The sequence below is a fragment of the Pseudophryne corroboree genome, chromosome 1 (genome assembly GCF_028390025.1).
Source record: "Pseudophryne corroboree isolate aPseCor3 chromosome 1, aPseCor3.hap2, whole genome shotgun sequence".
NCBI classification, from domain to species: Eukaryota; Metazoa; Chordata; class Amphibia; order Anura; family Myobatrachidae; genus Pseudophryne; species Pseudophryne corroboree.
In genome coordinates, this window is record NC_086444.1 from 608,251,533 (window position 1) to 608,395,711 (window position 144,179).

General features: G+C 45.5%; 1 long non-coding RNA gene across 2 annotated transcripts; it reads left to right on the top strand.

The window, feature by feature from the left end:
- The first annotated feature begins 25,913 nt into the window (after window positions 1-25,913).
- On the top strand, window positions 25,914-73,017 carry LOC134927568 (uncharacterized). 2 transcript variants are annotated; one of them, XR_010177682.1, is made up of 5 exons: window positions 25,914-26,015; window positions 69,499-69,584; window positions 70,117-70,202; window positions 71,880-71,961; window positions 72,875-73,017. It is a non-coding gene; the product is annotated as an uncharacterized LOC134927568 (long non-coding RNA). The 2 variants fall into 2 exon arrangements; XR_010177678.1 differs by lacking the exon at window positions 71,880-71,961 and having other exon boundaries at window positions 72,875-73,015.
- The last annotated feature ends 71,162 nt before the right edge of the window (window positions 73,018-144,179 follow it).

The following is a 144,179-nucleotide window of genomic DNA, read 5'->3' on the forward strand; positions in this document are numbered from 1 at the left end:
CTCCTATTGTAGTGGCTCGTAAAAAAAATGGACAAATTAGAATGTGTATTGATTATCGCACACTTAACCAACGCACTGTGCCAGATCAATACACTGTTCCTAGGATAGAGGAGGCCTTGGACTGTTTGCAAGGGAGTCAGTGGTTCACAGTGTTGGATCTACGGAGTGGGTATTACCAAATACCCATGAGTCCTCAGGATAGAGAGAAGACTGCTTTTATTTGCCCTTTGGGGTTCTTTGAGTTTTTGAAGATGCCCCAGGGAATCAAGGGTGCCCCGGCCACCTTCCAGAGGACCATGGAGCAGACGGTGGGTGATATGAATTATCGTGAGGCATTAGTTTATCTCGATGATATTATTGTGTTTGGGTCATCTTTACAGGAACATAACCACCGTCTGCTCCGGGTACTTGATAGATTATTGAAGAAAGGTTTTAAACTTTCTTTGGACAAATGCAAGTTCTGCCTGCCCTCTGTTACCTATTTGGGACATGTAGTAAGTCGACAGGGTATTTCTACTGATCCAACTAAAGTTGAAGCAGTTAACGGGTGGCCTAGACCCACAAAATTAAAGGAGCTAAGATCATTCCTCGGGTTTTGTGGGTACTATCGCCGCTTTGTTCCCTATTATTCTGTAATATGTCGCCCTCTCACTGATTTGACAAAGGGGTATCCGCCAGTTGGTAAAACCTCAACGACCAAATCAATTAAAAAGGAGGGATATTTTAAACCATCTGAAGAATTTGGGGATAGATGGACATCTGAGTGTGAAGAGGCTTTCCTCAAGTTAAAATGGAGTCTTACCAATGCCCCTGTATTGGCCTATGTGGACCCCACTCTGCCTTATACATTACATGTGGATGCATCCTTTGATGGTCTAGGGGCCGTGTTGTACCAAACTCATGAAGGAAAGTTACAACCTATATCTTATATCAGCCGGGGATTGTCCAATAGTGAGAGACGATATCCTGTACATAAACTGGAGTTCCTTGCTCTTAAATGGGCTGTGGCTGATAGATTTCATGAGTACCTGTATGGGGCAAGTTTTGAGGTGTTCACTGACAATAACCCCCTGACCTATGTGCTTACCACTGCCAAACTAGATGCCACAGGGCACAGGTGGTTAGCTGCTTTGTCTATTTATGATTTTAAAATTAAATATCGCCCAGGCATCAATAACATAGATGCCGATTCTTTGTCTAGACTATCGAGAATCGAGAGTGAAATAGATAGATCTGAGTGGATTGAAGTTCCTGCAACCACCATCAAAGGATTGTGCTTTAACATCCCATGTGTAATGGCAGAAAGTGGGGAATGTATTAGTGCCCTTGGAGCCTCTGACAAGGCTTTACCTCTGGCCTATTGTTGGTTAAGCCAAATTGAATTAGGGGGATTGCCCCACATAGGTCAAGGAAAGATCCGCATGGATCAACGTAATGATCCTGATATCTCCATTGTCATACTCTGTCTTGAGTCTGGTTGTGCTGATAGTGATGTAAGTTCTCTAACACATGCATCCAAGTTATTGATGCGGCAACTAAAGCAATTGACTCTAAGGAATGGAATACTGTACCGTGAGTCAGTTAAGTCACTTGGAAAGTTTAAATTACAATTAGTTACTCCACAGTGTTATAGAGAAACTATTTTGAAAGCATTACATGATCAGCATGGCCATCTTGGGATAGAAAAGACAAAGGGACTGATAATTGACCGGTTTTACTGGCCCTTGATGGAACAGGATATTGAAAACTACTGTAAGACCTGTGGTAGCTGTATTTTGAGGAAGACTCTTCCCACTAAGTCCGCTTCCCTTGTTAATCTTCAGAGCCATGGTCCCATGGATCTAGTGTGCATTGATTATTTATCATTGGAAACATCACCTGGGAAGGAATGTAACATACTTGTAGTAACGGATCACTTCACCCGTTATGCTCAGGCTTATGTTACTTCTGATCAAAAAGCTGTTACAGTAGCCAAAACTTTATGGGAACGGTTCTTTGTTCACTATGGGTTACCTGCCCGATTACACTCTGACCAGGGGAGAGATTTTGAAGGAAGAATTATTAAGGAGCTATGTTTATGCTGTGGGATTAAGAAATCCCGAACTACTCCTTACCACCCACAGGGTAATCCTCAGCCGGAGCGTTTTAACCGCACCCTGCTTGATATGATGGGCACCTTGGACCCCATGTGCAAGACACAGTGGAGTCGAAGGATATGTCACCTAGTGCATGCATATAATTGCACTAAGAATGAATCTACTGGGTACTCCCCATATGAATTGATGTTTGGGCGGGAAGCTCGATTGCCCATAGATGTTTCATTAGGACTTCCCTCCCGGGATGCTAATGGACAAACACATTCCCAGTATATAATTAAATTACGGAAAGATCTTAGACATGCACATAAGTTAGCTCAGGAAGCTTCTAAAAAAGCAGGGGTCAAGAATAAAATCAGATATGACCTGCGAGTAAAAGAAAATGTATTAGGAATAGGGGATAGAGTACTAGTACAGCAACTAGGACTTCCCAGACGGCAAAAACTCGCTTATCGATGGAGGCCTAATCCATATGTGGTAGTAGACAAACTACCCAATATACCAGTTTATAAATTAAGGTCAGAATCAGGGGGGGGACCAGTCCTTACATACCACCGACAGCATCTTTTGCCTATAGCACAAGATCTTCGTCTCCCACCTGTTAATGAAGGTGATCCACTTATAAGATCTAATTGGAAAAATGGTAGTATCTTACGATCTTCTCAAGGCCAATATCAATTATCAGAAATCCCAGTAGGTCATGATGAGGATGCTGAGGAAATGGAACAAGGCCCAGGGTATTTCTACTATAATGGGGATACTGATAGTTATGTTCCTTGTCCCTCTGATGGTACCACCCCTTATGTGAATAATGAGAGTTCCACAGCAAACGATTGTAATCTAGTCAGTAATAATAATAACGGGAATGGAGGGTTAGAATCTGAAACAGGACCTGCATCAGAAGGGTGTATATGGGATACTGATGTTAACATAAATAGGGATCTTTGTAGTGTGAATAGGATTCCTGATGCCGGTGAGAATATAGCGCATAGTCATAGGCCCTCAAGAGAAAGGAAACCTCCATTGATATTAACATATCCCGAATTAGGTAAACCCTCATATTTACCTCAAATGATTCACCCGAGTATAGTACTTACCTGGCCTTACTTTGGGTATGGATAGATGGAGGATATTTGGTGATCTTATACATTGTGAAGGGGAGCCATAAAGATCACCAGGGGGAGAGTGTAACATGAATGTTATGTTTTATTATTATGAAAGGTTATGTGTATAGTATATATTTATTTTTATTACTGTATTGGTATGTAATGTATGTATAATATTGAATAGATGTGTATATGAAAGGATTTAGAAGGGATAGTTAAATATTGTGGATTTATTGAACCATATAATTAATACAACTTAGAAAAGGGACAGAGGTTACACCATATAGATTTAGTGGGTCAGCAGATGTGGTGTGCTAATTGGAATGGGAGCGAGACATGGGGAGCCGGCAATAGTCTGCAGAGCCGTAGATGGTGGCCTAAGGGTCTCTGGTGCTGTCCCCGCGCTGCAGGAGTAACAACCTGCAGGGCGGGAAAAGTGTGTCCCCGAGCTAAACGGCAAGTCTGACCGCGAGCTTAATGGAAAAATAAGTACTGATTGGCCGTAGCAGGGGGGATAGCGCGCGGGTCCGGCGGGAAGCGGGTGGCTCGAGCCGGAGGTCGGGGGAGAATAAATAGAGCTCCCCACCGGCAGACAGGCAGAATGCTGTTCCCCCGGGTGGAGTGTGTACACTGTGTCCGGAGCGCTGCTGAAGAGCTGTAGTAGCGCTGCTGGGAGAAGTGTATCACACCGACACCGGGCATACCTGAGTGAGGGGGGCTGACAGAGGCTGGTAGCAGAATCGGAAGCCAGAGACGCAGCGCCGCAGTCCACGCTGAGATTCGGGGCGGCGAGAGGCGGTACATGGGAGGCTCCGTTCCAGCCTACCATGATGACGATGGGGGCGGCAGATGTTGGAGCTAGCACCAATGCTCCATAGCAACAGAGGGACGCCGTAGCCAGGTTGCCTTCAGCAAATGACAAAGCAAAGCGCCCCCAGAGCAGTGAGTCTCATCACCAGAGTCTGTCAGCCAGCCAGAGGGAGGAATCGGGGGAGTGTCCATCTGTGATCAGCGTTCAGTGGAACGTAAGTGCATATTTAAACTTATTGCATTACTAGCACACAGAGGGACAAAGCACTTCCCATAGACTTATCAGCCTACTACTCAAACTCCCTGGTATGAGGAGGATGTTACACTGCAGGAGCTTAAATCATATACAGCTGCAGTATAAAAGTAAGAAGTGCCCACATAGAGCGGAAATAGAAGAAGCAGTAGCTGAGGGGAATTGACTATGAATCCTATCTCCTCCTATGTAGAGCTGAGTGACACATTAACAGAGAAACTGATTTGGGAGTATTGAGTTAGCTCAGCTGAATAGAGACATTATCCCTTTGGGTGTCCTCCCTTACTCAGCATGATATCTCCACTCTATTGCGTATATATATCTAGGGATACATATCAACCCCTCATGAAAAAAGACTGAGATTTAGGTGAAGACCTCAGGGGTATATAAAATTAGAACTGCAAGTGTACTGTAATAGGATGCAGTGTGAATCCATTTAAAGGTCAGAAGCATATAATGGTAAAAGTACATATGGAGACATAATGCACCTTTAGTGGATCATCATTTAAAAAGTACAACCTTAATAAACACTAAGGTGGGCCTCTATACAAAATTATATTGCCCTATACCTTGTAAGACCAGTGGAAAGGACTAATATATTTGAACCACTAGATAAATGCATTGCTTACTACTTCTGCAGTTTTAAAGCTACTACGCTAATATAACTGTACCACAAAGTGAAAGGACAGCCAGGACTTCTGCAGTTAAAAGGCATCTGCTTACAGAGTGGCAAATAATTGAAACATCACATTAGCAGCCATCCATATGGATACAGTTACTAAATGAAAGTTGCTAAACTACTTAGTATCACAGGAAGAGGAAATGCACTTGTAGCAGAGTAATTCAGGATGGTTGTTTCATAGACATCACCTGCTAATCTTTAAAGAGGATACCATAGCATAATTAAGGAGGCTCACATTATGCTACTTATGCAAAGCATCCGGTGATTAAGTTTCAGTGAGGTTTGAGATGTTATGTAAGGTATTCGCTATTGTACACTAAGTTAAGGGCCCAGATATTGCGCTTTATTTTTGAGTACCCGGGTCACTCTTGTACTAATGTTACTGTAAACTTTAATTTTTTGTATATTGCATGCATAACAACTTGTATAGGCTATAGATGGAGAAATATAGGGGTAGGATTGAAATGTAATTTTACTTCCACATGTTGTTAATAAATGCATGTAATTATACTTACCATGTATGTTGACTTGATGTGAAATTCCATCCGGAGTCCCTGAAAAGAGAATAGAAGAACAGGTATAACATTATATTGAAATGAATGTATACATGCACATGCACAAGACACAGATAAATTTGTAGTTACTATCCATTATATAGAAGGCTTACCCAGGCAAGCCCAATTAAAATAGCTTGGGTGGAGGCACTGATATTGAATAACCATTCCCTCTCAAAGTAAACAAGAACCTCATATAAACGTGGTAAGGGAGGGTTACAGAATAAAAAAAACAACAACACACAAGTGAAGTCACACGACGAGTGTTTAACTTTTTCAGGCAATCACAATATAAGTATACTACTAACTATACTGGTGGTCAGTGTGGTCAGGTCACTGGTCAGTCACACTGGCAGTGGCACTCCTGCAGCAAAAGTGTGCACTGTTTAATTTTAATATAATATTATGTACTCCTGGCTCCTGCTATAACCTATAACTGGCACTGCAGTGCTCCCCAGTCTCCCCCACAATTATAAGCTGTGTGAGTTGAGCAGTCAGACAGATATATAATATATATAGATGATGCAGCACACTGGGCTGAGCCTGAGCAGTGCACACAGATATGGTATGTGACTGAGTCACTGGGGTTTATTTACTAAGATTCGTAATTTCCGAAAAAAGGTCAAAGTTCAATCACGAATGACATCGACAGTGTAAAACTGCAACTTTTTGAATGGATTACGACTAATTTACTAAGCTGTCGTATTCGTGTTTTTCTTTGCTTCCGATGTCGATGTCATTCGTGTTTTTTTACCTAATTTAACGGCAGTGATTAGCAAAACACTGCCGTTTTTTTTTACAATCAATCTCGGCCGGATTTGTGTGATCCGTGCTGGGGTTTTTTTTTTTTTTTAAAGTAAACAATGTAATTTTTTTTTAAAAAACGCGTGGGGTCCCCCCTCCTAAGCATAACCAGCCTCGGGCTCTTTGAGCCGATCCTGGTTGCAGAAATATGTGGAAAAAAATGACAGGGGTTCCCCCATATTTAAGCAACCAGCATCGGGCTCTGCGCCTGGTCCTGGTCCCAAAAATACGGGGGACAAAAAGAGTAGGGGTCCCCCGTATTTTTAAAACCAGCACCGGGCTCCACTAGCTGGACAGATAATGCCACAGCCGGGGGGTCACTTTTATATAGTGCCCTGCGGCCGTGGCATCAAAAATCCAACTAGTCACCCCTGGCCGGGGTACCCTGGGGGAGTGAGGACCCCTTCAATCAAGGGGTCCCCCCCCCCCAGCCACCCAAGGGCCAGGGGTGAAGCCCGAGGCTGTCCCCCCCCATCCAATGGGCTGCGGATGGGAGGGCTGATAGCCTTTGTTGTAAAATAAAAGATATTGTTTTTAGTAGCAGTACTACAAGTCCCAGCAAGCCTCCCCCGCATGCTGGTACTTGGAGAACCACAAGTACCAGCATGCGGCGGAAAAACTGGCCCGCTGGTACCTGTAGTACTATTACTAAAAAAATACCCCAAAAAACACAAGACACACACACCGTGAAAGTATAATTTTATTACATACACACATACATACATACTTACCTTAAGTTCCCACGCAGGTCGGTCCTCTTCTCCAGTAGAATCCAAGGGGTACCTGTTGAAAAAATTATACTCACGAGATCCAGTGGTCCAGGCTCCTCGGCAAATCCAGGGTTAATCCACGTACTTGAATAAAATAAAAAAACGCTGTCACGACCACGAACTGAAAGGTGACCCATGTTTGCACATGGGTCACCTTCCCACGAATGCCAGAAACCCACTTTGCCTTCTGGCTAAGTGGGTTTCTTCAGCCAATCAGGGAGTGCCACGTTGTAGCACTCTCCTGATCAGCTGTGTGCTCCTGTCTTCACTGACAGGCAGCACACGGCAGTGTTACAATGTAGCGCCTATGCGCTACATTGTAACCAATGATGGGAACTTTCTGCCCTGCGGTTGACCTAAAGTGACGTCACCGCTGAGCAGAAAGTTCCCATCATTGGTTACAATGTAGCGCATAGGCGCTACATTGTAACACTGCCGCGTGCTGCCTGTCAGTGAAGACAGGAGCACACAGCTGATCAGGAGAGTGCTACAACGTGGCACTCCCTGATTGGCTGAAGAAACCCACTTAGCCAGAAGGCAAAGTGGGTTTCTGGCATTCGTGGGAAGGTGACCCATGTGCAAACATGGGTCACCTTTCAGTTCGTGGTCGTGACAGCGTTTTTTTATTTTATTCAAGTACGTGGATTAACCCTGGATTTGCCGAGGAGCCTGGACCACTGGATCTCGTGAGTATAATTTTTTCAACAGGTACCCCTTGGATTCTACTGGACAAGAGGACCGACCTGCGTGGGAACTTAAGGTAAGTATGTATGTATGTATGTGTGTATGTAATAAAATTATACTTTCACGGTGTGTGTGTCTTGTGTTTTTTTGGGTATTTTTTTAGTAATAGTACTACAGGTACCAGCGGGCCAGTTTTTCCGCCGCATGCTGGTACTTGTGGTTCTCCAAGTACCAGCATGCGGGGGAGGCTTGCTGGGACTTGTAGTACTGCTACTAAAAACAATATCTTTTATTTTTCAACAAAGGCTATCAGCCCTCCCATCCGCAGCCCATTGGATGGGGGGGGACAGCCTCGGGCTTCACCCCTGGCCCTTGGGTGGCTGGGGGGGGGGGACCCCTTGATTGAAGGGGTCCTCACTCCCCCAGGGTACCCCGGCCAGGGGTGACTAGTTGGATTTTTGATGCCACGGCCGCAGGGCGCAGTATAAAAGTGACCCCCGGCTGTGGCATTATCTGTCCAGCTAGTGGAGCCCGGTGCTGGTTTTAAAAATACGGGGGACCCCTACTCTTTTTGTCCCCCGTATTTTTGGGACCAGGACCAGGCGCAGAGCCCGATGCTGGTTGCTTAAATATGGGGGAACCCCTGTCATTTTTTCCCCCATATTTCTGCAACCAGGATCGGCTCAAAGAGCCCGAGGCTGGTTATGCTTAGGAGAGGGGACCCCACGCAATTTTTTTTAACAACAAAAAACACTTTCCCACCCCTTCCCATTGATATACATGCACGGATCTCATGGATCCCTGCATGCATCTCAAATCACGAATAAAAAAAGCAGGTCTGTTTTTTTTTAGGACTTTTTTGCGAATTGTAATTTTTCACGGCAGTGTTTTGTGTTTTTTTGCTTAGTAAATGACCGAGATTCGTATCTAAACAGGCGTAATTTGACCGATGGTGTATTCATTCGTAATTTTTTACCTGAACTAGCAAAAAATTACGAATGCCCTCATCACTGCCGTGATTAGTGTTTAGTAAATGACCGAGATTGACCGAGATGACACTTTGATGAAAAAACGGCATCTCGGTCAAAATCGGGAGCTTAGTAAATATACCCCACTGTGTGTATCGTTTTTTCAGGCAGAGAACGGATATATTAAATAAACTGCACTGTCTGGTGGTCACTCACTATATAATATTATGTACTCCTGGCTCCTGCTATAACCTATAACTGGCACTGCAGTGCTCCCCAGTCTCCCCCACAATTATAAGCTGTGTGAGCTGAGCAGTCAGACAGATATATAATATATATAGATGATGCAGCACACTGGGCTGAGCCTGAGCAGTGCACACAGATATGGTATGTGACTGAGTCACTGTGTGTATCGCTTTTTTCAGGCAGAGAACGGAAATATTAAATAAACTGCACTGTCTGGTGGTCACTCACTAGTAAACTCTCTGCACTCTCTACACTTCTACAGTACTCCTCCTAGTCCTAAGCTCCAGTAAATCTCTCTCTCTTATAATCTAAATGGAGAGGACGCCAGCCACGTCCTCTCACTATCAATCTCAATGCACGTGTGAAAATGGCGGCGACGCGCGGCTCCTTATATAGAATCCGAGTCTCGCGAGAATCCGACAGCGTCATGATGACGTTCGGGCGCGCTCGGGTTAACCGAGCAAGGCGGGAGGATCCGAGTCTGCTCGGACCCGTGAAAAAAACCATGAAGTTCGGGCGGGTTCGGATTCAGAGAAACCGAACCCGCTCATCTCTAGTTACAAGCCAGTGTGACACTCGGGTAGGGATTGTCACATACTTGCCTACCTGACCCTCTCCATGAGGGAGAAAATGCTCTGTTCCTGGACTTTCCTGGTAACGTATGATTGCCATCACCTGTGGTGAAACACCTTTCTTATCAAATAACTAGCTCACCACAGGTGATGGCAATCATACATTACCAGGAAAGTCCAGGAATAGAGCATTTTCTCCCTCACGGAGAGGGTCAGGTAGGCAAGTATGGATTGTCACCAAAAGCGGATCTAGCTACACAGGATTTTTGGCCGGGGCGCCGCCTTCCAGAGGGTGCCGCAGCCATCCGGAGGGCGCCGCCGTGGCAAGATCCGCTACTGGTGGTGCTCCCCGGTGCTGGCTGTCACTGCTGTGCAGTGCGCGATGACGTCATTGTGCACCGCACGGCATTGTGGAATGGCACATAGACACTAGGGGTCATGATTGACCTCTAGTGTCTATGTGGTCCTATGGGAGAGACGTCATGATGCCTCTCCCGTAGATCAGAGGAGCGGAGCCGGCGGCTGGAGACAGAGACAGAGGGCAGCGGTCGGGAATCAGGAGCGGGGATGGTGAGTATTAATTAAAAAAAAATTGTAATTTATTTATGTTTTTGTAAGCGGCACAACTAGGGGGCACAAACGGGGGCACAACTGTACTGGGGCAATACCACTGGGGGCACAAATGGGGCACAACTATACTGGGGGCAATACCACTGGGGGCACAACTCTACAGGGGGCATAACTGACCACGCCCCTTTATGAAGCCACGCCCCTATTTTCGCCAGGGGCACCACAAGGGCTAGAACCGGCCCTGATTGTCACGTAATGCAAAGTGTATTCCACACAGAAATTGATTATACAAGCTTTCTTTAGGATGTTTATTAAACTGAAACTCGTCTGAATAGATTTTTTGCACTAGAAAAACTTTTAGTTGTTTAGTGCAAACAAATGTAACAAAGAATAAACTCAATATATCTTTCTACTCTTATGGTCAGGTACTTGACCTATTAATAAATGTGTAACCAAGCAGAAGACATTTACTTTGTAAGAAATTAAGAATTCCCAGGAATTAGCATAAACACTTTACAATCTTAACGCTATAATATAAAAATGAAAAAAGACACATATACATTACTCTAGATTTGGGGCCCTGATAAATTATAATAGCTCAGTTTACCTGAAGCAGCCTCGTTCAGGGCCGGCTCCAGGCATGTTCAAATAGAGCGGCCGCGCAGGGCGCCACCCTTAATGGGTGCCGCGCGCTGGCGCCGCCATATTCGAAGCTGGAGCCGGCCCTGTGCAGCATTGGCCCGGCCGCGTGACCTCTTGTGTGCGCTATGTGCGCTGCGCCGGTGTCTAACGTCAGACACCGGCGGCATAGCGCACACAAGCGCCCGCCCGCACCTGGACCCGGACCCGCACTCGGACAGCAGTGCTCCTCCCCCTCTCAGCGCCGCAGGTATTTGGGGGGGAATTTATCTGACACTGTGGGGGCATTTATGTATCTGGCACTGTGGGGGCATTTATGTATCTGGCACTGTGGGGGCATTTATGTATCTGGCACTGTGGGGGCATTTATGTATCTGGCACTGTGGGGGCATATCTTGCACTGTGTGGGCAATTACGTATCTGACACGGGTCATATCTGGCACACTGGGGGCATTTATCTGGCACACTGGGGGCATTTATCTGGCACACTGGGGGCATTTCTGTATCTTGCACTGTAGGGGCATTTATGTATCTGGAACTGTGGGGACATATCTGGCACTGTGGGGGCATTTATGTATCTGGCACTGTGGGGGCATTTATGGCACTGTGGGGGCATTTCTGTATCTGACACTGCTGGGGGGCATGTCATGTGTAGCTGGCACGGCTGGGGAGCATATCATGTAGTGTTCCCGCTAGGCGTCTGTGGCTAGGCAATGAGTCTCAGTGCTCTGCCTGGCGCAAAGTGTCTAACGTGCTCTACCTGGCGCAAAGTGTCTAACGTGCTCTGCCTGGCGCAAAGTGTCTAACGTGCTCTGCCTGGCGCAAAGTGTCTAACGTGCTCTGCCTGGCACAAAGTGTCTAACGTGCTCTGCCTGGCGCAAAGTGTCTAGGAGGTTCTACCTGGTGCAGTGTGTATTAACTGCACTACTGTGTGGTGTAATGCGAATTGCTACTATTATGTGGCCACGCACCTTTCCCACGAAGCAACGCCCCTAACTTTTTGTGGCGCGCCTTCGGCGCGCACTGTCCATGCTTTACCATGTAGGTAGATGAGCACCAAGCATTACAGTATGTACATCATTTTGCCCTCCTAACTTAAAAATGTGACCTCCCTGTGATCAGCACCCTGCCCTAAAAAGTGAACACTATCATGTGTAGCTAGCACTGCTGGGGGGCATATTGTGTGTAGCTGGCACTGCTGGGGGGCATGTCATGTGTAGCTGGCACTGCACATTGTGTATCTGACACTATACTGGAGACATTGTGTGTAAGGAACCCTACTGTGGCTGTTATGTGTAAGGCTGCTAATTGTGTGCGTAGAGGGAGTGTGAAAATATATTTATTTATAGTCTAATAATATGAAGTTATGAGGCCACGCCCACTTTTCCAGAGGCCACACCCGCTTTTCCTGGAGGAAAGGGGGGGGCGCTTTTACATGTTCTCGCTCAGGGTACTAGTAGGCCTGGAGCTGGCACTGGCCTCGTTGGTGCACTCTCCAGAACTAATTAACTCTCTATATTACTTCACTGAGTGGCAGATTTATTAAGCCTGCTGAAGTGATAAAGTGGAAGATAAAACACCAGCCAGTCAGCTCCTAACTGTCAAGTTACAGGCTGGGTTTGAAAAATGACAGCTAGGAGCTGATTGGCTGGTGTGTTATCACCTTCCACTTTATCACTTTACAAGGCTTAATAATATGCCCCTTTGTCGCTGAAACAGGAGGATATGTTATTCATATTTGCCTACCTGACCCTCTCCATGGCCAGTATTTACAAAAAATCCGAGTTTGGTCGATTTGTGTTTTTTTTTTCGAAGTCCCAATCCGGGAATTTACTAAGCACCAATCTCGGCAGTGTCTGGTCTATTCGTAATGGTTTGAATGACAACGTCCCGAAATACGAATGAATAGACCATCGGTCAAACGCGGCTGTTATTTCATAGAATACTGCATATTCACATTTTTTCAAAAAGGCTATCAGCCCCCCATCCGCTGCCCTTGGATGGGGGGGGGACAGCCTCGGGCTTCACCCCTGGCCCTTGGGTGGCTGGAGGGGGGGACCTCTTGATTGAAGGGGTCCCCACTCCTCCAGGGTACCCCGGCCAGGGCTGACTAGTTGGGGTTTTAATGGCACGGCCGCAGGGACCGATATCAAAGTGTCCCCGGGCTGTGCCATTATCTCCCCAGCTAGTGGAGCCCGGTGCTGGTTTCAGAAATACGGGGGACCCCTACGCTTTTTGTCCCCCGTATTTTTGGAACCAGGACCAGGCGCAGAGCCCGGTGCTGGTTGATTAAATATGGGGGAACCCCTGTCATTTTTCCCCCCATATTTTTTCAACCAGGATCGGCTCAAAGAGCCCGAGGCTGGTTATGATTAGGAGGTGGGACCCCATGCAATTTTTTCCAGGATTTTAAAGACTTTAATTAACTTTTTAAAGTACACAATGAAGCCCTGCACGGATCTCACAGATCCGGCCGGGTTTCCTTGTGTTTTTTCAGGCAGTGTTTTACTCATCACTCCCAAAAAACACTGCCTGATATTACGAATCACATCGACATCGGAAAAAACGATTGTGCAAAACTCGGCAGCTTAGTGAATGACCGTATCAGGATTCAAAAAGTTGCAGTAAAATGCACCCGATACCATTCGAGTTCAAACACCCTTCAAAACGGACAAAACACGAATATTAGTAAATAAACCCCCATGAGGGAGAAAATGCTCTGGTTCTAGACTTTCCTGGTAATGTATGATTGCCATCACCTGTGGTGAGCTAGTTAATTGATAAGAAAGGTGTTTCACCACAGGTGATGGCAATCATACATTACCAGGAAAGCCCAGAAGAAGATCATTTTCTCCCTCATGGAGAGGGTCAGGTAGGCAAGTATGATGTTTTTTAGTGGAGATTGCCAGTCCAATGGGCCCTACACACTGGCCGATATTTTGATCTCGTTCATATCTTTCAGTGTGGAGACTTAAGCGATGAACGATGCGCGTCCCCGCGCTCGTTCATCGCTGGTCTCCTGTCGGCTGTGCATGCAGGCCAATATGGACGATCTCGTCCATATTTGCCTGCACGTCTATGGAGCCGGGTGACGGGGGGAGTGAAGAAGCTTCACTCCCCCCGTCACTGCCCCCCCCGCCGCCGGGTCGCTCGTCGGCCGTATCGGCCGTCGGGCACCTCGGCCAGTGAGTAGGGCCCACAAGTCCTTCAATGATAACAGTGTGAATTACTCTTAATTGACACTTTGTTGTTTTTCCCTACTTTAGTAACAATGGCCCTCATTCCGAGTTGTTCGCTCGCTAGCTGCTTTTAGCAGCATTGCACACGCTAGGCTGCCGCCCTCTGGGAGTGTATCTTAGCTTAGCAGAATTGCTAACGAAAGATTAGCAGAATTGCTAATAAATAATTCTTTGCAGTTTCTGAGTAGCTCCAGACCTACTCCTAGATTGCGATCAGCTCAGTCCGTTTAGTTCCTGGTTTGACGTCACAAACACGCCCTGCGTTCGGCCAGCCACTGCCCCGTTTCTCCAGACACTGCTGCGTTTTTCCCTGACACGCCTGCATTTTTTAGCACAGTCCCGGAAAACGCTCAGTTACCACCCAGAAACGCCCCTTTCCTGTCAATCATTCACCGATCAGCAGAGCGACTGAAAAGCGCTGCAGGATCCACAGCAAATCTACTAAGTTTTTAGTTAAAAAACTAAGCGCATGCGCCCTGCGTGCCTTGCGCATGCGCATTTAGCAACAAATCGCAGCATAGCAAAAATCATCAACGAGCGAACAACTCGGAATGACCCCCAATGTTTCTTTTTCTCTTTACTCCGGACGGTATTTTAATACTATGTTTTTGTTGAAGGAGTTATCAGCTGTATTCTTTAGAAGGTTCATGCCTTTTTTGTCTGTATTTGAGGTTAAGCTTAATATTGTTTCTGGTACTGTGGGGTAATTCAGACCTGATCGCTGCTGTGCGTTTTCGCACAGCAGACGATCAGGTCCAAACTGCGCATGTGTATGCACCGCAACACGCAGGCGCGTCGCACAGGTAAGGCTGATGGCCAATCAGTGATGGGTTTGTGTGACGGATCCGTTCGCATGGGCGATCACAAGAAGATTGACAGGAAGAAGGCGTTTGTGGGTGTTAAGTTAACTGACCATTTTCAGGGGGGTGTCTGGAAATATGCAGGCGTGTCCATGCGTTTGCAGGGAGGGTTCCTGATGTCAATTCCAGTCCCGGACAGGCTGATGGGATCGCAGTGGCTGAATAAGTCCTGGGCTGCACAGAAACTGCACAAAATCTGTTTATACAGCTCTGCTATACATGCGTTCGCACACTTGCACAGCTAAAATATACTCTCCCTGTAGGTGGTGACTATCTGATTGCAGGAGTACAAAAAGCACTTGCTAGCGATCAGATCTGAATTAGGCCCTAAGAACAGAGTGTCCTCTAATGCACTGCTCAGTACTACTGTAGATAGTAGTAGTTAGTACTACTGTACAGCTCAGTGGCGGAACTACTACCAGTGCAAGCAGTGCCTTGCACTGGGGCCCACCACTGTCAAGGGGCCCAAAGCTATCGCGGCATGTAATGAGTCAAACTGACTCATTACATGCCGCTGTGTGCTGCGGGCCAACGCTGCCCAATGAGGAGAGGAGCAGCAGGGACGCAGCAAAGTCTGATGAGCTGAGATGAGAGAGGACTGAGTGCACATAGGAGGTAATTCCAAGTTGATCGCAGCAGGATTTTTGATAGCAATTGGGCAAAACCATGTGCACTGCAGGGGAGACAGATATAACATGTGCAGAGAGAGTTAGATTTGGGTGGGGTGTGTTCAATCTGCAATCTAAATTGCAGTGTAAAAATAAAGCAGCCAGTATTTACCCTGCACAGAAACAAAACAACCCACCCAAATCTAACTCTCTCTGCACATGTTATATCTGCCTCCCCTGCAGTGCACATGGTTTTGCCCAACTACTAAAAAAATTCCTGCTGCGATCAACTTGGAATTACCCCCGGGACTCTGTCTGCCGTAATGTGTAAAAAAGGGACTCTGTCTGCCGTAATGTGTAAAAAGGGGACACTGTCTGCCGTAATGTGTAAAAAGGGGACGCTGTCTGCCGTAATGTGTAAAAAAGGGGATGCTGTCTGTCGTAGTGTATAATAAAAGGGGACTCTGTCTGCCGTAATGTGTAAAAAAGGGGACACTGTCTGCCGTAATGTGTAAAAAGGGGACGCTTTCTGCTGTAATGTGTAAAAACAGGACGCTGTCTGCCATAATGTGTAAAAGGTGGACTCTGTCTGCCATAATGTGTAAAAAGGGGACGCTGTCTGCCGTAATGTGTAAAAAGGGGAATCTGACCGCCATATTGTGTAAAAGGGGCTCTACCTGGTGTAGTGGTGCTACTGTGCTGCGTAACTTGAATAATGGAGACTACTGTGCACTGTTATATGAATTGTTATTATTTTGTGGCCACACCCCTTCCCCATGAAGCCACGCACCTATATTTTTTGCGCGCGCCTAAGGCACGCACTGCCCCTGTTTTACATAGAGGGGGGCTCCGATGCGGTTTCTTGCACACAGCGCTAAAATGTCTCATTACGGCACTGTTGCTAGGTATCCATTTCCCTGGCCCTGAGCAGGTTTCCCTCACCAGATCCTCTCCATGGGTGAGGGGGTGGACTTGGACGGGATGAGGGGGGGTGGCCAAAGCATTTCCGCCACTGGTACAGCTAATAAGTGTGCAGAGCTTGCAGTCTATGGGCCTAATTCAGAACTGATCGCACGCTAGCTTTTTTTGCTGCGCTGCGATGTCAGAACTGCGCATGCATATGCACCGCAATGCGCGCACGCGTCATACAGGTACAAAGCGGATCTTTGCTGTGCGGTGGATTTAACGAAGAATCCATTCGCACAGCCGATCGCAAGGAGATTGACAGGAAGAAGGCGTTTGTGGGTGGCAACTGACCATTTTCTGGGAGTGTTTGGAAAAACGCTGGCGTGTCCAAGCATTTGCAGGGCAGGTGTCTGATGTCAATTCCGGTCCTGAACAGGCTGAAGTGATTGTAGTGGCTGAGTAAGTCCTGAGCTACTCAAAAACTGCACAAACTCTTTTTGTACCACTCAGCTGCACATGCGATCACAAACTTGCAAAGCTAAAATACACTCCCCTGTAGTCGGCGACTATCTGATCGCAGCGCTGCAAAAAATAGCTAGCGAGCGATCAGGTCTGAATTACCCCCATGTTTTTTCTCCTGTCTAGAACCGAATCTCAATCTCTCCTGACCCCTAATGATCATTCTGGGTTTAAGAATAATGGGGTGTTTCATTGTGCAACTTTACTCAATATCAAAGTTGCAGCCAATTTCTCCCTGAAACTGGTCATGTGACCGCCTCCTGACCTCTTGAACAGCTGCAGAGGCTGCTGGGAATTGTCTGCTTGTTAAAAGAAAGACATGCACTGTAGTGCGCTGCATTCAGCTCACAGTAGTATCCATCTTCACTGTGCTGCGCATCACTTACTCAGCTGCACGCTAGTGCAGTATCTGGCAGTCAACTCCAGTACTCTGTACCCCCATCATCTATTTCTCTAGCCAATACCCTGTGGTCTCCAGTCAACTGTGCTAGCCCCTACTGCTGAGGTTTTAAGTCCTGATGGCATCCTAAGTACCAGTGTACATATCTAACACTAAAGGAACACAGGGAGGCTGTTACACATGGAAAACACTCCAGTTGTCTCTACAGTTCATACACAATTGGCTGTAGTTCCATAACAGATGGGGAAGCGTCATGAGGCCAGGACCTCGTGACTTGTGGCATGCTTCCATGAGGCATGACCATGATGCCTTGTCATGAGCATGTGTGCTTGCAGACTAGAATGCCAGGCCTGATTTAGAGCCAAAGTCCATCCTTGAGTATCAGTATGCCGTTAGAATACTTCATAATTCTGACTGAAATTTCTTTTTAATAATTTTTTTTTAAAAATGCTGCTTGCAAAAGTATTGAACCATTATGCTATAGAAGCTCCAAGTTTACACAGATGAAAGCTCTTGCTCTATCAATTAACTCTTTCTTGTTAGCCTTATTGTTGCTAATGATTTTTATTTTTATTTACTTTCTAGTATAGTCAATCTGTTCGTAAACCATGTACTTTATTGTAATTTAGTTATGTATTTTAATGACATTCTCATGAGTTGTGATTTATGATTGCTTTATGTGAGTGGGCGTGGCTTGTGGCCTGACTGAGAGGACGTGTCCCTGGAGAGCTCCTGCTGGATCAACCCCTATAACCCCTTAAACCAGCCTTTACCCTACCTATACATCCCCTATATCATCCCACAAAAGCCCCTGTTACTTAGGGCATTCAGGGAGTGAGCTGCGGAGCCGGAGCACAGGCCTGTCCTGTGCTTGCAGGTTGCGGCCTTCCCTGTGAGGTGAAGCCGGGGCCTCAATTTGTTATCACCCCCGCCCGAGAACGGACGTCTTCCGGCCGCTTAAACACTGTACCACAACTTACCCCGCTGCCCCGCTGCGTGCCCCTTGCCTGGGGAGACCTGACCGAGAGGCCGAGGAGGGACCAAGTGCCCCTGGAGTTGCAGGGCCGGAGCCGAACAGATCTGCGGAGGTCCGGAGGCGGCGGCCATATTGGATGTGGCGTCTGACGGGATTCAGGCGCTACACCATTGCAAACGACCTGCTGGCTGCGGTGACTGACAGGGGGGACTAGCGGAGGGCGCTGGGGGGACGGGGGGCTCTATGTGCCTATAGACCCCTGGAGGCAGTGCTGAAGAAGCCCGTGGGAAGACACACCACGTACTACTGACGGCGGCCATCTTGGAGGTGGCAGGACAGGCCCCTCTTCTCTGCATTGTGCTGCCCCTGCTGGAGCTGTGAGGAAACAAGCTCCCTATTTCAACAGGGAATCAATCCAGAACCTCAACCCTGCAGCTGCTGTTCTTTATTTCTTACACTACATTTCATACACTCACGGAAAAGTGTGTTGTAAATCAGGACGCTCTCCTGTGGATCCCTCTCACTGTTTTAATAGATTAATGGGGCCTAGGTCCTATAAATGATGTAATTTCACGAATGCCTGACTTCCCCCTCACCCGGACCAACTGCTGAACACGTAACATCCCGGTGGACCATTCTTGTTACCACTCCTTAAACGGGCGTTTTAATCTCACCAGATATTATGAGCAGAGCGAACACCAGAACAAAAAAATCAGGAGCTTCACAAGATATTTCGGAACACTTCTCACGCCGGGAAAAACCGACTGAAGCTTCATCTCCATCCTCACCGATGCCCACCCTGATCATGGATCAGACGGATGCACCCTCAACCAAGGCGGACATTCAATCCCTTCAGAATATGATATTAGACCTTAAGAGTTCCTTCACGACAGCTCTCCAGGCAGCGATCGGGGAATTAAAATCTGATATGGCGGCTCTGGACTCCCGCACAACTGCGCTTGAATCACGAGTGGACCATCAACAAAATTTCCACAAGCAAGTGGGTAAGGGAAATGAGCTACCTATCCAGCGAGTTGGAACTCCTTAAGGATAAAGTTGAAGATAGCGAAAATCGCGAGAGGCGGAATAATCTACGCATCCGCAATGTCCCTGAATCTGTTACAACCTCCGAATTGGAACCATACCTTCAACGCTTGTTTCTTTATCTGGTCCCATCGCTCTCAGATTCTGCCATCTCGATAGAGAGAGCTCACCGCGCCCTGAGACCTAAACCGAAGGACTCGGAACCTCCCCGCGATGTTATCCTCCGATTTCTGTCCTTCAAGATTAAAAATAGTATTACACTGGCGTGCAGAAATTCAACCTCAATTTTATTCGAAGACTCCGGATTCAGATCTACCAAGACTTGTCACCGGTGACCATTGCTAAACGACGCGATTTACGTTCTGTTACCTCTACACTGCGCGACAATGGCTACAAATATCGCTGGGGATTTCCTTTTCGCCTCATTGTGGAGATTGATGGCAAAATTCACACCATTCGCTCTCCTGATGAAGGGGACAAGCTGCTTCGAAAATTGCAGCTATCTCCAGCTGCTACCTCATAGATGTGAAGCTCCTTCCGTTTAATTTCTGTGTTTTTGTAACGTTTAGTCTACTTGATTTTGTTCTCAACCTTGCTAAACTGCTATGTAATCCCTGTTTTAGGTACCGTATCATACACAAATGCCCATCTACTTTCTTCTCAGAATGTTCTTGTTGGCGGGACTTTATACCTCACGCATTGCTTTGCTTTTATTTCGCTGTCCTGGTTGGTGGCTCGGAGACACTGCCTTATAGATAGAATACTGGATTGAATCCTTTTCCGATGCCGTGGGGCCTGTCTCTGGCTGCCGACCTGTCCAGCGACTTTACCATTTGCTCTATTGTTATTACTAAGTTGATACTATTTGTTATATGATCGCTTTTTCTTTCATGTTCTGTATCTAGGACTGTCCCGCCCCTGAGGTGGGTCTTAGTTTGCTACACGACGGTCCATCCGTTTTGTTTATTAGTGGTTTCGGGTGGGGGGCGTCAGTGCCCTGTCTTGATACTTCCTCCCCCGAATATTAGGGATTAAAGTTATTTTCAAACATAGTGGGTCAATACCCTCTTCTGTTATATTGCATTTGTATCCCGCCAGTGAGCTCTTTCTTTTTTTTTTTAGAGCTCAACCTTGGCAGCCGAGTATCCTGCCTACTGGATACTACGTCTGCTTTTTTCTTTTTTGTTACTCTTTCTCCTGTTCCCCTCCTCTCTTAGACCCCGGTTACAGTACATCTGTAAGTTGACATCCCTGTATTCACAGATAGATAGATTCATTTATCTAATATTGTTCGTATACAGAATTATACATTTCTATTTTTCTCTTTTTATTTTTTCTTTCTGTCTCTCTCGTCCATATTAGCAGAGTCCATGACCCTAAGGATTTCCAGCGAATTACTCCCTCTTTTGCTTCAACCATGCCGCTAACATGCCTGTCCATTAATGTCAAGGGGCTGAACACTCCCCAGAAGCGCTCTCATCTCCACAGATCTCTTAAAACATTAAAAGGTGACGTGATCTTCTTACAGGAGACACACTTGAAATCGGACTCCCATCCCTCCCTGACATCTAAACAATTTCCCATGGCCTGGTACTCCAATCATACAGCAAAAAGGCATGGGGTGGCCATCCTAGTAAGGGGGTCCGTCCCTTTCCAATTCCTAGACTGTAAACGCGACAATGAAGGTCGTTATGTAATGGTGAGAGGAAAAATTGGACACGAGGCGGTTACCTTGGCTAATCTGTACTCTCCAAACACTGCCCAATCCAAATTCTTTCGCAAGTTTTTTCACGACCTTTACTCATATAGACGAGGTAAGACACTGGTCGGTGGTGATTTCAATATGGCTCTCACGTGCATGGACAGATCCGGCCCCTTGCGTAGTAGTCAAACCCCGAATGCCTCTGTATTACGCAGGAGCATCGCCGAGGCTGGTTTGTTCGATGTATGGCGTTTCCTTAATCCGACCACCAGGGACTATACTTTTTATTCCAATCCGCATGATGTGTACTCTCGCATTGATATGTTCTTGAGTTGTGCACCTCTCTCCCGAACCGCTCGCTTTTCCTCGATAGTCCCACTTACCTGAACTGACCACGCAGCTTTAGCTGCGACATTTGACATTTTTGATATCCCTGACGGTAGACCGACATGGAGACTTAACGAGACGCTATTGAAGATCCCTAAGTTTCAGGACTTAATTAAAACTGAGCTTCGGGAATATTTTGCGGTTAATGTAGAAGGCGACTGCAGTATAGCTACTATATGGGAAGCCCATAAAGCGGTCATCAGGGGATCCATTATCCAATTTGCATCCAGCCGTAAGAGAAATCGAGAAAACCAAATTGCTCTGTTAACGGATGACATTGCGACATTGGATCAGGAGCACAAACGCACACGCTCTAAAAAAACTCTAACCGAACTTTCTAAAGCACGTGATGACCTACAATCTCTTTTGGCGGAGAATATTGAGCGCTCGCTTCGATGGGCTAACCAATCGTTTTACGACAAAAGTAACAAGGCACATACTTTGTTGGCTAATCAATTACGTGCCAAAAAGGCTAACCAATGCATCCATACTATTAGACAACCCTCAGGTAACATTACCTACGACCCCAAAAATATTAATAGTATCTTTTTTGACTATTATAGGACACTCTATAACCTTGATCCCCCGTCCGACCCTTCAGCACAAGCCGACCAGGCACAACAATATCTAGATTCATGCGCTCTTCCTCGTTTAGACGAGGAAACTAACTCTGCTCTCAATGCTGATATTTCTGCTGAGGAAATTGAAGCTGCACTGAAAACCCAGAAACCTTCTAAAGCACCTGGCCCGGATGGCTATCCTATGGTGTACTACAAAACCTTCGCCCCTCAACTCATTCCTCATATGGTCTCCCTGTTTAATAAAATATTACAGGGTACGCCTTTTCACACTGACTCCACGACGTCCCGCATAATTGTAATCCCGAAGCCCGGAAAAGATCCCTCGCATTGCTCAAATTATAGACCCATATCTTTGATAAATGCCGATCTCAAACTTTTTGCAAGGTACTGGCATCTCGCCTGAACGCTGTGTTGCCATCATTAATAGACCCTGACCAAGTGGGATTTGTTCCAGGCCGCCAGGCCTCGGACAACACCAGACGCACTATTAATTTGATTCATCAAATAAACTCGACGAAAACACCAGCGATTGCTTTGGCGCTAGACGCCGAAAAGGCATTTGATCGCATTTCCTGGCCCTTTTTGTTTTCTACCTTATCTACGTTTTGCCTCCATGGTCATTTCATCACTGCAATAGCGGCCCTCTATTCCAACCCCTCATCTACGGTCCTGACCAATGGATTGAGCTCACCTCGATTTAGTTTGAAGAATGGTACTCATCAGAGCTGCCCTCTTTCGCCCCTACTTTTCGCTTTATGCATTGAACCTCTTGCGGCCCGTATCAGACTTAATACTGACATTGGGGGGATTACAGTGGGGCAGAGCTCATACAAAATTTCTTTGTTTGCGGATGACGTGCTCTTGACTCTTTCTAACCCTCTGATTTCTCTTCCTAATCTACAGAAAGAATTACTCCTGTATGGTTCCCTCTCTGGTTACAAAATAAACCACACCAAATCTGAGGCCCTCACATTTAATGTTCCATCCCATACCTATTTGATTTTAACCTCCTCTTTCCCTTTTCTTTGGAGACCCTCGGCTATCAAATACCTTGGCATATTTATTACCAAATCCTACACCAGCCTATACCAGGCTAATTATGTTCCTATGATTAAAACTCTCACTCAAGACCTAGATAAATGGGACCAATTATTCATTTCATGGATTGGACGGATCAACGCCCTGAAAATGAATTTCCTTCCCCGTATTCTTTACCTATTCCAGACCATCCCGATAATGGTGCCCCGAGTGACTTTGGCTTCCTTGCAATCACTGTGCAACAAATTTATTTGGGCTCACCGTAAATCTCGATTAAGACGAACACTGTTGACTAAAAGCGCTACCTCAGGCGGCTTGGGATACCCTAATCTTCAGGCTTATTTTAACGCCAGTCACCTTAACCACATAGTGTCCTGGCATTCCCCCCAAGGGAACAGAAAATGGGTCGATATTGAGAATTCAATATATCAGGGCATCCCCCTCGACTCTCTTCTATGGCTCCCCAAGTTCTGCAGACCAGCCTCGGCCTACTCAGTCCCCACGATTAAATTCACCCTTAGATTGTGGGACAAACTCCGCAGCACCCACAATCTATCTTCATACCCCTCACCTTTAACACCTATTTGGGGTCACCCTGCCTTCCCCCCAGGCTGCGAGCGAAAAATAGCGACCCCATGGCAATCTCAGGGTATCACGAGATTTATCCATGTTAAAGGCCACTCAGCACCGACCTCTTTTGGAGATTTTCAAGAGCGCCTTGGTATTCCATCCTCGTGTCTTTACCATTACATCCAAATTCTTAGCTTTCTCAAATCTCAACTTAAAACTACCCCTCTGAAATCACCCACCTCCTTTGAACATATGTGTTTACTTTCAATTGGCAAAAAGGGGAATATCTCAACAATATACAACTCTATTTTGACTCCAGATCCTCCTGCCCGTGAATCCCATGAACTAGCCTGGGGATCAGATCTCTCCCATCCGTTGGAAGATGATCAATGGGAAGAAATCAGACTGCGCATCGCTAAAGCTTCTATTAGTGTGGCACTTAGGGAAACATGTTATAAGGTCTATACCAGGTGGTATCTGGTTCCCTCCAGACTTCATTCCATTTACCCTACGACATCAAATCTGTGTTGGAGACTCTGTGGAGAGGAAGGCACCTTTTTTCATATATGGTGGACTTGCCCCTCTATCCGCCCCTTTTGGAACATGGTTGGAGCACTTATTGCTCAAACCTGCGGACATAATCTAGATCTCTCCCCTGAAATTGCTTTACTTCATGCCCCCATACCGTCACTACCCAAAACCCAAGACAAGCTTACCATGCAACTCTGCATGGCGGCTAAATCTCTGATCGCTAAATGTTGGAAAGACCATAACCCACCCTCCAAGGCTTTACTGATGTCCAAGATTAACTATATAGCCAGTATGGAATACATTACAAGCCTGAGGAATAACACTGTGGCCCAGTTCCACAACATATGGTCTCCTTGGTACCTCGCACGCTCTTTATTGATGCCCGGTCTCCCCCTCTGTTATTAATACAGTGGACTGTTACCAACCTCTTGCTTCCTTATATGTAATTTTCTCAACGTTCCCCCTCTATTAATATATGTTTTCTTGCTTCTTCTCTCCCTTCCTCCTCTTTCTCTTTCTTGCTTTTATTCTTCACAGGATTATACTCTGTTTTGGTATAGATTCTATACTATAACTGAAAAATAAAATGAGACTGGTCATGTACGCGTTTGGATTTACACAGGGCGCATACTGCTAATACCTGTTGGCCTATATTATCATGGAACTGTCTCTATTGTTCTGATTTGGTATGTAAACTTTTTGTCCTCATGTTCAACATCCCTAACCTGTACAATTTTGTTATTGTTGCTGTTTTGGTTACTGATCACTCTCAATAAAAATTCTAACTTTAAAAAAAAAAAAAATTATGTGAGTGACCATGAGAGATATCATTACGTTACACATGAGACCTAACTCTATAGTAGACACCAGCTGATGGTGATAATTACCGGAAGACAAGGATAAAAATCCCTGGAGATGCTCAGGACATGTACTCTGGGGGTCATTCCGAGTTGATCGCACGCTGCTGATTTTTGCAGCTCAGCTATCAGGTTACTACTGCGCATGAGTATGCACTGCAATGCGCACGTGCGTCGTATGGGTACAAACAGCATTGTTGCTGTGTATTGCTTCTAGGGACTAATCCATTCGCACAACCGATCACAAGGAGATTGACAGAAAGAGGGTGTTTATGGGTGTCAACTGACCGTTTTCTGGGAGTGGTAGGGAAAACGCAGGCGTGTCCAGGCATTTGCAGGGCGGGCATCTGACGTCAATTCCGGGACCGGACAGGCTGAAGTGATCGCAAGGGCTGAGTAAGTTCAGACCTACTCAGAAACTGCAAAAAATGTTTTCGTCCCGCTCGGCTGCACATGCGATCGTACACTTGCTAAGCAAACATACACTCCCCCGTGGGCGGCGACTATGCGTTTGCACGGCTGCAAAAAGCAGCTAGCGAGCGATCAACTCGGAATGAGGGCCTCTGCCTCTTGACAAAGCCGCCCGGTGTGTGGAGAAACGCATTGAGGATAAGGAGGAGGGATCCCTGGAGTTACCGCTGTCAGCAGGGGACGCAGGCTGACTACACAAATTGCCGCTTCTATCTCTTCTACTCAGCTGTCCCCAACATTGCCACACCTGCCGTCTGACACACAGCGGTTCCCTGCATTACTGCACCTGCTGCCATGGGGCCCGAGTTGTCTCTGGGACCCGAGCCTTCCCCTGCACCTAGTTGCTGAGCCCCGGCATCTTTTACCTTTGCAAGTGTGCGGCAGCCACACCTGCTCACCCGGCCGCCAGCTCTGCCTCTCCTGAGTACTAACTAACGCTGGGAGGAGGCGTGGTTGAGTCTGCAGGAACATCCTTGGACCACAACCACTCCTCCTCCCAGCGTTTGTGAGGAGACAAGAGATGGAGCCGGTCCGGCCGGGAGAGCAAATGAGGTGACAGTGCAGCCCCACTGGTGAGTGCTGCGGGGAAGGAGTTCTTTTAAGAAATTCCCTGGGTGGGGGGGGGGACACACACACGGACACGCGTGGCGGCAGCGGCGGGGGGCGGTCCTGTGCCACGGCAAAGAATTATGCTATGGGGCCCCGTCAGGCATAGCCATGCCCCTGTCTGCTGCACAACATCTATCGGCTATACTTAACAGCTCCTGCTATTGCTGCACTCACCGTATGCTATTCAGCGACCACATTTAGTGGCTCTTCACATTATCAGACCAGTCACTTAATACCCAGCGACTACGGAGCACCCGCTGAGCGGGTTCAGTTTCAATCATTGCTGCTCCTTTGCCTGTGAGCCATGAGATGGTGGATGAAGCTATTTACATAGGATATATATGCATGCAGACTGGCAACTTACTACCATTCTGCATACCATTGGTCAGCTATATGAATCCAGCGTAGAGACTGACTGAATATATACTGAGTGTCCCCTTGCTACTACTGACAGTGGTAAATATAGCTGAACATTTATTCAATATTTGACCATCTACTTTAATATTAATCCAAACTCCAGGAATACCCTTGTCACACATACTAACTATCTATATGAGTCTAGAAGATATTCTGTGACTCAACTGACCATTTAAAATGTATTGTCTTATGATTGTTTTTTATGGTCATTGATTTTGTTTTATTATATGTAATAAATTGTATTTTTATTAATGATTGCCTCTGTGGTATCGAGCTCCTACCTAGTATATTCTATATTCTTCATGTCTGGAGTTTGCCAGAAAACATAGTGACCCAGCTAAAACATAGGATATGATTCTTTCATCAGGTAATACAGAAATTTTGCTGTTTTTGTCCATATTCAAAACACTCATTGGGCCTTGGAGAGAGATAAAATGGAGAGAGTACCAGCCAATCAGCTCCCGAACTCTTATGTTACAGACTGTTTGAAAAATGACAGGAGCTGGTTGGTTGGTGCTTTATCTCTCTCCAAGGCTTAGTACATAGACACCTACAATATGTGTAATGTAAACATAATATTGCCCATTCCTCAACAGTGAGAGTTTAGGGTGGCAGCATCTTTTTGTGAGGATGCTTTCCTCAGATGGCACATTCTGTTAAAATTAAAGGACACATGGATGGTGCAAAATACACTGAAATACTGCAAGACAACCTGCTTCAGCCTGGTAAAAATTAAAGCTTCTGAAAAGGTTCCCCTTTCAGCAGGACAATAATCCCAAAATCAAGGCCAGAGCGACAATGACATGGATGAACAAGAAACAGGTAAGTGTTTTACAGTGGCCCAGTTAAAGTTTAGATCTGAATTAAATTGACAGTCTGTGGCACCACAGATACCTACTGCAACATAGGCCACCTGGTGCTTTCCCTGACCCAGATCCCTCTTTCCCACCTCAAGACTACCTTGGGACTCTCACCTCCCAGTCCAGTTTCAGGTAGCTTGCGACACTTATTTGCAGCTGCTCCCTGTGCACCCTATTAAGGGTTGCCACACACACTGCCATCTTTTTTCACCACAGCTATTGGATTACCTTTTTTGTTGCTCCTGGCTCACAATGAGTGCATATTTTAGCACTCTCACGGCAGAGAAGGCTACCTCCAAAAATCTGTCTCATTGCCTCACATCTTAGAGTTACTTTACCTCATCCTTGGTGCTCTAGAGGGGACATCACAGAGTTGGCTCCTGCACTGCAGAGTTGATCCAAACCAGTGTGAGCTGCCCATCTGCATCCAGGGGAGAAGTTCTTAAATTCTTGTTAACCACAAGATGCCCAGATGGACCTTCCAGAGTACTCTTCTGCTGGCATAAAGATTCTTCTCCCATTACTGTGATAGTCAACCATGAGCAGATCTGCAAGACTTGGCTATAACAATATGGCAGAGAAAAGGAAGTGTCACTATTAAGCGACTGCTACTTCCATCACCAATTAATGTACAGTTACCATTATGCCTACTTATTGAAAAAATATTTTCAATTATACCCATGAAGCCTTGCAGAGCAAGAGAACACCTAACAAAGAAACATGCAGACAAAACAAACAAGAATATCTTGTTCTTCCTAGACCTGAAATCATAATTTGAAAAACAAACTACAGTGGGTAAACTATTTAAAAAACGTTCACTAATAAGCAAGTTCTTGCTTCTTATTATTCTTCATTAATAACTGCAAAACTTTTAAACTGAATAGCATTAAATATTATTCCGTCAGCAGTGAAAGGGGGGAGCAGACTACACTGGATGTCAATATCCAAGGGGGTGACACAAAAATGTTGGCTTCTCCTCAGTGACCAGCAAGGCATGACCCCTGTTTGAAGGCTGAAGGCGTGCTCAAGATCTGCTTTGTGCACTATATGACACCAACCAGTGGCGTAACTAGAAATTTTTCTCCCCCAAGCCAAAAAATTCTTCGGCGCCCCCCCCCCCCCCCATAATTGGCACTAGGAAAGGGACAAACATGTGCGCGCCGAAGGCGCGCGCCGCCAAAAAGGGGCGTGGTTTTGTTTAAATGGGCGCGGCTTCGCATAAAGAGGCGTGGCATTGCAGGAATGGACTACCTTATACCCCAGTTTTGCAACCTGCACGCCCAGACGTTAGCCACCACAGGAAAGAAAAATAATCCTGATTCATGCCCCTTCCATTATTTGTCATTTTTCCTCCTTATAGTAATGCCCAGTATACATTATGCCACATACTGCAAAAGCCCTCAGACATTATGCCACACACAATAATGCACATGACACAATATGCACACACCGTAATGCCCCCGACACATTATGCCACACACCGTAATGTCTGTGACACATTATGACAGGAATCGCAATGCCCGTTATACATTATGCTACACACTGCAATGCCCCTGATACATTATAGCACATACCACAATGCCCATGATATAGTATACCACACACCGCAATGTCCGTGATACATTATGACACACACCGCAATGTCCGTGATACATTATGCCACACTGCAATGACCCTGAGACATTATACCACATACCACAATGCCCGTGATATAGTATACAGACACCGTAATGCCTGACACATTATGCCACACACCGCAATGCCCATTATACATTATGCCACACACTGCAATGACCCTGAGACATTATACCACATACCACAATGCCCGTGATCTAGTATACCATACACCGTAATGCCTGTGACACATACCGCAATGCCCGTTATACCCTATGCCACACTGCAATGCCCCTGAGACATTATACCACATACCACAATGCCCGTGATATAGTTTGCCACACACCGTAATGCCTGTGACACATTCTGACACACACCGCAATGTCCGTGATACATTATGCCACACACCGTAATGCCCATTACACATTAAGTCCTACATTAAGGCTTCTAATTACTTTTAAATTACCTGCTCGTTGCCAGGGGTTTCATGCTCTTGGTTCCATGCACGGTGCCAGGGGTTTTCATGCTCAGGGTGTCATGCTCGTTGCCAGGTGTTTCATGCACTCGGTGTCATGCTTGTTGCCAGGGGTTTCATGCACTGGGTGTCATGCTCATTGCTAGGGGGTAGTGCTTGTTGCTAGGGCTGTGCTCCCAGTGCCACATATGTCCTCAGTGCCAGATATTCCCCCACGGTGCCAGGTACTCACATGCCCCTAGTGCCAAATATAGCCTCTCCCCCCAGTGCCACATATGCCCCCAGTGCCAGATATTCCCCCACAATGCCAGGTGCTCACGTGCCCCCAGTGCCAAATATAGCCCCCCATGTGCCAGGTACACATACAGTGCCATATATGCCCCCTCAGTGCCTCCCCAGTGCCATATATGCCCCCTCAGTGCCCCCCCAGTGCCATATATGCCCCCTCAGTGCCCCCCCAGTGCCATATATGCCCCCTCAGTGCCCCCCCAGTGCCATATATGCCCCCTCAGTGCCCCACCAGTGCCATATATGCCCCCTTAGTGCCCCCAGTGCCATCTATGCCCCCTCAGTGCCCCCCAGTGCCATATATGTCCTCAGTGCCCCCCAGTGCCATATATGCCCCCTCAGTGCCATATATGCCCCCTCAGTGCCCCCCGCAGTGCCATATATGCCCCCTCAGTGCCATATATGACCCCTCTGTGCCCCCCCAGTGCCATATATGCCCCCTCAGTGCCCCCAGTGCCATATATGCCCCCTCAGTGCCATATATGCCCCTCAGTGCCACCCCAGTGCCATATATGCCCCCTCAGGCCATATATGCCCCCTCAGTGCCCCCCCCCCTGTTCCATATATGCCCCCTCAGTGCCCCCCCAGTGCCATATATGCATACCTCCCGCAGTGTCCCGCGATGGGGGGGGGGCAGTTGGGAGTCTCCTACAGTCACTGCTCTGCATAGCAGAGCAGTAGTGAATAGACGCTGTGCGCATGCGCACAGCGTCTATTCAGCGCAGACAGTAGGAGAGAGGGCATGCCAGCAGCTCACAGAGCGCTGGGCATGCCCCCTCAGTGACGAAACGGGGGCGTGACCCGCGATCGCGGGTCCTCCGCGAAGCCACGCCCCCTTTTCATAGGACACGCCCCCGACACGCCGGAGACTCAGAGGGACACAGGAGAGGCGCACGCTGTGCCCTCCGTGTCCCTACTTCACAGCGGGGGGCTAGTGACAACAGATTGACATGCGGACGTTCGTCCGCATGTCAATCTGCTCTAAATCAGTGGCGGCGCCCCCGCAGCCCCTCGCCCCCAAGCCACCGCGAGGGCTGCGGGGGCAGTAGTTACGCCACTGACACCAACCCTAGTGACGCAACTGGACACAATCAGTTCCCCTCAGCAGAGATGAAACTAGGATTTTTGTCACCCAAGGCCAAGGAGTTAATTTATGATAAAAGAATGCTGGCCAAACATGTTTCATCCCTTAGTAAGGACTTTTTCAATGGCATATGCAGTCTTGCTCATTGTCGGGGCTTATATACAATCCTGCCCCCATGCCTGGTGCCAGTTTACAGCGTTCCCAGCACTTCCGGGTCTGCTGTTTGCATATGCGCCCTAATTGAACATTAGAGGTGTCCTCTGTCCCATAGCGATTGGATAGTCACATCTACGCATATGCAAACCGTGGACACTAGAGCCCACTGTGCAATAAGAAAGCTGTCCTGTACTACATAAGAGCTGGGTAGGAACTTGTTGTAGTAATTGTTTCCATTTCAAGAATGTCATTTCGGGTGGGACAATCTCACCAAAGTTCTGTAAAATAGCCCAGCTGTGTGCAACTGTAAACACCCAATTTCAAATCACATTTTGTCTCCAACCGTCTCTGTGCCACTCAAATCCCCTTCCAGTTTCAGCCCTGCCCTCAGGGACATCTCTGTTTCAAAAAGGATCAAATAAATCAAGAGGCACATCTAGATTTCAACTTGTGCTATGTTTGTTTGAGGGAAAAAATATTACCTTTCAAAAGTTACTGCATGTTCAGTGATTGGAGCACCATCTATGGTTAACTGGCATAATGGTTTCATCACACATTTAAAAAATAGAGTATAACATGGCTGTTCATTGCATTATAAAGGGCTGGTCACATATGCCTTCCCCTTCTTCCATCAAGCTAAGTTTTTAAATAATACTTTAGTTATTAACAGTAGTACCCCAGTCCACAATATGCCCTGTCAGTAGTGCCCATTCCACAATATTTCCCCACAGTAGTGCACCAGTCCACAGTATGTCCAAACAGTAGTGCCTAGTCAACAATTTGCACCCATAGTAGTGCCCTAGTCCATAACATGCTCCCACAATACTGCCCCAGTGCACAATATGCTCACACAGTAGTGCCTAGTATACAGTATGCCCTCACAGTAGTGTCCCAGTGTTAGGGTCTCCTGCCCTGTGCTGCCACGTCGTCATGGCAACCGGGAGACAAGTGCTAGCGGAGTAACCTGAGCGCAGCTGATACTCCGGTTCAGGTCTTTTGCTGTGCAGTGGTTACAGGCAGGGGATCCGGTGCTGGTTTTTGTGCTCACAGTCTGTGAGGTCTGAGGGGGGCGTGGACAGCACCTGCTTTATAAGGCCTCTTCTCAGGTTAAGCAGATGCTGCTGAATCTTTGTTGGTTAGTCAGTTCCTGAAAGTTAGCCAGTACTGTGTAGCTTTGTATTTGTTGTTGCTTACTGCAAATAGGCCTGGGGATTTGGTATTACACTCTGCCAATCCAGACCTAGCAGTAAGACTGGAGTCAGTCGTTTAGCCTGCTGAGGTTCTTTTGATATTCTGTGAACCCAGCAGGTTTGTGGCTGTACTTTCAGACCTGCCTGCTTAATCCTCTCTCACTGTGCAGGGTGTCCATGTGTCAGTTTAGTGGCAGTAAGCTGTACCTGGGCCCTGCAAGTGAGAATTAGGGTTGTGGAGACTCTCCTTGTGTCTATTATTCCATCTCTGACCAAGGAGTTTACTGCCACACCCGTTGGTAACCCTTTAGGGTTTTGCTGTTGCCCTTAGCAACAGCATTTCGGGTTCTCTACGTATTAAAACACAACATCTTGCTTTTTCCATCTGAGCATTTCTAATACTAGGGAGACACCCAGTTTCTTAGCCTCTGGGCTTCTCTGTTCACTCTGTGTTGGTTTTGTTACCCTATCACCTTCTGTGTACGTTATGTCATATTTCCCAGTCTGTCTGTGAGTTCATTTGTTTTGCATCCCTCTCTGTTCAGACACCAGTACATTCCTGCAGGCACTGGTGTGCATAACAGTTCAAACACCAGTACATTCCTGCAGGCACTGGTGTGCATAACACCCAGTCCACAATATGCTCCACAGTAGTGCACCATGATTAGTATTACCGCCAAATACAGTCTGTGCCCTCTCCCCAACATGTCCCGATTTATAGCTGTGTTCAATAGCAGACAAGAACCTTTGTTTTCTTTCACAATTCCACACCCACCATTGTTCTCCCCTCTCCTCCTCCCCATCTTGCTCTTTACTCTCATTCTGGATTATTCTTATAAAGCTCACCTTTAAGCTTGACTCCACTTCTCTACTGTATTAGAGATGATCAAGGTCTGCTGCTCAGGACGCTCTGCCTCAGTCGGGCCAGCTCTACTTCACAGGAGAGCACGATGTCATGACATCATGTTTATGCTTTACAATAAGTAAGCTCACACAGCAAAGTTCTTGCTTCTCTGCATCAGGCCAGAGGGTTGAAGCTGGAAACCGCCTCCATTGTCTCTGTGTGTCTCCGTAGTCCTCCATGTGGGTACTCATATGTAACAGATTGAACCAGTATGATGCACTCCCCCTAAGTCTATGCATCCAGGGCCATCAAGAGCTGCCAAGGCCCTGGTATGGGGAGGGGTCATGACCAAATCCAGGTGGCATGGCCATGCCCCCACGAAAAAAAAAGTGAAAAAATACTATGTGGCGGCGCTGCATGCTGCATAGGGGTTCATTTGACCTGGGACCCCACCAGGCCCTTCCAACAAGCATGCACCACATCATTTGTCTCCCTCAGCAGCACTGCAAAGGGGGGCAATGTTCACCTCAGCATCTAAATTGTGCCCCCATGGGCCACCCCAGTAAGTTCAGGTCCAAACATACTTCAAACAGGCTCTCAAGACCCACTTCTTCACCAAAACCCAGCCAAATCTCATTCTAACCCTCTGTTCCGCTCTCACTGTCTACCCCATCTGTGTCAAAACTCTGTCTGCCTTTAGAATGTAAGCTTTCTAGAGCAGGGCCCTCTTCCCTCATGTGATTTTCCTTCTCTTACTTAAACCATCTTCAATGGCACCAAATTCCTCAGTTTTCTGCCACCCTGATACTTATTTCAGTGTCTTCTGATGTAGCTATATTTTATGTACCCTGTACTTGTCCTTTGTTATCTTCAACAGTAAATCACTGTTTCCTGTTTTGCTTATTAGCTAATATACTCTGTAATTGGGTGCTGTGGATCCTTTGTGGTGCCATATAAAGGATAATAATAATTATAATCAGTAGCCCCCTGACGGCACCACAGTACATGCCCCTGTGTGGCCACACTGGCTGAATGTGTCTTGAGCAAGTCCTTAGGCTTCCCTGCAAATGATCATTTGTTCCAATTACTGGGTTAATAAAATTAGGAAGATTTTAAATATTTACTTTTGCACACAGAAGTGAGGTGACTTTCTAAAGGTAATTGGGGCATTTCAACAACTTTTTTCATAGTCATTTGGCTTTTTTAGCCACTTGAGCCATCCCAGTGCAATAAAATAAAATCACATAAGCCTGATCTAGTCCATCTTTCAGACATCTTTGATAAATTGAATGAAGTATAAAAAACTGCAAAGTGGAAAAATCCATTTTGTCAAGGCCAAAGGAATAATTACTGCATTCATCGCTAAAATTGACCTACTCAAGAGCAATCTTCAATACTATTCTTAAAATCACTCAGAAATTGTCAGTTTCTTATGATTGAATTAATTAAGAACATTTTTTGATAACTTATCCCACTCTATTTTATATAAAAAGTATATATATTTTTACTATTAAAAATATAGATTTATTTTCCAGAACATCGGTAACCGATATACAGTATTGTGGACATCGCGGTTTTGCATTTACCTGGTGGCTGCTCCACAGGGTAGCTGAGTGCTTCTTCTTTTACATATACAGCAGTGATTGCTACATTGCAGGCACTAGAGGAGGAAACAAGGGCATTTCTGACTGGTTGCATTAAATGTGACCATGTCTGCAACCCTTCCAGACAAGTGGTAGTTTGTCAAGTGCTTTATTAATTCCCTAGTCTTCAAATTATAGTAAGGATATTTAAACGATGGCAGATTAAAAGATAATTTTAAAAAATTCACATTTAAAAAAATGAAAGAAGACATGAAGATCAGATTTAAAGACTCTTATGATATGTAATTTCCAGATTGAAATGAGACATATCTTCAAGGCGTACTGTATTTGGAGTTGACTTGCAGTATGACTGTGACCTTAAGCGCTGCCGCCAAGAAGAGGGTGGGGGCAGGTACTAATGACTAATTACTACCCGGGTCTGGTGGAGGGGCTCGGGTCTGCTGTCCGGCACGCAGCCCCCACTCACCTGGCAACATTACCTGTCATTAGCAAAAAAAGTGTTCCCCAGTCAACATACGCTGCTGTGTGCTGGCTGGGCTGCGGTGGGTGCAGGGAGGCTGGGGGGAGCGATCACACTGATCATACCACACTTTGGATTTCCCCCTTGCTGAGGGGCATGATAGCGCCCCTTAAATCTGCACTAAGCGGCGCTGAATTTTTTTTATTTCTAATTAATTTGTATAAGGGCCATGACTCCCATGATTAGGCTACACCCCCGAACCTGTACCTGGGCTTACCACAGCTTTATATACCCCTGGGCTCAAGTACAGTATTTTTCAATCAAAGTAGTCTGGCAGGAAATTAAACTTTTGATGTTGGCTTTTATCCTGACGTACTTGGTAGTAAAAGGTTTGAGCACATTAAAGCAACTCCTAACCAAATACAGGAATAAACTGCAAATATGTGAAAGGGGTGACCTATGACTGCTGGTTACAGGCATAGAATAGAAATCACTACATTAGTACAGACTCACCAAGCTTAAGGTAGTCATTAACCTTGGATAAGTGTGCCTATGTTTTAAATAATGTTATTTTTATGATTGCTACAAATGGAATGAGGACATCGTTATTATATATTATAACTGCAATCACTTCAGACTCAAGACAGTTAAGTATGCTAATGTTTTTCAATAACTTCAATAATTTGTGTTTTTAAAATAGAATAAAAGACAGTGCAGTCCCACCAGGCTGCAATCAGTAATTAACTATGTCCAATTGTGCTCGTTTTTTTAATAATGCTATTTTTTGTGTTCCCTACAAAAAAACCATAGAACAATAACATAACAGGTGTTCTTTGTGTATTTTGCTAAAAATTCCAGCATTACAAGTGATGTCAGAGTTCCAGTGCCGGCACATTGGACGCCTATCAGGATTATGGCGCCGGGCTTTCGAGCGCCAGCATCTCAACCACCGGTATCCTGACCACATCCCCACTGAGCTTGTATTCAGTGTTGTATAGGTTTATGTAAAAGGCAGAAGGAGGGGGCAGTGGCCATCGAATATATTGCATAAAGGGGCACTAGGCTGAAAAAAGTTAGGACCCATTGCCACAGATAATGTGGCTGTACGCAAACAGTTGTAGGGGAATGGTGAAATGCACAATACTGTTCATGATGCAAAAAATGGAAACAAGAAAGAGGGCCTGTGCCGGCACAACTACTAGCAGCCACAAAAGGAGTGTGTGAGGTTCCTTAAATAGAAAACAATACGCAAAATGAGGTAGCACTTGGGGTTATCAGGATTAAATTATACAATATGAACTGCGGTTATTTCAAAGTAATTGGCATTTATTAAAAATGTTAGCATTTAATATAAGTACAGTATATAATATATGCAGAACTGTATAGTATAAAGCCCCATGAGAAGTCCTTCCAATGGCAGTCTCTGTAATTAATATGAACAATATATTCATATTAATATAAATAAAACAACACAGTCCCAGTTCCTCATTTAAATACAGAGGTTATTAGAAATTCTCAGCCTGCACTGTGAGCAGAGCGCAGGGGAGTGGGCAGTGGGAGAGAGAGATAATACGGGAGCAGGCACAGCATGTTAACACAGACCGCAGCCAGGAGAGGTTCGGGGGTGCCTTCTGCGAATGCACGGCTTGACCACCCCCAGAAACAGCCCTTGCTACCAGGGTCAGATTTCCAGGTGTCTTGACCTGGGTTGTTGTTCACGGACCCTTTTACACCAAGCTGTGACCTGGGTAGACCCGGCAATAGCCCAGCTTATTGCAGCAGTGGAAAAGGGGTTTGAGTTAGAAAGTGTTACAGTGAGGAGTTAGTGGGAATGTGTTACAGTGAGGGGTGAGTATGTGTGATGGTGAGAGATGGGTGGGTATGTGTGCCAGTGAGTGGGAATGTGTGACGTTGAGGGGTGAGGGGAAATGTGATACAGTGAGGGGTGAGGGGGAAATGTGTTACAGTGAGGGGTGAGTGGGTATGTGACAGTGATTCAAAATGTGTGGCAGTGAGTGGTGAGTGGGAATGTGTGATGGGGGCAGCATATACTGACTAGAGGACGGGCGGCAAATACTCTGACTGGACAGTGGCCTGCTAAAATCAGATGGTGGTGAGGTGAATACTGTTCTAGTGACAAAACAGCCCAGCGCTTCAAGGTCCAGCACCACAGCCTCCCTCAGAAAGTTCCATTTAAGATATGATTAATAATAAAGGCATCTCATTTGGTTTATATTAAAATGCAGTTTCCTGCATATCCTGCAATTTTAAAATATATTCCAATACCTTTCTGTGCTACTCAGCTGCCCCAGCAACACAGAAAGGGATAACTTCCCACCCGCTAGTTTTTCAGATGTGCACATGCGTACACAGATTTGGGCTTTCAGTTTCACCAATGTGAAAAAGGTTAAAAAAAATATATATATATATATATATATATATAAAAAATAATCATTAAAAAAATAAATGAAACCTTAATTAATTTCATAAAACATTTTTAAACTGTCCACCATCCCGTATTAGCAGGTACTGCATCCCTTATAATTTCCACTACTTATGCAGCATCAGCATTTTATAGATCTACAATTACGCAGTAACAGCTGTAGAGATTGACAGCCCCTCAGCCTCTCCTTTCCCCCCAGACAATTTATGTAAGGGGCATAAATCAGGAACAAAAATATAGTGCTATGGATTGTGTGATGGGGTTGGGTATGAATTGCCAGAGTTTGGGATCCCTGCAGTCAGAATATCATCTGCAGCATTCCAAAGATTGGAAACCCAACAGGAGAAAGTAAGTATACTTCCCCTCCCCCTACTCCTTAACTCACCCTCCTTGCAGCCTAAACCTAACCCTCTCCCACTCACGCAGTCTAACTCTAGCCCTCCCGGGGGAGGGGGGGTGCCTAACCCTAACCCCCCTCCCTGCAGCCTAAACCTATCTCCCCGGTGCTGCTGCCTAACCCTAATACTCTCCATGCGGGTGTCAGGATTCCAGTACCAGGATGTTGAACCTGTTTGGGATGCTAATGTTGGCATTCTGACTAGTGTTGGGACTCCAGCGTCCTGACCGGATCCCATTTGTGGAGGGGGGGGGGGGGGGAATTGGTGTATTGCTTAGGGTCATCTGCCTCTGTGCCATCACAATAAGGAGGGTAAACCTGCCTCTGTGCCATCACAACAAGGATGTGACTCCCCCTCCAATTGGGATTGGCCACAGATGATTTAAAAGTCTCAGCTTTCAGTTACTTAGCTTGCCTTGACAGAGCAATGAAGCAAAATGCACATTCGAGTTCTCACTGCCTGCAAACACACAATCAAGATTAAGCAAGACTAGAGATATGCACCAGACCACTTATGCTGGATTTTTGTTCCTAGAATATTATTAACCTCAATAACATTAATTTCCAGTCATTTCCAGTTAATTTTAGATAGTAGTAGTATACACATCCTCAATTTCTATTATCCCCTCATCATCATCTTTACTTGTAGTGCTCCCCACATGTGCAGATGGTGCAGAAATGGTGGAAGGAGGGGAAAGAGGCTTCTCTATGAAGACAGTGTGAGAAATGTCAGACTCACACATAGCTAACGTGGACACCCCCAAACGTTCCTCAGGAATATTTGACGATTCTGAACGCAGTTTGTTTTACAGCTTTAGTGGGTTTAATTTTTTTGACACCTCTTCTAGACTCTGAGTTAAAAGTTCTTGCATTGTCATGAGAAACAGAAGATGAACCCTCACTTACAGTTGCAGAACAACCACTCAGAAATAAAGGCCAAGGACTGAGCCTTTCCTTGCCACTGCATGTGGTAAATGGCATGTTGGCAATTTTATGTGTTTCTGCACCAAAACTTCCCTTTATAAGAGGTGTATTTTTATTTAAAACTGTATACTGGGTTTTTTATTTTAAATGCCCTGACTTAGACCCATTATGCCATTGAACATTGGCTTTAATAGATGACGTTTCTGGACTAGCGTCGTCATCATGACTGTTGGCACTAGTATTTGGTTGCTCTTCTCTAAACTGATAGTTGTCCATTTGCCAAGTCGCAGATCACTGAATGGATTACAGGGTTTATAGATTCATGTGAACAAAATGCACTTGAGTAAAGCGCACCAACCAACCAGTACAAAAATGATATATATATATATATATATATATATATATATATATATATCTTGTTTATTTATTTTTTGTTATTTTGATTTTTTCTACTTTTAAACCTGCAGCTTGGTTCCAACTGCATGGATCACAGGGTTTATAAGCACACCAACCAACCAGAATAAAAGCAATATAGATACATAGATAAATATTGTTTTTCTATTTGGAAACTTAGAGCTTGGTTCGCACTGCATGGATCACAGGGCTTATAGATGCACATGAAGAAAGTGCACCAAACATTATAATTTACAGCAGAGTATAGTGCAGCACACGGCAGCATGCCCCCTATACACAGTCACTATACAGCACAGCCACTTGTGAGTCTGAACACAGCACAGCCAGTATAGCAGAATATTGCTCAGCATGCCGCAGCGTGCAGCATGCCACCTATACACAGTCACTGTACAGGACAGCCAGTATAGCATAATATAGCACAACACACAGCAGAATGCAGCATGCCCCCTATACACAGTCACTATACAGCACAGTGATTTTGCAGTATTATTACAATGATTTTGCAGTATAATTCCATTGATTTTTTACGTATAATTCCAGTGATTTTGCCATTTAATTCCATTGATTTGGACGTATAATTCCAGTGATTTGGACGTATAATTCCAGTGATTTTGCAGTATAATTCCAGTGATTTTGCCATTTAATTCCAGTGATTTGGACGTATAATTCCAGTTGGAATTGTTTGTGTCGCTTGGTTTAGTCATACAGCTACCTCATTGCACCTCTTCTACATCTTTGCATGAGGTGCTGTTTGGGGCCTAGTTTTTGAAAAGTGCCATCCTGTCTGACACTGCAGTGCCACTCCTAGATGGACCAGGTGTTTGTGCTGCACACTTGTGTCGCTTGGTTTAGTCATACAGCAGCCTCGGTGCACTTCTTTTTCTTCTTTACATCATGTGCTGTTTGGGGACTAGTTTTTTAATAGTGCCATCTTGTCTGCAACTGCAGTGCCACTCCTAGATGGGCCAGGTGTTTGTGCCACACACTTGTGTCACTTAGCTTGGTCATACAGCCACCTCGGTGCAAATTTTAGGCCTAAAAACAATATTGTGAGGAGTGAGGTGTTCAAAAAAGACTGGAAACGAGTGGAAATGAATGTTATTGAAGTTAATACCGTAGGAGCAAAATTACCCCCAAATTCTGTAATTTTAGCTGTTTTTATGTTTTTTTTTTCAAAAAATCATCCAGATCCAAAATCAAAACCAAAACACGGAAAGGGTGGTTTTGGCAAAACCAAAACACAAAAGTGGAATTAGAACCAAAACCAAAACACAACACATGAAAAGTGCCAGCCGCACATCTCATTTCTCTGACGTCCTAGTGGATGCTGGGAACTCCGTAAGGACCATGGGGAATAGCGGCTCCGCAGGAGACTGGGCACAAAAGTAAAAGCTTTATGACTAGCTGGTGTGCACTGGCTCCTCCCCCTATGACCCTCCTCCAAGCCTCAGTTAGATTTTTGTGCCCGGCCGAGAAGGGTGCATGCTAGGTAGCTCTCCTGAGCTGCTTAGAGTAAAAGTTTAAATAGGTTTTTTTATTTTCAGTGAGACCTGCTGGCAACAGGCTCACTGCATCGTGGGACTAAGGGGAGAAGAAGCGAACTCACCTGAGTGCAGAGTGGATTGGGCTTCTTGGCTACTGGACATTAGCTCCAGAGGGACGATCACAGGCTCAGCTTGGATGGGTCCCGGAGCCGCGCCGCCGGCCACCTTACAGAGCCAGAAGAGCGAAGAGGTCCGGAAAAATCGGCGGCAGAAGACGTTCCTGTCTTCAATAAGGTAGCGCACAGCACTGCAGCTGTGCGCCATTGCTCTCAGCACACTTCACACTCAGGTCACTGAGGGTGCAGGGCGCTGGGGGGAGCGCCCTGAGACGCAATAAAACACGTTTTAAACCTTATATGGCTAAAGAAATGCATCACATATAGCTCCTGGGCTATATGGATGCATTTAACCCCTGCCAGTTTTCCTAAAAAAAGCGGGAGAAAAGGCCGCCGAAAAGGGGGCAGAGCCTATCTCCTCAGCACACAAGCGCCATTTTCCCTCACAGCTCCGCTGGAAGGACGGCTCCCTGACTCTCCCCTGCAGTCCTGCTACAGAATCAGGGTAAAACAAGAGAGGGGGGGCACTAATTGGCAGATAATACAAATACAGCAGCTATAGAAGGGAGAAACACTTATATAAGGTTATCCCTGTATATATATAGCGCTCTGGTGTGTGCTGGCAAACTCTCCCTCTGTCTCCCCAAAGGGCTCGTGGGGTCCTGTCCTCTATCGGAGCATTCCCTGTGTGTGTGCTGTGTGTCGGTACGATTGTGTCGACATGTATGAGGAGGAAAATGATGTGGAGGCGGAGCAATTGCCTGTAATAGTGATGTCACCCCCTAGGGAGTCGACACCTGACTGGATGGTCGTATGGAAGGAATTACGTGACAGTGTCAGCACTTTGCAAAAAACTGTTGACGACATGAGACAGCCGGCAAATCAGTTAGTGCCTGTCCAGGCGTCTCAAACACCGTCAGGGGCTCTAAAGCGCCCGTTACCTCAGATGGTTGACACAGACCCAGACACGGATACTGACTCCAGCGTCGACGGTGACGAGACAAACGTAATGTCCAGTAGGGCCACACGTTACATGATCACGGCAATGAAGGAGGCTTTGAACATTTCTGATACTACAAGTACCACAAAGAGGGGTATTATGTGGGGTGTGAAAAAACTACCCATAGTTTTTCCTGAATCAGATGAATTAAATGAGGTGTGTGACAAAGCGTGGGTTTCCCCCGATAAAAAACTGCTGATTTCTAATAAATTATTGGCATTATACCCTTTCCCGCCAGAGGTTAGGGCGCGTTGGGAAACACCCCCTAGGGTAGATAAGGCGCTCACACGCTTATCAAAACAAGTGGCGTTGCCGTCTCCTGATACGGCCGCCCTCAAGGAACCAGCTGATAGAAAGCTGGAAAATATCCTAAAGGGTATATACACACATACTGGTGTTATACTACGACCAGCAATCGCCTCAGCCTGGATGTGCAGCGCTGGAGTGGCTTGGTCGGATTCCCTGACTGAAAATATTGATACCCTGGATAGGGACAGTATATTATTGACTATAGAGCATTTAAAGGATGCATTACTATATATGCGAGATGCACAGAGGGATATTTGCACCCTGGCATCAAGAGTAAGTGCGCTGTCCATTTCTGCCAGAAGAAGTTTATGGACACGACAGTGGTCAGGTGATGCGGATTCCAAACGGCATATGGAAGTTTTGCCGTATAAAGGGGAGGAGTTATTTGGGGTCGGTCTATCGGACCTGGTGGCCACGGCGACGGCTGGGAAATCCACCTTTTTACTCCAGGTCACCTCTCAGCAGAAAAAGACACCGTCTTTTCAAACTCAGTCCTTTCGTCCCCATAAGGGCAAGCGGGCAAAAGGCCACTCATTTCTGCCCCGGGGCAGAGGAAGGGGAAAAAGACTGCAGCAGGCAGCCTCTTCCCAGGATCAGAAGCCCTCCCCCGCTTCTGCCAAGTCCTCAGCATGACGCTGGGGCTTTACAAGCGGACTCAGGCACGGTGGGGGCCCGTCTCCAAAATTTCAACGCGCAGTGGGCTCACTCGCAAGTGGACCCCTGGATCCTGCAGGTAGTATCACAGGGGTACAAATTGGAATTCGAGACGTCTCCCCCTCGCCGGTTCCTGAAGTCTGCTCTACCAACGTCTCCCTCTGACAGGGAGGCAGTATTGGAAGCTATTCACAAGCTGTATTCCCAGCAGGTGATAATCAAGGTACCCCTCCTACAACAGGGAAAGGGGTATTACTCCACGCTGTTTGTGGTACCGAAGCCGGACGGCTCGGTGAGACCGATTTTAAATCTGAAATCATTGAACACTTACATAAAAAGGTTCAAATTCAAGATGGAGTCACTCAGAGCAGTGATAGCGAACCTGGAAGAAGGGGACTATATAGTGTCTCTGGACATCAAAGATGCTTATCTCCATGTCCCAATCTACCCTTCTCACCAAGGGTACCTCAGGTTTGTGGTACAAAACTGTCATTATCAGTTTCAGACGCTGCCGTTTGGATTGTCCACGGCACCACGGGTCTTTACCAAGGTAATGGCTGAAATGCTGATTCTTCTTCGAAGAAAAGGCGTCTTAATTATCCCTTACTTGGACGATCTCCTGATAAGGGCAAGGTCCAGGGAACAGTTAGAGGTCGGAGTAGCACTATCTCAGGTAGTGCTACGTCAGCACGGGTGGATTTTAAATATTCCAAAATCGCAGCTGATTCCAACAACACGTCTACTGTTCCTAGGGATGATTCTGGACACAGTCCAGAAAAAGGTGTTTCTCCCGGAGGAGAAGGCCAGGGAGTTATCCGAGCTAGTCAGGAACCTCCTGAAACCAGGACAAGTGTCAGTGCATCAATGCACAAGGGTCCTGGGAAAGATGGTGGCTTCTTACGAAGCAATTCCATTCGGAAGATTCCATGCAAGAACTTTTCAGTGGGATCTGCTGGACAAATGGTCCGGATCGCATCTTCAGATGCATCAGCGGATAACCCTATCTCCAAGGACAAGGGTGTCTCTCCTGTGGTGGTTGCAGAGTGCTCATCTTCTAGAGGGCCGCAGATTCGGCATTCAGGACTGGATTCTGGTGACCACGGATGCCAGCCTGAGAGGCTGGGGAGCAGTCACACAGGGAAGAAATTTCCAGGGCTTGTGGTCAAGCATGGAAATGTCTCTTCACATAAATATCCTGGAACTAAGGGCAATTTACAATGCCCTAAGTCAAGCATGGCCTCTGCTTCAGGGTCAGTCGGTATTGATCCAATCGGACAACATCACGGCAGTCGCCCACGTAAACAGACAGGGCGGCACAAGAAGCAGGAGGGCAATGGCAGAAGCTGCAAGAATTCTTCGCTGGGCGGAAAATTATGTGACAGCACTGTCAGCGGTGTTCATTCCGGGAGTGGACAACTGGGAAGCAGACTTCCTCAGCAGACACGACCTCCACCCGGGGGAGTGGGGACTTCACCCAGAAGTCTTCCACGTGATTGTAAACCGTTGGGAAAAACCAAAGGTGGACATGATGGCGTCTCGTCTCAACAAGAAACTAGACAGATATTGCGCCAGGTCAAGGGACCCTCAGGCGATAGCGGTGGACGCTCTGGTAACACCGTGGGTGTACCAGTCAGTGTATGTGTTCCCTCCTCTGCCTCTCATACCCAAAGTATTGAGAATCATAAGAAGGAGAGGAGTAAGAACTATACTCGTGGCTCCGGATTGGCCAAGGAGGACTTGGTACCCGGAACTTTAAGAGATGCTCACGGAGGACCCGTGGCCTCTACCTCTAAGAAAGGACCTGCTCCAGCAGGGACCTTGTCTGTTCCAAGACTTACCGCGGCTGCGTTTGACGGCATGGAGGTTGAACGCCGGATCCTGAAGGAAAAAGGCATTCCAGATGAAGTCATCCCTACCCTGATCAAGGCCAGGAAGGATGTAACAGCGAAACATTATCACCGCATTTGGCGAAAATATGTTGCGTGGTGTGAGGCCAAGAAGGCCCCTACAGAGGAATTTCAACTGGGTCGTTTCCTGCATTTCCTGCAAACAGGACTATCTATGGGCCTAAAATTAGGGTCCATTAAGGTTCAAATTTCGGCCCTGTCAATATTCTTCCAAAAAGAACTGGCTTCAGTGCCTGAAGTTCAGACGTTTGTCAAAGGGGTACTGCATATACAGCCTCCTTTTGTGCCTCCAGTGGCACCTTGGGATCTCAATGTAGTGTTGAGTCTCCTAAAGTCACATTGGTTTGAACCACTCACCACTGTGGAATTAAAATATCTCACATGGAAAGTGGTCATGCTGTTAGCCCTGGCTTCAGCCAGGCGTGTCTCAGAATTGGCGGCTTTATCATATAAAAGCTCTTACCTAATTTTTCATTCAGACAGGGCAGAACTGAGGACTCGCCCTCAATTTCTCCCTAAGGTGGTTTCAGCGTTTCACATGAACCAGCCTATTGTGGTGCCTGCGGCTACTAGGGACTTGGAGGACTCCAAGTTGCTGGACGTAGTCAGGGCCCTGAAAATATATGTTTCCAGGACGGCTGGAGTCAGAAAATCTGACTCGCTGTTTATCCTGTATGCACCCAACAAGCTGGGTGCTCCTGCTTCTAAGCAGACGATTGCTCGTTGGATTTGCAGTACGATTCAGCTTGCACATTCTGTGGCAGGCCTGCCACAGCCAAAATCTGTAAAAGCCCATTCCACAAGGAAGGTGGGCTCATCTTGGGCAGCTGCCCGAGGGGTCTCGGCTTTACAACTTTGCCGAGCAGCTACTTGGTCAGGGGCAAACACGTTTGCTAAATTTTACAAATTCGATACCCTGGCTGAGGAGGACCTGGAGTTCTCTCATTCGGTGCTGCAGAGTCATCCGCACTCTCCCGCCCGTTTGGGAGCTTTGGTATAATCCCCATGGTCCTTACGGAGTTCCCAGCATCCACTAGGACGTCAGAGAAAATAAGAATTTACTTACCGATAATTCTATTTCTCATAGTCCGTAGTGGATGCTGGGCGCCCATCCCAAGTGCGGATTGTCTGCAATACTTGTATATAGTTATTGTTACAAAAATCGGGTTGTTTATTGTTGTGAGCCATCTTTTCAGAGGCTCCTACGTTTATCATACTGTTAACTGGGTTCAGATCACAAGTTGTACGGTGTGATTGGTGTGGCTGGTATGAGTCTTACCCGGGATTCAAGATCCTTACTTATTATGTACGCTCGTCCGGGCACAGTATCCTAACTGAGGCTTGGAGGAGGGTCATAGGGGGAGGAGCCAGTGCACACCAGCTAGTCATAAAGCTTTTACTTTTGTGCCCAGTCTCCTGCGGAGCCGCTATTCCCCATGGTCCTTACGGAGTTCCCAGCATCCACTACGGACTATGAGAAATAGAATTATCGGTAAGTAAATTCTTATTTTTAGTTTTTTAGATCCTAAAAATCCTGGGACTATTAATAAGAGTTTCCAGGGCAATTAAACTCAGTCTAAAAAAGTAACTCACTTTCACTTGCATAAGTAACTCAGGGAGGGCTTCAGAGCTGATCGTAGATGTGCTAAATTTAGCACATCTGCGATCAGATTCTCTGACATGTGGAAGGTATGCCCAGCACAGGGCTAGTCCGGCCCACATGTCAGGTCCTACCCCCACTCCCCCTGCATGGGTGTGAAAGCATCGCACAGCGGCGATGCTTTCACATCCGCCAAGGAGCCCCCTGCCTGCGCAGCCTAGCTGAGTCAATCTGGGTCACAGCGGCTGCGTGTGATGTCATGCAGCTGCCACGGACCGCTTCTGCAGTGGTCCGGACATCAGGGCCGGAGCTTCCACTAGGCAGCTTTAGACAGCTGCCTAGGGGCGCCGGGACCTGAGGGGGCGGTCTGTTACAGCTGCATGAAAAAGGTAGCGTGGTCCTACCTCTCACAACCGCCGCAATCCCCCCAGCACTCGTATCTGCAGTAGCCACGACTGCCAAGATCCTGTATTGCAGGGTGACATGCGGTGCTGCTCTTCATTCCAGGCTCTTTCACAGACTACTCAGTCCCATCTCTGCATCGCAGCCTGCAGGTGAGGTGGCTGCACAGTGCACTGTCCACATTTGATAAGGAAAGAGGGGGAGAGCAGCAGTCTTTGGGGGCGGGTGCTGAGATGAGCAGCAGGCATGCACACTATCTGGGGTGGATGAGCAGCAGCATGCAAACAGATGGTAGAGGGGATAGAACAGAAGACATTTAAAAGAGTAGGGGAAAGGGGGTGAGAGCAGCAGGAATCCACAAAGACTATGGAGATGGGGAGAAGAGAGCAGCCATGCAACAGACTGGGGTTGGGGGAGGGCAGCAGTATGCTTTTCACCTGAAGGCTGGTTAGGGGGAAGGGGCAGTAGGCAGAACTTTTGCCTAGGGTGCCGAGAAACCTTGCACCGGCCCTGCCGGACATGCCTGCATTGTCCAGACCGTGTCCCACCAATGGCGTTCTAATGCCATTGGCACGCCCCCTCCCTGTCAATCAGGCAGAGGTGATCGCACCAATGATATGCTTTTTGCATCTCACTGGGACTTTCTGGTTGAGCACGTGGGCGAACTCCACAAAAGCCTTCAGAGTGCTATCGCTGCTGTTGCAGCGATCCCCTCACCCCCTCAGTCTCTTTGTAATAAAGTAACTTGCTTCCACATGTATAAATAACTCAGAGTCTAATTCAGCATGGATCACTATTCAAAGAAATCGTAAATTGAGTGATTATCGAATGACTGTACGTGCGTACCGTTCACATTGCGCACACATGAGGGATAATAGCAACAGAAAATGCATACAGATGGTAATCTCAATGTAGCCGCTGTGTGACTGACAGGAAGCTCCCAGTTCTCAGCAGAAACCTGACATTTTCTGGGTGTGTCAGAAAAAACACAGGCGTGCCCAGGCATGTTTGGGGAGGATCTCTGACGTCAGCGCAGACCACTTCCAGCCCATCTCAGTCGCAGATTACTGACAACCTGAGACCCACTCAAATTTGCTCAGATCGCAAAGATTCTTCAGTGTTTCGGGAATTGTGTATGCATCTGCAAGTGGATAGCGAACTGCAATGCATCCACAATTTTACACTGGCGTTTTTTTCTTCCTGCCGGGACAACGCCTTTCTACTCACAGACATCTGCAATTTCTCTGAATAGAGAGCCATACTGAATTAGGCCCTCAGTCTCTTATTTCCCAACAGTGCTTTAAACATGAGGTATTTGCCTTTGCTATTCTCTAACAAGGTCTAACTTAGAGGGTGTGGTGCTATGCTTTCTGATTCCTTTGTACTGCACAGCATGTGACAAAGTGGATTTTGGGGCTAGGTATTTGATTTCCCCCTGGTCCGTGTCAATATCAGTTTCAGTGTGCTCACTCAGTACTCTGTATTAGAGGTGTTTCACGATCTGGACCTGTTTCAGTGGTTCTTCCCTGTACAAGATGGCCGCGGCATCCATGCCTTTCACTAGGCCTGGTGGTGTCCAGTGTCCGGCTGCAATATCTCACGCTTGCTCACCCTGCTCTCTGAATCCCAGTAGCATTCCCCTGCTTCTGCTCTGCAGCGCTGCTCTCACAGCCTAGCGTGACCATGCGCTTTTCATGCATTACTCATCTCCCACTTTGCTCCTCAATCAGTGTGTCCAGCACCTCTCAGCACTTCTCCTCAACTCCTCCTTCTTCCCACTAGGCTCCTCTGCTCCCAGACTGCCTTGTCCAATCCATGAGCGGCATCAGGACCACATTATCAGACCAGTGTTCGTGCTTAACCACTGCTGTACCAGTGTTTTACCTGCACTGTAAGCACACACACCATTTTCTGGGGTGTCACAACAGGGAGAGACAGTGGGTGACAGGGGAACAAGCACAATGTGCTGTGTGGTGCAGAGAACAGTGGTCATGTACAGTACATTGGTGGGGGCAGAAACACAGCAGTCTCTGCTCTGTCTGTGACAGGAACCCCCACCCTTTGTGCTTTCCTCAGTTTGGCAGACTCTGACAGTGCCAGTTACACTGATTGTGAGCTACCTTTAATTCAGACAGCAGTGACGCAGAAACACTAGTTTGCAGGAATCTATGACCTGCAAAGTCTCTTTGTTCTAGGGAATAGGATTGCCACCTAGCAACAGCTGGTGGGTTAGGTGCAAGCCTCCCGACGATCGCTGGAAAGGTATAGTGAAAGAAAACTTTCACTTACCTTTCCACAGCCTGGGGGAAGCGGGGACAGAGCCGCGGGTAGCGGCTGCTCCCGGACCCGTTCGCGCACATCGCGCGCGTCACGGGAGCGCGCGCGCACAGCCGGGCACGCGCGCGCACGCTGGGCACATGCGCGCGCCCCATATAAGGCGCTAGGCCCCGCCCCCAGTTCAGATTTTACGGAAGCTTACAGATGGCAATCCCAACTAGAACAAGAGAGCAAATTTTTTATTTTTTATTTTTAAAAGGGGGGTAAGATCACCCTAGCTCCTGTAACCTAGTAACAAAGGATACGGGAGACCATATATATGCAGAAACTAAATGTGTTTACTAGAAACCTTTCAACAGTAATACAGGTGATAAGAAAAAACAACTGGCGATGGCCAAGAAGGAACTGTTATGCTGCTGTGAAATTAGCACATAAGCAAAACTCCTGCAACTTGCAGAGCTTAACAAAGATATTTGTAAGGCTATTTTTGATCTTTAGGTTGCTGCGTCTGCGGCTGCTTCTTCGGACCTTTCGGAGCGCCTGAAATTCAAAGAGATAAATAGGCATAATTAATGACCGTTGTTAGAGATTACAACCAACAGACCTAGCAAGGTATAGGGTGGGTAGGGTGGGAGCTGTTGCTAGGTGGCAATCCTATTCCCTAGAACAAAGAGAGTTTGCAGGTCATAGATTCCTGCAAACTAGTGTTTGTTCATCGGGAGGCTTGCCACCTAGCAACAGCTGGTGGGTAGACTACCACATACCTGGTGGTTGCTCTAATGAATTCTATCCTTTGAGTATCAGTAGGCCTCCAATAATGTTTCACGAAGGTACGAGTGGACGACCAACGCGCGGCCTGCATTATGGATTGTAAGGTTAAGCCTCTCGCCGCTGCCGATGTGACGGCGGCTCCGCGGATGGAGTGTCCCTTGAAAATGGAGGTATCTATTCCTGAGCTTTGCATGGCAGAAACTATCCATCCTCTGATTGTAGAGGGTCTGGCCGGACGAAAAGGCTTTCGGCATGTGATAAAAAGGTTAGAAATGTTATCTCTCCATGGAGCTGTTGTTGTGAGATAAGCGGATAAGCACTGAACTATGCATAGATCCGTGTCTGACTGGTCACTGACTAGGTCAAACTCTACCAAAGGGTTTTGAATGGAACTGGTTTTTGTGTGACCTTTAAGGACGATATGGAATCCCATTGGAGTGGTTGTCATCCAGGGTTCGGATGTGTCTATTAAGGAAAGTTCGGCTCCTCTAGCTGCGAAAGCAAGTGCTAGTAGAGAAGCCAGTTTTCTTGAAAGATTGGAGATGTCGGAATCTGAAGGTATTGTGGCTAAATAATTTAAGAAAGGATTAATGTCCCACGTGGAAGAGTATCGCGGACATGGAGGCCTAGACAAGAAGATACCTTTGAGTAATCTAAGGTACATCTTGTTTTCCGTAAGCCCTGGAATGAGAAGAGCTAGGGCTGAGCCATAAGATCGTATGGTGGCGGATGCTAGGCCTGACTCAAACTTAATGGCTAGGAAGTCTATCGCTAAGTTAGGTTCGGAAAAAGAAGCCGAAGGAAGATTTTTAGAAGCTTGCCAAGACATAAACTCATTTATGATGGACTGGTACCTGGATTTTGTTCTGGGTCTAAGGGAAGCATTGATCAAGGTTACTGAGGCGGTTGAAAGGTTAGTAGTGGTCAGCAACCGAGTAATGTCGCTATCCACATGCAATGTGGAAGTTCCTGAAGGAGGTCGGCAGTCCCTTGGAAACAATCCTTGGACATGCCTAGGGGAAGCTTGTGTCCGTTGCGAAGAGGGTTGATCAAGGGGAACCAAACTCGGGAAGGCCAAACGGGGTAAACCAAGACGAGTTGAGGCACTCTGTCTGTCTTGATCTTGTGAAGTACCTTCAGTAGCATAGCTGGGGGAGGGAAATAATATGGGAGAACTAGATCTGTCCACGGAAAGGACATTGCATCCGAGTGGAGCTCCCCTTGAGTCCAGATTTTGGACACGAAGGTCGGGACCTGTGTGTCGATGGAGTTGCAAACAGGTCTACTTGCGGTTGACCAAAGGTTCTCACGATACTGGTGAAAATTTTCGGTCTCAGAGTCACCCGATCCAGTGTTAATTTCTTCCTGGATAAGGAGTCGGCTAACTCATTTAGCTCTCCTGGGATATATGTTGCAGAGAGGAGTATGGATCTTTCCACCGCCCAGTTCCAGATGTCTATAGCTTCTTGACAGAGTGTCAGGGATCGAGTGCCCCCCATTCTGTTGAGGTAGAACACTGCAGTCCTGTTGTCTAGACAAAGAAGAACTGAGTTGTTCTGGAAGGTCGGGGGAACTAGAGAGGAAAGTGCTAACTTCGCCGCCCTCAATTGTAATAGATTGATGTGCGCTGTCAATTCTTGAGTGGACCATCTTCCCCTTACCACTCGGTTTCTTGTAAATGCTCCCCAACCCGAGAGGGACGCATCTGATGTGATGACAATGTCTGGAGGAGGAGGTAGGAGAGGTCCGGGGGTGGTGGTAGCCGAAGGTCCCTCCAACTGCGAATCTCTTTGAGAACCAAGGGTGTCAAGATGATCTTGTCTGACCAAGTCCATCCCTGACGAAGAAGAGCTGAAAGAAGAATCTGAGAGTGTCTGCAGACAAGGGGAGCGTAGAAAAAAACAGGATCTAAAGATCTCATCTTCCCTATGACTCTGGCCAAGTCTCTCAGCGAGAAACGGTGTTTCAGGGTTCGAGTTACGAAGTCTTGAATGTCTCTCCACTTGTCTGGGGGAACTGCTATCGAGAAAGAAGGGGTATCTAGTAAGAAACCCAGAAAAACAATTGACTGGGTGGGTGTTAATATGTCGTAATTTATTGTAAACCCTAGGTTCTGGAGGAGAGAAAGAATTAGTTCTTTGTGAAGCAGAAGGGTTTTCTGGTCTGCATGGACTACTAACAAGTCGTCTAGGTAGATTATGCAACGGATCGTTCTCTGGCGTAGGTGAGAGATCACTGCTTTCATAAGACGAGTGAACGTGTAGGGAGCGTTGGACAGGCCGAAAACCATGACGGTCCACTGATAGAAAACGTCTTTCCACAGGAACCTTAGAAGTCTTCTGTGGTTTGGGTGCATTTGAATTGTGTGAAAGGCCTCCTTGAGGTCTATTTTCATACAGAAATCGTTCCTTGTTAGTAGGAAAGGTATGTTGGCTAAGCCCTCCATACGGAAAGAGCGAGGTTTTATGTGTCGGTTGAGAGATTTGACATTTAAGACTGGTCTGTATGAACCGTCCAGTTTCCTGACCCAGCCTCTTGTGGAAGTGTCTGCCAACTCTATCTTGCCTAACTGTAAGGCAAGGGACAGTACTCCATCTAATAACGGACTGGCATTTTTTTGATCAGGGGAAAATTTGTCATGGAAAATGTAAAAGGGGGAGGGATAAACCTTTTTCCACGATTCTTAGTAACCACCTGTCTGTGGTAATCTGCCTCCAGAAAGCTATTGCCTGGGAAAAACAAGGAGGAGGTTGCAAAGTAAAGTGACTTACCGTATCCTCTGTCTTTCCTGGGGGCGTATGTGGGGGCCTCTTGCGGTCCGTGTTTGGGAAGGGCCACCTCTGTGAGCTCTGGGAGCGCCTCTGTAGTCTCGGGTCGAGCTGCTGGCTCCCGCAGGACGACCCTCCTGATGAAAGGGCCGCCTGGAAGGCTGAGGTCCTTTAAGGTCCGCAAAGGATTTGCGAGCTTTATAGCAGACCTTCACTTCGTCTATGAAATCGGGTCCGAAAAGGTCAGAATCTATCAGATTGGGGACATCTACTGGTCTAGGTGCTAGGTTAGTTAGCCCTGCATTAGCTATCCAGCGAGTTCTACGTGAGTTCGATATAAAATCAAATGTCTGACCAATTATTAAGGTAGCCCTACTAATAGCCTTTATGAGTGCCATTTTAGAAGCTACCAGGGAATCTAGGGAGCCCCCTGAGACGCCTTCTTTTTCTGCTTTGTCAAGGACAAATAATAAAGGACCGGCGGCGTCTGAAACCTTAAATTGGATTTTTCTTAGCAATTTATCCATAGTGTCACTCTGGACTTTTTCCCCCACGAGTGAAGTTAAGGCTGGGTCGATGTCAGGGGCAAATAGGGCCGGAATATCTGGGATGTGATGGGATGGGATGTGGTTACGGAGAACCATGTCATCCTCCTTAACTAATGCCGTTCTAAAGGCTAACTGGGCAAAATTGTATACTTGGGAGCGTTCGCTCAGAGCCCAGTGGGCTGAATATATTTTAGAAGGTGGCATTCTACCCGCTAAGGCTACACGGGCCATCTGCAAGTCACTATATTCGCCTCTGCGAGAGGATGCGCTAGTCCTGGTTACTTCCTCTGATTCCCAATCTACTGGAGGGTAACCAGTTTCCCTAAATGCGTGGGAAAGGGGGGTTGTATGACTATGAGTAGTCCCCTTATGAGTGCGGTCCTGTGCAGGTTGCCGATCAGTGACAGGGAATGTATGTTGGCTGTGGGCAGGAGAGGGGGGTCTGCTATGGCCCTTAGAGGTATTCCAAGCACTGGCAATACCTGGGAAAGAGATATTTTTACCTGAACAGGTATCTCTAGAAGAAACATGGTCAGTGTGTTTCTTTTTACTTGTGCACTTTCTCACCACTCTGTGAGAATATGCAGGAGGAGAAGGAGTCTCAGCATTCTGACTGACTTCTCCCTCCTCAGAGCTGTCCCTGTTGTCATCCGACCTGACAGGGTTAATGATTTTCCTTCTTTTAAATATAATGTCCTCATCTGAGGAAGTTGTATCAGCAGCTTCTCCTAGGCTTTTCCTAGAAGGCTGCCTGCCTCTTTTGCTGCGCTGTGGGGACACTATGAGGGTGTCTGTAGCTGACACAGACACTGTGTCCTCCATCCTGCAGCGCTGAGGTAAAATCTGAACTGGGGGCGGGGCCTAGCACCTTATATGGTGCGCGCGCACGTGTGCGCGTGCCCGGCTGTGTGCGCGCACTCCCGTGACGCGCGCGAACGGGATCGGGAGCGGCCGCTACCCACGGCTCTGTCCCCGCTTCCCCCAGGCTGTGGAAAGGTAAGTGAAAGTTTTCTTTCACTATACCTTTCCAGCGATCGTCGGGAGGCTTGCACCTAACCCACCAGCTGTTGCTAGGTGGCAAGCCTCCCGACGAACAAATAACGTACAACCATCTATTAATTAGAGGCAGTATGTAGCTGTGATCATCAGCACTGATAGGTGCCAGGACTCCTCTATCAGTCCTACACACACAAGGTCAGCCCCGCTCCCTTAAGGTAAGGGGCAGGTCCCCCAGGCAGTGAGGCCCACCCTGCTTTCTGCACTGGGCCATTTATTTGACAGTTCTCAAAATGGTTTACAGCGATGACAGGGAATAACTCACTGCTGGTCTGGGCAGCATTGGGCCCCTTAATACTCAGATGCCACTGTGCATTGAGACTTTGTGGTCTCAGAGTTAACTAAGACCACAGTGGGTAGCGTAGCCGAACTCTTGCATGCAGTGCTAACTTCCTTGGTAGGCTCAGCCAGCTCCTTTCTCAGCACTGTAGGAGATAATAACATCTTTCTCTACATACAGTTCGGTAGCCAGGAGGCAAAGCTCCAGAGTGCACTGCTGAGAAGAAGCTAGGCACACCGCTGCCGGTAGTAACATCCTGGCAGTTGCTCAGCTATTTAAGATTGTAGTGGCTGCAGTGAGCAGAGCAGGTTCTGCCCCCAGTGCATCCTGCTCTTTACAAACACACCAGTAGCACCACCCTAGTTACAGCCCTGCTCCCAAGTGCAATGTTTCAGGCTGTGATTGAAAAATGAGAGCTAGGAGCAGATTGGTTGGTACTTTATCTCTGTCTGCTTGACCTCTCTCCAAAGCTTAGTACATAGACTCCTTAGTGTGATATGGGAGATACAATTAATTTTCTTTTACATCAACTCTTTTCAGGCAGCATTTCTCTCCATGTCAAAGTATATTGCATAAGGAGAAACTTGAACAACAGATGCCCAATTAAACATATTGTGATAATAATATCATTGTGTCATATAATAACATTGGGAACAAGTAAAAGTATATGAATACCTTATGTGGAACCCTTTCCCCACTCATATAAGGGAGGCAATTACCATTATACCTATGTTGCTGTACTACTTACCTCACCACACTTCAATATAATACAGTTACATAGTGATACAGTAACAATTGAGTCATGCTGTTATGATTACAGATCAGAGACAAAATGCCAGACAAGAAATTTCTCAGGGTATCTGAAGACAGTGAGCAGACTGTGGGGAGACAGTGAAGGCAGCTGAGTGTGATTGCACTCTCTGTAATTATCACACTGTGCTTAAATGGTAAAAACATCATTGATATTCAAATCACATTATCAAAATTACAAGATCAGTTACTAGCATGGAGAACATACATCACCTACAAAATGTTTGGCGATTTATGACTATTATAAAATACAGGAAATATCTCTAAATCAGACCCACTACCAGACATATAATTGTTTAATATACTGTATCAAGGGGTACATGTATGAAGTGGCGTTACCTGTCAAATCGCTAGCTGTGCATGGCTTTTTTGCTGCATCATGTAATAATGCAGGGAAGTGATCAGATTGACAGTGATGCTATGCCTAGATATGATGCCGAAGTGGTGTGTCAAGTTATGAATGCTCAACTGTAGTTAACAATTTTGACAGCTGTCTTTGCCACACCACACCGCAGTGTCCCTAGGTGTCAGTTCCCACAGCCAGGGATTACACATACATCCAATAAGCCAAAGGTGCTGCTGGGAAGTTTTGACCGGCACTTGCGCAGGCTATTCTGCAAGCGCCGGTCAAACCAGCCGCAAAAGGGAGAGTGGACTTCAGCCAAAAGGTCAGTTAACACCAGAGGTGTAACGAGGGCGGGGCGAGCAGGGTACTTTCCATGGATGCAGCTGCGGCTGAGCAGATGGGGGTGCCGCTGGCTAATACCCACGGCAGTGTCTGAAGGTTTACTGCAGTGCTTGACATCATGTGATAGTGGCCCCACCCCCTCAAGGCTGTTTGACGCAATACGCAGGTATATGGGGAGAAGGCAGAGCCAATTGATGTTATGTATTATCAAGGTGTTGTTTTGGCCCTGTCCCCTCCATGCTGACCCATAAAATCACGGCATTATGTAGTGGGGACCCTAATGATGAAAAATGCCTCTGCTGCTCTGCACAGTCACCTGACCTGTTCCTGCAGTTCGCATGAATATAGAAAAATAAAAGACAACTCTTTTTCATGGGGCACTCTTTACAGATAATCTAAAACTTAACTTTTATTAATAGAAATTGGACTCACATTGACATACTAACATATAACATATATTCACAATTAGGGTAATTGAGATGTCACTGACTCAACCTCAAGAGATACTAATTTGCCTTCTGACTCAATAAATCTAATGTGTACCTGATTATAACATTCATTACATAAGTATCAATGTCTAGTCAGTGTCTTGCCAAAGATTGATTGTAACCAAACAAATCAATCAGATGCTTATTAAACCACAATCTTTGATGTATTATGACAATTAATGGTTCCTCAATGAAAATCAAAATTTTGGAGCATTTCTTTGATTAACTCACACATAATAATTTTTCTTAGTATTAGGGTTTATTTAATTCATTTGATTTTATTTTCTTAGTATAACTTTAATCTAATCATGCACCTCACTTTATTAAAGAACGAAAAATATATATATAATTTTTTTTTAGTCACCTTTTTAACTTTTGGCGTACTGTTCCTTTAGCTAGCACGAGTTATCAATTTATAAAGCACCAATCGTATTATGACACACTGAGTAAATGATTTATTCATTTATACATAAATACATATACACTATTTTTCTTACACTAATATTTCTCTTTCCTCCTTTCTTGTTTCTCTCTTTTTTTCTTCTCTTCCCCTTTTTTTCATCTTTTCTCTCTCTTTGTTCTTTTTCACTTTCTTTCATTTCCCTTTCACTCCCTTAATAAACCCTCCCTCTCTTCTTTTTCCACCCCCTCTCTCTCTCTTCTTCCTTTTTTCTACTGTTTCTTCTCCCCACCCCACCCCCACCCCCTTCTTTTTCTTTTCTTTTCTTTTTCTTTTTCCCTTTCTTTTCTTTTTCTTCTTGGCTCCGAATATTTGTTATTTATATGTAAAAAACAAAAAAATGATATAACAATCTTAAATATGAATAGATGCCTACTATTCGAATACATTCGGTTATGCCTATATTTGGTATATATGTAATCAGTTCTGTATCTTCTCCTTTTTCCTATTTGGTTATGAATTTGTATAATCTATGATGATTGGTCGTTAGTTAACGTTTTTAATTACTGACTTTTTATATTCTTTTTCTATATTCATGCGATTTGTTCTTTACAACTTAAGGGAGCACCGCTGGGTTTTTTCCATTTGTGAGTACAGTAATTTGTTTTGCCCATAAATAGGGGAATATTTATCTTATCATTCATCTGCATTCCGGTCTATCTATTTATCATACCTGCAATAGGGTAGCCCTGTGCGCCATTTTTCCCCCACAACCAATCTAGTGTCGTCTGTTCCTGCAGTTCCTCAGACTCCAGTAAGTGTGTGTGTGTGTGTGTGTGTGTGTGTGTGTGTGTGTGTGTGTGTTCTATGTCATATGTGTTCTGTGTGTATATGTATGTGTTCTATGTATGTATGTACAGGTATGTGTTCTATGTATGTGTGTGCTTTATGTATGTATGTGTTCTATGTGTGTATATATATATATGTGTTCTATGTGTTTTATATGTATCTATGTGTTCTATGTGTGTGTTTATTAGGGGTGAGCGCCGGGCTATTTTTTGTGTTGTGGATCTGGATCTTTTTCGTGTTTTGTATCTGTATTGGTTTTGCCAAAACCGTCCTTGCAGGTCTTGGTTTTGGATATGCATTTATTTGGGGGGAAAAAAGTCATAAAACAGTTAAAATAACAGAATTTGGGGTGTTTTTGTTCCTACAGTATTATTAACCTCAAGAACATTCATTTCCACTCATTTCCAGTCTATTCTGAATACCTGAAAGGTATTTGTGTCTGCACACTGATATGTTTTAGAATAACCAAAGAAAGAGAGTCCCCAAAATCCTTAAAAATTCAATCTATATAATTATTTTAATTGTATATGGGGGTGCTGCCACATTACAGTAGGGCCAATACATTAAACAGAAGAAAAATAAACACTGTAGTAATGGGCGCACTATTAAATTGTATTTTAATTATTTGATTTTTAAAATATAACGTTTAATATCCTGTTTTCACAACTGAAGTAAACATAACAGTGAAAAATAAGAAGTTAAAATCCGACTTACAATGACATACAAATGTTAACTTTAGAAATATAGAAAGTGGAGAATAGATGAAAAGAAAATAGTTATGTTCACTGATAATGTCTGTCTTGCTTATCCAAGTCCAATAACCAGTATTGTTATGTTAGAAAATATGATTAGATGTTACACTAAAAAATAGCACTGTCAAATTACAGCTAGGTGTATTAAATTCAATTAAAAATCACTATTATAGAAATGTCACTGGTAAGTATACACAATATAATTCTGAATTCAATGATCAGAGTATAAGGGAGGTATTTATTTTAGTGTGAGTAAGTGTATGTCACAATTCCTCGACCAATCTGCTGAAGGTTTGATGATCTAGGTATAACAAGGTAAGTGTTTGTTTAGATGTAGGTAAGTATATGTCACAAGTTCTCAGCTGATCCACAGATAATATATGTTTTTTATTGGATTCATTAATCTGAATATAATAAAGGTAAGTACATGTCACAAATTCACAGCTTATCTACTGACACTATGTACACTTGCTTATAATTTCAGAATTTTATTACTCCCCTATACTCGCTGTTCAATCAATAATTCTCATTCAGTTAATATTCCAATGTCCCCAATAATATTGATAAATATCTTGTAATACATCAATAAAGATATTCAATATATATTGGGAATTCACTACTCTGGATATCACTCTAATAGGAGTATACTTTATTATGGACAACTGTGGATTGTACAGCTCAAATTATGCTCCTATTTTCTAAATTATATCTCATGGAGCACTTATCCCATAAATGGATTTCAGATTTGCATTTGCATCAGTATCTTTATATGTGTAATATTTTTTTTTTACCAATAAACTCCTTGTGTGTGTTCTTATTATTGGGTGCAGTTTCAAGTCACATTTGAAACATAGTTTTAGTTTGTTATGAGCTCTGTATGGGTATGTAAAATGTAGCAAAGTATAATTGCCACATTTGTTGCCTTACTGGAGTTCTGATGTGCTGTAATTTGTTACAGTGAATTAGCTAAAGGTAATATATCAGTCATCTCTAAATGGAACTTCAGTATTCCTAGAACACCTTATTTGTAATCTACACGATTCTGCACTAACACTGGTGTTATATGTTCTGATTTCAATTCTGTTGTGCGTCACTTGGATATAGACATTTAGCTCCTGAATAGGGCACTGGATTTATTGTCTGTTTATAACACCTCAAGCACTCACATAAAAGGAGGACTGGTTATATATTTATCACACTCTTATAAACAGTGTTTGCTTTAGCCACGCCTCTTGGGTACAGACAGCTTGCTCTGAATAGGGCAATCACTTCACTGCCTGGTTTGATATAACTCAGAGGGCAGAGGAATATAATCAGGGCCGGCTCCAGGCACGTTCGAATTGAGCGGTCGCGCGGGGCGCCACCCTTAATGGGCGCCGCGCGCTGGCGCCGCCATATTCGTTCCTGGAGCCGGCCCTGTGCTGCGCTGCCCGGCCTATTGTGTCCTTGTGCGCTGTGCGGCGCCGGCATCTGACGTCAGACGCCAGCGCAGCGCACATAGCGCACACCACCCGCACCACCGCCACACCGCCCGCGGCCCTGCTCCCTCAGACAGCAGCACTCCTCCCCCTCCCAGCGCAGCAGGTATTGGGGGCATTATGGATGGCATTATGTGGGGGCTGCACTGTGGGGTCATATCTGCACTGTGGGGGCATTCATTTATCAGGCACTGTGCGGGCATTTATTTATCAGGCACTGTGGGGTCATATCTGCACTGTGGGGGCATACATTTATCAGGCACTGTGCGGGCATTTATTTATCAGGCACTGTGGGGGCATTTATTTATCAGGCGCTGTGGGGGCATTTATTTATCTGGCACTGTAGGAGCATATCTGGCACTGGGGGCGTTTATGTATCTGGCACTGTGGGGGCATTTATGTATCTGGCACTGTGGGGCATATCTGCACTGTGGGGGATTTAATGTATCTGGCACTGGGGGCATTAATGTATCTGGCACTGTGGGGGAATATCTGGCACTGGGGGCATTAATGTATCTGGCACTGTGGGGGCATATCTGGCACTGGGGGCATTAATGTATCTATCACTGTGGGGGCATATCTGGCACTGGGGGCATTAATGTATCTATCACTGTGGGGGCATATCTGGCACTGGGGGCATTAATGTATCTGGCACTGTGGGGGCATATCTGGCACTGGGGGCATTAATGTATCTGGCACTGTGGGGGCATATCTGGCACTGGGGGCATTAATGTATCTGGCACTGTGGGGGCATTAATGTATATGGCACTGTGGGGGGGCATTAATGTATCTGGCACTGTGGGGGGCATTAATGTATCTGGCACTGTGGGGGGCATTAATGTATCTGACACTGTGGGGGGCAATAATGTATCTGGCACTGTGTGGGCACTGGGGGCATTTATGCATCTGGCACTGGGGGCATTTATGTATCTGGCACTGGGGGCATTTATGTATCTGGCCCTGTGGGGGCATATCTAGCACTGTGGGGACATATCTGGCACTGTGTGGGCACTTATGTATCTGGCACTGTGGGGGCACTTATGTATCTGGCACTGTGGGGGCATTTATGTATCTGGCACTGTGGGGGCATATCTGCACTGTAGGGGCATTTATGTATCTGGCACTTTGGGGGCATTTTTGTATCTGAACTGTGGGTGCATATCTGGCACTGTGTGGCCATTTATGTAGCTGGCACTGCTGGGGGGGCATGTCACGTGTAGCTGGCACTGCTGGGGGGCATGTCATGTAGTGTTCCCGCTAGGCGTCTGTGGCTAGGCAATGTGTCTCAGTGCTCTCCCTGGTGCAATGTGTCTCAGTGCTGTGCCTGGCGCAAAGTGTATAGGAGGTTCTACCTGGTGCAGTGTGTATTAGCTGCACTACTGTGTGATGTAATGCAAATTGCCACTATTATGTGGCCACGTACCTTCCCCACGAAGTAACTCCCCTTAATTTTTGCTGCGCGCCTTCGGCGCGCACTGTCCATGCTTTGGCATATAAGTATGGGAACAACAAGCAGTATGTACATCATTTTGCCCTCCTAACTTAAAAATGTGCCCTCCCTGTGATCAGCACCATGCCCTAAAAAGTGAACACTATCATGTGTAGCTGGCACTGCTGCGGGGCATGTCATGTGTAGCTGGCACTGCTGCGGGGCATGTCATGTGTAGCTGGCACTGATGCGGGTCATGTAATGTCTAGCTGGCACTGCTGCGGGGCATGTCATGTGTAGCTGGCACTGCTGGGGGGCATGTCATGTCTATCTGGCACTGCACATTATGTGTATCTGGCACTATACTGGAAACATTGTGTGTAAGGAACACTACTGTGGCTATGTGTAAGGCTGCTAATTGTGTGAAAATATATTTATAGTTTGATATGAAGTTATGAGGCCACGCCCACTCTTCCAGAGGCCACGCCCACTTTTCCGGGAGCGCGCACCTTCGTTGCGCGCATGGGGGGGGGGGGGGGGCGCTTTTAAATTTTCTCGCTCAGGGTGCTTGTAGGCCTGGAGCCGGCCCTGAATATAATCCTCACTGTTAATTTGGAATAAGTATTAATAAATACCAGTCATTCATCTATTCAGACAATTTATTCCAGATAATATATTGTAGATATGTTGTCTGATTATTAATTACCAGTAATGCAGCTTACATGTCAGTTTATTTCAGGTTTCCAGTTCATATGTACACAAATCACTAGTACCATTTTAGTGCTGAGAGATGTATTAATTAAGCATTTTTATTATTTGTAGGTAGTGTTTGAATCCTTAATTCAAAATGACTGTAATATAAACTACTAGCTCCAAAACAAAGAGGCTATTAAGCTACAGTATATTATCTATCAGACTGCTGTAACAATTCTAATTATGTTCTAATGTATATGTTCTAATATATATATATATATATATATATATAAAACTCCAAACAGCGGTAGCACTCACATCTTCATGATACACGAACACTGGGGTGTCCACTCAAATACCGAAGTATCCAAATTGTAGATAAAATTCAGAGGGGGCACTCTCCAGACTTTTTCATAAATACCAGTTCATTTATTTTGAAATATACTTTACATATTCAGCTGCTGGATGTTTGGATCTCTGTTCCCTCTTTGTTGGAAGTTGGTATTGATGTGCAGTGCCTCCTGAGGAAGGCCCATGCAGGGCCGAAAGCGCTTGAGGAATATCTTGCCATTATGCTGAATATGTAAAGTATATTTCAAAATAAATGAACTGGTATTTATGAAAAAGTCTGGAGAGTGCCCCCTCTGAATTTTATCTATATATATATATATATATATATATATATATATATATATAGTTGATAACATTCTTATGCACACAGACTGAGAGTTCTTAATAGAATCACTGCATAGCCTCTAGTAATTTATCTCTGATAGAAGCTGTGTTAACAGTGAAACATGCATGTAGGCGTGCAGCATGTACACTGAGATCTATTCTGATCATGCTACATACCTCCCAACATGACCCTCTCCAGGAGGGACAGAATGCTCTGCTCCTGGACTCCCCTCTTAATGTATCCTTGCCATCACCTAAAACACCTTTCTTATCCATTTAACTGTTCAACACCTAAAGCACCTTTTTTATCCATTTAACTGTTCAACACAGGTGCAGACAACCATAAATTAAGAAAAAGTCCAGAAGCAGAGCATTGTGTCCCTCCTGGAGAGGGTCATGTTGGGAGGTATGATGCTATAATGCTTTAATCTGTGATATGAATGCTTGCCTTATACCCTCAATATGTGCAATGCCAGTTGATTACAATATATACACAATGAAACATTGTTAAAATACAAAACGCAATCACTCTAATTAGATAAGGGTTATACATCTGTCGTGTGCATCTCGTACTATCAGAGAGAAATTACTAGCGATTAAGAACTATTAAGAACTCTCAGTCTGTGTGCATAAGAATAATATCAACTATATATATTAGAACATAAATAGAATTGTCACAGCAGTCTGATAGATAATACAGCTTAATAGCCTCTTTGTTTTGGAGCTAGTAGTTTATATTACAGTAATTTTGAATTAAGGATTCAAACACTACGTACAAATAAAAAAAATGCTTAATTAATACATCTCTCAGCACTAAAATGGTACAAGTTATTTGTATACATATGAACTGGAAACCTGAAATAAACTGACATGTATGCTGCATTACTGGTAATTAATAATCAGACAACATATCTACAATATATTATCTGGAATAAATTGTCTGAATAGATGAATGACTGGCATTTATTAATACTTATACAAAATTAACAGTGAGGATTATACTCCTCCGCCCTCTGGGGATTACTAAACCAGGCAGTGAAGTGATTGCCCTATTCCATACTTGCCTACCAAACCCTCTTCATGAGGGAGAAAATGCTCTGTTACTGTACTTTCCTGGTAATGTATGATTGCCATCACCTGTGTTGAAACACCTTTCTTATCAATTAACTAGCTCACCATAGGTGATGACATTCATACATTACCAGGAAAGTCCAAGAACAGAGCATTTTCTACTTCATGGAGAGGGTCAGGTAGGCAAGTATGCTCTATTCAGAGCAAGCTGTCTGTACCCAAGAGGCATGGCTAAAGCAAACACTGTTTATATGAGTGTGATAAATATATAACCAGTCCTCCTTTTATGTGAGTGCTTGAGGTGTTATAAGCAGACAATAAATCCAGTGCCCTATTCAGTAGCTAAATGTCTGTACCCAAGTGACGCACAACAGAATTGAAATCAGAATATATAACACCAGTGTTAGTGCAGAATCATGTAGATTACAAATAAGGTGCCCTAGGAACAGGGCTGTTTCTAGCCAATTTGGCTCCCAGTGCCAGATTTAAAGATGCGCCCCCCATGACATAAAAAAATGTGCCCCCCCCCCCCCCCCCCACACACACACACCTAGATTAAAAAAAAATTGTGCGCGCACCCGGCAAGGGGGCGTGGCCTCGTCTAAATGGGCGTGGCCTCGTCTGAAAAGACTACCTCACACTCCAGTTTTTGACCCTGCTCCAACAGATCACGACCACCACAGGAAAAAAAAATTCTACCATATTAAGCCCCACACAGTAATGCCCCCTGCACCATATTATACCACACACCGCAATGCCCTTGATACATTAAATCCCCACACTACGGCAGGCAAGAGTCCCCATTTCACACATTACGGCAGGTGTCCCCATTTTACACATTGAGAGAGAGAGAGAATACTCACAGAGGCGATTACAGCTCTTCGGCCCGCCTCACCAGTCGCTCCTCGCGCCGGCCTTTCCCTCTTCCTAACTTGGATCCCCCTCTGTACTCTGCTCGGGGGGTGAGGGGGGGGGGGAGTTTCATGTCGTGACGGGGTTGCATTGCGATGTAACGACGTATCCACGTCATTCCATGAAACTCCGCCCCCCGGGCGGGTTACTCTGGGAGAAATAGGAGGGGGAAGCAGGGAGCCACAGTTAGTGCCGCGGCGGGCGCCCAGTGCGGTTGCACCACTCGCCTGCCCCAAGAAACGGCCCTGCCTAGGCAGAGCCGGCCATAGCTATAGGCAAACTAGGCAATTGCCTAGGGCATTTGATATGCCCAGGGGCATCAGCAGCTTCTGCTGATTAAAATGATATGCGGCATGCCTATATTCTGTGTGTAGCATTTCATATGCAGATACAGCCACAGTCTCACACAGTATAAAGGCATGCTGTATATCATTTTAATCAGCAGAAGCTGCTTGTGAATCCTAGCCACATAACAATGCAAATAAGCTGCATTTTCATTAAAAAATTTGCCCAACGTTAGCACTGAGGCAAGATTTATGAGGACACTTCTGTATCCAAGCAGAGGTCACAGTGTTAGCGGCAGTGTGAGTGCTGTGTGCATGTGAGTGGGTTGGTTGTGCAGTAGTGTTCGGAATATGTGTAAGGAGCATTATGTGTGTCATGTAAAAATGCATTAATAATGTGCAACATATGTATAAGGGGCACTATGTGTGTCATTATGTGTATAAGGGCATTAATAATGTGTGGCATACTGTATGTGTAACAGGGTACTAATGTATGTGTCATTATGTGTATAGGGGCACTAACAATGTGCAGCAAATGTGTAGGGGGCACTATGTGTGTCATTATGTGTATTAGGGCATTAATAATGTGCGGCATATGTGTAAGGGACATTATGTGTAAAAGGGCATTAATAAAGGTTGTCATAATGTGTAAGCACATTATGTTTAGAAGGACATTAATAATGTGTCTCATATGTGTTAGTGGCATTACTGTGTGGAATTGTGTGTTTAAGGTGCTCTTCTATGTGGTGTTGCGTATAGAAAGGGCACTACTGTGTCGTCTAATGTGAATAAAGAGCAATAGGGTGTAGTGTAATGTGAATAAGGAGCAATTCAGTGTGATGTAATGTGAATAAGGGGCTCTACTGTGAGGAGTAACATATACCTGTATAAGGTAAAGTGATACTACTGTGGGATGTAATATGAATTATGAACACTATTGCATGATCAAATGTGAATAAAGTTGCAGTACTGTGTGGCGTATTTGGAATTGGGGTTACTATTGTGTGGTCATGCCCCTTGCCAGCAAAAACACACCCCTTTTTGGGCTGTGCGCCAAATGTGCGAACTGTTCCTATTTAAAATATAGGGGGTACAAACACCAAAATAAGGACTGCTATGGGTGAGGGGTGATGGTGCTGGGAAAGAAGTGCAAGGTCAGAGGCGGAACCAGCGGTGGTGCTAGGGGGCACCAGCCAAAATCTTGCCTAGGGCATCATATTGGTTAGGGCCGGCTCTGTGCCTAGGAATACTGAAGTTCCATTTAGAGCTGATTGATATACTACCTCTAGCTAATTCACTGTAACAAATTACAGCACATCAGAACTCCAGTAAAGGCAACAAATGTAGCAATTATACTTTACTACATTTTACATACCCATACAGAGCTCAAAACAAACTAAAACTATGTTTCAAATGTGACTTGAGGCTGCACCCGATAATAAGAACACACACAAGGAGTTTATTGGTAACATTTTTTATTACACATATAAAGATATGCAAATGCAAATCTGAAATCCATTTATGGGATAAGTGCTTTAGAAAATAGGAGCATAATTTGAGCTGTACAATGCACAGTTGTCCATAATAAATTATACTCCTATTAGAGTGATATCCAGAGTAGTGAATTCCCAATATATATTGAATATCTTTATTGATGTATTACAAGATATTTATCAATATTATTGGGGACATTGGAATATTAACTGAATGAGAATTATTGATTGAACAGCGAGTATAGGGGAGTAATATAATTCAGAAATTATGAGCAAGTATACACAGTGTCAGTAGATCAGCTGTGAATTTGTGGCATGTACTTACCTATGTTATATTCAGATTAATGAATCCAGTACATAACATATATTATCAGCGGATCAGCTGAGAACTTGTGACATATACTTACCTATATCTAAATGAACACTTACCAGTTGTTACACCTAGATCATTAAACCTTCAGTAGATTGGTTGAGAAATTGTGACATACACTTACTCACACTAAAATAAATACCTCCCTTATACTCTGATCATTGAATTCAGAATCATATTGTGTATACTTACCAGTGACATTTCTGAATTTTTTCATTGAATGTAATACACCTACCTGTAATTGACAATGCTATTTTTTAGTGTCACATCTGATCATATTTTCTAACATAACAATACTGGTTATTGGATTTGTTGAATAAGCAAGACAAACATTATCAGTGGACATAGCTATTTTCATTTCATCTATTCTCCACTTTCTATATTTATAAAGTTCACATTTGTATGTCATTGTAAGTCTGATGTTAACCTCTTATTTTTCGCTGTTATGTTTACTTCAATTGTGAAAACAGGATATTAAAAGTTATATTTTAAAAATCAAATAATTAAAATACAATTTAATAGTGTGCCCAATACTATAGTACTTTATTTTTCTTCTGTTTAAAATATTCTGAACACCTCACAGCTCACAATATTGTTTTTATCCAGTTTAGGCCAAAAGGTTGCACCGAGGTAGCTGGATGACTAAGATAAGCAACAGTATTGGGCAGAAAATGTGACAATTTACAATATATTTTTAAATGCTGTAATCATCTGTTAAAATTTATTTAAAATTAGGATCAAGTTCTTCTTTTCCTAAAAGATATTTTTGACATGGAGAAGGTTTGCTAATCATCCATTAAAAATGATTTTCAGATTAGGATTATGTTCTTCTTTTCCTCAAAGATATCTTTGGCATGCAGAGGGTTAGTTATATTAATTTAATTTCAATTTTGTTAATTTATTTAGTTAATTTATAATCATTATTAATAATATTTATTTGAATTATTCACAATGTGGTGATAAGAAGAATTATGAAAATTGGACAATAGGTTGAAACATAAAAATATAGGCTATGGACACAGCACCCTGAAATGAACGGAGCATGCTTGGATGTATACTGGGAGGATACAGCACTAAATATAGAAAAAAATATGTATTTTATTTTGGGTGAACTGACAGAACACCCCTAGATGGACAGAGCAGCTGCAGTCCCTGGATCTATATTGGGATAACACAGCACAAAATACTAATTTAAATAAAAAAAGATATATTATTTTTTATATCACACACTGCTGTTACAGTGTCGCACAAATGAGTGAAAAATATTTATTATTTTTTATATCACACACATGTGGTTACAGTGTCACAGAAATGAGTCAGAAATATATATTATTACACAATGCAGCTTAGCTTCACCAACAGCATCGCACAAAACATGTATGAATAGGAAATAATATATTGCGGTCTGACCGGCAGTGTCACAGTACTTATGAAAATAAAATAAAAATTGTATAGTACACTGGGGTACAGCACAAACAAAATAATTATATATATATATATATATAATTTTAGGCTTTTTGTTTTTAGCTTTTACAGGTTGAGTATCCCTTATCCAAAATTCAAAATCACACATACATGGGTTCCCTACTGAGACAATGTCATATATATATATGTATATATATATATTTACATAGATAGATAGATATTATATATCAATATAATATATCTATACATACAAATAATATACAATATATACGTTATCTCAGTAGGGCACCCAAAAATGTGGGATTTTGAATTCTGGATAAGGGATACTCAACCTGTATTATTTTAATTTTACACTGGGGCGGAGTCCCTGGATGGGCGGACAGATCACCCCTTTCAGAAACAAGACAGAGCACCTCTTTTTCAGATACAGCAGGCTGCAAGAGCACCCCTTTTTTAGATATAGGAGACAGAGCACCTCTTTCAGATACAGCAGAGAGAGCACTCCCTTTTCAGATACAGCAGACAGAGAGAGCACCTCTTTTTCAGATACAGCAGACAGAGTGAGAACGCATTTTCAGATAAAGCAGACAGAGAGGGCACCACTTTCAGATACAGCAGATAGAGAAAGCACCCCTTTTTCAGATACAGCAGACAGAGAGAGCACCCCTTTTTCAGATACAGCAGACAGAGAGAGCACCCCTTTTTCAGATACAGCAGACAGAGAGAGCACCCATTTTTCAGATACAGCAGATAGAGAGAGTGTACCTGCCTCATGCCAGACAACACAGTACTGAGACGGACACGTACGTCCAGTACACTCTCCAAAGCCGGATGGTGCCAATCACCAAGGACATGAATAGAATCTAAAACCAGTGGGTAGATGACATTCAGCCTTACTTTTGGATCCGAGTAAGGTGGGAAGTCCCGATCCAGACTCGGAAATCAATGTTCAGGTGGGTCCGGTTCTCAGAGAAACGAACCCGTTCATCTCGAATTTTTATCGTTTGTCAATTTTCTTGAATTGTTTTCACTTAACACTGGTTTTTACCCCTAAGTAGTGTACAGATATTTTAATAAGGAGTTGGATGTACGTAAATAGGAAATATATGGGTGTGCTTGTAACAAAGTGGGATATGATAAAAGCTCCTTTATTGGTTACAGTTGTCACATGGGCCACAATGAGCATATCTGATCCAACTTTCTTTTTTTTTAAACAATTTATCTTTTGCAGGGTACACTAGTTCTGTGCTTGCATATTCACCAATTCTTTTTTTCTTTTCCCCTTAGGAACTTTGTCTTGAAGATAGCCAGGACATCATCAATTCCGGTACAAGTGCAAGAAAGAATCACCAGACACTGGATAGTATAGAATGGTAAGTACCAATGCCAGTTGTCTCACACCTATTCACATGGCCCACACTGATGTACATTTTATTATTTATTTATTTATTAACAGTTTCTTATACAGTGCAACAAATGCCGTTGCGCTTTACAATTGGAAATAACAATGATATAACAAAACTGGGTTATAACAAAAAGTCATAGATGTAGGAAGGCCCTGCTCACAAGCTTACAATCTAGAGATGTACATGTTCCCATACCCACTTACCAAGGCATCCATACTAGTCCAAATTAAATAGATATCCAAGTTTGTCTACAGTTGACTAGAATTTGAATTTATGACAATTGTAGAAGTCAACTATGGATAAACTTGAATATCTGTTTAACCAGGACTTGTACGGATGCCTCAACCAGTGTTATAACACATTAGTGTTCCAGACTGTAGAATGGTAAGTATAAATTCACACTAGACCCTCCTGTAATTCATGTTGTTTGTGTTATTTTGCAGGGTACACTAGTCCTGTGCTTGCATATTCACCAATTATTATTTTCTCTTCTGCTTAGGAACGCTGTCTTTAAGATATCCAGGACATCATCAATTCCAGTAGAATTGCAAGACAGAATCACCAGACACTGGATAGCATAGAATGGTGAGTATGAATGCCAGTTGTTTTACAGCTGTTCACACTGCACACACCACTGACACATGTTCCCATACCCACTTCTCAAGGCATCCATACAAGTCCAGGTTAAATAAATATCCAAGTTTGTCTAGTTGACTGGAATTTGAATTTTGGACAATTGTAGAAGTCAACTGTTTATAAACTTGGATATCTTTTTACCCAGGGCTTGTACGGATGCCTTGACCAATGTTTATAACATGTTAGTGTTCCAGACCGTAGGATGGTAAATAGAAATTAGGCACTACTGTTCACACTTCATAACCTTTAAAACAAACTTTTGAACTCTAAAAAAAATACAAGTAAGAAAACAAAGGCAAAATTGAAAGGAAAAAGCCAGCTTAACTCAAACTTTACAAATCTGTTCCAGACACACACTTAAGGGTCATTCATTTGTCTACAGAATAACTAATGCTGCTACTTCCTAGAAAACAGCAGCTATGATAATGCTGCAGAAGGTGTCAATTGGAAATAAACTGATTTTTCTGCAGTAGAGATTGTCAGTATTGTTCTAGCTGTGACTGGTGGTTCCAAGCTGGGTTGCGGTTGGGAGACAGGTTCTTAGGGATGGTAGTGCCCTGAAGTGTTAAAGTTCTTAGCCGCCCCTGAGGTGATGACTGGGACTGGAGTCACTGAACTGAGTTCCAATTGGGAGACGGTCTCTCCGGGATGGAAGAGGGCTGGCTGGATAAAGTTCCTTTGCATGAAGTGCAAACAACTTGAATACAAAGATAATGACGAAAAGAAGAATGACACAGGCTTTGGAAATCCAGGGAAGAATCCCTGGAGTACCGAAGACACCGGTATACCGTGACCTGGGGCCGGATCACCCCCTTGCGGACTGGAGTGGTGATGGAGAAAACTATAGCAGAGCAGTGTCAGCCGTTGGACTTACACGGTGTCGGTACAGGGCAGGGAGCTTGTGAACTTAGGCGGATGGAGCTCTGAGAAGCGGAGCTGCTATAACAACAGGAACCAAGATCAAGAGGACACTCTGGAAACTTGGAGCACAGAGTACTAGCATACAGACTAGGCTGCATCAGACGTTGCACTGATACCAGACTGCCCCAGAATGCTTACAGATATAGCCTGTGATCTCCTGGCATTGGTGCAGCCAAATTTTCCAGCATTTGGCCTCTGATTGGTCCTCTGTGACCATGTGCCCAAATCCAATATGGTAGTGTACACAGCCCAGCGCCGCCGGGACCCAGACCGCACAGAACTCCCAGCATCGCCCATTCGCCCCCCACCTGCCTCCCAGACCTCAGATCAGATGGCTGCCGCCCGCTCGTTCCAGCCGTCTCCGTCCCGCTGCAGAGATGCCGGGAGAGGAAGCACAGCATCCGAGATGGTAAGCTGCGGCTTCCGCTGCCTGACTCCCACTACCCGTGACAGAGATCCATTGCCTGCATCATAGGATGCAGCTAGCCCTATGCCCATCATTCATTGACATTTTAATTACATCCCTGTGTAAGGGGATCCATTAGCGTACACTAGTGTGGCCTCATGAATGAAAAATAACAGGCCCACAATGAGTTCAATTGTGTTGAGGATTTGTTTTTTATATAAAATATGGATACCTTAATTTTATTTTTTTAAAACACCCAAAAAAATTTATCTTAACTACATTTTTCATTCTAATCCCAGGTATTTCACAAAGGCAATTTCAAAGATCACCCTAATGGAGAAGAGCAAAATACATATACACCAACAGCATTGCATAATACGTGTATGAGTATAATATACTGCGGTCTGACCGGCAGTGTCACAGTACTTATAAAAATAAAATAAAAACTGTATATTACACTGGGGTACAACACAAAAAAAAATATATTTTTTTTTTTAAACTATCATTTTAGACTTTCTGATTTTAGCTTTTATTATTTTAATTTTACACTGGGGTGGAGTCCCTGGATGGATGGACAGATCACCCCTTTCAGATAGAAAAAACAGAGAGAGCACCCCTTTTTCATATACAGCAGGCAGAGAGAGCAAACCTTTCAGATACAGTAGAAAGAGCACCCCTTTCAGACACAGAATAAGAGAGAGTACCAGGGCCAGATTAACAATGGGGCGGATGGAGTTACAGTTCCAGGCCTCCCCCTAAAAATAGTCCCATCATCATGGCAGCTTGATGATCAAAAGCCACCACCTCAGGCCACATTGTCAGCCATAAATCATAGCTATTAAGATTGTATTTCTATTTTTCTCACAAATTATGCAATTTGTTTATGTTATTACATATTTAGGAAGACATTGGAGCTGATAGTGCATGGGTGTACACGCCCACATGGCTCTGACCCCAACCATACAGTACTGATCACACCTCACCCATTTCTCACAATAGTTCCTTGAATATTTTCAGCTCCAGGCCCATGTGGCCCTTAATCCGGCCCTGGAGAGCACCCCTTTTTAAGATACAGCAGACAGAGAGAGAGCATGCAGAATGTACACACAGAACTAGTGTGGCATCATGAATGAAAAACAACAGGCCCACAATGAGTTCAATTGTGTTGTGGATTTTTTTTTATATATATATATATACATATATATATATATATATAAAATATGGAAGCCTTAATTTTATTTTTTTTAAACATCCCAAAAAAATATCTTAAGTAAATTTTTATTTCTAATCCCAGGTATTTCACAAAGGCAATTTCAAAAGATCACACTAATGAAGAATCGCAAAGTCCAAGAGAAGCATGAAAACTGTATACACTATTTTTAGTAAAATTTGTAAATACAAATACATTAACATAATAAAAAGTGCATCTTTATTGCATGTAGCTTTTCATCAATAAAAAATACTTAATTTAATTAAACAGTGTCATAACTTATTATAATAATTTATCAATGAAGTTGTACTGTATCAATGGGTATGAAGATGCATCACAACTTAATACAGGTTGAATACGATGGGCAAATTGCCTCTTTTCAACCTTAAATACTATGTTACTATGTTAATATGTATCGGGTTGGGTTGGGCTTATTTATACTTTACTTCTATCAATAGATCTCAGTGTGGGTGGCTTCAGTGCAGTGGGCGTTAATGTTTCTTTAAAGTCTCAATTAGAGATGCCGACATGTATGTATGTATCTTCTCCCCAAAATGTTTACAATTGTCCAGTAAGCTCTTTGTTTTTCAGTAGAATTAGTTTTCCAAAACAGCCATTGCATTGTAGGACTATCTGTAAATTTTGTTGTGGTGTTATCTTTATTTCTGTTAATTGTCTGTCCTGTACATTCCTCAAATGTGACCCTGGCATATCAAAGTCCGCATCTCCAAACTTTATAAATAAGTCCATTCCAGGTGGTTTTTCTAGTAGCGTAAGTCCTCTGTGGTATATATTAGAAATTCTCCATTTTGGGACACTGTAGGGATATAAAAATGAAATTTTATATTTTTTATGTAAAAAATTAAAAATGTGTTTGAAAATGGGGATGGTAATGGGATTATATTAAATAAGTGATTACTGGTTTACAAGCGCTAGCGGGATAGTAATGGAAAAATTAAATTTTGGATTATTAGCAGGTGAATATGAAAAGTTGTTCATTTATTATCAGGAGCTGATACTGGTGTTAAAGAATAATAATTTAGTAATATGGTAAGGGGCTTTGCAAATTTAAGAATATAAAGTTGATTATTTGGTAAAGAGTGGGTTCTACCGTTAAGATATTTTAAATTGTTAAAAAAAAGTTGTTCTTGTTAAAGGGGTGCTAATACAGCTCAATGGAAAAGGAGTTCAAAGTATTCCAGAAAACCCTGGGATCAATATCCACCAGCACATGGTTTGCAACACAAATATTATGCAAACTGTAACAGGCATTTAGCATGTCACAAACCTTTGACAGTGAATATAAAAGTGCACTACCGGTAGTGTCTAACCAGCTAAACTGTCTTTTAAGGACATCGAAGGTTCTTTCTATTACACCCCTCAATGCTATGTGTGCTGCTTGATACCTTTTTTCAGCATCACCTACAGGATCAGGCAATGGGGTCAACAACCAAGATTTTTTGGGGTATCCCATATCAATAAACAATACATGATATAATGTAATACTTTTTTCAATTTTAAATAAAATCAATATCTCTCTCTCTTCACTCACCCAACAGCCAATCGGCTGAAATTTTTACTGTCTCAAAATCATGATACAGAGATGACTGGTACAAAATGAAGGACTCATAGGTCAACCCAGGGAAACCCACAAGGAGGTTGGTTATTTCATTGTGGCATCACATACCACCTGAACATTCATGGACTTGAAGTGTTTTCGGCTTCGAAAAACATTTTCTGATTCTCTTGGGGGTGTGAATGGCATATAGGTGCAGTCTATCATGCTCTGTACATTGGACAATTTCCATTTTTCAAAAAAGACAAATTAAGTCTCCCTCTATTCACTGTTATTGTCTGAAAATGTAATAAACTGGGTTGTTAATTTACGGAAAGCTTTTATAACTTGGGATAAACAAAACTGAAAGGGTAGATTGTGAAAAACCGCATGTTTAGGACAAAGTAGGCAGGAATGTGCCTGATGCCAAAAAATGTAACGCAGCCAGCAGTTTTTGGAAACCACTGAGTGCATGATTAGTGGTTTCAGGTCTCGCTCCAACAGATCGTACTGCGAGAGAGGATAAGCAATAAGATTTTATCACCTCCGCCTCTGAGAGACTCTCTAGTACATGCCTAATATGATACTGACATGCACATGGAATTGAGACATGCACTGACTCACCCAATGGAGCAATTGCTTTAGCACCATCTTCATCTGCCAGGCCCTTCTCTTCCTCCACATTAGCCTGTAGCACAAACATCCAATAGTGGTAGAAAAATACTCCATTATTGAAGGCAGTGCTTAAAATAATTAGATTTGTAAAGATAAAAATGTTAGATTGCAAAAAACAAAGTTGTACAACAGCTGACTGTAAAAGTTGCAGCTCCCTGAAGTCCCAAGACAGGAGTGGCAATTTCCTGATACTGGCATGAAGTGAATCATGAGTAAAAAAAAGTAGATCATGGGTAAAAATTAATGATTCTGATTAAAATATGATTGTGGGTCAGGATAAAAAAAATAGGATGATAAACAATAATGCTTTTAGAAACAATGAAAAAATTAATAATACACATTTTCAAAATTGGATTTTACATTTCACCACCTTAAAGTAGTGTTTCCACGCAAAAAGACGATTCCGCAACTAATTGGATTCAGCCGTAAAGCTTTCATCTTTATATCCATTTATTTGAAAAGTTTTTCTTATATTTCAACTAAAACCAGAAAAATTAAAAGTAGTAAAGATTTGTACAGTATAATGTAAAGGGTGTGTACCTAATTTTTTTGGTAACCGTTTGGATGGTCGACCATGTTAGGTCGACCACTATTGGTCAACATTGACATGGTCGACATGGACACATGGTCTACACATGAAAATGGTCGACATGAGTTTTTCCAAAAAAAATTCTTTTGTGGAACTTTTCCATACATTACGATCCACGTGGACTACGATTGGGAATAGTAACCTGTGCTGAGCGCAGCTGTAGCGGAGCGAGGCACCTTGCCTGAAGCATGGCAAACTAAGCGAGCCATGCGAGGGGATGCGGTGCACTAATTGGTGTTCCCCGTCACTTTACACAGACAACAACACCAGAAAAAGTAAAAAAATACTCATGTCAACCTTTTCATGTGTCGACCTTTTCATGTGTCTACCATTTGTCCATGTTGACAAATAGTGGTCGACCTAATGACTGTCGACCATAACATGGTCGACCATTCATACCGGAACAAATTTTTTTTACTTCTATAATTATTCTAAAGAGAAAAAAATCACTCTGTGTAGATTATTAATTGCACACGAATAGGAAAGGTTATTAGAGTATATTTGTTTAATTACACTACTAGTTCCTCATTGCAGTGTTTCATTGGATTCCGCTACCACTTTTCATTAATTATATCTTACTCTCATCTGTAACTGAGGCTTTAATGTTATGGAGTTAATTAGCAATAATTGGCCACAGTTGTATGATGTACCATGTTATAGTGGTTGTTCATTTATAAGAAGTTAAATAGCGCACTGTCACAATAAAAGGACAACCAGTCCATGGCAAACCTTGAAGTTCAGGAATGATTTAATATCCCACATATTCAGATGTACAGTAAGTGCTCATAGTAACACTATTAAGAATCAAAAAATTCACAGAAATATAAGTTATCAATAAATAGTAGCAACAAAAAAAACAAGAATCAAATAATGGACAATCATTTAAAATATAACTTAAGTTTTACTTGTAAAAGTCAGAGCACATAATAAGGACCACAGGAGGGGGGCGTAGTATGGCTGACTGGCAGTCAGGAGACTGCCGGTCAGTATACCGATGCCGGGATCCCGGCAGCATACCGACGCTGGGATCCCGGCGGGGAGGGGCGAGTGCAGCAAGCCCCTTGCGGGTTTGCTGCGCTTGCCACGCTGCGGACTCGGTGGTGACCTGTGGTCGCCACGGGTTCTATTCCCACTCTATGGGTGTCGTGGACACCCACAAGTGGAAACAGTCCCTTTGGCCAGCATGCTGACCATTGGTGTAGTGAGGGGGTGGGATGGTGGTGGAGGTCATGTGACCGTCGGTCCCCCGACTGCTGGTCACATGAATACCACCCCAGGTACCAGCTAACCTGTGAACTTTACGGGCCAAAACTTTGGGAGTGGCCTAATCTAGAAATTATTTGCATATTGCGTAGGCATCTCTGGTATCATACACATTCAGATTATAACACATCTCAGTCAATTCTCTGCGTAGGCTAAAAGGATATATCTGAAAGTAACTGGACCAACAATGCAAACACACATAAAAGAACCATTCCGTGGGTGTTTCGGGGTGTGTGGTGAGCTACACATGTAGCTAGACTTAGTTGTATGTGTTCTGACAAAAAAAAAAAAACAACACCTAGGTGATAATGATAGTAAAAACTTGCATCCGGAAAAGAGGAGCGTAGATGCAATGTCAAATAAGTATTTCATTTGCAATTCCTCCACAATCCGTTCATAGCAGGTGTTTGAAGATGCATTCCCATTACATACGGCTAAGAATGGGGCTCTACATCTACAGTATATCCAGGAAATGAAAAAATAAATAAATTTTTTCATAAAGGACCAGAAAAAGAGATATATATGCTATATGATAATACAGTAGTAATGTAGAGATCTCAGTTAAATACATTTGCATACATATGGTAAGCCACAAAAAGGTGCCTCTGCTCTAGTAGTCCTATGTTACATGACAATAGCATCTACATTAAGTCATACATTTATGCATTCCTAATTGAGAGCCACCTCACCTGGAGGCACCCCAAGAACCTCCAACATGGCACTACAAGGATCAGCATACTCTGCAACTACTGATCCCATCTATCCTTCTCAGAACAGTAATATACAGAATCATAAGTGCCGATTTATATATTTGCTGGTGAGTGCTCGGCGGGAGGCGGCAGCGGGAATGAACAGTGACAATGCCCATTACACATTATGCAACACAGCATAATGCCCATAACACATTATGCAACACACCATAATGACCATAACACATTATGCAACACACCATAATGCCCATAACACATTATGTAACACACCATAATGACCATAACACATTATGCAACACACCATAATGCCCATTACACATTATGCAACACACCATAATGCCCATTACACATTATGCCACACACTGTAATGCCCATTACACAATATACCACACACTGTAATCAGAGCCATCTTAACAGCAGTGTAGGCCCCTGGGCACAGCAATGCACTGGGCCCCCTACCCATCCTCCAGTGGTAGGGGTGGGGGTGCTATCAGCAGCAGCATTGATGTCCTGCGGGCGGTAGGGGGTGTTCTATCTTTCTCTCAGCTTGTAGGACCTGGAGTAGTAATTTCTGCTAATTACTCCTTTACTGCACAGATGAGGCTAAACTGTAGAAGGGGGCATTGGGCTGAATGAACAGGCCCTGGTACATGACTTCCAGGGTGGTAGGGGGTGTTTAATACGTAGGGGAGGGGTGGATAGTGGAGTGGGCTTAATGTTTATCATTTTCCGGTGGGAGTGCAGCTTGCTTGACTGCAGATATCTCAAGTTCCTGAAAATATATTTCTTAGCTTTGAATGGGATAAAAAACTAGAGAGTCCTACCTTTCAGAAGGTTCTGAGGGCTTGGGGATCAGAGTTAAGAAGCCAGAGGAATTCACCAACGAATATCTAAAACTGCATATTAGGCGTGTGGAGCTGGAGCAGGGACCAGCTGCTTGAAGGCTGATATCTCTGGTTCTGGGCAAAGTAGAAACAAGCTGACAGTGTCCACTAAAAGGGGAGAGTCACAGATTGTGGCTTATACCCTCAGAAATACTATAAGTCAGACACAACCTGAGATTTCTGGCTGGAAGATCAATTAACAGGCTTGGATGGGGACCACTGCTTTCAAGTCAGATATCTCTGGTTCCCCAGGGCCGATTTTAACAAATCTGGTACCCCTGGAAAGAGGGCACCCTCAGCTATCAGCCTAGGGCCCTTATTCTCTTGGGGCCCTTGGGCAAGAGCCCATTGAGCCCATACGAAAAGACGGCCCTGACTGTAATGCCCATAACACAATATGCCACACACCATAAAGCCTATTACACAATATGCTACACACCATAATGCCTATTACACAATATGCCATACACCATAATGCCCATTACGCAATATGCCACACCGTAATGTATATTACACATTATGCTACACACCGTAATGCCCATTAGGCAATATGCCACACACTGTAATGTCTATTACACATTATGCCACACACCGTAATGTCTATTACACGTTATGCTACACACCGTAATGTCTATTACACAATATGCCACACACCATAATGTCTGTTACACATTATGCTACACACCGTAATGCCCATTATGCAATATACCACACACCGTAATGTCTATTACACATTATGCCACACACTGTAATGTCCATTACATTTTATGCTACACACCATAATGGCTATTACACGTTATGCTACACACTGTAACACCCATTATGCATTATGCCACACACTGTAATGCCAATTACATATTATGATACACACAGTTATAACCCTGACACCATTTTATTTCCACACACAATAATGCCACTTACATTGCTAGGGGTCTCCTGTGCATTGCCAAGAGGGTTTCATGCACATTGCTAGGGGTCTCCTGTGCATTGCCAGGGGTTTCATGCACGTTACCAGGTATCTCCTGGCCGCTGCCCCAGTAAAGTTAGGGAGGGTGGGTGCAGGTATCAGTGGTTACTGCTAGCCCCTGCAGCCCCCTCAGCCCCCGCAGTAGATTGAGATGCGCTGGGGGCTGCGGAAGTGCTTCTGTACCATAGCAGTGTAAAAAAACACCCTCTTAAAATGCCTGCAGCCGAGGAGACAGGTGCTAGAGGTCAAATGTGACCTCTAGCGTCTGACTCCCCCTCGGCGGCGGCCATTTTTGGTTGTTTTTTTACATTGCTATGGTACAGAAACGCTTCCGCAGCCCCCAGCATATCTCAATCTACTGCAGGGGCTGCGGGGGCTGCAGGGCCAGCGGCAGCTATCTCTACTGGGGCAGCGGCTGGTTCCGTGGGTGCTCCTCATGGTCCGTGGGTGCTCGGGCCCGGGAGCAACATGGAATCGGTACCTATGCACAGAATGATAGTTGCTCAAATCAATTTATTGGCACATTACACTTTTATGTAAGGGATCGTTTAATATAAACTATAAAAAAACAAATTCCCCCAGCACACCATAATGGACCAGCAAAAGAGACATACATATACATGATAATAGTAATGCAGAGATCTTAGTTTCATATATTTGCAAACATACAGAAAGCCACCAGTCACTGCAAGATGCCTCTGTTCTGGTGGTACATGATAATTGCACCTGTTCTGGTGGTACATGATAATTGCACCTATTTTGGGTCATACATTTATGTGTTTGTAAATTGAGAGCCAACTCATCTGGAGGCATCACATCATCCTCCAATATTTTAAAACATGTGAATGTATGACCAAAGTGGGTTTATTAATATGTAGTGTAGGCTCACTCGTGCAAATGTGGGTAACACAGATGGTATAATGGTTAGTGTTACTGCCTCACAGTACTGAGAACATGTGTTTCATTCCCACCATGGCCCTAACTGTGTGGAGTTTGTATATTCTTCCTGTGCTTACGTGGGTTTCCTCCAGTTGCTCTGGTTTCCTCCCACAATCCAAGAATATACTGGTAGGTTAATTGGCTCCCAGCAAAAATTAACCCTAGTGTGAATGTGTGCATGTGCTATGGAATATACAGATTGTAAGCTCCACTGAGGCAGGGACTCATGTGAATGGCCAAATAATCTCTGTAAAGTGAAGCAGAATATGTGTGCACTATACAAAAAACTGGTAATAACTGAGTACCCTGCATTTTATTATTATGTAGGATGCGTATCTCTTTTGCTGGTCCATTGCAGAGTGCTTGGGGAATCTGTGTCTTGTTTTTTTTCTAATTTTATAAAGCCACCTGGAATCAATCTAAATAAGTCAGATAACCAATTTCTCACACCAGTAAGTGATAATCAGTGATGAGTGTCAGGGAAGTTAAGTGATGTCATGGCAACCAGTGTAAGCTGTAGAAACATTCTTAGATATAATAGTATGCCTCAATCTGCCATTGTGTCTACCTGACTATGTTCATGATCCTTAACATGAGGTTTCTCAGGGAACAATCTATGAAAAGCTATTTTAAGTCTTTCTGCATGAATATTACTGGTTTTAACCTATTTTTTTCTTTGGGCCCATAACCCAACCAGTATTCCAGATACTGTAATAGGCCCCTGGACCACCTGGAATCCAACATGCTATCAATTTTGTACTTTGTCTTGACATCAATATGGCAGGCTTGGACATTTTCTTTTTTAAATTGGACCTAATAACTGGTATGAACTAGAGATAAGCGGGTTCGGTTCTCAGAGAACCGAACCCCCCCGAACTTCACGATCTGAGCCGTGAACCGAGTCCAGCTCGGGACATCCCACCAGAATCGGATCCCAGAACGGGGCAAAATGTCATCATCCCGCTGTTGGATTCTTGTGGGTTTTGGTTTCCATATAAAGAGCCACGCGTCGCTGCCATTTTCACTCCAGACTTGGAGAGTGAGGCAGACAGACCACTGTCTCTCTGTAGGTGGTGACGTCGGGTGGGGTCAGTGTGTGCTCTCTAGTGGTGCTGTCCTGTCTGCTGTTCTTTCACTGTGCTGTCCTGTCACTGTGGTGTCATGTGCTGTTAGGGGTGCTGCAGCTGTACTTGGGTGTTGCTGTCCTGTCACTGTGCTCTACAGGGGCACTGTCATGTATGCTGTAAAAATACAGTGGTGCTGTGAAAATACAGGGGTGTTGGTTATGTCCTGTATGCTGTAAAAAATACAGTGTTGTAAAGGTACACTGGCCCTGTCTTGTATGCTGCAAAATTACAGGGGTGCTGTGAAAATACAAAGGTGCTGGTTTTGTCCTGTATGCTTTAAAAAAATACATGGGTGTTGTAAAGATACACTGGCCCTGTCTTGTATGCTGTAAAATTAAAGGGGTGCTGTGAAAATAAATGTACACTGGCCCTGTCCTATATGCTGTAAAAATACAGGGGTGATGTGTAAATAGAGGTACACTGGCCCTGTCTTGTATGCTGTAAACATTCAGGGGTGCTGTGAACATAAAGGGGCACTGTTCTGTGTGCTGTAATAATAAAATGGTGCTGTCCTATGAAATGGAGAACAACATTTGGAGGAAAAATAGTGAAAGATCAAGAACCACTTCCAATTCCTAGTCTTAAAGCTGTTGCTGACACCAGTCATGACATTGGCGATACAATTCCATCAATGTTGTCTGCTAAGGCCGATGCCCAATGTCATCAATGGCATATAAAATACAAGAAACAAAAATGAAGAACCAAAAATAAAGAAAGTGTCTGATAAGAAAAGTAAAATTGACAATATGCCATTCACAACACGAAGTGGCAAGGAAAGGCTAATGACTGGTGGTTCAGCTTCTCATGAAGATATAAGCCCTCCTCCCTCTCAAAAAATTAAAAAAATAAAGCTTGTTAAAGCACAGGAAAAAAAACTGTGCATTCAGAGATATCATAAATTCCCAAGGAGAGTCCAATTGTGTCTGCAGTTGTGATGTCTAGGTCTGACCTTCCCAAGACTGTATGGGAAGAGTAGACTCCTACCATCATTTGCATGCCCTCTGCAAGTGCTGGGAGGAGCACCGCCAGTCCAGTTGCTGATATTGAGATTGAGGATGTCACTGTAAAAGTACACCAGGATGAGGAGGATACTGGTATAGCTGGCGCTGAGGAGGAAGTTGACGATGAGGATTCTGATGGTGATGTCATTTGTTTGAATAAGGCGCCAGTGGAGACAGCTGTTGTCCATGGGATGAAAAAGCCCATTGTCATGCCTGGGCAAAATACCAAAAAAAGATACCTCTTTGGTGTTGAATTATTTCACTGTGAGGATTAGGATGTAAACACTGAAGGGGGGGAAGGAATTGGAGGATGGTGATGAGGAGATCTTGCCTCTGTAGAGCCAGTTTGTGCAAGGAGAGATTAATTGCTTCTTTTATGGTGGGGGCCCAAACAAACCAATCATTTCAGCCACAGTTATGTGGCAGACCCTGTCGCTGAAATGTTTTGTGTGTTAAAGTGTGCATGTCCTGTTTATACAACATAAGGGTGGGAAGGCCCAAGGACAATTCCACCTTGCACGTCTTTTCTTTGTCTGCCACATTATTCCAGGGGTGATGCACCTCAGCCCTATCAGTCCAGGGGTGCTGACCCACTGCCGTTTAAGTCCATGGGGGCTGTTGCCTGTCTTCTGTGCTGTGTAATTCTCCATGGGTTCTGACTATGCTGTATAAGTCCAGGGGTGCTGTCTATCTGCTGTATAAGACCAGAGGCGATGCCGTATAATTCCAGGGGTGCTGCTATACTTGATCCTAGGTTTAAATTAAAGCCTAGAGCAGAATATGAAACAAGCTTCAACATCACAACCAGATTTCTGAAAACATAAAGCCACAAAGGTGGAAATGGAAATTGCAATTTTGATGTAGTGTTTTTTAATAAAGTGGGGAGAGATCACATTTGTGGCCAAAGTCAGTCAGACTCAGATGAGACAGAATCATAATCCAGTGGAATGTAACATGGCAACATCTCCTACTTCATTTTCTATGGTAACTGCCGGATTAAACTAAATTTTCCAAACACACCTATGTCTGTATGTCTGCCATATAATTCCAGGGGTGCTCTGTCTGAACCCGCTCATCTTTAGTAGATATATCTTCTATTGTGCACTGTATACTCAGAATTAGAGAGAGGTTCTTCTCAATTATTTCATGTTAGGGACTCAAATGAATGGCTCCAATTAGTCAACCTTAATTTTGATTTATTATTAATGTTCCACATTTTGGTATTATTTACAAGATGCGCATTTGTTGTACATGGTTCTTTTCCTTTATTTTGTAAATGTTTTCTCTTTAATAATTGTACAATGTAAAGGCTGTGTAGGGTTACTACAAGACCTTGCGATGTTAGAAGAACAGAGATTCAGTGATCTTGCATTGCATCAGCTTTCCATTGCACTGCAGCACTAGATGGGCCAGGAGCTCCTGTGAGGCACAAACAGTTACTGAATAAAGGCCAGTATGAAGTCTCATGGTGGCTTACAGCCAGGAAGATGTCTGGCTTGCCAGGCTGAGGCATGCTGTTGACACAGAGGTTAGCATTGCTAACTCCCACAGTCCTACTTGTAATATGAAATTAATTGGACTGTAGAGTGGTAAGCTCCACTATAGCAGGGGATGAATAACAAAAAATTCACTGCACAGCCCTGCTTAGTACTGTACCGAACCCACCCAAACTCAACTTGCCCGATCCGGGGATGCTGTAGGAGCTCACAAGGGGCTTCTAAAACATCTAAGGGGCTGCTTTATTTAAAAATAAAATATGAATAAAATAAACGACACACAGGTATGCTCACATGCTTGTAGTTGGGACACACAGGTACAGATGGAGCCATTTTCATCTTGGCCTTTAATAAGATTAACTGAGCCAGGGCAGTCAGACTTAATCTCCTGCTGTAATTACTTAATCCCTTGATGTATTGTTCTCTCTGTATTGTATTTCATCTGAGAACAATAGATGAAGATCTTATGGTAATAATCCATGGTGTGCCTAGGCGCAGCAGAGAATCCAAGATAAGCGTGGTTCCATCTGTATACTCACATGCGTGTAACTGGGAGCTGTGAAAAACAAAAATAAGGCATCTGCTACAAAATATGTAAATAAAAATGCAAAAAAAATGGAAAAAAAGATTTTCACAAAATTAGTCTCCAGACTCCAAGCCTGTGGTATACTCCAGTTTATTTGCATCCCAGCATTAATTCTGAGATTACCATAATCCCAGAAAATGGAGAAGGGGATGCAAATTCAGAGGCTTTGGCCCCTAGTTTTTCAGTTTGTCTAGTAATGTGGTAATTATATATTTGCTTGGTTAAAGTCCTTTCGGTTCCACACCAATATAGGAGTGGAGATGAAAGCCTGTGTGTTGTTCCTGTGTGTGCCTCTCTAATTTTAAATCACCTTCTTGACACTGTCCACTTCCTCTTGCCTCTTCTCATAATGTGAAAAGTTATCAAATATGGAGGAGGTATGTTTGTAGCTAGCTATGATTCAGAGAACTTGGCAAGCTTTTTCCAGGGAGACCACCTGTTTCTGAAATGATGGGTCTATTAAACTGTGCATGTCATATTTGAACAACATAAGGGTGGATGGGGGGGTCCAAGGACAATTCCATCTTGCACCTCTTTTATTCTCCTTTGCATTATGTGCCCTTTGGGGCCTAGTTTTTAAAACTGCCATCCTATCTGCCACTGCAGTGTCACTCCTAGATGGGTCACATGTTTGTGCCGCCCACTTGTGTCACTTAGCTTAGTCATCCAGCTACCTTGGTGCAACTTTTTGGCATAAAAACAATATTGTGAGGTGTGAGGTGCTCAGAATAGACTGGAAATGAGTGGAAATTAATGTTATTGAGGTTAATAATACTGTAGGATCAAAAATTACCCCAAATGCTGTGATTTTAGCTTTTTCTCAATAATACCCCCAAATTCTGTGATTTTAGTTTTTATGTTTTGTTATAAAAAAAAAAAATCCAGATCCAAAACCAAAACCAAAACAGGAAAGGGTGGTTTTCGCAAAACCAATCCATATCCAAAACACAAAAAGAGATCCAGATACAATACCAAAACGCAAAACCCGAAAACTGTCCACCGCACATCTCTAGTATGTACAGGGAAATATGGAACTTCTCCGGTATTGTCACGGAGGGAATACATTTTAGCTGTACAACCAATGACTTGATCATGTAAAACTTTTAATTTACCTTTATAACTAGGTGCCAATGTAGCAGTATGTCACCTCAGCATGATATTTATCGTGAGTAACCACACTCAGTTTCAAGCTACAGTATATCTGTGTGCCAATCAGCAAATCTTTTGTATGGAGAAATAAATTGTTCAAGAGAAGTTTGTACCTTCCTACAAACAGTTTTCAACCATTGTGAGAGTTATACAACCTCTGGCACAGGCACATCCAAAAACTATATTAGAGAATATGAACATGACTTTGGGTGGTACCATACACACAAAAGAATGGGGGAACTTTACAAGAGAAGCATGTAAAATGAGTACCAGTAAATTTGAAACCAATAATCTTGAAAATTGGAGATGACATCTGTCTGTTGGTTATGGGGTGGAAGGCCAGTGACAACAACAACCCGATGCTTAAACTAAAGTGTAGAGTAAGCATGAAGTCTAACTACATTCTGAATAAAGATGCCTACATCTTAACCGGGGCCATCTTAACATATAGGCACACTGGTCATCTGACCAGATCCCCACATTTAGGGGACCTGGACAAGGGCCTTTGAGCAGGGGCGGGTGGTGGCGACACAATCAGAGCATCCAGGCAGGATTCTCTACCTGCCTCCCAGCCTGCAGCCAGACAGTAAATGGCTCTCAGCATGCTGATTGGTGGATGGCTGGAATTATCCACCAATCAGAGTGCTGACAGCCATTCACTGTATGAAAGCATGTAGAGAGATGAGGCGGGTTTAAGTTTTGTTTCCCCTCCCTCCCCTATTTGTCCTTTTTGTCAATCCTGGTGCATCAGCGAGACAGAACGGCTGTCCAGTGGCTATGTCAGGGAGCTCTCTAGCAATGCTGTCTGGCCATGCTCTGCTTGGCATTGTTGGGGGGTTGGAGCCCAGTAAAGTATACTTGCTCTATGAGGCAATAGGCCCTGCAAGTATTGCAATAGCTGACATTGAGCATATTTTGGTAAGTTGTTGGCCACTGGACATTTGCCCTTTTTTCTCTCTGCCACAATTATTCAGTAGGTCGATTCAATTTGCCTTTTTTCTTTTTGGTGTTTCTTCATAAAGGATTCACCAGATTTAAACTAGAGATGAGCGGGTTCGGTTTCTCTGAATCCGAACCCGCCAGAACTTCATGGTTTTTTTCACGGGTCCGAGCAGACTCGGATCTTCCCGCCTTGCTCGGTTAACCCGAGCGCGCCCGAACGTCATCATGACGCTGTCGGATTCTCGCGAGGCTCGGATTCTATCGCGAGACTCGGATTCTATATAAGGAGCCGCGCGTCGCCGCCATTTTTCACACGTGCATTGAGATTGATAGGGAGAGGACGTGGCTGGCGTCCTCTCCATTTAGATTATAAGAGACTGAGAGAGATTTACTGGAGCTGACTAGGAGGAGTACTGTTACTGTAGAAGTGTAGAGACTGAGTGGAGAGAGTTTACTAGTGAGGACAGTGCAGTTTACTTTATAATCCGTTCTCTGCCTGAAAAAAGCGATACACAGCACACAGTGACTCAGTCACATACCATATCTGTGTGCACTGCTCAGGCTCAGGCCAGTGTGCTGCATCATCTATTATCTATATATAATATTATATATATCTGTCTGACTGCTCAGCTCACACAGCTTATAATTGTGGGGGAGACTGGGGAGCACTACTGCAGTGCCAGTTATAGGTTATAGCAGGAGCCAGGAGTACATAATATATTATATAGTGAGTGACCACCAGACACACAGTGCAGTTTATTTAATATATCCGTTCTCTGCCTGAAAAAAGCGATACACACAGTGACTCAGTCAGTCACATACCATATCTGTGTGCACTGCTCAGGCTCAGGCCAGTGTGCTGCATCATCTATTATCTATATATAATATTATATATATCTGTCTGACTGCTCAGCTCACACAGCTTATAATTGTGGGGGAGACTGGGGAGCACTACTGCAGTGCCAGTTATAGGTTATAGCAGGAGCCAGGAGTACATAATATATTATATAGTGAGTGACCACCAGACACACAGTGCAGTTTATTTAATATATCCGTTCTCTGCCTGAAAAAAGCGATACACACAGTGACTCAGTCAGTCACATACCATATCTGTGTGCACTGCTCAGGCTCAGGCCAGTGTGCTGCATCATCTATTATCTATATATAATATTATATATATCTGTCTGACTGCTCAGCTCACACAGCTTATAATTGTGGGGGAGACTGGGGAGCACTACTGCAGTGCCAGTTATAGGTTATAGCAGGAGCCAGGAGTACATAATATATTATATAGTGAGTGACCACCAGACACACAGTGCAGTTTATTTAATATATCCGTTCTCTGCCTGAAAAAAGCGATACACACAGTGACTCAGTCAGTCACATACCATATCTGTGTGCACTGCTCAGGCTCAGGCCAGTGTGCTGCATCATCTATATATATTATATATCTGTCTGACTGCTCAGCTCACACAGCTTATAATTGTGGGGGAGACTGGGGAGCACTACTGCAGTGCCAGTTATAGGTTATAGCAGGAGCCAGGAGTACATATTATATTAAAATTAAACAGTGCACACTTTTGCTGCAGGAGTGCCACTGCCAGTGTGACTGACCAGTGACCTGACCACACTGACCACCAGTATAGTTAGTAGTATACTTAAATTGTGATTGCCTGAAAAAGTTAAACACTCGTCGTGTGACTTCACTTGTGTGTTTTTTTTTTTTTATTCTATAAAAATAAAACTCATTCTGCTGACAGACAGTGTCCAGCAGGTCCGTCATTATATAATATATAATATATACCTGTCCGGCTGCAGTAGTGATATATATATATTTTTTATATCATTTATCATCCAGTCGCAGCAGACACAGTACGGTAGTTCACGGCTGTGGCTACCTCTGTGTCTCTGCACTCGGCAGGCAGTCCGTCCATAATTGTAATACCACCTAACCGTGGATTTTTTTCATTCTTCTTTATACATACATAGTTACATAGACATCTTCTCTTTATCAACCAGTCTATATTAGCTGCAGACACAGTACAGTACGGTAGTTCACGGCTGTGGCTACCTCTGTGTCTGCACTCGGCAGGCAGTCCGTCCATAATTGTATACCACCTAACCGTGGTTTTTTTTCATTCTTCTTTATACATACATAGTTACATAGACATCTTCTCTTTATCAACCAGTCTATATTAGCTGCAGACACAGTACAGTACGGTAGTTCACGGCTGTGGCTACCTCTGTGTCTGCACTCGGCAGGCAGTCCGTCCATAATTGTATACCACCTAACCGTGGATTTTTTTCAGTCTTCTTTATACATACATAGTTACATAGACATCTTCTCTTTATCAACCAGTCTATATTAGCTGCAGACACAGTACAGTACGGTAGTTCACGGCTGTGGCTACCTCTGTGTCTGCAGTCGGCAGGCAGTCCATAATTGTATACTAGTATCCATCTCCATTGTTTACCTGAGGTGCCTTTTAGTTGTGCCTATTAAAATATGGAGAACAAAAATGTTGAGGTTCCAAAATTAGGGAAAGATCAAGATCCACTTCCACCTCGTGCTGAAGCTGCTGCCACTAGTCATGGCCGAGACGATGAAATGCCAGCAACGTCGTCTGCCAAGGCCGATGCCCAATGTCATAGTACAGAGCATGTCAAATCCAAAACACCAAATATCAGAAAAAAAAGGACTCCAAAACCTAAAATAAAATTGTCGGAGGAGAAGCGTAAACTTGCCAATATGCCATTTACCACACGGAGTGGCAAGGAACGGCTGAGGCCCTGGCCTATGTTCATGGCTAGTGGTTCAGCTTCACATGAGGATGGAAGCACTCAGCCTCTCGCTAGAAAAATGAAAAGACTCAAGCTGGCAAAAGCAGCACAGCAAAGAACTGTGCATTCTTCGAAATCCCAAATCCACAAGGAGAGTCCAATTGTGTCGGTTGCGATGCCTGACCTTCCCAACACTGGACGTGAAGAGCATGCGCCTTCCACCATTTGCACGCCCCCTGCAAGTGCTGGAAGGAGCACCCGCAGTCCAGTTCCTGATAGTCAGATTGAAGATGTCAGTGTTGAAGTACACCAGGATGAGGAGGATATGGGTGTTGCTGGCGCTGGGGAGGAAATTGACCAGGAGGATTCTGATGGTGAGGTGGTTTGTTTAAGTCAGGCACCCGGGGAGACACCTGTTGTCCGTGGGAGGAATATGGCCGTTGACATGCCAGGTGAAAATACCAAAAAAATCAGCTCTTCGGTGTGGAGGTATTTCACCAGAAATGCGGACAACAGGTGTCAAGCCGTGTGTTCCCTTTGTCAAGCTGTAATAAGTAGGGGTAAGGACGTTAACCACCTCAGAACATCCTCCCTTATACGTCACCTGCAGCGCATTCATAATAAGTCAGTGACAAGTTCAAAAACTTTGGGTGACAGCGGAAGCAGTCCACTGACCAGTAAATCCCTTCCTCTTGTAACCAAGCTCACGCAAACCACCCCACCAACTCCCTCAGTGTCAATTTCCTCCTTCCCCAGGAATGCCAATAGTCCTGCAGGCCATGTCACTGGCAATTCTGACGAGTCCTCTCCTGCCTGGGATTCCTCCGATGCATCCTTGCGTGTAACGCCTACTGCTGCTGGCGCTGCTGTTGTTGCCGCTGGGAGTCGATGGTCATCCCAGAGGGGAAGTCGTAAGCCCACTTGTACTACTTCCAGTAAGCAATTGACTGTTCAACAGTCCTTTGCGAGGAAGATGAAATATCACAGCAGTCATCCTACTGCAAAGCGGATAACTGAGGCCTTGACAACTATGTTGGTGTTAGACGTGCGTCCGGTATCCGCCGTTAGTTCACAGGGAACTAGACAATTTATTGAGGCAGTGTGCCCCCGTTACCAAATACCATCTAGGTTCCACTTCTCTAGGCAGGCGATACCGAGAATGTACACGGACGTCAGAAAAAGACTCACCAGTGTCCTAAAAAATGCAGTTGTACCCAATGTCCACTTAACCACGGACATGTGGACAAGTGGAGCAGGGCAGGGTCAGGACTATATGACTGTGACAGCCCACTGGGTAGATGTATGGACTCCCGCCGCAAGAACAGCAGCGGCGGCACCAGTAGCAGCATCTCGCAAACGCCAACTCTTTCCTAGGCAGGCTACGCTTTGTATCACCGCTTTCCAGAATACGCACACAGCTGAAAACCTCTTACGGCAACTGAGGAAGATCATCGCGGAATGGCTTACCCCAATTGGACTCTCCTGTGGATTTGTGGCATCGGACAACGCCAGCAATATTGTGTGTGCATTAAATATGGGCAAATTCCAGCACGTCCCATGTTTTGCACATACCTTGAATTTGGTGGTGCAGAATTTTTTAAAAAACGACAGGGGCGTGCAAGAGATGCTGTCGGTGGCCAGAAGAATTGCGGGACACTTTCGGCGTACAGGCACCACGTACAGAAGACTGGAGCACCACCAAAAACTACTGAACCTGCCCTGCCATCATCTGAAGCAAGAAGTGGTAACGAGGTGGAATTCAACCCTCTATATGCTTCAGAGGTTGGAGGAGCAGCAAAAGGCCATTCAAGCCTATACAATTGAGCACGATATAGGAGGTGGAATGCACCTGTCTCAAGTGCAGTGGAGAATGATTTCAACGTTGTGCAAGGTTCTGATGCCCTTTGAACTTGCCACACGTGAAGTCAGTTCAGACACTGCCAGCCTGAGTCAGGTCATTCCCCTCATCAGGCTTTTGCAGAAGAAGCTGGAGGCATTGAAGAAGGAGCTAAAAGGGAGCGATTCCGCTAGGCATGTGGGACTTGTGGATGCAGCCCTTAATTCGCTTAACAAGGATTCACGGGTGGTCAATCTGTTGAAATCAGAGCACTACATTTTGGCCACCGTGCTCGATCCTAGATTTAAAGCCTACCTTGGATCTCTCTTTCCGGCAGACACAAGTCTGCTGGGGTTGAAAGACCTGCTGGTGACAAAATTGTCAAGTCAAGCGGAACGCGACCTGTCAACATCTCCTCCTTCACATTCTCCCGCAACTGGGGGTGCGAGGAAAAGGCTCAGAATTCCGAGCCCACCCGCTGGCGGTGATGCAGGGCAGTCTGGAGCGACTGCTGATGCTGACATCTGGTCCGGACTGAAGGTCCTGACAACGATTACGGACATGTCGTCTACTGTCACTGCATATGATTCTCTCAACATTGATAGAATGGTGGAGGATTATATGAGTGACCGCATCCAAGTAGGCACGTCACACAGTCCGTACTTATACTGGCAGGAAAAAGAGGCAATTTGGAGGCCCTTGCACAAACTGGCTTTATTCTACCTAAGTTGCCCTCCCACAAGTGTGTACTCCGAAAGAGTGTTTAGTGCCGCCGCTCACCTTGTCAGCAATCGGCGTACGAGGTTACATCCAGAAAATGTGGAGAAGATGATGTTCATTAAAATGAATTATAATCAATTCCTCCGCGGAGACATTGACCAGCAGCAATTGCCTCCACAAAGTACACAGGGAGCTGAGATGGTGGATTCCAGTGGGGACGAATTGATAATCTGTGAGGAGGGGGATGTACACGGTGATATATCGGAGGGTGAAGATGAGGTGGACATCTTGCCTCTGTAGAGCCAGTTTGTGCAAGGAGAGATTAATTGCTTCTTTTTTGGGGGGGGTCCAAACCAACCCGTCATATCAGTCACAGTCGTGTGGCAGACCCTGTCACTGAAATGATGGGTTGGTTAAAGTGTGCATGTCCTGTTTTGTTTATACAACATAAGGGTGGGTGGGAGGGCCCAAGGACAATTCCATCTTGCACCTCTTTTTTCTTTTCTTTTTCTTTGCATCATGTGCTGATTGGGGAGGGTTTTTTGGAAGGGACATCCTGCGTGACACTGCAGTGCCACTCCTAGATGGGCCCGGTGTTTGTGTCGGCCACTAGGGTCGCTAATCTTACTCACACAGTCAGCTACCTCATTGCGCCTCTTTTTTTCTTTGCGTCATGTGCTGTTTGGGGAGGGTTTTTTGGAAGGGACATCCTGCGTGACACTGCAGTGCCACTCCTAGATGGGCCCGGTGTTTGTGTCGGCCACTAGGGTCGCTTATCTTACTCACACAGCGACCTCGGTGCAAATTTTAGGACTAAAAATAATATTGTGAGGTGTGAGGTATTCAGAATAGACTGAAAATGAGTGTAAATTATGGTTTTTGAGGTTAATAATACTTTGGGATCAAAATGACCCCCAAATTCTATGATTTAAGCTGTTTTTTAGTGTTTTTTGAAAAAAACACCCGAATCCAAAACACACCCGAATCCGACAAAAAAAATTCGGTGAGGTTTTGCCAAAACGCGTTCGAACCCAAAACACGGCCGCGGAACCGAACCCAAAACCAAAACACAAAACCCGAAAAATTTCAGGCGCTCATCTCTAATTTAAACGCCATGGGGGTAATTCCAAGTTGATCGCAGCAGGAATTTTGTTAGCAATTGGGCAAAACCATGTGCACTGCAGGGGGGGGCAGATATAACATGTGCAGAGAGAGTTAGATTTGGGTGGGGTGTGTTCAATCTGCAATCTAATTTGCAGTGTAAACATAAAGCAGTCAGTATTTACCCTGCACAGAAATAAAATAACCCACCCAAATCTAACTCTTTCTGCACATGTTATATCTGCCCCCCCTGCAGTGCACATGGTTTTGCCCAATTGCTAAAAAATTTCCTGCTGCGATCAACTTGGAATTACCCCCCATATGCGTTGCCAGTGTATTAATTTTAGATAAGTTTAAGTAAGTTGTTACTTTAAGTTAATAAGAGGTTGCGATACAGCATCTAACAAGTGGCAGTTTATATTATATCATTTATAAAAGACTAGTTTCTTTATATACAAGAAATTTGTCTAACATCAGAGACTTATTATCATACTGCATATCAATCTGCCTTCATCTATTATTCCTATTTAAATCTGCATTACCATATTTTTGTTTCTTTGAAGACATATCGTATTCTGTGGCGCTTTGGAACCTGGGGCTGCAGTGCAGTCCAAAACTATTAGAGGGGAGCCACAGCACCCCCAAACGCTACCCAACATTATCAGTGAGGACAGCAAAAAGCCCATCGGGGGTAATGTAGTACTGCAGCAGTAGATAAGCCCATTCCCCCAGTCTCCAGTGTCAGCCAGCTTCCATTAGCTAGCTGATTTTCTGCCTGCCCCCAGGCTCCGCTAACACGTGTCAAGGCTTTAAATATTTTGCAAATATTTTACATGACATAACGTTGAACTTCCAGTCAGTTCAGCTTGAGACGTGATTCAGAATTGCATGCAAGCCTACTTTAAGGATGAATCTAGTTAATTTTAGTAAAAATGCGCATGTGTCAGAGCTGAAGGCCTGCATCTGTTAGTGACCAGAGCCGTGTGCATCTCACTAGCAAATGAATGGGTACATCTGGAGGGCAGCAGGGTTTCTGCACATAGGCTAAGTTTTCGGAAGCACATTATAGGCCTGCAGCTGGAACTGCGGACATTTCAGGGTTTGAGTGCAAACAGAGATCCCTCAGATTTCAGATTTGTTGCATGAAGAATCAACCGGTGCAAGTTCGCACTATGGGGGTAATTCAGAGTTGATCTCAGCAGAAAATTCAGGTCTGAATTAGGCCCTATGATGGCTACTTCAGCAAGTGAGTGGATAAAGGCAACTCTGTAAATTTAGCACATCTACAATCAGCTTCCCTGACATGTGGGGGGATGCCCAGCACAGGGCTAGTCCACCCCGCAGGTCAGGACCTACCCCGCCGCAAAAGTACAAAAGCATTGCACAGCGGCAATACTTTTGTACCTGAAGAGTAGCTCCCTATTAGCGCAGCTCCTTTGCGCTGGCAGGGAGCTACTTGTCACTGTCCAGGTCAGAGTGGCTGCGTGTGACATCACACAGCCGCTGCAGCCCGCCCCTGCATGGTTCAGGCATGCCTCCATTGCCCGGACCGCGCACCTAAAATGGCCAAATGCCACTGGCCCGCACCCTCCCACCCAGCGACCGCTTCTGCCTGTCAATCAGGCAGAGGCAATCGAAAGGTTGAGATGGCCCTTGGCTGTCTGGCATGCAGCGGCGCACTGCGGCGCCGGCACATGCGCAGTTCAGACCTGATCAGCTGCTGTGCAAAAACACACAGCACCAATCAGGTCTGAAGTAGGCCCACAATGCATTTGCCTTACAGCAATCTTGCGCGCAACTCTGAATCCAGCCTTCTATACTATACCACAGGTTATTCACAGTAATTGCTTAGCTCACATATGGAGCAATGTTGACAGTCCTTTAGCTCATCTGTACAACTTTATATTGTTGGTAAAATGGCAAACCTGTGGCATACATATATACTCATTTGGGTGCTGTAAGCATTGCTCATGCGTCCTTGCAGGAGGCGCATGCATGTGTGATTGGCTGCTGTGTCCGAGATGTCAATAAAAAGAAAAAAAATCCTACATACGGAATAATATGTGTCCCCTTACAGCAATATTCACAGTAATTGACGACATCTGATAGAACAAGGCTCACACGCACTGTAAGTGACCCTAACTACTACATACAATTTGGCTAGATGTATCATCGCTTGGAGAGTGATAAATTGTAGAGAGTAAAAGCACAAGCCAATCAGCTCCTAACTGCCATGTCACAGGCCCTGTTTGAAAAATGTCAGTTAGGCGTAGAGATGAGCGGGTTCGGTTCTCAGAGAACCGAACCCCCTGGACTTCACATTCTGAGCCAGAATCCGGATCCGGTTCGGGACTTCCCACCAGACTGGAATCCCAGAACGAGGCAAAACATCATCATCCCGCTGCCAGATTCTCGCGGGTTTTGGATTCCATTTAAACAGTGAAAATAAATGTACACTGGCCCTGTCTTGTATGCTGTAAAAATTCAAGGGTGCAATGAAAATAAATGTACACTGGCCCTGTCTTGTATGCTGTAAAAATTTAGGGGTACAGTGAAAAGAAATGTACACTGACCCTGTCTTGTATGCTGTAAAAATTCAGGGGTGCAGTGAAAAGAAATGTACACTGGCCCTGTATGCTGTAAAAATACAGGAGTGCTGTTGTTAAAATAAAAGTACACTGGTCCTGTATACTGTAAAAATACAGGGGTGATGTTGTTAAAATAAAAGTACACTGGTCCTTTATGCTGTAAAAATACAGGGGTGATGTTGTTAAAATAAAGGTACACTGGTCCTGTATGCTGTAAAAACACAGGGGTGCTGTTGTTAAAATAAAAGTACACTGGTCCTGTATGCGGTAAAAATACAGGGGTGCAGTTGTTAAAATAAAAGTACACTGGTCCGGTATGCTGTAAAAATTTAGGGGTACAGTGAAAAGAAATGTACACTGACCCTGTCTTGTATGCTGTAAAAATTCAGGGGTGCAGTGAAAAGAAATGTACACTGGCCCTGTATGCTCTAAAAATACAGGAGTGCTGTTGTTTTTTTTTTTTTTTCCAAAATATTTTTATTGAGGTCAAAAAGACATATTAAATCATAACAGGTAATGACATATAATTTGACTGCACCCGGGACCACATTAGCCACCTGGAACAGTCGTACATGGAAAGCAAAAGAAAATAGGATCTGAAACTCAAAACGAAGAACCTCATATTTTCACTTTTTATATAGGAACATCTAGATATATGTTATATCATAGTATTGTATAACCAAGTATCAAAATTAGTAAACATAAAATATAATGGAACAGCTATTGTGTTCCTGTTATTTAGCAGATTCTTTGCATAACAGTAAAACATATTAATGCGTCTCCCCTTTGGGGAACGCTAAATCCTAAAACAATAAAAACACTAACAATATCAACAACATTTTTAACCATACCTGCCAGGGCCAGGGGGGTGCCGACCCATCCACGGAGATATCAACAGTGCGAAAAGAAGAGGTAGACGATAGATATCCAGTGTTAGGGAGTAGGAGGAGGGAGGTAAAAGGGTTTAAGAATCCAGTGTGGGCAATCAGAATTGAGATAGTAAAAGGGAATAGAAAGCAAGAAGAGAGTAAGGGTAGGGAGGAGAGGGGGATGGGGGGTGGTTATGGAAGAGCGATGGGGGGGTCATCCGCTAGAACTTGGTGTCCGTACCAGGTGGTGCAATGAAAGCTTTGTTTAATGGCTGTTTTTGTCGGAAAAGGTACTGTGTTGATAAATCGTCGCCAGCAGTGAAACAAAGTGGGGGTTAATATTTCTTTATTAAGGGAAGTCTCCAGCCAGTCCATCGTGAATAGGAATAGCAGTCTAGAGGTAGCTAAAGGTAGTGTGGGAGGAGTATCGGATATCCATTGCTGTAAGATGGCCTTCCTACCCACCGCTGAGAGGATCATAGTTAGTTTCGTGTCTCAAGAGGGAATGTCGTGTTGGTCACGCACATAGCCGAACAGCGCCCATGAGGCAGTACACTGGAAGTGCAAGCCCAACTCGGCAATTCCGTAGGTATGTAGCTCTGCCCAAAATTTTTGAATGTGGCGGCAGTGCCAGAAACAGTGCATAAGATCTGCTATTGGTGAAGAGCATTTTAAACATTTTGCCGAATCGGACAAGCCCATAAAATGGCTCCTCTTTGGTGATATGTAGGCTCTATGTAATATTTTGTAGGCCATTTCTTGATAGAGGCTGGCAGGGATAAGTTTGAGGGAGCTCGCGAAGCTATCCACTATGTTCTCCGGGGACATGGACGGGATTTGGGTGGACCATGTTTGTATTTGTGCAAGATCTGTGGTGGGTATGTGTTCCGTGCGTATGCGAGCGTATATTGCTGAGATGGAACAGGTCCCTGAGCGCAGGAGTGCATCCAAGGAGTTAACCAGGTCTGAGGTAGTAAGATGTGAGAGAATTGATCGTATATAGTGTGATATCTGGTAAAAATAAAAGTGATGGCGGAGGCTGATTCCATATTTGGCTGACACCTCTGTAAAAGTGAGTATTTTTTTGTTGGAGTCGAGGAGATTCCCTACACATGTGATACCTGAGGTGTGCCAGTTAGTAAAGGGGATGTGGGCCTGACCATTTTGGAATTGTGGATTCCCGACTAAAGGGAGAAAGAGTGAGTGGGTGTGTTGTAGCTTGAGAGACCTGCGGGAGAGTCTCCACGCTGTGATAGTAGAGGTTAATAGAAGGTTATCTAGGCGAAGGTTAGACATTTCAGATTTATTTGCATGGAGGATGTAGCTGAGGGATAGGGGGACACAGAATTGGGAGTCAACTAGTGAGTCGGTGAAGGTGGATGTTCCGTGGATCCAGTCCACGGCGAATCGGAGGAGACAAGCATGGTTATACTGTTCCACATTCGACAGATTCACCCCTCCGTTCTGTATTGTTTGGTTTAACTTAAAAAGACTTATCCTGGGTCATTTATTGGCCCAGATAAATTTCGAGATCGAGGAGTTGAGATGGGATACATCAGCTTTTGAGAGTATGATGGGTAACATCTGCAGCACGTAGAGTAGTCTGGGGAAACTAACCATCTTGACTAGATTGCAGCGTCCCAGTAGATTTAAGGGTAGTGTTTGCCATACCGTGAGTTCCGTCTGGATCTTACTGAGGATGGGGTGGATGTTGTCAGTATACAGATGGGTGGGGTCAGCGGGAAGTATGATACCCAGATATGTAATGTGGGTGCTAGCCCATCGGAATGGGAAGGGAGTGTCCCAGCCTTTGGTAATCTGGGGAAATATGGCTAATGCTTCCGACTTGTCGAAGTTGACGGTGAAGCCCGCAAAGGAAGAAAAGCGGTCGATGGCTTCTTGTAATGCTATTACCGACTGTCGTGGATTGGAGGTGAGTATAAGGATGTCGTCTGCAAACGCCATAAGTTTAATTTCCCTGTTGCCAATTTTTATACCATGAAAGATGGGTAAGTTGGTGATATATCGTATGAGGGGTTCTAGGGCGATGTTGAAGAGGAAGGGGGAGTCTCGTCCCTGTCTAGTTCCTCTCTCTAGGGGAAAGGGTGGGGAGGGGATATTGTTAACTATCACCTGCGCAGATGGGCTGGTGTAGAGGGAGTCAATCAGTCCCCGGAATGTCTCGCCAAATTGCTGGTAGAGTAGAACTCTTGTTAGGGGAGGCCAGGCGATCTTATCGAAAGCTTTTTCTGCGTCAAGGTTGATTAGGATGTTGTCTGTGATATTATTGGCATGGGAATGGGTAATGGCTGCTAGCGCCGTTCTGATGCCTCGCACTGATTGTCTGTGCTTAAGAAAGCCCATCTGCGCTGGCGATATAATACGGGAGAGGCATAGCTGTAGTCTATTGGCCATCAGTTTGGTGAGGATTTTAAAGTCTTGATTGAGGAGTGAGATCGGTCTGTAGGACCCAGGCAGGGAGGGGTCCTTGCCTGGTTTCGGTATAACAATTATTGTGGCTTCGTTAAATCTAATGGGGATTTGTTTGGAGGTGAGAATATGATTATAGAGTAATGTGAGGGTGGGGGCGATCTCGTCTCGTAACATTTTGCAGAATTCCGCTCCGTATCCATCTGGAACGGGGCTTTTATTGTTCAGTAGGGTCTTAATGACCTCCACCACCTCCTCCACTGTAATCGGTTTGTCTAGGGAGTCCCTCTCCTTTTGGGTCAAAACAGGGAGGTCCGCCTCTTTCAAAAAAGAGTGGTTGGCAGCAGGATCGTCAGGGCCCTTGGTATATAAAGATTGGTAGAAATTTCTAAATTCTGAACAAATGAGGCCAGGAGTGGTGGTCAGTTTATCCGCACTAATGATCGCGTTAACCCAGTTACGGGATTTGGGGCCTTTAATGAGATTCGCCAATAATTTGCCTGATTTATTACCCCATCTGTGGAGTCTATTCCGCTGGTAGTCGTAAGAGAGCTGAGCCCGTTCCGTGAGGAATGTGTCATATACAAGCTTGGCTGAAAGGTACGCCTCTTTGTGGGCAGGGGTGTCATGTTGTGTGTAACTGCGGTATGTAGAGGTGAGAGTGGAGCTCAGTGTGTGTAGTTGGGAGGAAATTTTTTTCTGTTTGGCGTGAGTATATGACATGATGTGTCCCCTAAGGACAGCCTTTGCCGCCCCCCAAAAGACTGGCGAGTCCAATTGTTGGTCGCCGTTGTCCGAGGTATAGTTATGCCAGGACTGTTTGAGATGAAGCATAAAGTCGGTAGATTGGCGGAGGTAGGCTGGAAATCGCCATCTCAAGGCGGTGTGTTGTGGTAAGCATAGTTGGAGATGGAGGGATATAGGGGCGTGGTCCGAGATTATGATGTTCTCGATAGATGTATAGGTGATTTTGGGTAGGAGATTGGTGCTGGTAAAAATGTAGTCAATTCTGGAGTGGGATGAATGGGGGTGGGAATAAAAAGAATAATCTTTTTGGGTGGGGTGGAGTACTCTCCATGGGTCTAGGAGGTTCAGTTGGGTACAGAAGGAGGAGAGCAAGTAAGTGTGAGGTGTAGAGGTAGTAGCACTTACCCTGGATCTGTCTATGGTTGGGTCGATGACCGTGTTAAAATCCCCACCAACTATCAAGTTCTGGCCTCCCCAGGTGATAAGGGTCGATAGAAGATCTGCAAAAAAAGAATCATGTGAGGTATTTGGTGCATATACATTGAGGAGAGTGTAAATCGTGTTTTGTATGTTTATATCTACTAATAAAAATCTACCCTCTGGGTCAAGCTGTTTTCTGAGGATTGAATGTTGTAGGTTGGCATGGAGTAAAATTGCCACTCCCCTAGATTTCGAGTGATAGGGCGAAGATATGCAACTTCCTATCCACGGGGCACGGAGGGTATGTCTAGGGTCATCCAACCAGTGTGTCTCTTGTAAAAATACAATCTGGGGAGACATACGTTTCAAATGAGCCAGCACTTTTTTCCGTTTGACCGGGTGATTAAGGCCTTCTACGTTCCAGGATACCATATGGAGTAGTGTGGCCACTGGATCTACGGCTATAGGAGTTTGTGAGTGGGAGTCAGAGGGCATATTATCCCACTCCCGCTGGGAAAAATATCATTAAAAAAGTTGAGAGGGTAAGATAGGGTCCCACCCCGACCCAGCGAGCAGGGAGGGAGTTTCCCAGTGGGGGGAGGGGGCCCCGACCCAGGCAGGCACAACCAACAAAACATAAGAACAATAACATAAGTAGTTTCCAACTACGGAAACCTAAACAGCAGGAAATACACATGAGTGCGGGGTATTCGCACTCCATATAGCCTGCATCTGAGACCCGAAGAAAAAAGGAGGTTCGGGCAGTGTTTAGCCATTATCAAAAAGAGTCACATGATGACCAGGTGGAAGGAAGGGCGAAATGTAGCCTAGCCTCGTCTGGATCTTCAAAGAACTTCGGGCGCCCGTCTTCAAAGACTCTGAGGCGCGCTGGGTACAGTAGTGCGAATTTGATCTTTGCCTCAAAGAGGTGTCTGCATATGGGGGCAAAGTCTTTGCATTTCGCCGCTATCACAGCTGAGAAGTCCTGAAAGATGAGAAGGCGTTCTCCGTTGATCGACAAATCAGCTGTCTTTCGGTATTGGTCTAGAAGTCTCGCTTTGTCCGCATAATTTAAGATCCTCATGATGACCGGACGTGGGCGGCCTGATGGGTTTTTTCGTTCCGGATCTAATCTGTGTGCTCTTTCGATGACCAGAGGGGATCCCTTGAGGTTCATGGACAGCTGCTCTGGGATGGTTAACGAGAGGAGATCTAAAAGCTCGTGGCCTTTTATGGATTCAGGGATACCGATGACTCGTAGGTTATTTCGTATGCTGCGATTTTCCAGGTCATCGAGCTTGTCCGAGAGATCCGCAACTTCAAGTTGTTTAGCCTGTAAGGAGCGTTGAGCTTCTGTCAAGTCATCCTCTAAGGCCGAGATCCTTTGCTCTGCCTCGTCAAGGCGAGTGGAGTGTTGGGTTAATAGAGTCGATGACGATTCGATAGCTTCCTTTATGCCCGCTAGTTTTTCGTCGAGGAGAGGGCCTAGTACCGCCAGTAGGTCTTTGTGCTTCATTTTAGGTTGTTTAGCAGGCGGTTTAGATTTGCGGGAGCTTCTGGAAAGCGAACGTGTAGAAGAGTGATCAGAGTCCGATGAGTAGATTTCCGGGGTATCCTCTCGGGCTTGTTGGTCAGTCCCTGCGGGCATTACGGGTAGAGGTATCAAGAATTTTTCCATGCAGGGTCGCCCAGAAGGGGAGGTTAAGGCTAAAAATGCTGGATGTTTAGGTAGTAAATGATGTAGCGGGTCTCATGTGCTGGGTGGTTATTTATTGCTGGTCTTCATTTAGCTCGTTGCAGGTGCTCATCAAATATGGCACCCAGCCCAATAAAGCAGAGATCAGGGTGATGGGGGTATGGGTATCCCTTGATAGAGGTTGAGGAGGTCGTCAGAGGTATGTGTGAGATTTATAGAAGTAGAAAAGCACGCATACACAAGGCGCTCAGAGGTTAAAAATAGTACACCACAATAGGAGCTTTAAAATATAAGTATAATCACCCCGCTATTTCCAGAGAGAGCAGGCTTGCAATCTAGACTCAAATTTTCTTATTTCACCTTTCTTAATAGGAATCTAGAAAGGCACAACGTGACTACCTCCACATATCATGTGTTTGAGGTAGAGCACAAAGAATACAAGAGATAGTGTAGTAGTCCTTTTACAAAGGGTAGTCTCTAAATAAATCAATGCACTTACAAACATATGTTAATAAACAGCGTGTTTCATGATCCCACACGGCAAACTGCTTATCATCCAGCTGAGGATATCTGGGCAAGGATCTGGACCGATGTATAAATCTAAAAAATAAGTGCGACTACCTCCACATAGTATGTGTTTTGAGGTTTGAGGCACATAAAGAAGAGATAGTGCAATAATCCTTTTAACATGTAAAGAATTTAATACATCAATGCACTTACAAACGAACGTAGTTAAAACAGCATTTAAAACCAAGTTTCCACAAGGTATCCAGCTTAGCAGATAGTAGCAGCCACCCTCAGATCCCGGTCTAAGATGGAAAGCTAGACAGGTGAGTGATCCCTCAGTCCGGATAAGAGGGTCCACACAGAGAGTAGTTTACCACGTTCAGCCGTCGGGTCCTTGTAGATCGAGTGTATGGAAGAGGAACACTTAACGCGTTTCTGACCTTATAGTCCTTCGTCAGAAGTGTAAGTTCCTCTCCCATTAGAGCCTTACTTATACCTCCCCATACAACGAACACCTGTGTCCCATTAAGACGGCATCCATCATTCGCGCCCTATCGCGCATGCGCCGTTGGATCCGGAAGTTGCACATGCGTTCCACATCAAAGCGGATGTCCATAGTGCGTTCCACCTCGGGCGGAAATACGTCACTTGCGTTCCATTTGCCCGGAAGTGCCCGGAAAAAATGAAAGGATAGATCCATTGAGATGGCATTTCTCACACAGGTGTCCATAAGCATAAAGTCCCAAGATAGAGTCCATAATATAAAAGTAAAAACAACAATAATACCAATAGTTAAAAACATATAATAGCCATAATGATGGCTATTATATGTTTTTAACTATTGGTATTATTGTTGTTTTTACTTTTATATTATGGACTCTATCTTGGGACTTTATGCTTATGGACACCTGTGTGAGAAATGCCATCTCAATGGATCTATCCTTTCATTTTTTCCGCTCACGATTTACGGAGTGCACTTCCGGGCAAATGGAACGCAAGTGACGTATTTCCGCCCGAGGTGGAACGCACTATGGACATCCGCTTTGATGTGGAACGCATGTGCAACTTCCGGATCCAACGGCGCATGCGCGATAGGGCGCGAATGATGGATGCCATCTTAATGGGACACAGGTGTTCGTTGTATGGGGAGGTATAAGTAAGGCTCTAATGGGAGAGGAACTTACACTTCTGACGAAGGACTATAAGGTCAGAAACGCGTTAAGTGTTCCTCTTCCATACACTCGATCTACAAGGACCCGACGGCTGAACGTGGTAAACTACTCTCTGTGTGGACCCTCTTATCCGGACTGAGGGATCACTCACCTGTCTAGCTTTCCATCTTAGACCGGGATCTGAGGGTGGCTGCTACTATCTGCTAAGCTGGATACCTTGTGGAAACTTGGTTTTAAATGCTGTTTTAACTACGTTCGTTTGTAAGTGCATTGATGTATTAAATTCTTTACATGTTAAAAGGATTATTGCACTATCTCTTCTTTATGTGCCTCAAACCTCAAAACACATACTATGTGGAGGTAGTCGCACTTATTTTTTAGATTTATACATCGGTCCAGATCCTTGCCCAGATATCCTCAGCTGGATGATAAGCAGTTTGCCGTGTGGGATCATGAAACACGCTGTTTATTAACATATGTTTGTAAGTGCATTGATTTATTTAGAGACTACCCTTTGTAAAAGGACTACTACACTATCTCTTGTATTCTTTGTGCTCTACCTCAAACACATGATATGTGGAGGTAGTCACGTTGTGCCTTTCTAGATTCCTATTAAGAAAGGTGAAATAAGAAAATTTGAGTCTAGATTGCAAGCCTGCTCTCTCTGGAAATAGCGGGGTGATTATACTTATATTTTAAAGCTCCTATTGTGGTGTACTATTTTTAACCTCTGAGCGCCTTGTGTACGCGTGCTTTTCTACTTCTATATATCGTTTTAAGTGTTTCTTTGGATGTACACTCTATCACGCATATTTAGGCTGCACCTCTGGTTTTAATTGCGCACATTTTTTCCCTACCTTCTGTTCCACGTATGTGTGAGATTAGCAGTGGTCTCTCCGCTGAGGCATGGGCCCGGGTCGTCACGAAGGTGCTATGACAAAAGTCTCGGTAGCAGCCAGCTGTACGCCCCCGGTCGGGTTGTGGTGGTGCAGGCGTGTCTCTAGCAGTGTTGCCTCGGTCCCCCTGTGGATGCTGCAGCATATATGTGGCGGGAGGCGTATCCCTCTGTGATAACCCCGATGTGTCCCCTGATCAGTAGCCCCCTCCGCAGCAGTGCGGGCTCCGGGGGTTAATTCTCGTTGTCAGCAGCCGCCGTGAGGTCAGGTGCCACTGTCCAGGCGGGTCGCAGGGTCTGTGTGCGCCGTCAGGGAGACGCGGCAGCCGCCGCCACGGGCCTCCCTCCGGCGCAGCGGGTTGGTGTCTGCGGCCTCGGTCCCACAGCGGTGAGGTGCTTGTGGTGGTGCTGGGGGTCCCGCCGCGGCCTCCAAGAGTCCGGTAGGGAGGCGGGATTTCCGGGTGTCCGGTGCGGAGATGGCCAAAGCGAGGCCCCGGTTTTTGTTTGGTGACCGGGCCGCTGTGGGGTCAGGCTCTGTGAGTATCGTCAGGGAGATGCGGCAGCCGCCGCCACAGGCACTCCTCCGGCGCAGCGGGTCAGTGTTTGTGGCCTCGGTCCCACAGTGGTGAGGTGCCAGCGATGGTGCCGGGGGTCCCGTCGCGGTCCCCAAGAGTCTGGCAGGGAGGCGGGTGTCGGCGGGATCTCTGGGTGCCCGGCGCGGCGGTGGTCGAAATTGAGGCCCCGGCTTTTGCTCGGTGACTGGGCCGCAATCCGCGGGAGCGTCCTCGTTGCTCCCCGATTCCGCGGCCCGCCGTCACAGGTCTTCCTCCGGCGCAGCGGGTTATTGTTTGTGGCCTCCGTCCCACAGTGATGAGGTGCCAGCGATGGTGCCGGGGGTCCTGCCTCGGTCCCCAAGAGTCTGGCAGGGAGGCGGGTGTCAGCGGGATCTCTGGGCGGCCGGCGCGGCGGCGGATGAAATTGAGGCCCCGGCTTTTGCTCGGTGACTGGGCCGCAATCCGCGGGAGCGTCCTCGCTGCTCCCCGATTCCGCGGCCCGAGTCTGGTGAGAGCGGGGTGGTGAGGGGAGGGTTAGTGGGTAGGGGTGATGTGAGGGAGCGGGTCTGGGCAGTCCTGGAGGGAATTTTAGATGTTTAAAAGCAGGAGCTCTTCCAGGCTGCGACTGCTCTCCTCCTGTGCCAGGCCACGCCCCCGGAGTGCTGTTGTTAAAATAAAAGTACACTGGTCCTGTATACTGTAAAAATACAGGGGTGATGTTGTTAAAATAAAAGTACACTGGTCCTTTATGCTGTAAAAATACAGGGGTGATGTTGTTAAAATAAAAGTACACTGGTCCTGTATGCTGTAAAAATACAGGGGTGCAGATGTTAAAATAAAAGTACACTGGTCCTGTATGCTGTAAAATTACAGGGCTGTTGTGAAAATGCAGGGGTGCTGGCACTGTCCATGGTTGCGATGTCTAGGTCTGACCTTCACAACACTGTATGGGAAGAGTAGGCTCCTACCACCATTTGCATGCCCCCTGCAAATGCTGGAAGGAGCACCGCCAGTCCAGTTGCTGATTTTGAGATTGAGGATGTCACGGTAGAAGTACACCAGGATGAGGAGGATATTGATGTAGCTGGTGCTGAGGAGGAAGTTGACGATGAGGATTCTGTTGGTGATGTGGTTTGTTTGAATAAGGCACCAGTGGAGACAGTTGTCCATGGGATGAAAAAGCCCATTGTCATACCTGGGCAAAATACCATAAAAGCCACCTCTTCGGTGTGAAATTTTTTCTCCACAAATCTGGAAAACAGATGTCAAGCCATGTGTTGCTTTTGTCAATCCATAGTAAGTAGGGGTAAGGAAGTTAACCAACTAGTAACATCCTCCCTTATACATCACCTAGAGCGCATTCTCTCTTCCCTTATTACCCAGCTAGCCCTGCAGTCCAGTGCTGGTGATAGAAGTTTGTTATGATACCTGTATGTTCCTGTGAGAACCTGTCCGCTTCCTGTGGAGTTTGTATCCTGCGTCTGGAGTGTTCCTGCTTGCAGCCAGTCCGTTCCTGTGTCCTTTGTCACAGTTTCTGGAGCCTGGTCCTGGGAATCTGTTCCAGCCTTCCGGTCCAGTGATCCTGAATCTTCAGCCTTGGGGTCCTGTTCCTTCTGCATACACCCTTCGTGGTGTCATAAGTAGCGGCTTTGCTGCACTGTTTGGCTGAAGCCGTATTTTCTTTATTTGTGTTTGTGTCATTTTTGCAGAGGGTTCCGCATCGCTGCCCTCGCCTTATTACGACGGGTTCATATTTGGCGGTTAGGCTGCGTTACTTTGGTTACGGTTTTCTTGGCGGCCGTGCATAAATTAGTTATAGTTTTCAGTAGTTTCCCCTTTCTCTTTTGTATCTGTCTTAGTTAGTTTTCCCCTTGTTCTCTCTCTGTCTCAGTTAACGCCTTGTCAACTACTAAGACCGGGGGGCATCGGAGTCGGGCAGACATAATCCGCCCGTCAAACGCGGCTGCCGTGGGCCCAAGAAACCATAGTCTTGCAGGCGTTGACTGACCACTTGGGAGAGACAACGGAGTCAGGTTTTCCGTTAGGTATTGCTGCGTATCCCAGTTCTGTCGCAGCTTCACGCATCTGTACTTGGATCTCTTCTGCTGCCACCCTATGTCCTGGGTTCCAAGTACAGAGAACGTAACACCTATAGTCTTTTTGCAAGTCCTCAACCTATAGTGGAATTCCCATTCTTCCCTCCCCTCCAACTGAATTACTGTAAGGCAGACAGGTTGTCCTCAAATCGGTGGACAAACCCAAGGTATACTCTTTTAAATACATATGTTTTGCAATAATATACTATAAAAAAGACAAAGCCCATATAGTGAAAGGTGCAATGGTGTGCACTACTGTTTCCTCATAATACTGTACGTTACCATGGTGAATGTACATGAATCATTCTATATAATTATACATAGTATGTGAACTCCTTCTGCAAGTAATAGATTTATGAGAATATGAAAGAGAAATGTGATTTGTGAATTACTTCATATCTGGGGGATATCTAATACAAATCTAAATTAATTCTGAAGAAATATAAACATTGGGGTATTCCCATATGGTACTATTACTACCAGTTATGATTCATTAGAGAACTGCACAATTTCTGCATTTACTAAACAGGAACATAATTTTAACATTATAATATACCTTGCACAGCCATACAAGCTAGAATTAATCTGAAATAGATTAATATTTAATTTGTATGACTAGCATACTTTGGACAGAAATTCTTCATCATTTAAATGTAATATCTTCTACCACTAAGCTGGAAATATATGAACTTTAATATTGCTGTCATCTCCAATTAGTGTTTGACTCTATTATACTGTTTCTGCATAATGCTGGTACCTACTGTAAGTATCTACATTCTGCTGTATGAAACTAGTGCTATCTCTGCACGCCACAATTATAATTAGTGTCCAAGTTCTGCAATTCAGTTTCTGAAGAAAGGGATTAACTAACACACCTGACAGCACACTAAGCCACTGTCATCATTAAAAGCAACAAACTGTTAAAATGAATATCTCTGTGTACTGTATGTTTATTTTTTACATGCTTATAGCTGTTTATATTAAGTTAATGACAGTGTACATTGCTTGCAGTCATTTATGGAGTGCTAAAATAGGATTTTGGTTACCTACCGGTAAATCCTTTTCTCGTAGTCCGTAGAAGATGCTGGGGTCCACATTAGTACCATGGGGTATATACGGGTCCACCAGGAGCCATTGGCACTTTAAGAGTTTGAGAGTGTGGGCTGGCTCCTCCCTCTATGCCCCTCCTACCAGACTCAGTCTAGAAACTGTGCCAGGGGAGACGGACATCTTCAAGAGAAGGATTTAACACAGATAATGGTGAGATTCATACCAGCTCACACATACAAGGCACACCAAGCTAACTTGCTTGAAACTCTCAGCAACTGCTGAAACATTAGTTACCAAGTAACAATGCAGTACTCCACTAAATCGAAGTGGTACTGAACCAAATAACATTTGCAGGAAAACGAAGCACTGGGCCGGCGCCCAGCATCCTCTACGCACTACGAGAAAAGGATTTATCGGTAGGTAATTAAAATCCTATTTTCTCTTGCATCCTAGATGCTGGGGTCCACATTAGTACCATGGGAATGTACCAAAGTTCCCAGAACGGGAGGGAGAGCGCGGAGGCTACTGCAGAACTGATTGACTGAACTTCAGATCATCAGAGGCCAAAGTACCGAACTTGGAAGACTTTGCAAACGTGTTCGACCCACACCAAGTTGCTGCTCGGCAAAGTTGCACTGCCGAGACACTCCGGGCAGCCGCCCAGGAAGACCCCACCTTACGAGTAGAGTGGGCCTGAACAGATTTTGGACATGGCAATCCTGCCGTAGAATATGCATGCTGGATAATGAACCTAATCCAGTGAGAAATAGTCTGCTTGGAAGCAGGACACACAATTTTCTTGGGATCATATACGACAAACCGAGAGTCCGACTTTCTGTGATGAGAAGTTCTCTTCACATATATCTTCAGAGCCCTTACAACATCCAAGGACTTTGATGTAATTGAGGAGTTAGTAGTCACTGGCACCACAATAGGTTGGTTGATATGAAATGCCGACACAACCTTTAGAAGAAACTGCGGACGTGTCCGGAGCTCAGCTCTATCTTCATGGAAGATCAAATAAGGGCTTTTACAGGATAAAGCTTCCAATTCGGACACGCGTCTTGCAGAAGCTAAGGCCAACAACGTGACCGCCTTCCATGCAAGAATTTTGACCTCTACCTCTTGTAGAGGTTCAGACCAATCCGACTGGTGGAACTGCAACACCACGTTAAGATCCCAAGGTGCCTGTAGGATGCACAAAGGGAGGTTGGATATGCAGAACTTCCTTCCAAAAGATCTGAACCTCAGGGATCAGGGAGGGCAGCCAATAGTTTCTGAAAGAAAATGGATAGGGCCGAAATCGGGACCTTCACAGATCCTAACCTCAGGCCCATATCCACTCCTGCTTGCAGGAAGAGGAGAAAACGTCAGAGTCGAAACTCCACCGTAGGAAAGTTCTTGGATTCCCACCAAGAAACATAGTTCTTCCAAATACAATTTTAATGTTTAGACGTTACCCCTTTCCTAGCCTGTATGAGGGTAGGAATAACTTTCTTCGGAATGCCTTTCTGAGCAAGTATCAGGTGATCAACTTCCATGCCGTCAAACGTAGCCGTGGTAAGTCTTGATAGGTGAACGGCCCCTGCTGCAGCAGGTCCTCCCGAAGAGGAAGAGGCCAGAAGGTCCGCATACCAAGCACTTCTTGTCCAGTCTGGGGCAATGAGGATCACTTGAACCCTTGTTCTCCTTATGAGCTTTACTATTCTTGGGATGAGTGGGAGTGGTGGAAACACATACACTGACTGGAACACCCACAGAGACACCAGGGCGTCCACTGCCTCTGCCTGTGGGCCCCTCGACCTGGAAAATAACGCCAAAGCTTCTTGTTGAGATGAGAGGCCATCATGTCTATTTGGGGTAAACCCCAAAGATCTGTTATTTCTCTACTCCTGGAATGAAGATGGCTACTGCTCTGCTCTTCGTTCTGCCTTGTCGGTTTATGTAAGCCACTGTTGTTATGTTGTCCGACTGCACTTGAATGGCCCGATTCCTTAGAAGAGGGGCCGCCTGAAGAAGACCGCTGTAGATGGCTCTTAGTTCCAGGATGTTGATGGGAAGGCCGGCTTCCAGGCTTGACCACGTCCTTGGAAAGTTACTCCTTAAGTGACTGCCCCAGCCCCGAAGGCTCGCATCCTTGGTCAGAAGGACCCAGTCCTGTATCCCGAACCTGTGGCCCTCCAGAAGGTGAGGCAATTAGAGCCACCAGAGGAGTGAAAACCTGATCTTTGGCGACAGACGAATTCTCTGGTGCATGTGGAGATGAGATCCAGTTGGAAGGTCTGAGCATGAAACCTCCCGTACTTTAGAGCCTCGTAAGAGGCCACCATCTTTCCCAGCAGGCGAATGCATTGATGACCCGACACCCGGGCTGGCTTCAGGACATCCCGGACCATAGTTTGTATCACCCATGCCTTTTCCTGCGGAAGAAATACCTTCTGCCCTTCTGGGTCCAGGTAGTACAGTGATGTCTGCCAACAGAGTTGGTAAGCCTGATGTGAAAAAACAATGAGGGGGGAGATTTTGAAAATCCAGCCGGTATCCCTGGGATACAATATCTATCACCCAGGGATCCAGGCTGGACGACTCCCAGACGTGACTGAAGTGTCTGAGTCTCGCCCCACCATCCCCGCCTCCAGGCCGCGCGGTCCACCGTCATGCGGAGGACTCTGGCGTACCTGAAGCAGGCTTTCATTCCTGGGAACCTGCAGCGGCAGGTTTCTTGGACTTAACTCGACCTTCCCTAAAGGAGGTATTGGACATTCCAGCCTTTCTAAGCTTGTTAGGCTGAAAGGACTGCGTTGCAGATGAAGAGAAGGATTTCTTCGGAGCAGGTGCTGCTGAGGGAAGAAACGGAGCCTTACCCACTGTGGCCGTGGATATTATCCACGTGTCTAGAGCTTCCCCAAAGAGAGCCTGACCTGTGTAGGGTAGGGACTCCACACTTTTTCTGGATTCTGCGTCGGCCGACCACTGGCACAGCCACAGTCCCCGCAACCATGGAACCCAGGACTTTCATGGATTCTACCATAAAACCTGCTGAATCATGTATGTTGCATAAATATAATGCAACATCATCCCTATCCATCATATCCAAATCCTCAATTAAGGCAGCCGACCACTTTATTATTGCCTTTGCAATCCATGCAGTAGCAATAGTGGGATGTAATATGGCCCCTGAAGCAGTGTACATTGATTTAAGCGTGTTATCAATTTTTCTATCAGCCGGCTCCTTTAAGGCGGTAGATCGTGGAACAGGCAAAACCACCTTCTTTGAGAGTCTGGACACAGATGCGTCAACAATCGGTGGGTTTTCCCATTTTTTCCTATCCTCTTCAGGGTAAGGAAACGCCACCTGGACCCTTTTAGGGACCTGGAATTTTTTCTCAGGGTTTTCCCATGCGTATTCAGATATAGCATTCAATTCCTTTGATGCAGGGAAGGTTAGCGAGGCTTTTTTATTTTCAGTGAAAAAAGCCTCCTCAACCTGCTCAGGTGTGGTATCATTAACATTCAACACATCCCTGATAGCCTCTATCAACAATTGCACCGTCTGTTGTGTTAGAATCGGTATCTGTGTCGTCTTGTGTGACATGCACAAGCGCATGTTTGTGGGGGTATATAGAGGGGCGTCCTGAGGTACCAGAAACCGGCCATACTGCCACAGAGCTCTGTAATACCTGGGTTGCAGATTCATTACTTGCAACCCTGTCATAAATCTGAGAAATCCAAGATTTGATATAGGGGAAAACCTATCAGGTTCCCTTGCTGGTATATGTGCTAAACCAGTGCTATCCTGATTACATGGAATGGGATCATCCTGGGAGGATAAATCCTCTGCAGCATATGATGCAGTGTCCCTGGACATAGGTAAAGGAGACCACCAAACACTGCACACACAGGTGTGGGCAGACAGAGTTTCCCCCGGAAGAATGTCAAGAGAGACACAGAGATTGGAGCCAACCCACACACAACGCTTTTAGCAAAGGCAAAGGGAGACCCATGTCAGCGCTGACTGTGCACCTTAATAGGACACACAGTCATATTACAGCCTCCCCTCCCTTCTACAACACCCTGGTAAAATGTACAGATAGCTGGAGTTGCTGTGGAGGGACCTGTTCTTCCACTCAGCACTGTGCATGCAGGAAAATGGTGCTGAAACGCTGCTGGGTCTGCTCTGAGGAGAAGCCCTGAGCCCTTAATGGCGCTGTCTTCCCGCTCTTCATGGATTATACTGTCCTGAGGAAATTGTACTGGCTGAGATCCGATGACCCCGACAGGCTTCTGGACCAGTGCAGAAAGTAAGTGCTGGCCCAGGGCGCCCCTCACAGCACCGCACCATGTGCCGCTGAGCCTTCCCAGGGGCGCTCATCACGCACCGCACAGCATTGTGGGACTAACACAGACACTAGGGGTCATAATTGACCTCTAGTGTCTATCTGTCCCATAGATCCGAGGAGAGGAGCGGCGCCGGCGGAGGTCTGCAGCAGTCTGGAATCAGGAGTGGGGATAGTATTAATTTTTTTTTTGTGTGCGTAAGCGGCGCTACTCCTACAGGGGGCACAACTCTACACGGGGCGTAAATGACCATGCCTCCTGTATGAAGCCACGCCCCTATTTTACGCCCGGGGCGCCAGAAGGGCTAGAACCGGCCCTGATTACAGTCCAGATTTTAAGGCTATCCATACTTGAGTTCAGATGGTAAAATCAAACTGACATTGGTACTAATTTAGTCACATTCTCAAGCATGGGTATCTAGCATGGGAACAGTCCGCATGTCAGTCTGCAGTCTCCTTCCCTCCGCCGCTTGTTGGAGGGACACGGAGGGCACACAGCGCGCATCCCTGTGTCCCTCCTGCTGCATCATCTCCGGCGGCCGCGGGTCTAATAGGGGGAAGTGCCGTCCGTGAGCTCTAATTGGCTCACGAACCGGCACTTCCCCCTAATAGACCCGCGGCCGCCGGAGATGATGCCGCAGGAGGGACACAGGAGAGGCGAGCTGTGCCCTTTGTGTCCCTCCAAAAAGCGACGGCGGGGGTAGGGGGGGGGTAAATATCTGGCACTGGGGGCATATATGGCACTGGGGGGGGGGAGGGAGGCATTTCTGGCACTGGGGGGAATATCTGGCACTGGGGGCATATCTGGCACTGGGGGGAATATCTGGCACTGGGGGAATATCTGGCACTGGGGGGGGGATATCTGGCACTGGGGCATATATGGCACTGGGGGGGGAATATCTGGCACTGGGGGCATATATGGCACTGGGGGGGGATATCTGGCACTGGGGGCATATATGGCATGGGGGGCATATATGGCACTGGGGGGGAATATCTGGCACGGGGGGCATATATGGCACTGGGGGGGGGATATCTGGCACTGGGGCATATATGGCACTGGGGGGAATATCTGGCAATGGGGGGAATATCTGGCACTGGGGCATATATGGCACTGGGGGGAATATCTGGCACTGGGGGCATATATGGCACTGGGGGGGAATATCTGGCACTGGGGGCATATATGGCACTGGGGGGGATATATGGCAAAGGGGGCATATATGGCACGGGGGGATATCTGGCACTGGGGGGGAATATCTGGCACTGGGGGCATATATGGCACGGGGGGGATATCTGGCACTGGGGGGGGAATATCTGGCACTGGGGGCATATTTGGCACTGGGGGGGAATATATGGCACTGGGGGCATATCTGGCACTGGGGGAATATGTGGCACTGGGGGGGAATATCTGGCACTGGGGGCATATGTGGCACTGGGGGGTATATGTGTACCTGGCACATGGGGACGACGACTATATTTGGCACTGGGGCATGTAAGTACCTGGCACCGTGGGGGAATATCTGGCACTGGGGACATATGTGGCACTGGGAGCACAGCCCTAGCAACAAGGACTACCTCCTAGCAACAAGCATGACACCAAGTGCATGAAACACCTGGCAACGAGCATGACACCCAGTGCATGAAACACCTGGCAACGAGCATGACACCCAGTGCATGAAACCCCTGGCAACGAGCATGACACCCTGAGCATGATAACCCCTGGCACCGTGCATGGAACCAATAGCATTAAACCCCTGGCAACGAGCATGACACCCAGTGCATGAAACCCCTGACAACGAGCAGGTAATTGAAAAGTAATTAGAAGCCTTACTGTAGGACTTAATGTGTAATGGGCATTACGGTGTGTGGCATAATGTATCACGGACATTGCGGTGTGTGTCATAATGTGTCACAGGCATTACGGTGTATGGTATACTATATCGCGGGCATTGTGATATGTGGTATAATGTCTCAGGGTCATTGCAGTGTGTGGCATAATGTATCACGGACATTGCGGTGTGTGTCATAATGTGTCAGGCATTACGGTGTGTGGTATACTATATCACGGGCATTGTGGTATGTGGTATAATGTCTCAGGGTCATTGCAGTGTGGCATAATACATAACGGGCATTGCGATGTGTGGCATAGGGTATAACAGGCAGGTTATTGCGGTATGTGTCACAGGCATTACGGTGTATGGTATACTATATCACGGGCATTGTGGTATAATGTCTCAAGGTCATTGCAGTGTGTGGCATAATGTGTCATAGGCATTGTATGTGCTATAATGTATCGGGCATTGCAGTGTGTGGCATAATGTATCACGGACATTGCGGTGTGTGTCATAATGTGTCACAGACATTGTATGTGCTATAATGTATCAGGGGCATTGCAGTGTGTAGCATAATGTATAACGGGCATTGCGATTCCTGTCATAATGTGTCACAGGCATTACGGTGTGTGGCATAATGTGTCACAGACATTACGGTGTGTGGCATAATGTGTCGGGGGCATTACAGTGTGTGCATATTGTGTCGTGCATTATTGTGTGCGGCATAATGTCTAAGGGCCATTGCAGTATGTGGCGTAATGTATACTGGGCATTACTATAAGGAGGAAAAATGACAAATAATGTAAGGGGCATGAATCAGGATTATTTTTCTTTCCTGTGGTGGCCAACGTATGGGCGTGCAGGTTGCAAAACTGGGGTATAAGGTAGTCTTTTCCTGCAATGCCACGCCCCTTTATGCGAAACCACGCCCACTCCAACAAAACCATGCCCCTTTTTTGGCGCGCGCGCCTTCGGCGCGTGCATATTTATCCCTTTCTTGCTCCCAATTATGGAGCATGAAGGGGGGGGGGGGGGCGCCGAAGAATTTTTTGGCTTCGGGGAGAAAAATTTCTAGTTACGCCACTGCATGGGAATCTTTAAAACCTGGACTGTAGTGGAGGAGTTTGGGAAACTTTTAATTATCTTTGCCGACAATAAATCAAAGCTCTTTGTATATCAATCCTAATTCATTGCATATACTGTATGCGTTAACATACACACTTACCTTTTCCACAAAGATGAACTTACAGTAAAATGAAGCTATTAAGGTAGTACAGTTGTAATTATTAACTTAATTTATTATTATTTTGCGCACATTATCTTTTTTTTACTATATCAGTTTGTTTTATATTTTGTAACAATAATTACATTGAAATAATAGAGGTGAAAGTTTATTTTTATATAACCAAATGTAGACAACCTTCTCTTCTCCTTTTAATCCATGCATTACTATTGCCTGTGACAGTAATCCTTACACTTTATTGATGTAGATAAATATATATGCTCTACACAATAGTTATTACCAGGGATGGATTGGTAACTAAAAGTGGACCTGTTAAAATTTGTAGAAGTGGCCCAACATGGGCAGCACAAGAGGTATCACATACTGTAGCCATGGCAGCATCACTGGATGGCAGAGTTGCTGTACTGCAGAGATGGAATAACAGAATGAATGGGAACAATGCAGTGTACTGAGGGCTTTATTCAAACCTGGATACAGCCGCATTGTTTGCATGCAGTGGCTGCATCCAGAGGGTCTGCACACACACACAGCAGGTATAGTGTACGTACTCTACTCTTAAGGATACAATCGCATGGTGATTGACAGGCAACGGGCATCCGGGAACAGCGACGTGGCCTTGGGGGGATGGGGGGGAGAGAGCAGGAAACGCAGGTTTTCACTCACAGGAAATGCGGATGAAGTCATTGGCTGGCCCCAAAAATAGCCATGACACATCTGCATTTCCTGCAAGTGAAAACATGGCAGCTGTACACCTGCTGTATCCCTGCCTATGCACTCCTGTGCATATCGGCACTGCTATCTATACTATGGTACACCAATGTGGCAGACAATGTATTACCGTCCCAACACCGTCAGCTATCGATTTTGACAGATGCAGGTGTTGTTGCCTATACACAGGACTGTCCCTGACTGTGGCGGATGCCGGCTTCGTGATACATGTGAGCTCTCGCAAGACTAGCCCAGTGAGCCAGCTGTAGGGGAGAAACACAGAACATCAGCACTAGGATGAGGCGCTGCATGCGCTGACAGGTATTACCGGAGGGGAAAGTTTTTCATTCCCCCTCTCTGGGTGCAGAGTGTGCGGTGTGGGATCCCCTTGGCCTAGGGGCCTGTGAGCACACCACACACTGCACCAATTATAAAAACAACTATGCTTAGTACATAAGCAACACCCTCCTTCAGTGCCCGGTGGTCTGGGTTGGTTCAAACCCAACACGTGTGCTTCCTTTATCTTCTTTGTCAAAGAGGTGAAGGCAATCCAAACCCCAGACCCAATAATCACATAGGTTTTTAAATAAAAATTAAGTAAAAATGCCCCCCCCCAGTAGTAGTAGCGTCCTTATACATAATGCACCCACAGTAGTAGAAGCGTCCTCATACTTAGTGCACCCCCAGTAGTAGACGCGTCCTTATACGTAATGCCCGCCCCAGTAGTAGTAGCGTCCTTATACGTAGTGCACCCCCAGAAGTAGAAGCGTCCTTATACGTAATTCCCACCTAGTAGTAGTAGCGTCCTTATACGTACTGCTCCCCCAGTATTAGTAGTGTCCTTATACGTAATGCCCCCCAGTAGTAGTAGTAGCGTCCTTATAAGTAATGCCCCCCAGTAGTAGTAGCATCCTTATAAATAATGCCCCCCAGTAGTAGTAGCGTCCTTTTACATAATGCCCCACCAGTAGTAGTAGCATCCTTATACATAATGCCACCAGTAGTAGTAGCGTCCTTATACGTAATGCCCCCCGTAGTAGTAGCGTCCTTATACGTAAAGTCCCCCCAGTAGTAGTAGTGTCCTTATATGTAATGCCCCCCCAGTAGTAGTAGCGTCCTTATACGTAATGCCCCCCCAGTAGTAGTAGCGTCCTTAAACATAATACCCCCCCAGTAGTAGTAGTGTCCTTATACGTAATGCCCCCTCAGTAGCAGTAGCATCCTTATACATAATGCCCCCAGTAGTAGTAGCGTCCTTATACATAATGCCCCCCAGTAGTAGTAGCATCCTTATACATAATGCCACCAGTAGTAGTAGCGTCCTTATACATAATGCCCCCCCAGTAGTAGTAGCGTCCTTACATGTAATGCCCCCCCAATAGTAGCGTTGTTATACGTAATGCGCCACCAGTAGTAGCGTCCATAAAGCACGTGCACACACACACAATTCACACACATACACACCCACCATATACACACACACACCCACACACCATACACACATACCCACCATACACACACACATACATTTCTCTCACCCTCCACTTACCTAAGCCACTGTCTCCCTCAGTATAGCAGCCTGGTCCATATAGCTCCGCCCCCTTCTTCCCCATTTAGCTCCACCCATTCCGGCCATGTAGCTCCCCCCCCCCCCCCCATTCTGATATGTACCCAGCCGCTGTCACACAGGTGAGGGGAGGGGGAGAGTGGACTTTTCATGCTGCCAGTGCTGCACAGCAGCTGGCAGCAGCAGCAGCAGGGGGGACAGGACAGTGCAGAAGGGAAGGGATGCAGGGCAGGGGGAGCGCCTCTCCCTCCCAGCGCCTCCCTGCACTGCATCCCTTCGCTCAGCGGGTAGCGCCGGACCTGGGTTTACATATAGCTCAGAAATAGGCCTACAGTTCACTTTACAGCATAGTTGCCTACCTCCCTCATTCTGCAGGAGACTCCCTGAAATAGCAGCAATCTCCCTGACTCCCTGAATAGTCCATCAATCTTCCTGATTGTACCTTAACCCCATTATGCAGCTGTTACATTCTTGTGGGGTGGGGGGGGATCAGAGATACCCACATTCAAATGGGATCATCAGCACCATTTCCCCTTCATTAGCTATAAGGCACATGATCCCTATGGTTACATGCATTTTAAATAAGATTTCTCATGGCCACTAACAGTATATAGAACCTCCTGTAAAGCACAATATCCAACAAAGTCTGAAAAATATAAGTGTCTTTTCTTCAACAAGTAGATCTTACTAACTTTGGGACTAATTTACATTTGGATGTGTAAGTCATTTTTAGGACACGCCTCTCAGATGTAGCAGTATACGTCCACGCTGATAGGTGTTACTTTCACATCTCCCTGAAATGCACCCACAGTAGTAGAAGCGTCCTCATACTTAGTGCACCCCCAGTAGTAGACGCGTCCTTATACGTAATGCCCGCCCCAGTAGTAGTAGCGTCCTTATACATAATGCACCCACAGTAGTAGAAGCGTCCTCATACTTAGTGCACCCCCAGTAGTAGACGCGTCCTTATACGTAATGCCCGCCCCAGTAGTAGTAGCGTCCTTATACGTAGTGCACCCCCAGAAGTAGAAGCGTCCTTATACGTAATTCCCACCTAGTAGTAGTAGCGTCCTTATACGTACTGCTCCCCCAGTATTAGTAGTGTCCTTATACGTAATGCCCCCCAGTAGTAGTAGTAGCGTCCTTATAAGTAATGCCCCCCAGTAGTAGTAGCATCCTTATAAATAATGCCCCCCAGTAGTAGTAGCGTCCTTTTACATAATGCCCCACCAGTAGTAGTAGCATCCTTATACATAATGCCACCAGTAGTAGTAGCGTCCTTATACGTAATGCCCCCCGTAGTAGTAGCGTCCTTATACGTAAAGTCCCCCCAGTAGTAGTAGTGTCCTTATATGTAATGCCCCCCCAGTAGTAGTAGCGTCCTTATACGTAATGCCCCCCCAGTAGTAGTAGCGTCCTTAAACATAATACCCCCCCAGTAGTAGTAGTGTCCTTATACATAATGCCCCCTCAGTAGCAGTAGCATCCTTATACATAATGCCCCCAGTAGTAGTAGCATCCTTATACATAATGCCACCAGTAGTAGTAGCGTCCTTATACATAATGCCCCCCCAGTAGTAGTAGCGTCCTTACATGTAATGCCCCCCCAGTAGTAGCGTTGTTATACGTAATGCGCCACCAGTAGTAGCGTCCATAAAGCACGTGCACACACACACAATTCACACACATACACACCCACCATATACACACACACACCCACACACCATACACACATACCCATCATACACACACACATACATTTCTCTCACCCTCCACTTACCTAAGCCACTGTCTCCCTCAGTATAGCAGCCTGGTCCATATAGCTTCGCCCCCATTCTTCCCCATTTAGCTCCACCCATTCCGGCCATGTAGCTCTCCTCCCCCCCCCCCCCCCCCCCATTCTGATATGTACCCAGCCGCTGTCACACAGGTGAGGGGAGGGGGAGAGTGGACTTTTCATGCTGCCAGTGCTGCACAGCAGCTGGCAGCAGCAGCAGCAGGGGGGACAGGACAGTGCAGAAGGGAAGGGATGCAGGGCAGGGGGAGCGCCTCTCCCTCCCAGCGCCTCCCTGCACTGCATCCCTTCGCTCAGCGGGTAGCGCCGGGCCTGGGTTTACATATAGCTCAGAAATAGGCCTACAGTTCACTTTACAGCATAGTTGCCTACCTCCCTCATTCTGCAGGAGACTCCCTGAAATAGCAGCAATCTCCCTGACTCCCTGAATAGTCCATCAATCTTCCTGATTGTACCTTAACCCCATTATGCAGCTGTTACATTCTTGTGGGGTGGGGGGGGATCAGAGATACCCACATTCAAATGGGATCATCAGCACCATTTCCCCTTCATTAGCTATAAGGCACATGATCCCTATGGTTACATGCATTTTAAATAAGATTTCTCATGGCCACTAACAGTATATAGAACCTCCTGTAAAGCACAATATCCAACAAAGTCTGAAAAATATAAGTGTCTTTTCTTCAACAAGTAGATCTTACTAACTTTGGGACTAATTTACATTTGGATGTGTAAGTCATTTTCAGGACACGCCTCTCAGATGTAGCAGTATACGTCCACGCTGATAGGTGTTACTTTCACATCTCCCTGAAATGCTTTTTCAAAAGTAGCAAAGTGTGACTTACAGTAATACCAGTGGCGTAACTAGAAATTTTTCTCCCCCAAGCCAATAAATTCTTTGGCGCCCCCCCCCCCCCCCCCCCCCATGATTGGCACTAGTAAAGGAACAAACATGCGCGCGCCACCAAAAAGGGTGTGTGGCTTCGTTTAAATGGGCATGGCTTCGCATAAAGGGGCGTGGCATTGCAGGAAAAGACTACCTTATACCCCAGTTTTGCAACCTGCACGCCCAGACGTTAGCCACCACAGGAAAGAAAAATAATCCTGATTCATGCCCCTTACATTATTCTTACATTATTTGTCATTTTTCCTCCTTATAGTAATGGCCAGTATACATTATGCCACATACTGCAAAGGCCCTCAGACATTATGCCACACACAATAATGCACATGACACAATATGCACACACTGTAATGCCCCCGACACATTATGCCACACACCGTAATGCCTGTGACACATTATGACAGGAATCGCAATGCCCGTTATACATTATGCTACACACTACAATGCCCCTGATACATTATAGCACATACAATGTCTGTGACACAGTATGACACACACCGCAATGATCCTGAGACATTATACCACATACCACAATGCCCGTGATATAGTATACAACACACCGTAATGCCTGACACATTATGACACACACCGCAATGTCCGTGATACATTATGCCACACACCGTAATGCCCATTACACATTAAGTTCTACAGTAAGGCTTCTAATTACTTTTAAAATACCTGCTCGTTGCCAGGGGTTTCATGCTCTTGGTTCCATGCACGGTGCCAGGGATTTTCATGCTCAGGGTGTCATGCTCGTTGCCAGGGGTTTCATGCACTGGGTGTCATGCTCGTTGCTAGGGGGTAGTGCTTGTTGCTAGGGCCGTGCTCCCAGTGCCACATATGCCCCCAGTGCCAGATATTCCCCCACAGTGCCAGATACATGCCCCCAGTGCCAAATATTACCCCCCCCCAGTGCCACATATGCCCCCAGTGCCAGATATTCCCCCACAGTGCCAGGTATATGACCCCAGTCCTAGATATTCCCCCACAGTGCCAGGTACATGCCCCCAGTGCCAAATATACCCCCCCAGTGCCACACATGCCCCCAGTGCCAGATATTCCCCCACAGTGCCACATATGCCCCGTCAGTGCCTGCTCCCCTCAGTGCCAGATATTCCCCCAGTGCCAGGTATATGCCCCCAGTGCCAGATATTCCCCCAAAGTGCCACATATACCCCTCAGTGCCTGCTCCCCCCCAGTGCCAGATATTCCCCCACAGTGCCAGATATTCCCCCACAGTGCCAGGTATATGCCCCCAGTGCCATATATTCCCCCAGAGTGCCAGGTATATGCCCCCAGTGCCAGATATTCCCCCACAGTGCCACATATGCCCCCTCAGTGCCTGCTCCCCCCAGTGCCAGATATTCCCCCACAGTGCCAGGTATATGCCCCCAGTGCCAGATATTCCCCCACAGTGCCAGGTATATGCCCCCAGTGCCAGATATTCCCACACAGTGCCACCTATGCCCTCCTAAGTGCCTGCTCCCCCCCGCTCCTTTGTGTTGGAGGGACACGGAGGGCATAGCGTGCGCCTCTCCAGTGTCCCTCCTGGCTCTCCTGTGGGTCTAATAAAGGAAGTGCCGGTTCGTGAGCCAATCAGAGCTCACGAACGGCACTTCCTTTATTAGACCGGCCGGAGAGCCAGGAGGGACACAGGAGAGGCGCGCGCTGTTCCCTCCGTGTCCCTCCAACACAGCAGCGGAGGGAAGGAGACCGCAGATTGACATGCGGACGCTCGTCCGCATGTCAATCTGTACTGTCAGTGGCGCCCCCGCAGCCCCTCGCCCCCAAGCCACCGCGAGGACTGCGGGGGCAGTAGTTACGCCACTGAGTAATATTAGTCATTAGATTCATTTATCTGCATTTAATTGAAAGAAAATAACAATCCTGATGCAGTAAAATAGATTGAAATATGAGCTGAAGTTGCTTTTAATGAGAATTTAATTAATTTCAAAAATAGATACTTTGATTTCATCTGGATGTTAATTGTAATTGTGAATACTGCCTTTTGATTAATAACCCCTCTACTGTATATGTTCTTGATGTGCTCTTTTATGAGGGTGGAGGAGTGTTAACATTTATATTATGGTTATTGCACTCAAACAAAAGTGAGATCCAGCATGTTGGATTGGAAAATGTGCTTTGTCAACTTGTTTGATAAATATTGTGAGAATAAAGTGATTACTATATTTGATTTATTCCCCGTGTTGCTATTGTCGTGTATTTCTAAAAGGACTTTCTATGCATATCTCCCCTGTGTCTCTATGTGAATTACATGGAAACTTGGTTGTGTAAGTGCAGTTTCATTTACAGTATTCATTCTTTGTCGTATAACACACCTTGATCTATTTAACGCATTATCTGTATCTGTATTCACCCGTGCAATCAGACATGGTTACTTTTGTGTGGCTCCGTATGACAGAAACAATATTGTTACAAGAAACAGACTTGCAATAGATATATTGTGAACAATGGGGGAAATTCCTAGTTGATCGCAGCAGGAAATTTTTTAGCAGTTGGACAAAACCATGTGCACTGCAGGGGGGGCAGATATAACACTTGCAGAGAGAGTTAGATTTGGGTGGGTTATTTTATTTCTGTGCAGGGTAAATACTGGCTGCTTTATTTTTACACTGCAATTTAGATTGCAGATTGAACACACCACACCCAAATCTAACTCTCTCTGCACATGTTATATCTGCCTCCCCTGCAGTGCACATGGTTTTGCCCAATTGCTAACAGAATTCCTGCTGCGATCAACCTGGAATTACCCCTAATATTTGTCTCTGGGAAGTGCTGATCTTTTCTCCTAGTGGTGAAGATTATTTGCATGGCATTACAGCAGTCATTTTTAGATTGCATAGGTCAGTGGTCGGTTGTGTCTAAATTACTTTCGTGATCAGGACCTGGAAGTGACATAACGAGAGGGCAGAAGAGACCGTCCGCCCTTACAGCATCTAAATGATTTCTCCGTTCGTTTGAGATTATTTTATTTTTTTATCTATGCAGCATTGGACCCTCGAGGGCTCACTTCGCTCGCCACGCTTCGGGCTCGGTGTCTCACTCCGCTCGCCACAGCTTACTATTCCAAATAGTTTTTGACATGGACCCAGGCGTTTATGGGAAAGGTCCTCTCCACGAAGGGAAACTACATGCTACCATCAAGGGTTCTCAAATATGTTTGTGTTGTGTCATACTGAAGAGTGACATCCACATGAGAAGTGATAGCCACATACGTGACAAACAATTTAAAAATGTAAGAATAAGTATATTTAATCTTATTGTACCCAAAACACACACTCCCTGCAATTCTTTACATACCAAACACTTCACTTTCCCCCCTTTAACCATTGCCCTCTTCGCTCCACAAATTCATGCCACCTCTCCTGCCAACTGATTACTTCCTCCCATTCCTGCCTTCAAGATTTTGACCGTGGTGCTCCCTACCTCTGGAATTTTCTACCTCTTCCTATCAGACTCGGGGCCTAGGAGGTAATTCCAAGTTGATCGCAGCAGGAAATTTTTTAGCAGTTGGGCAAAACCATGGGGGTAATTCTGAGTTGATCGCAGCAGCAAGTTTGTTAGCAATTGGGCAAAACCATGTGCACTGCAGGGGGAACAGATATAACATGTGCAGAGAGAGGTAGATTTGGGTGGGTTATTTTGTTTCTGTGCAGGGTAATACTGGCTGCTTTATTTTTACACTGCAATTTAAATTTCAGTTTGAATTCACCCCACCCAAATCTAACTCTCTCTGCACATGTTATATCTGCCCCTCCTGCAGTGCACATGGTTTTGCCCAACTGCTAACAAATTTGCTGCTGCGATCAACTCTGAATTAGGGCCAATGTGCACTGCAGGTGTGGCAGATATAACATTTGCAGAGAGAGTTAGATTTGGGTGGGTTATTTTATTTCTGTGCAGGGTAAATACTGGCTGCTTTATTTTTAAACTGCAAATTAGATTGCAGATTGAACACACCACACCCAAATCTAACTCTCTCTGCACATGTTTTTTTTTTGTATAATCTGTTTTTATTTAAGGAAAATATAAAGATTACATCCAAATAAACACGAGAGCTTCAAGACACATAATTAACATCATTTGCATATTAGCCATAAGAAGCAGGATAACTTGCCGCCCTGCACAACTAGTACCATAGTAAAAGCAGACCATGATAGGGTGGTCAATGGAATCATCACAATGCCTGCTAGTTATTTGTCAGAACAGCGAATGTAATCATAATAACATAAGTAACAAAATGTAAAAACTATAGGAAAGAGTAAGATATGAAGAGATAGAGAGAGTAAAAGAAAAATATAGAGTGACCAAACCCGGGGGGTCATCAGACAGATGGGAAAAGATTTGCGATCTCTTTAATCAATCACCTGCTAAACTCAGATCATTTGGTGGCATATATGTAGTCTTTGTACTCCTTTGAGGATGTATATTCTATCCAAGGTAACCAGGTGGCCATGAATTCTGAAAGTTTATCTCTGGAGACTAGGAGAATGTGCTCCATATTCATATAATAATTGATTCTAGTGAACCAAGTTTTCCTTGTGGGTGGGGATGATGACCTCCATAGTGTGGGAATAACCGCCCGTGCTGCATTAGACAGTTGGCGGAGTAGAGATGTTTTATATTGAACCAACGACATGGAAGAGTGGGATAGCAGCCAGAAGGCTGGGTCAGAAGGGACGGAGGTGTGAAGTATATCCTGGGAAATAGAGATTACATCAACCCAATATGGCCGAAGTAAGGAGCAATTCTACCAGATGTGCAGCAAGGAACCAGTGGCACTAAGACATCTCCAGCACCTATCAGTCATACCGGGGTTCATGGAATGGAGAAGGGAGGGGTGTCTGTACCATCTCATTAAAAGTTTATATTGGGTTTCTCTCCCTTGTATACAGACAGAACTGTTGTGAGATTTGAGAAATATCATCTGCCAATCTTTTTCTGATAATTGAAACCCGAGGTCTCTCTCCCAAGCTAACTGGAAAGGTGGAGGTGTCCCAGCGTTGGGACCTTGTAATAATTTGTAAAGTGTGGAAACTGTATGCTGGGGGTCACATGAAGAGGCACAAAGTCTCTCAAATGATGTTAGTTCCCTGGAGGCTAGAAGGTATCTGTGTTTGGAGTGCAAGAAATGTCTAAGCTGTAAATATTTCCAAAAGTCGTGTTGTGAAATTTCCCATTTAGATCGTACTTCAGAGAACTGTCTTACTCCCGAGGAAATCGCCAGCTGGCCTACTCTGAAGAGTCCTTCTAAAGCCCAAGTGCGAAAGTGAGAAAGTGTTAAGCTGGGCAGAAAGTCAGGGTTGGCTAAAAAAGAGGTCAGCGGGCCGAAATTGGAAGTGAGGAAGGGCCAATGGCGTGCTTTTTTCCCAAAGGAAAGGGTCGTAGTGATAGTTGGGTGGGGAAAAGGAGGCTTGGGAAGGGAAGGAAGCCAAGGGAAGATCTCAGGGTATTGTTGCATATAAAGCCCCTCTAGGACCACCCATTGCTTAGTCTCCCGACTCCTCGTCCAGTCCAGGACTCTATTAAGCAAAATTGCCCAGTAATAGCGTCTAATATCAGGTAACTGGAAACCACCGTGTCGGGTGGAGCGAAAAATAGTGGACCTGCTAATTATAGGTTGTTTCCGGGACCAAACAAATTGTTGTATCAAGAGTTGAATGGACCAGAACCAGGAGTCTGGGATCTGAATGGGAAGAGCCTGAAGTTTATAGAACAGTTTAGGGAGAGTATTCATCTTCACAACATTTACCCTTCCCAGCCAGGAAAGTGGTTTAAGATACCATCTACTATAATCGGCCCTGAGAGTTCGAAGGAGGGGCATAAAATTAAATGAAACCAGATGGGAAAGATCCCTCGGTAGTTGTATTCCCAAGTAAGAAATATGAGAGGTATTCCAAGTGAAGGGGAAAGATTGTTTGAGCTTGGCCACTATATCGGGAGGGGTGGAAATGTTCAATGCACATGATTTGGACATGTTGATTTTAAAATTGGAAAGTGAACCGAAGGTGGATAGCTCCTTCATAAGATGGGGGAGGGAGGAAACCGGGTGTGTTATTGTAGCCAATAAATCATCTGCAAACAGGGCCAGTTTGTGCTCTGTATCACCAACTCTCAGACCAGTAATATGATCGTTGGCCCTGATGGCCCTAGCAAGGGCTTCGATACAGAGAACAAAGAGTAGTGGGGACAGTGGGCATCCCTGTGGTGTCCCATTCCCTATGGAGAAGGGATCAGATAAGGAACCATTAACTCGAACCCGAGCTGTAGGCGATCTATTAAGTTCCATAATCCTACCAAGTGCTCGGGGACCCAGTCCGATGTGCCCCAGTACAGACCTCATAAAACCCCAACTGACTCTATCAAAAGCCTTTTCGGCATCTGTGGAGAGCAATACAGTGGGGAAGCTACCACGAGAAGCTATGTGGATTAAGTTCAGGACCTTGGTGGTATTATCTTTAGCCTCACAGTTTGGGACAAAACCCACCTGGTCGTTGTGAATGAGGGAGGGCAGGAATATATTCAGTCTATTCACCATCAGTTTTGCGAAAAGTTTGACATCAACATTAAGAAGAGATATGGGTCTATAGCTGGAGCACACCGAGGGGTCCTCACCCGGCTTTGGGAGAACAGAAATGTGGGCTTCTAAGGATTGGCCTGAAAAATGAGTATCTGCGGAGATGGAGTTAAAGGCCTGGAGGAGATAAGGGGATAGGAAACCTTTAAATTGTTTATAATAACTTGACGAAAAACCATCCGGTCCCGGGCTCTTACCAGAGGGTGTCGAGGTCAGAGCGATTTCCAGCTCTTGCAGGGTAAAAGGTAATTCCAAAGCTTCCCTGTCTGAAGAAGGAAGAACGGGATAAGACAACTTATCTAAATATGCCTTCGCCTTTAGAATATCAAAAAGAGGGGTGGCATCATCAGGTTGGTTCTCTAAGTTATATAAAAGAGAATAATACTGTTTGAAGCAGGCAGCTATTTCAGGAGTTTTGAAACGCAGAGTACCCCCGAGATCTTTCACATTATTAATAAACAATGAGGTGCGTTGGGCCTTAAGTGCCTGGGCTAGGAGGCGTCCAGGTTTATTACCCCACTGGTAGTACTTAGAGTTGCATTTACGGATTGAGAGCTGGATACTATCAGTGAGGGTCTTCTTTAGTTGTGCCCGCGTGTCAAGTAATTCTAAGTAGTCGGTCTCCGACAGGGACGTTTTATGAGAGGACTCTAGAAAGTGGAGTCGTTGTAGTAATTTGGTAATAAGTACTGACCTCTGTTTTTTCACAAATGTACCCAACTGTATAAGTTTACCCTGTATAGTGCATTTGTGCGCTTCCCACAGGATAATCTTAGAGACGTCGTCGGTATCATTTATGGAGAAAAATTCAGTCAAGGCCTTCTCAATTTTTCCCTTACAATATTGATCTTGTAATAAGGATTCATTAAGACGCCAGGTCCATTGCCCTGGGGTAGTTTGAGGGGTTGAGAGAGTTATGGACACCGGAGCATGATCAGACCAGGTTATCAAGCCAATAGAAGAATCTATCAGTAAGGAAGATGTCTGTGACTGAGGAATAGATAATCAAGACGAGAGTAAGCTTTATGTGGAGTAGAATAAAGGAGTAGTCTCTGTCAGAGGGGTGAAGGACCCTCCAGGAGTCAGCCAGCTGGAGATCGTGGAACAATCGTCTAACTTGCCGATATTGAGGTTGGGAGTTCCGGGGAGCATTAGAAGAAGAGTCTAAGGATGGATCCATTATCCAATTCAAATCGCCCCCCAAGACAACCACGCCCGAAAAAAGAGATTCTATTTAGGAAAGTGTGGACCTAAAAAATGAAACCTGATCCTTATTAGGGGCGTAAAGTGCAACAAACGTGTAAGGGCACATACTTATTTTACAGCGCACCACTAAAAGCCGACCCGGGATTGGCTTATGCACTGATATATCAGACAGCTGAAGGGTCCTAGAGAACAATATCGCTACACCTTTTGATTTAGAATCTGGGTTGTTACTATAAAAGGCCTGGGGAAAACGATGGTTAATCAGAGAGGGGCTGCAAGCTGAGGTTTTAAAATGCGTTTCTTGAACCAAAGCAACATCTACTCTATCAGCCCAGAGAAACCATAGAAGAGAGGCCCTTTTCTCCGGTACATTAAGGCCCTTCGCGTTAATCGATTATATTTTGAGTCTACCAGGTGATGTCATGGGAGGCACAAGTTATAGTGGAGAGCGGTGGGCCCGGGATGGTCAAAAAGAGGAAAGAAAAAGGAACAAGGAGGAAGGAGAAAGAAGCAAATCAAGTAGAAAAAACAACAATAACAATCAAAAAACCCGCAATGGGGTAGCTGATCCATCTGAGAATCAGAAACCCAAGAGGCAAAGCAGCCGGGAGCTGGTAAGGGGCGAGTGGGGGAGCCACCGCCAAAGGCATATTGAAAAATGGGAAAAAATATTATTACAATCGATACACATAAGTAGTTTTAACTAACTGTAAACCTCGTTGTAATGAAGAAATCATCAAATGGCAGGAAAAAAGAAACCTCGTAATCATGAAACAGTGGCCAACAACTAATGGCCCAGTATATAATATGTGGGACCTAGTCCCAGGGACACCAGGATATTAAGCTAAGTCTCATCAGCGATTTGATAAAGTTGCACACTGAAACCTGGAGAAACAATTTGAGAAGAACATAAGCAAACAAATAACAGGTTATTAATCAGGTAGCATTTAAGTCATTGTCAGAGAGGGAGTCCTCAGCTCTTTTCCTCCCGGTGGTCTGCACCTCCTGCCCTTCAGAATAAAGCTCTCTCGTACTTTTCCTTCTCTTAGACTATTTTCATCTCCATACTCCCTACAATGGCACCTAACCATTGGTTTCTGCCACCCTGATGTTTCAGTGTTCTACCCCCAATGATAATATACTATACTATTTGTCCTACATTGTCTTGTACTCTAAGTCATTGTTTTCTTGTTTTGCTCATTTGCTTATGTACTTTGTTAGACACTGCGGAACCTTAGTGACGTCATATAAATAGGTTGATTATCCCTTATCCAAATTAAAAAATCTAGTTATCTCAGTGGGGGACCCAAAAATTTGGGATTTTAGATAAGGGATACTAATACATAAAATTATACTATACACTGCAACTGTAATAGTTATTTTGGGGAAAATGTCAAAGTATGGGTAGAGAATGAACCCAGCAGCACACTCTGGTTCACAATGTAGTTGTCTAATCCTACCACTGGCGCTACAGGTGTACGGGTACAGTGCAGCTCACTTGTCTGCTGGTGCATGGGATAAGGTGCAGGAGCAGTGATAAGGCCATACCGGCCAATCTAGCACCGGCTATAGCACCGCGCAGGGCCACGCATCGCTGTTGGGCATACACACAAAGAGATCCGTGCTTAATTTATAAGCAATCTAGTCAGATTGCTTCAAATTTAAGCACAGATCTCTCCGTGTGTACCCCCCTTAAGTGCAGAGTGATGGCTAATACATCCCAAGAGGCACAGCAGATGCACCAGACACAGGATGTGCCTTACCTTTTAGTGTCCCCCAGAGCCGGCCATAGGCATAGGCAAACTAGGCAATTGCCTAGGGCATTTGATATGCCTAGGGGCATCAGCAGCTTCTGCTGATTAAAATGATATGTAGCATGCCTATATTCTGTGTAGCATTTCATATGCAGATACAGCTGCAGTCTCACACAGTATATAGGCATGCTGCATATCATTTTAATCAGCAGAAGCTGTGTGTTCATCCTAGCCACATAGCAATGAAAATAAGATGCATTTTCATTAAAAAAGGTGTGCCCGACGTTAGCATTGAGGCAAGATTTATGAGGACACATCTGTTTCCAAGCAGAGGCAGAGGTCACAGTGTTAGTGGCAGTGTGAGTGCTGTGTGTATGTGAGTGGTTCGGTTGTGCAGTAGTGCTCGGAATATGTGTAAGGAGCATTATGTGTGTCATGTAAAAATGCATTAATAATGTGCAACATATGTGTAAGGGGCACTATGTGTGTCATTATTGTTAGGGTCTCCTGCCCTGTGCTGCCACGTCGTCATGGCAACCGGGAGACAAGTGCTAGCGGAGTAACCTGAGCGCAGCTGATACTCCGGTTCGGGTCTTTTGCTGTGCAGTGGTTACAGGCTCTGTGCACGGCAGGGGATCCGGTGCTGGTTTTTGTGCTCACAGTCTGTGAGGTCTGAGTGGGGCGTGGACAGCACCTGCTATATAAGGCCTCTTCTCAGGTTAAGCAGATGCTGCTGAATCTTTGTTGGTTAGTCAGTTCCTGAAAGTTAGCCAGTACTGTGTAGCTTTGTATTTGTTGTTGCTTACTGCAAATAGGCCTTGGGGTTTGGTTCTACACTCTGCCAATCCAGACCTAGCAGTAAGACTGGAGTCAGTCGTTTAACTTGCTGGGGTTCTTTTGCTACTCTGTGAACTTAGCAAGTTTGCGGCTGTATTCTCAGACTTGCCTGCCTAAATACTTTCTCACTGTGCAAAATGTTCAGGTGTCAGTTTAGTGGCAGTAAGCTGAACCTGTGCACTGCAAGTGAGGATTAGGATTGTGGAGACTCTCCTTGTGTCTATCATTCCATCTCTGACCAAGGAGTTTACTGCCACACCCGTTGGTAACCCTTTAGGGTTTTGCTGTTGCCCTTAGCAACAGCATTTCGGGTTCTCTACGTATTAAAACACAACATCTTGCTTTTTCCATCTGAGCATTCCTAATACTAGGGAGACACCTAGTTTCTTAGCCTCTGGGCTTCTCTGTTCACTTTGTGTTTATTTTGTTACCCTATCACCTTCTGTGTACGTAATGTCATATTCCCCAGTCTGTCTGTGAGTTCATTTGTTTTGCATCCCTATCCGTTCAGACACCAGTACATTCCTGCAGGCACTGGTGTGCATAACAGTTCAGACACCAGTACATTCCTGCAGGCACTGGTGTGCATAACAGTTCAGACACCAGTACATTCCTGCAGGCACTGGTGTGCATAACATATTCAGCAGCCTAATACTCCTGTTGAAATTTTGTGGGAATATGGAGCATACCCCTCAAAATACGTTGCAACAGGTGGTCGATCAGGTGCAGGTCTTGACTCGACAATTTAATGATTTATTCATTAAAATGCACACCTCCCAGGCCGCTGGCGGAGCTCCCGCAGCAGCAGCACCTTCAGGGGTTAAGGAGCCGAAAGTAAATCTCCCGGATCGTTTTTCTGGAGATCGCTCGCAGTTCTTTTGTTTCAAGGAGAGCTGCAAGCTATACTTCCGGCTTAGGCCTCAGTCTTCTGGGTCGGAGATTCAGCGGGTGGGCATCGTGATTTCCTTGCTACAAGGAGACCCACAGGTCTGGGCATATGGGTTGCAGCCTGACTGTCCGTCGCTTAAAAGTGTTGATGCTTTTTTTACGGCACTGGGCATGTTGTATGATGACCCTGACAAGACGGCCTCAGCCGAGGCTCAGATTTCGATCCTTAAGCAAGGGCGAAGGCCAGTTGAGGTTTACTGTACGGAGTTTCGGAGGTTGGCCCATGATACCCAGTGGAATGACCCAGCCCTGAGACACCATTACCGAAGAGGTCTTTCTAACCAGATAAAAGACCAACTGGTACAATATCCCTTGCCTGATAGCTTGGATCAGCTCATGCAGTTATCCATCCGGGTGGATAGACGGCTGAGAGAGCATAGGCTTGAAAGGGAGACCGAGGTTTCCTTCTTTCCCAAGGGAACCTCAGACTCTGAGGAATTTTCCGAGGAGCCTATGCAGATTGGGGCTACCCGCCTCTCCTCGCGTGAGAAGACGCGGAGGAGACAGCAGGGGTTGTGTTTGTACTGTGGGAATAAAGGTCATGTGGTAGTATCATGCCCAGAAAAGCCGGAAAACTTCAGGGCCTGAGGGTGATGGGAAATATCCTGTCAGGCCAGAAGTCAGAATTTCCCAAGAAGACTTTTATCATTCCGGTGACCTTGAAGATCCTCGGTCAAACTGTCAAGACTGAGGCCTTTGTGGACAGTGGGGCCGACGGGGTTTTTATGGACCGCCAATTCGCCCTGAAACACTCTGTTCCCTTAGTACCCTTGGCATTGGAAATTGAGATTTGTGGGTTAAACGGGGAACCATTATCCCAAGGTAAAATTACCTTTTATGTGACTGTCTGTACTTTTGCCCCATTGGTGTTGGGGTTACCCTGGTTAAGGGCCCACAATCCTCAATTTGACTGGGTCTCTGGGGAGATTCTTAGTTGGGGTACTGATTGTTTCAGGAGTTGCTTGAGCCTTCCAGTCAGGCTCTCGCAGCTAAGTTTGCCAGGATTGCCAGGGTGTTATGCAGATTTTGCGGACGTGTTCTCCAAAAAAGTTGCAGAGGTACTACCTCCCCATCGCCCCTATGACTGTGCCATTGATTTGTTGCCGAATGCTAAGCTTCCCAAGAGCAGGTTGTACTACCTGTCACGTCCTGAGACTCAGGCTATGGCAGAGTACATTCAGGAGAACTTGGGTAAGGGATTTATCAGACCTTCACAGTCTCCAGTTGGGTCGGGGTTCTTCTTCGTGGGTAAAAAGGATGGTTCGTTGCGACCCTGCATCAACTTCAGGGAATTGAACCATATCACGATTAAAAACTCATACCCACTGCCTCTCATTTCGGTCTTGTTTGACCAGCTTCGTACTGCCACCATTTTTTCTAAGATTGACCTACGCGGGGCGTACAATCTAATCCGAATAAGAGAGGGGGATGAATGGAAGACTGCCTTTAATACTCACTCAGGGCATTATGAATATTTGGTGATGCCTTTTGAGCTCTGTAATGCCCCGGCAGTCTTCCAGGATTTCATGAACGATGTACTCAGGGAATATTTGGATAGATTCTTAGTTGTATACTTAGATGACATCCTAATCTTCTCCCATTCCCTGGAGGAACATCGGAAGCATGTACGCTTAGTCCTCCAGAAACTCAGAGACCACCGGCTTGGGGCGAAGCTGGAGAAGTGCGAATTTGAAGTTCAGCAAATCGCATTTCTAGGATATATTATCTCCCCAGAAGGTTTCCAAATGGAGGGTTCCAAGGTACAGGCAGTCCTGGATTGGGTGCAGCCCACTAGTTTGAAGGCGCTTCAGCGTTTCCTGGGCTTTGCGAATTTTTATAGACGATTTATCGCTGGATTTTCGTCTATAGTGGCGCCCTTGGTGGCACTCACTAAGAAAGGGGCGGATGTTGCTCACTGGTCTTGTGAGGCTAAAGCGGCTTTTGCCCGTCTCAAAAGGGCATTTGTCTCGGCCAAGGTGCTGCGATACCCAGATCCAGAGCGTCCTTTTGTGGTGGAGGTGGATGCCTCTGAGATGGGTATTGGGGCAGTGCTCTCCCAGATGGGAGTGTCTGATAATCGCCTTCATCCCTGTGCTTACTTTTCCCGTAAATTTTCGCCTGCCGAGATGAATTATGACGTGGGTAACCGGGAATTGTTGGCTATTAAGGATGCACTCGAGGAGTGGAGACACTGGCTTGAGGGGGCTAAGTTTGTGGTCTCAATTCTCACCGACCATAAGAATCTGGCATATTTAGAGTCAGCGAAGCGTCTCAATGCCAGGCAGGCACGATGGGCTTTGTTTTTTGCTCGCTTTAATTTTTTGATAACATATCGCCCTGGGTCAAAAAACATCAAGGCTGATGCGCTCTCGCGGAGTTTTGCTCCAATCCAGGAGACCACCGAGGAGCCGTTGCCCATCATGTATTAAAGTGGGCATTACCCAGGACCTCTTGTCATTAGTCCTCAGAGCACAGGAGCAGGCTCCTCCAGACCTTCCGGTAGGTCTTTTGTTTGTGCCTCCTAGGTTAAGACAGCGAGTGTTCCTGGAATTCCATGCCAAGAAGTCGGCAGGTCACCCGGGTATTGCCAGAACTCGGGAGTTGCTATCTAGGACGGTGTGGTGGCCCTCGGTGGCTAAGGATGTGGATCAGTGGGTTCGGGCATGTGACATCTGTGCCTGAAATAAGACTCCTAGAGGGGTTCCTGTTGGCCCATTACATCCACTCTCTATTCCATCTAAGCTATGGACCCACATTTCAATGGATTTTGTGGTGGACTTGCCCAAATCCTCGGGGATGACAGCCATCTGGGTTGTCGTTGACAGGTTTTCGAAGATGGCGCACTTCGTTCCACTGGTTGGGCTGCCATCGGCCAGACGCCTGTCTGAATTATTTATGCTGCATGTTGTGCGTCTCCACGGGTTGCCACTTGATGTGGTCTCTGACCGCGGATCCCAGTTTGTGGCCAAATTCTGGAGGGCATTTTGTTCCGATCTCCAGATTTCTGTCAGCTTGTCGTCAGGCTACCATCCGCAGTCTAATGGGCAGACTGAAAGGGTGAACCAGTCCTTGGAGCAGTTCCTCAGGTGTTATGTCTCCAAGTTTCAGACTGACTGGGTTGCTCATCTGTCCATGGCGGAGTTTGCCTATAACAACGCGGCTCACTCTGCTACAGGGATCTCTCCCTTCCTTTGTGTGTATGGGCATCATCCTAAGGCCAATTCTTTTGACCCCCTGGACTCCACGCCTGGTGGTTCCTCTGTGGTTTCGGTCCTTAGAGGTATTTGGAGGAAAGTGAAGAAAGCCCTTGTGTCTGTGTCATTAGTGACCAAAAGGGTTTTTGATAAGCGGAAAAGACCCTGCAGCTTCAAATTAGGAGACTTCGTCTGGTTGTCTACCAAGAATTTGAAGTTGAGACAGCCATCTCATAAGTTAGGCCCCCGGTTCATCGGCCCTTATAAGATCACCAGGGTTATCAATCCGGTGGCATTTCAGTTAGATCTGCCCCGTTCTTTGGGTATCAATAAAACATTTAATTGTTCCCTTTTAAAACGGGCGATTAGTAATCCTTCTTCCAGTGGAAGACCTTCCCCTCTTCTGATACGTGGCCAGAGGGAGTTTGTTGTTGAAAGGATTCTTGACTCCAAGATGGTTCGGGGTCGGCTGTCATTTTTGGTGCACTGGAAGGGGTATGGCCCGGAGGAGCGGTCGTGGGTGCGCAGTTGTGATCTTCATGCCCCCAGACTTATATACGCTCTTTCTTCTCGCAGTTCCCGATAAACCCGGTGGTAGGGGTTCTTTGACCCCTCGTCAGAGGGGGGGGGGTACTGTTAGGGTCTCCTGCCCTGTGCTGCCACGTCGTCATGGCAACCGGGAGACAAGTGCTAGCAGAGTAACCTGAGCGCAGCTGATACTCCGGTTCGGGTCTTTTGCTGTGCAGTGGTTACAGGCTCTGTGCACGGCAGGGGATCCGGTGCTGGTTTTTGTGCTCACAGTCTGTGAGGTCTGAGTGGGGCGTGGACAGCACCTGCTATATAAGGCCTCTTCTCAGGTTAAGCAGATGCTGCTGAATCTTTGTTGGTTAGTCAGTTCCTGAAAGTTAGCCAGTACTGTGTAGCTTTGTATTTGTTGTTGCTTACTGCAAATAGGCCTTGGGGTTTGGTACTACACTCTGCCAATCCAGACCTAGCAGTAAGACTGGAGTCAGTCGTTTAACTTGCTGGGGTTCTTTTGCTACTCTGTGAACTTAGCAAGTTTGCGGCTGTATTCTCAGACTTGCCTGCCTAAATCCTTTCTCACTGTGCAAGGTGTTCAGGTGTCAGTTTAGTGGCAGTAAGCTGAACCTGTGCACTGCAAGTGAGGATTAGGATTGTGGAGACTCTCCTTGTGTCTATCATTCCATCTCTGACCAAGGAGTTTACTGCCACACCCGTTGGTAACCCTTTAGGGTTTTGCTGTTGCCCTTAGCAACAGCATTTCGGGTTCTCTACGTATTAAAACACAACATCTTGCTTTTTCCATCTGAGCATTCCTAATACTAGGGAGACACCTAGTTTCTTAGCCTCTGGGCTTCTCTGTTCACTTTGTGTTTATTTTGTTACCCTATCACCTTCTGTGTACGTAATGTCATATTCCCCAGTCTGTCTGTGAGTTCATTTGTTTTGCATCCTTATCCGTTCAGACACCAGTACATTCCTGCAGGCACTGGTGTGCATAACAGTTCAGACACCAGTACATTCCTGCAGGCACTGGTGTGCATAACAGTTCAGACACCAGTACATTCCTGCAGGCACTGGTGTGCATAACATATTCAGCAGCCTAATACTCCTGTTGAAATTTTGTGGGAATATGGAGCATACCCCTCAAAATACGTTGCAACAGGTGGTCGATCAGGTGCAGGTCTTGACTCGACAATTTAATGATTTATTCATTAAAATGCACACCTCCCAGGCCGCTGGCGGAGCTCCCGCAGCAGCAGCACCTTCAGGGGTTAAGGAGCCGAAACTAAATCTCCCGGATCGTTTTTCTGGAGATCGCTCGCAGTTCTTTTGTTTCAAGGAGAGCTGCAAGCTATACTTCCGGCTTAGGCCTCAGTCTTCTGGGTCGGAGATTCAGCGGGTGGGCATCGTGATTTCCTTGCTACAAGGAGACCCACAGGTCTGGGCATATGGGTTGCAGCCTGACTGTCCGTCGCTTAAAAGTGTTGATGCTTTTTTTACGGCACTGGGCATGTTGTATGATGACCCTGACAAGACGGCCTCAGCCGAGGCTCAGATTTCGATCCTTAAGCAAGGGCGAAGGCCAGTTGAGGTTTACTGTACGGAGTTTCTGAGGTTGGCCCATGATACCCAGTGGAATGACCCAGCCCTGAGACACCATTACCGAAGAGGTCTTTCTAACCAGATAAAAGACCAACTGGTACAATATCCCTTGCCTGATAGCTTGGATCAGCTCATGCAGTTATCCATCCGGGTGGATAGACGGCTGAGAGAGCATAGGCTTGAAAGGGAGACCGAGGTTTCCTTCTTTCCCAAGGGAACCTCAGACTCTGAGGAATTTTCCGAGGAGCCTATGCAGATTGGGGCTACCCGCCTCTCCTCGCGTGAGAAGACGCGGAGGAGACAGCAGGGGTTGTGTTTGTACTGTGGGAATAAAGGTCATGTGGTAGTATCATGCCCAGAAAAGCCGGAAAACTTCAGGGCCTGAGGGTGATGGGAAATATCCTGTCAGGCCAGAAGTCAGAATTTCCCAAGAAGACTTTTATCATTCCGGTGACCTTGAAGATCCTCGGTCAAACTGTCAAGACTGAGGCCTTTGTGGACAGTGGGGCCGACGGGGTTTTTATGGACCGCCAATTCGCCCTGAAACACTCTGTTCCCTTAGTACCCTTGGCATTGGAAATTGAGATTTGTGGGTTAAACGGGGAACCATTATCCCAAGGTAAAATTACCTCTTGCACTAGCCAGATTTCTTTGTTTATTGGAGCCACACACTCTGAAAAATTGTCCTTTTATGTGACTGTCTATACTTTTGCCCCATTGGTGTTGGGGTTACCCTGGTTAAGGGCCCACAATCCTCAATTTGACTGGGTCTCTGGGGAGATTCTTAGTTGGGGTACTGATTGTTTCAGGAGTTGCTTGAGCCTTCCAGTCAGGCTCTCGCAGCTAAGTTTGCCAGGATTGCCAGGGTGTTATGCAGATTTTGCGGACATGTTCTCCAAAAAAGTTGCAGAGGTACTACCTCCCCATCGCCCCTATGACTGTGCCATTGATTTGTTGCCGAATGCTAAGCTTCCCAAGAGCAGGTTGTACAACCTGTCACGTCCTGAGACTCAGGCTATGGCAGAGTACATTCAGGAGAACTTGGGTAAGGGATTTATCAGACCTTCACAGTCTCCAGTTGGGTCGGGGTTCTTCTTCGTGGGTAAAAAGGACGGTTCGTTGCGACCCTGCATCAACTTCAGGGAATTGAACCGTATCACGATTAAAAACTCATACCCACTGCCTCTCATTTCGGTCTTGTTTGACCAGCTTCGTACTGCCACCATTTTTTCTAAGATTGACCTACGCGGGGCGTACAATCTAATCCGAATAAGAGAGGGGGATGAATGGAAGACTGCCTTTAATACCCACTCAGGGCATTATGAATATTTGGTGATGCCTTTTGGGCTCTGTAATGCCCCGGCAGTCTTCCAGGATTTCATGAATGATGTACTCAGGGAATATTTGGATAGATTCTTAGTTGTATACTTAGATGACATCCTAATCTTCTCCCATTCCCTGGAGGAACATCGGAAGCATGTACGCTTAGTCCTCCAGAAACTCAGAGACCACCGGCTTGGGGCGCAGCTGGAGAAGTGCGAATTTGAAGTTCAGCAAATCGCATTTCTAGGATATATTATCTCCCCAGAAGGTTTCCAAATGGAGGGTTCCAAGGTACAGGCAGTCCTGGATTGAGTGCAGCCCACTAGTTTGAAGGCGCTTCAGCGTTTCCTGGGCTTTGCGAATTTTTATAGACGATTTATCGCTGGATTTTCGTCTATAGTGGCGCCCTTGGTGGCACTCACTAAGAAAGGGGCGGATGTTGCTCACTGGTCTTGTGAGGCTAAAGCGGCTTTTGCCCGTCTCAAAAGGGCATTTGTCTCGGCCAAGGTGCTGCGACACCCAGATCCAGAGCGTCCTTTTGTGGTGGAGGTGGATGCCTCTGAGATGGGTATTGGGGCAGTGCTCTCTCAGATGGGAGTGTCTGATAATCGCCTTCATCCCTGTGCTTACTTTTCCCGTAAATTTTCGCCTGCCGAGATGAATTATGACGTGGGTAACCGGGAATTGTTGGCTATTAAGGATGCACTCGAGGAGTGGAGACACTGGCTTGAGGGGGCTAAGTTTGTGGTCTCAATTCTCACCGACCATAAGAATCTGGCATATTTAGAGTCAGCGAAGCGTCTCAATGCCAGGCAGGCACGATGGGCTTTGTTTTTTGCTCGCTTTAATTTTTTGATAACATATCGCCCTGGGTCAAAAAACATCAAGGCTGATGCGCTCTCGCGGAGTTTTGCTCCAATCCAGGAGACCACCGAGGAGCCGTTGCCCATCATGTATTAAAGTGGGCATTACCCAGGACCTCTTGTCATTAGTCCTCAGAGCACAGGAGCAGGCTCCTCCAGACCTTCCGGTAGGTCTTTTGTTTGTGCCTCCTAGGTTAAGACAGCGAGTGTTCCTGGAATTCCATGCCAAGAAGTCGGCAGGTCACCCGGGTATTGCCAGAACTCGGGAGTTGCTATCTAGGGCGGTGTGGTGGCCCTCGGTGGCTAAGGATGTGGATCAGTGGGTTCGGGCATGTGACATCTGTGCCTGAAATAAGACTCCTAGAGGGGTTCCTGTTGGCCCATTACATCCACTCTCTATTCCATCTAAGCCATGGACCCACATTTCAATGGATTTTGTGGTGGACTTGCCCAAATCCTCGGGGATGACAGCCATCTGGGTTGTCGTTGACAGGTTTTCGAAGATGGCGCACTTCGTTCCACTGGTTGGGCTGCCATCGGCCAGACGCCTGTCTGAATTATTTATGCTGCATGTTGTGCGTCTCCACGGGTTGCCACTTGATGTGGTCTCTGACCGCGGATCCCAGTTTGTGGCCAAATTCTGGAGGGCATTTTGTTCCGATCTCCAGATTTCTGTCAGCTTGTCGTCAGGCTACCATCCGCAGTCTAATGGGCAGACTGAAAGGGTGAACCAGTCCTTGGAGCAGTTCCTCAGGTGTCATGTCTCCAAGTTTCAGACTGACTGGGTTGCTCATCTGTCCATGGCGGAGTTTGCCTATAACAACGCGGCTCACTCTGCTACAGGGATCTCTCCCTTCCTTTGTGTGTACGGGCATCATCCTAAGGCCAATTCTTTTGACCCCCTGGACTCCACGCCTGGTGGTTCCTCTGTGGTTTCGGTCCTTAGAGGTATTTGGAGGAAAGTGAAGAAAGCCCTTGTGTCTGTGTCATTAGTGACCAAAAGGGTTTTTGATAAGCGGAAAAGACCCTGCAGCTTCAAATTAGGAGACTTCGTCTGGTTGTCTACCAAGAATTTGAAGTTGAGACAGCCATCTCATAAGTTAGGCCCCCGGTTCATCGGCCCTTATAAGATCACCAGGGTTATCAATCCGGTGGCATTTCAGTTAGATCTGCCCCGTTCTTTGGGTATCAATAAAACATTTCATTGTTCCCTTTTAAAACGGGCGATTAGTAATCCTTCTTCCAGTGGAAGACCTTCCCCTCTTCTGATACGTGGCCAGAGGGAGTTTGTTGTTGAAAGGATTCTTGACTCCAAGATGGTTCGGGGTCGGCTGTCATTTTTGGTGCACTGGAAGGGGTATGGCCCGGAGGAGCGGTCGTGGGTGCACAGTTGTGATCTTCATGCCCCCAGACTGATACGCTCTTTCTTCTCGCAGTTCCCGATAAACCCGGTGGTAGGGGTTCTTTGACCCCTCGTCAGAGGGGGGGGTACTGTTAGGGTCTCCTGCCCTGTGCTGCCACGTCGTCATGGCAACCGGGAGACAAGTGCTAGCGGAGTAACCTGAGCGCAGCTGATACTCCGGTTCGGGTCTTTTGCTGTGCAGTGGTTACAGGCTCTGTGCACGGCAGGGGATCCGGTGCTGGTTTTTGTGCTCACAGTCTGTGAGGTCTGAGTGGGGCGTGGACAGCACCTGCTATATAAGGCCTCTTCTCAGGTTAAGCAGATGCTGCTGAATCTTTGTTGGTTAGTCAGTTCCTGAAAGTTAGCCAGTACTGTGTAGCTTTGTATTTGTTGTTGCTTACTGCAAATAGGCCTTGGGGTTTGGTACTACACTCTGCCAATCCAGACCTAGCAGTAAGACTGGAGTCAGTCGTTTGACTTGCTGGGGTTCTTTTGCTACTCTGTGAACTTAGCAAGTTTGCGGCTGTATTCTCAGACTTGCCTGCCTAAATCCTTTCTCACTGTGCAAGGTGTTCAGGTGTCAGTTTAGTGGCAGTAAGCTGAACCAGTGCACTGAAAGTGAGGATTAGGATTGTGGAGACTCTCCTTGTGTCTATCATTCCATCTCTGACCAAGGAGTTTACTGCCACACCCGTTGGTAACCCTTTAGGGTTTTGCTGTTGCCCTTAGCAACAGCATTTCGGGTTCTCTACGTATTAAAACACAACATCTTGCTTTTTCCATCTGAGCATTCCTAATACTAGGGAGACACCCAGTTTCTTAGCCTCTGGGCTTCTCTGTTCACTTTGTGTTTATTTTGTTACCCTATCACCTTCTGTGTACGTAATGTCATATTCCCCAGTCTGTCTGTGAGTTCATTTGTTTTGCATCCCTATCCGTTCAGACACCAGTACATTCCTGCAGGCACTGGTGTACATAACAGTTCAGACACCAGTACATTCCTGCAGGCACTGGTGTGCATAACAGTTCAGACACCAGTACATTCCTGCAGGCACTGGTGTGCATAACAATTATGTGTATAAGGGCATTAATAATGTGCGGCATATGTGTAAAAGGGTACTACTGTATGTGTGTCATTATGTGTATAGGGGCACTAATAATGTGTAGGGGGCACTATGTGTCATTATGTGTATAAGGGCATTAATAATGTGCGGCATATGTGTAAGGGACATTATGTGTAAAAGGGCATTAATAAAGTTGTCATAATGTGTAAGGCACATTATGTTTATAAGGACATTAATAAGGTGTCTCATGTGTAAGGGGCATTACTGTGTGGAATTATGTATATAAATGCATTTCTAATGTGTGGCATTATGTGTATAAGGTGCTCTACTATTTGACGTTGCGTATAGAAAGGGCACTACTGTGTCGTCTAATGTGAATAAAGAGCAATAGGGTGTGGTGTAATGTGTATAAGGAGCAATTCAGTGTGATGTAATGTGAATAAGGGGCTCTACTGTGAGGAGTAACGTTTATAAGGTAAAGTGATACTACTGTGGGATGTAATATGAATTATGGACACTATCGCATGATCAAATGTGAATAAAGTTGCAGTACTGTGTGGCGTAATTGGAATTGGGGTTACTATTGTGTGGTCATGCCCCTTGCCAGCAAAAACACACCCCTTTTTGGGCTGTGCACCAAATGTGCGAACTGTTCCTATTTATAATATAGGGGGTCCAAACACCAAAATAAGGACTGCTATGGGTGAGGGGTGATGGTGCTGGGAAAGAGGTGCAAGGTCAGAGGCGGAACCAGTGGTGGTGCTAGGGGGCACCAGCCAAAATCTTGCCTAGGGCATCATATAGGTTAGGGCCAGCTCTGGTGTCCCCTCTACTTGCACTAGTGGATGGAAGGTCTCTTCTCCCTAACTACTGAAGCACAGATAGAGAATGGTATTCTAGGGTGGTACATCACTGCCTCTCAAGTCCAGTCCTGGCAGCCGCAGCTCCTCTCCCACAGCCATAACCGCCATACACGGGTAGTCAGTCTCCCACACACATAGGCACGCAGTGCATATGCGCAGCCCCGGACACACTAAGCATGGGAGGGGGTTGAACACTGGCGAGGACTTGTTACAGCCCGCAACCAGCAGGAATGCAAAAGTGTGTCAATTTGACTCATTGCATCCTGCTGTAGGCCCCTTCACTGCCGCGGGCCCCGCTGCAATGCACGCGCTGCATCGCCAGTAGTTCCACCAAATGATTTTAAAATGTCTGCAACTGAAAATGTATGTTAAACTGCAATTTTGCATCTGTAAGCTTTTGCTTATTTTTAGTTTTTTTTTAACAATTTAGAAGCTACCTGAGATACAGCATTTCTACAAACTCCTGACAGTGAAATAAGTATCCCAAATCCAGGTCAGTGTTAGAGATGCAAGAATTACATACAGTAGTCCCATTAGAGATGCTTGGACTTTTGATATCATAATATCACCAAGTGCATATGTATATATGCTTAATTATTAAAGTTGTAGACACTTAAATTGTTGCACCGTTATCTGAGGCACATGCCTAGGGGTGATAATTTATGGGGGAGGCAGCACTTTGTTTTTTTGCGGCTAGGCCAAATTGTTTTGAAAGCAACAAGGAATCCCTTTGCAGGGGAGCAGCCAGAACTATTTGGGCCCATAGCAACATTTTGAAGGGCCCATGTCTCAATGCTTCTAGAGAGACACCTCTCCACAGCAGTTGTTAATTGTATGCACCATAATTGTGCCCTAGTTCATTTTCTGAAGCATAGTAGTAGCTTTGTTAATGTTATGCCCAGAGTAGTGGCTTGGTTAATGTCATGCCTCATAGTAATGCCCTATTTTATTTTATGAGCCATAGTAGTGCCTTAGTTCATGTTATGTCACATTGCAGGGCTGACAGTACATATTGGGGGTCATTCCGAGTTGTTCGCTCTGTATTTTTTCTCGCAACGGAGCGATTAGTCGCTAATGCGCATGCGCAATGTCCGCAGTGCGACTGCGCCAAGTAAATTTGCTATGCAGTTAGGTATTTTACTCACGGCATTACAAGGTTTTTTCTTTGTTCTGGTGATCGTAATGTGATTGACAGGAAGTGGGTGTTTCTGGGCGGAAACTGGCCGTTTTATGGGTGTGTGCGAAAAAACGCTACCGTTTCTGGGAAAAACGCAGGAGTGGCTGGAGAAACGGAGGAGTGTCTGGGCCAACGCTGGGTGTGTTTGTGACGTCAAACCAGGAACGACAAACACTGAACTGATCGCAGATGCCGAGTAAGTGTGGAGCTACTCAGAAACTGCTAAGAAGTGTCTATTCGCTATTTTGCTAATCTTTCGTTCGCAATTTTGATAAGCTAAGATTCACTCCCAGTAGGCGGCGGC